The sequence below is a fragment of the Hyla sarda genome, chromosome 11 (assembly GCF_029499605.1).
Source record: "Hyla sarda isolate aHylSar1 chromosome 11, aHylSar1.hap1, whole genome shotgun sequence".
In the NCBI taxonomy this organism is placed as follows: Eukaryota; Metazoa; Chordata; class Amphibia; order Anura; family Hylidae; genus Hyla; species Hyla sarda.
In genome coordinates this window covers 58952621-59094207 of record NC_079199.1, presented here as the reverse complement: position 1 = coordinate 59094207, position 141587 = coordinate 58952621, and the positions used below count along the sequence as shown (strand labels likewise).

Sequence of the window (141587 nt, the reverse complement as noted above, 5' to 3'; positions counted from 1 at the left end):
ACGCCTGTGATCAGTGTTATCGGCGCTTGACTGCTCCTGCCTGGATCTCAGGCATGGAGCAGTCATTCGTTGATCGGACACCGAGGAGGCAGGTAAGGGCCATCCCGGTGTCCTGCAAGCTGTTCGGGACGCCGCGATTTCACCGCGGCGGTCCCGAACAGCCCGACTGAGCAGCCGGGATACTTTCACTTCAGACGCGGCGGTCAGCTTTGATCGCTGCGTCTGAAGGGTTAATACAGGGCATCACCGCGATCGGTGATGTCCTGTATTAGCCGCGGGTCCCGGCCGTTGATAGCCGCCGGGACCGACCCGATATGACGCGGGGACACCGCAGGACCCCGCGGCATATCACGGGAGCCGGCGGAGGACGCAAATATACGTCCTGCGTCGTTAAGGAGTTAAGGACTAAGCCCATTTTCACTTTAAGGAACAGAGCATTTTTTGCACATCTGACCACTGTCACTTTAAGCATTAATTACGCTGTGATGCTTTTACTTATGAATTTGATTCTGAGACAGTTTTTTGTGACATATTCTACTTTACTTAGTGGTAAATTTTCGTCGATACTTGCATCATTTTAAAATTTTGCATTTTTCTAACTTTGAAGCTCTCTGCTTGTAAGAACATTCCATATAAATTTTATATTGATTCTCATATACAATATGTCTACTTTATGTTGGCATCATAAAGTTGACATGTTTTTACTTTTGGAAGATATCAGAGGGCTTCAAAGTTCAGCAGCAATTTTCCATGAAATTTTCAAAATCGGAATTTGAAGGGCCTTCATATTAGAAATACCCTATAAATGACCCCATTTTAGAAACTGCACCCCTCAAAGTATTCAAAATGACTTTAAGAAAGTGTGTTAACCCCCTAGGTGTTTCACAGGAATAGCAGCAAAGTGAAGGAGAAATTTCAAAATATTCATTTTTTACACTCGCATGTTCTTGTAGACCCAGTGTTTGAATTTTTACAAGGGGTAATAGGAGAAAAAGCCCCCCAAAATTTATAACCCAATTTCTCTCGAGTAAGAAATACCTCATAAGTGTATGTGAAGTGTTCGGCTGGCGCAATAGAGGGCTCAGAAGGGAAGGAGTGACAATGGGATTTTGCAGAAGTGAATTTTGCTGAAATGGTTTTTGGGGGGCATGTCACATTTTGGAAGCCCCTATTGTGCCAGAACAGCAAAAAAAAAAAAAAAACATGGAATACTATTTCGGAAACTACACCCCTCAAGGAGTTACAAGGGGTCTAGTGTTTGATGACTTTTCATTAAAGTCGGATGTGTAAATGAAAAATTTTTTCCCCTAAAGTGCAGTTTTCCCCCCAATTTATCATTTTTACAAAGGGTAATGGGAGAAAATGCCCTCCAAAATGTGTAACCCAATCTCTTCTGAGTATGGAAATACCCCACATTAGGATGTAAAATGCTCTGCAAGCGAACTACAATGCTCAGAAGAGTCACATTTGGCTTGGAAAGCAAATCTTGCTGAAATGGTTTTTGGGGGGCATGTCGCATTTAGGAAGCCCCTATGGTGCCAGAACAGCAAAAAATTGCATACTATTTTGGAAACTACACCCCTCAAGGAACGTAACAAGGGGTACAGTGAGCCTTAACAGGTGTTTGATGACTTTTTGTTAAAGTCAGATGTGTAAATGAAAAACATATTTTTTATTCAGTAAAATGCTGTTTTTTCCCCAAATTTTAAATTTTTACAAGGGGTAATAGGAGAAAATGACCCCAAAATTTGTAACCCCATTTCTTCTGAGTATGGAAATACCCCATTTGTTTGGAATGGAAGTCAGGGGCCATGTGCGTGCCTCCCGTGGTGCCAACATGTGGCCCCCCAACATGTGACCCCATTTTGGAAACTACAACCCTCACAGAATTTAATAAGGGGTTCAGTGAGCATTTACACCCCATTCATGTTTGACAGATCTTTGGAACAGTGGGCTGTGCAAATGAAAAATTACATTTTTCATTTTCACGGACCACTGTTCCAAAAATCTGTCAGACACGTGTTAGGCATAAATGCTCACTGCCCCCCTTATTACATTACGTTAGGGGTGTAGTTTCCAAAATGGGGTCACATATGGGGGGGTCCATTGTTCTGGCCCTATGGGGGCTTTGTAAACACACGTGGCCTTCAATTCCGGACAAATTTTCTCTCCAAAAGCCCAATGGCGCTCCTTCTCTTCTGAACATTGTAGTGCGCCAGCAGAGCACTTTATATCCACATATGGGGTATTCATATACTCATAAGAAATGCGGTTACAATTTTTTTTTTCCCTTGTGAAAATGAAAAATTAAAAACACCAGCATTTCAGTAAAAAAAAAAAAAAATCTTCATTTTCCCATCCAACGTTAACAAAAATTTGTCAAACACCTGTGGGGTGTTAAGGCTCACTATACCCCTTGTTACATTCCGTGTAGTTTCCAAAATGGGGTCACATGTGGGAATCACGCCCCCTCCCGTAGGCTTGCATTGAGGGTCGGAGCATGACGTCACACTGGGGTGGGGGCGTGACGTCACACGCCGCCGGCTCTGCGGTCGAGCGTAATCAGACCCGGAGCGAACACGCTCCGGGCACTGATTACAAACGGGGTGCCTTGTACATGATTACGGGCGTCCCCAGCTGCGGGACTCCCACGATCAGGCATCTTATCCCCTATCCTTGGATAGGGGATAAGATGTGTAAGTACCGGAGTACCCCTTTAAGATTTTTTAGAGATATGTTGTAGTACATAAGTACTACAACATATCAAAAAATAAAGTTGGTGACAGTGCTCATTTAACCCCTTAAGGACCGGGGTTTTTTCCGTTTTTGCATTTTCGTTTTTTGCTCCTTGCTTTTAAAAAATCATAACTCTCTAAATTTTGCACCTAAAAATCCATATGATTGCATATTTTTTGCGCCACCAATTCTACTTTGTAATGACATCAGTCATTTTGCCCAAAAATCTACAGTGAAACAAAAAAAATTATAATTGTGAGACAAAATTGGAAAAAAAAAAACGCTGTTTTGTAACTTTTGGGGGCTTCCGTTTCTACGTAGTACATTTTTCGGTAAAAATGACAACTTATCTTTATTCTGTAGGTTCATACGATTAAAATGATACCCTACTTATATAGTTTTGATTTTGTCGTACTTCTGGAAAAAATCATAACTTCATGCAAGAAAATTAATACGTTTAAAATTGTCATTTCTGACCCCTATAACTTTTTTATTTTTCCACGTATGGGGCAGTATGAGGGCTCATTTTTTGCACCGTGATCTGAAGTTTTTAACGGTACCATTTTTGCATTGATAGGACTTATTGATCGCTTTTTATTCATTTTTCATGATATAAAAAGTGACCAAAAATGCACTATTTTGGACTTTGGAATTTTTTTGCGCGTACGCCATTGACCGTGCTGTTTAATTAACGATATATTTTTATAATTTGGACATTTCCACACGCAGCGATAACATAGATGTTTATTTTTATTTACACTGTGTTTTTTTTTTTTTATGGGAAAAGGGGGGTGATTCATACTTTTAATAGGGGAGGGGTTAAATGATCTTTATTCACTTATTTTTTTCACTTTTTTTGCAGTGTTATAGCTCCAATAGGGACCTATAACACTGCACACACTGATCTTTTACATTGATCACTGGTTTCTCATAAGAAACCAGTGATCGATGATTCTGCCGCTTGACTGCTCATGCCTGAATCTCAGGCACTGAGCAGTCATTCGGCGATCGGACAGCGAGGAGGCAGGTAGGGACCCTCCTGCTGTCCTGTAAGCTGTTCGGGATGCCGCGATTTCGCCGCGGCTATCCCGAACAGCCCACTGAGCTAACCGGCATACTTTTACTTTAGACGCGGCGTTCAACTTTGAACGCCGCGTCTAAAGGGTTAATAGCGCGCGGCACCGCGATCAATGCTGCGCGCTATTAGCCACGGGTCCCGGCCGTGGCCCTGCGTTATAGATCGGGTGCGGACACATGACGTTCCAGTACGTCATGTGTCCTTAAAGGGTACCTCTCATCAAATAAACTTTTGATATATTTTAGATTAATGAATGTTGAATAACTTTCCAATAGCATGTTAATGAAAAATATCCTTCTTTCTATTGTATTTTTCCCGATCAGTCCTGTCAGCAAGCATTTCTGACTCATGCTGGGGTCCTAAATACTCAGAGCTGCCAGCCTGCTTTGTTCACAGCCAAACAGGCTGTGAACAAAGCAGGCTGGCAGCTCTGAGTGTTCTCCTTTGTGAACAAAGCAGACTGGCAGCTCGTAGTGTTTAGGACTCCAGCATGAGTCTGAAATGCTTGCTGCCAGGACTGGTAGGGAGACCCCTAGTGGTCATTTCTTCAAAGTGGAAAATTAAATAGAAAGAAGCATATTTTTTAATAACATGCAATTGTAAAGTTATTCTGCATACATTAATCTATAATATATCAAAAGTTTTTTTGATGAGAGGTACCCTTTAAGGGGTTGAGGGATCTATCCAGTTTGATATGACAACTGGGTGATCTGATGCCTCTGGTAGCTAGGTAAAGCCTTTTAGAGAATACTCTTCCCATGGGTATTGTCACAGCGAGCGCTCCGGTCCTCTCGTCCGGACCGGAGTGTCCGCTCCCTCGGCCTCCCTCCTCGGGATCCCGGCGCCTCCCGGTCAGATGCACTGACCGAGAGCGTGGGTCCTCTTTTGTCTGGGTCGCGGCTGCCGTGGTGGCTGATCCCCGTCACGCGCCGCGTCCCTATCTGCCTCACCGTGCTCCTCGCTCCCTGTGCCGACGGTCTCTGCCTCCCGGCAAGCGCGGCCTCGCTCTCTAGGGCGCGCATGTGCTCCGGCTTCTGTAAATTTAAAGGGCCAGTGCACCATTGATTGGTGTGCTGGTTCCTGACCTCTGCTTCCTTTTCCTTTAAATGCTACCTGCCCCTTCCTGCCTTGCCGGATCTTTGTGCCCTAGTGCCTTTGAGAAAGCTTTCCTGTAGCCTTGTATTGCCTTACTTGTTGCCGAACCCGTTGCTTCCGACTACTCGCCTGTGAACCCTTGCCGCCTGTCCTGACCTCTGCTACGTCCGACTACGCTTTTGCCTGCTCCCTGTGTACCGCGTCATATCAGCTGCCAGAGAGGTCGAGCCACTATCGTGGGAACGACCTGGGGGCTACTTGCCGCTGCAAGTCCATCCAGCTTTGCGGCGGGCCCTGGTGAAGACCAGTAGTCCCTTAGACTCCGTTCCCCTGGTACGGCCCGTGCCATCGCCTCTCTGGTCTAGAGGATCCACCACCAGTCCTGCTGGTTCGTGACAGGTATGACTCTTGCTGCAAATACTAAGAGACCCAATAACTTCTGCAACTCTCTAAGGGTAACTTTTTTCTTAACCAATAAACTATACCTTAAACATGGCTAATATTTTATCCTGGGGTAAGGAGAACAACATCTGTAATGTGTCAATATTAATACCTAAAAATGTTAACACATGGCAATGCACCATTTTATTTACCGCTAGTGGGATGCCAAATTTGCTACACATTCCAATAAATGCATTGAATACTGTGAATATCATCACTTCCTCCTGAACCTATAAACAAGAAATCGTCAAGATAGTGGACCATTTCACCCACTGGACAAACTTACTTAACTGACCATTCTAGAAAGGAAGCAAATGCTTCAAAGTAGTAACAAGATAGTGTAAATCCCATTGGGAGAGCTTTATCAAAATAATACTTGTTATCAAAATGAAAGCTCAGAGAATTATATCCAGATTTCCTCACCGGTAACAGTCTAAATGCAGATTTGATGCATTAACACTCCAGGCCTTATCTTACGCAATTTTAACCTAAAATTTTTTAAGGGGGGGTGAGTCAAACGGGCCCACTACTCTGACTTCAGCTACTTCTTTCTTTATTTTATCCCTGACAATGTCCACATGCTGCGCAACAAATTTCAAGTTGTTCACCCAGCTACATCCCTTACCAGAGAATTCTGGGCAAAGAAACCAGTAAAGAATCCTTCTATCAATAAATTAGCTCTTTGAGAGTCTGAGAATTTGCTTAGAAATGGCAACATGTTTATGAGACTCACCGGAGTCAATGCTCTTGGAAAACGTCTCCCTACTGGAAGGGATGTTGTGGGTGGACGAAAATATTTTTTTTAAAACATTTGATGACTGGATGATTTCCCCCACAGTGGGAACATTCGTGCCGATATTTACTGCTGGCCTGCCACCGGCACTGCCTCTCATGAAAGGCGAAACAAACTCCTTTGAGAAAGGAGCCTTGGCCGGTAGCAGGCAAGCTGCAGGATCTTTGTGTGAGCATTAAATTTAACCATAATCCCACTGTAATGTCCATTTATTTGTTTTTGTATTTTTGTGTTTAGGTGTGTATTCACACACTAGTTTGTTCAGAGCAGTTTGCTATTTTACCTGGATAGGAAATAGTTAATGCTCTGAACCAATGAAAACTCGGGTGTGGTTATTTTACCAGAGTTTTCCTGCATTCTGGGGCTGGTTATTGAGTGCAATACTACTATGTATGTTTGTACTATATTCTGACTGTCTGCTGAGCATTAACCTTGTATTTATCTTGCCATTTTATCTGGGTTTTCAGCCATGGTTATATAGCATGTTCCTTGTATTTTAGTCTGTGTTACATTAGTCAGTTTTAGGATTATGTCTGTTCATCTTTGTCGGTGTTCACACTATGTCTTGCTTGTTACCTGTGCCCTGTATGTTATATATATTCAGACTCATTTGGTTCTAGTCTAGTGTTTCATGTATTATCACTCTCCCTGCCCCCCCCCCCCCCCCCCCCCAGTCAGTCCCTGACACCCACATCCTTTTGACCCCAGTTATTGAAAGATCTCACAGGCAGCGACCACTTTCTATCCTCATCCTTCTCATCTTTTTTTTCTGCAATTTTATTGTGATTTTCTCTAACTGATAGCAACAAAGAGAATATATCTACATACTCTCCTCTCCAAATCTTTTCCTTGGTGGAAATCAACAGGTGAAAACCCAGTGGTGAAAGCTCACATGTTAAAGCCTATTTCATACATTCACCAGGAACTGAAGAGGAGGAGAGAGTATGACTATCAGCTATAGTATGTTCAGTGCTCTGACTAGTATTGACCAGTGTCTGTGATGAGCTAGTATCCTGTGACATAGCATTACCCATGGTTGTATGACTGACCTCCGCTGATATAGGGGAAGCCTCACTAGTAGCTGTTAACCTCCGAGGGGTTGGATTACTGGATTGTAGTGATGCAATAATGGGGGTAGGTGGAACCCAGGCAGCGCTGGCTGCCAAAGAGGGGTGTGTTATCTGATCCTTTGCTGGCAAGGCGGCCATCATATTAAAAAATGCCGCCATGCTAGCAAGTATATTTTGCCCAGGATTTGAGGATGCTCACATGGCAAGGTCCCTGGTGAGTGCAGTGTTTTGAGCAGCATCATGCTCACCATGCGATGCCCTCACTGCTGACGCTGGAGCTGCTTCTTCTCTTCTTCTGGGCGAAATTGTTCTAGAAGAGCGGGAGGGGGGCGAGATGAAATTCTTCTTTGTGGATGCCCGGTTGGAACTGGCAACCTTCGGTGAGTAGCTCTTCCTCTTCGTCCAGCTCGCAGAGAGCGGCACTCCCTTGAGAAAGTCCAGGTTGACGAAACGTACGTTGGGGCGGTGGTGACAGGCTTCTATCATGGGTAAGTGAGCATCAGCCTTTCCAGTGCTATTATTTTTATGCACCGTTAGTGTCCATTCCAGTTATCCTGAGTGGGTAACTGGACATCACATCGGTAGAGGTTATATGCCCCTTTCTTTGTCCTATCAGACATTACTAGTGGACACCCATACTGCTGCTGTATATCTCACTGCATATACACTATATATATGGTTACATTTACTATACCTGTCTTACCACCTTCTTTTCGGATTAGTTATCTGTCTACAACCATTGACCTTGTATTATGACAATATTCAGCAGTCATACTTGTGATTGTGATTTTAAAGAGTGTTAATAAAATTATTTTAGTTTTATCAGTAGTTATGGCTCTAGTGTTTCTTTATAAGTATACAATATTCATTTTTTGAGCTATACTGTAGCATTGGTTTATAGACCCGCAGCGAGTTCCAGATATGGTTTACACACCAGTAGTCTCTATGTATGCTATACTACAACGCTGCTATTTTTTGTTGCTAAGTATCTTATATACAGCTGAATCTTCCCGCCATGGCTACCACCCACCAATCAGGTACTATTCAAGATCTGCCCAGCAACAACCCCGGCCCTATAAGAAAAACTCAGCATCGAGTTAGTAATATAATTAACCCTTTCCAAACCTTATCCTATCAACCATGTACATATACGTATACACACCAAACGGGGAGGGGGGCCAATCCCACGTGGCCCTTCTGTTACCCTCCTGGGCCCTGTCATCTACTTGATCTTGGAAAACATCAAGCGTTTAGACCATGACCAATCAGTAGAACATGTGGGAAAAGAAAAGCGCAACCACGCTCATCTCTTCCTGTTCTGTCTCTACGTGAGCAAGATTTCCCCCACCCATGAACTAACATTATGAGACCCCCTCGGTCATGTCACACAGAGACAGGAGGAAACGCTTTAGGCACATACTTCTCCTGCCTTATTGTACTGAACACTTAGACCTCGAATGATCAAAACTTGTCTCTATGACATATTAAACGTTTTTTAAATGACATTGCCCATCATAATTAATGGGATTCCATCATTTTGTCCTTATAACCCTGATAATATGTTCAGTTGGTGAATATTCTTCCAACTCTTCAGTTGAGCATACACAGAAGTCATTTTTTGCAAGTTGTCACAGGGGGGCGATGGTGAGCTACTTGTCATATTTCAGAGTAATTCATGAAACACACCAGCTATCTCAACTTAGTTTCCTTACAAAGGGGTTTCATCATATCAAAATTTATAAATATGGCCAGCTCAAGAGGCCAGAATGAAACCCCAGCCAGCGCTCATAGCACTATAAATAACTGGCTCAAATGGTACCAGTTTGCTGCAGATACACATCAGAGACGCTGTCACGAATCTCAGTAATTATTCTTTCTTCTCTACTCAATCCATTTATCAAAAAGTAGCAGAGGAGAATGTCGCTCTTGTTTCTCATTTAAAGCTGTCTGAAATAAGGAAGCATCTATTTATATCCAGTCATACATTTTCATTTCTTCATATCATGGCAGCAGAATAAGAAGGACACATTATAGGCAGTCATTGCACAGAAAGTTCTTTTATGGGGCACTGGCCCCACAACATGCCCCCCATTCCAACACCCACGTTCGAAGGAAGGGAAGAAACTGCAGTTATTGGCACATTGTCTATTATTTCCTTTGTACCTCACCCAGTTTGGTCATGTTTAATAAATACTAGGCCAATAACCTTCAAGTACTTTGCTTTGTGTTTCAGGTAATTTCAAGACCTGTTTTACCTCAGACCAATGTCCTTTCAACAACAATGAAAGATTGCTGTAGGCTTCACAATCCAAGGGCACAGGAAGCCTCCCAGGCAATAAACAATGCAAAGAGTAGCAGACATATAACAGACAGTTTTGTCAAATATTTTTACTAAACTAATTCAAAAGTAACAACCAATATGGTCGCTCTTCTTGTTGTCACAGATCAATCATCCATAATGTTAAAACCAGCTGCGGTCCACCTTCTGCTGCCAAAACATTTCAGACCTTGTGAGGCATGGACTCTATAAGACTATAATAACCTTTTTGAGCCCAAGTGCCCAAACCATAATGCACGCCAACTTTTCCCCCCTCAAAGTGCCAGCATAGCAATTAAATCAGAATACTGAGGTTTAAGTTTAGAACAAACAACTCATACAGGTGCCATAACTAATTAACATATTTTGTTTTAACTAATTAACATCTTTTGTTGTGTGTGTGTTTTTGAGGGGTGCTATGTGTGTGAGGTGCTGTGTGTTTGTGGGGTGCTGTGTGCGTGGGGGGGGGGTGCTATGGGTGCTGTGCGGGGGTCTGCTGTGTTTATGTGGGTGATGGGGTGCTGTGTGGTGTGTGTGTGGGGGGGGGGTTAGGGATGCTGCAGATTATTTATTTTTAATACATTTAGAAATGCTCATTTAATAATTTTTAACAAGGGAGGACACAGTCAGTGCTGGCGGTCCAGTGGTAAGTATGTTTTTTTCTGTGCAGAATGCTGTGTGGTGCAGCGATGCTCCACACAGCCTGCTCGCAGGAGGACAGATCTTTTCAGATCCCTCCTCCTGCTTTTCCGGTAGAAAGCAGAGTATGGTGTGTGGCGCAGTGACGCTCCACACAGCCTGCTCGCAGGAGGACAGATCCTTTCCGATTCCTCCTCCAGTCTTCCGGGTAGCATAGCGGAAGTCCGGCGCCGCTTATGAAAAGGCATCCATGGTGAACTATGGCCGCTTGCCCACAGAGGGGGCTCGGCATGCCATAGGTTTGCCATCACTGCTATCAGACCTCGAAAGATGTCCTGTGCTATCTGGCACAAAGACCTTAACCTCTTAAGGACGCAGGACGTAAATGTACGTCCTGGTGCGGTGGTACTTAACGCACCAGGACGTACATTTACATCCTGTGCATAACCGCGGGCATCGGAGCGATGCCCGTGTCATGCGCGGCTGATCCCGGCTGCTGATCGCAGCCAGGGACCCGCCGGCAATGGCCGACGCCCGCGATCTCACGGGCGTCCGCCATTAACCCCTCAGGTGCCGGGATCAATACAGATCCCGGCACCTGCGGCAGTGCGCGATTTAAATGAACGATCGGATCGCCCGCAGCGCTGCTGCGGGGATCCGATCATTCATAACGCTGCACGGAGGTCCCCTCTCCTTCCTCCGTCCGGCTCCCGGCGTCTCCTGCTCTGGTCTGTGATCGAACAGACCAGAGCAGAAGATGACCGATAATACTGATCTGTTCTATGTCATATACATAGAACAGATCAGTATTAGCAATCATGGTATTGCTATGAATAGTCCCCTATGGGGACTATTCAAGTGTAAAAAAAAATTTAAAAAAATGTAAAAGTAAAAGTGTAAAAAAAGTGAAAAATCCCCTCCCCCAATAAAAAAGTAAAACGTCCGTTTTTTCCTATTTTACCCCCAAAAAGCATAAAACAATTTTTTATAGACATATTTGGTATCGCCGCGTGTGTAAATGTCCGAACTATTAAAATAAAATGTTAATGATCCCGTACGGTGAACGGCGTGAACGAAAAAAAAAAAAAGTCCAAAATTACTACTTTTTTGATACATTTTATAAAAAAAAAAATTATAAAAAATGTATTCAAAGATTTTTATATGCAAATGTGGTATCAACAATAAGTACAGATCATGGCACAAAAAATGAGCCCCCATACCGCCGCTTATACGGAAAAATTAAAAAGTTAGAGGTCATCAAAATAAAGGGATTATAAACGTACTAATTTGGTTAAAAAGTTTGTGATTTTTTTTAAGCGCAACAATAATATAAAAGTATATAATAATGGGTATCATTTTAATCGTATTGACCCTCAGAATAAAGAACACATGTCATTTTTACCATAAATTGTACAGTGTGAAGACGAAACCTTCCAAAGTCCTTAAGGCCAAAATGGGCTGAGTCCTTAAGGGGTTAAAGGGGTACTCCACTGGAAAAAAAAAATAATTTAATCAAGTAGTGCCAGAAACAGATCTGTAAATTACTTCTATTAAAAAAAATCTTCATCCTTCCAGTACTTATCAGCTGCTGTTATGATTCACAGGAAGTTCTTTTCTTTTTGGATTTCCGCACTGCTTGACCACAGTGCTCTCTGCTGACACCTCTGTCCATTTTAGGAACTGTCCAGAGCAGGAGAGGTTTTCTATGGGGATTTGCTCCTACTCTGTCCAGTTCCTAAAATTGACAGAGGTGTCAGGAGAGAGCACTGTGGTCAGACAGAAAGGAAATTCAGAAAGAATCATAACAGCAGCTGATAAGTACTGGAATGATTAAGATTTTTTAATAGAAGTAATTTATAAATCTGTTTAACTTTCTGGCACCAGTTGATTTAAAAAAAAATTATAATAAACTTTCCAGTGGAGTACCCCTTTAACAGCAGATCCTGTAAAGGAGTTGGCCCACCATTATAAGTCCAATTATACATATTCTATGGTCCTGTAAGTTGCAAGGTCTTCATGGATTGAACATATTTTTACAGCTGTTTCCACTGATGCTTAACTGGGGTAAAATTAGGGAAATGTGTCTTCGCCATAAACTGTCCCTCAAACCATTCTTCAGCAACTTTTGCAGGCTATATTATTAACCTGTTGCAACAAAGAGGAGATCTGAAAGAAAGTTAAAGGGGTACCCCGGTGGAAAACTTTTTTTTTTTTCTTAAATCAACTGGTGCCAGAAAGTTAAACAGATTTGTAAATTACTTTTATTCAAAAATCTTAGTCCTTCTAGTACTTTTTAGCTGCTGAATACTACAGATTAAATTCTTTTTTTTTTTTTTTTTGGGAACACAGAGCTCTCTGCTGACATCTCTGTCCATTTTAGGAACTGTCCAGAGCAGCATATGTTTTCTATCAGGATTTTCTTCTACTCAGGACAGTTCATAAAATGGACAGAGATGTCAGCAGAGAGCACTGTGATCATGATGTCAGCAGAGGGCTCTGTGTTCCAAAAAGAAAAGAATTTCCTCTGTAGTATTCAGCAGCTAATAAGTACTAGAAGGATTAAGATTTTTTTTATAGAAGTAATTTACAAATCTGTTTAACTTTCTGGCACCAGTTGATTTAAAAAAATAAATAAATAAAAAAAAGTTTTCCACCGGAGTAGCCCTTTAAGTTTATTGGTATGTGTAGCATCCACATAAATGCCAGAGTCCAAGATTTCCCAGTAAAGCATTGACAAGAGCATGTGCTGGATTGCTTTCTTCCCATAGTGCATCCTGGTGCCACTTCATCTCCAGGTAAGTCACACACACCGGTCATTGCTCCAAATTCTTTTGCTCCTGTATCCATTGTAGATGCATTTGTCAGTAGACAGTGGGCAGCACACGCCCTTTAACCAGCCTGTGCCTACGCGGCCCCATACGTAGCATAGATATATAAAAACCTTTTACATTTTGTGTGAAAAATGATGTATAAATCTGGGACATGATATACTGCTGACTCATTATGAACAAAGACTGAAATGCATAATTTAAAGGAGGATCAGCCAAGAGGAAGTCGTCATCATACAAGTGAACTGAACTTTCCTTTTTCTTTTTTAGGTTGAAGTGAATTGCTGCTATTTACAGAAATCTGCTTATGTTAATGTGTACTACTCATCCTCATGGCTACATAGTGCACTGTTTGGATGAATCCATCTGTTGTCACCATCCTCAATGTGGGAACTGGGTCCAGTCACCGTGTGTAAGCAGTATAGAATTTTATGTGGGTGGGAAAAAGTCTGACTGCTTAAATGTGAACAAACCCTAAATGTTTCAGGAGTTTATCAGAACAAAAGATACTTGAACTACAGACTAAAAATGAGGAAACATTCTCCCACACTATAGAAACTTCCACAGAAGATTATGGCATAGCAGTCTTAGCTGCCTGTGAGCTAACCTATACTGTAGTTACATATACAGTGATCCCTCAACTTACAATGGCCTCAACATACAATAGTTTCAACATACAATGGTCTTTTCTGGACCATTGTAAGTTGAAACCAGACTCAATCAACATTACATGTTCTGTACACTTTACCTGTGCCAGGGTTACCTGCTCCTCTTGACACCAGGTAAGGGCGTCTCCATGTTACTTTTTTAGGACACTGCGTGTACTGTACAGGACCCCGAAGAAGCTCCAGTGTTTCCCAAGGAAGGTGCCCCCAGCTGTTGCAAAATTACAACTCCCAGCATGCCCGGACAGCCTTTGGCTGTCCGGGCATGCTGGGAGTTGTAGTTTTGCAACAGCTGGAGGCTCCGTGCATGGGAAACACTGACATAGACAGTGATTTACAGCTCCCAGCATATATTTCTTACTTTTATATGTAAGGACTTGCTTTTATCTATATTTGCTATCAACTTATTTTTCTTTAATCCTCACTTTTTCCTATTTTTGGATGACATTTTGGTGACTTTAGAACCAATTACCAGGTTTCCATAGAGTTATGGTCTCAACATACAATGGTCGTCCTGGAACCAATTAATATTGTAACTTGAGGGACCACTGTATATACACCAGTGTTTCCCAACCAGGGTGCCTCCAGGTGTTGCAAAACTACAACTCCCAGAATGCCTGGACAGCCGCTTTGCAGGGGAGACACTTTCATCCTGTGTCCCCCACCTGTCATATCCACGGGTCTGAATGAGTGGTCCATACTAGACCTGGTATTATTTCATACTTTTGGCAAACATTAATGGTAAACCTACAATACGCCAAAGAAAGCGTAACCCTTATGCCCCAGTAGAAATAAAATACTAATCTATAAAGTAATCTATATATAAAAATATTAATTAATTATTATACATATATTTTTATATATAGATTACTTGTATTTTATTTCTACTGGGGCATAATGGTTACGCTTTCTTTAGCGTATTGTAGGTTTATATTTCGTCGTCTTTCTTATTAGACCCCCTCTTTATTTTTCATTTTAGGTTGTTGAAACATTAATGGTAGCCATATCAAATGTGATTTGTTTGTTTTCCTATGCTCCCCTGATGAACCCCGCGTTGGCTCCTATCTATTTTGGAGGCGGGAAACACGTCGGGACTGCTGTAATCTGGTTGTGGCCATTGACACAACAATTTTAGGTTTTAAAGAGCTAATACTACTTCCACTGTGAATTTGTTTCATATTGGCTCCTGATTTATCAGTACATCAGTTACATATTTTTCACACCATTCCAATTAGCAAGAGTCCTGCAGGACCAAGCGTTTAGTGGAAATCTTTGGTGAGTTCCCACACTTTTTCCCCCCCGAGAACTTGACCCCTGTGTAAGATGGTTGACTGCTTTGGAAAAAGTTACCGTTAGGCCCCTTTCACACTAGTTAGTTACAGTTACAAAATCCTATACGGCCGTTTTAACCAGTTATTTTGTGACGGAAGATAGTAACGGGAGAAATAGTTCATGAACTATTTCTCCTGTTACTATCTTCCATCACAAAATAACGGCCATTATTAATAACAGGCTATAACAGGTTAAAACGGCTATTAGTAAATCCCATTATAGTCTATGGGATTTTTCTAACGGCCGTAAAGGATTTTGTAATTGCCGTTTTACTGCCGATTTTCTGATGGAACTTCGAAAACTGAGTAATTATGTAGTGTGAAAGGGGCCTAAGGGTAACTTTTCCCAAAGCAGTCAACCATCTTACCCAGGGGTCAAGTTCTCGAAAAAAAAAAGTGTGGGAACTCACCAAAGATTTCCACTAAATGGTTGGTCCATTGCTAATTGGAATAGTGTTCCTGCTGTGGAAAAGTGCAGGAACTCCGTTCCCCCCCCCTGCCATTCCTGTAGGACTTGAGTCCTGATCTTTCCAGGTATTTTTTTGTTAAAGGGGTACTACGGTGCTTAGACATCTTATCCCCTATCCAAAGGATAGGGGATAAGATGCCTGACCGCGGGAGTCCCGCTGCTGGGGACCCCCGTGATCTTGCACGCGGCAACCCGTTTGTAATTAGTCCCCGGAGCGTGTTCGTTCCGGGTCTGATTACGGGCAATTAGAGGGTGGGCGGCGTGTGACGTCACGCTCCGCCCCTCAATACAAGCCTATGGGAGGGGGCGTGACAGCTATCACCCGCCCTGTGATCGCCCGTAATCAGACCCGGAGCGAACACGCTCCGGGAACTGATTACAAACCAAACGGGGTGCCGTGCGCAAGATCACGGGGGTCCCCAGCGGCGGGACTCCCGCGGTCAGGCATCTTATCCCCTATCCTTTAGATAAGGGATAAGATGTCCAAGCACCGGAGTACCCCTTTAAGGTGAAGTTCATTATCGCCAAAAGTGCTCAGTAGGGTTGAGATCTGGCATCTGTGCTTACCAGTCTAATAAACACAGTACTTCAGCTCCGTGTCTTCAGGCTTTGATTCCGCATTATTTCTTACCATCAATGATGCTACATTTCCTCCTCGATACTTGACACATAACATCAGCACACCTATAGAATCCTTACATTTTCTCTTGTAACCGATTTCAGATTCCACAAAGGGTAGATCCTATACTAAAACGTTTAGCCTTTTATGTTCTTATACTTTTGTAGAGTTGTGCATCAGGGCCTTCTACCTTTTCTATCCTGCATAGATCCAGTTTGTTGTTCAGTTTTACAATTTTCTTATTAATTCTTAATATCTGTCATGTAAAGCTGCCACTTTCTTGCCACCAACAGAACATCTGCTCCATCTTTTTTTACATTTTTTACAGAAGATAGATAACTGTAGAACGTGATCTCAGGATTCCACCTTGTTATTTTAACCTCATGGTTGGTAGAGGAAAAAGTAATGGGGCATAAATTATTTGTACATTTAATGGTCCTTAACCCCTTCATGACCCGTGATTTTTCAGTTTTTGCACTATTGTTTTATCCTTTTACCTTTCAAAAATCATAACTCTCAATTTTGCACCTAAACATCCATATGATGGCTTATTTTTTGCCCCACCAATTCACCCTTGTAATGACTGTCATTTTACCCAAAAATCGATGGTACAATGGAAAAAAAAAAATCATTGTGCGACAAAACTGAAGAAACCCCCCCCACAATTTTGTAACTTTTGGGGCTTCCGTTTTTACGCAGTAAATTTTTCTCTTTATTCTATAGGGCCATACAATTAAAATGATACCCTACTTATATAAGTTTGATTTTGTCGTACTTCTGGAAAAAACATAACTACATGCAGGAAAACATATATATATATATATATATATATATATATATATATATATATATATATATATGTTTAAAATTGTCATTCTGACCCCTATAACTTATTTTTCCACGTACGGGGCGGTATGAGGGCTCAGTTTTTGCGCCGTGATCTGAAGTTTTTAGCAGTAGCATTTTGTTATTGATTAGACTTTTTGGATCGCTTTTTATAGATTTTTTCATGATATAAAAAGCAACCAAAAATATGCAATTTTGGACTTAGGAATTTTTCTGCGCGTACGCCAATGACCGTGCGGTTTAATTAAGGATATATTTTTATAATTCGCACATTTCTGCACGCGGTGATACCACATGTTTATTTTTACTTTTTTTTATGGGAAAAGGGGGGTGATTCAAACTTTTATTAGGGAAGAGGGTAGATCATCTTTTTTTCTTTTTTTTTTGCAATGTTATAGCCCCCATAGGGGACTATAACATGCAGTACATTGATCTCTCATACTGTTCAATGCTATCCATAGCATTGATCAGTGTTTCTGCCGCTTGACTGCTCATGCCTGTATCTCAGGCAATGAGCAGTCATTCGGCGATCAGACACGGAGAAGGAAGGTAAGGCACCTCCTCGTGTCCTCCAGCTCCTGCCTCGGCGGTCCCGAACAGCCCACTGAGCTAACCGGCACTTAGCTTTCACTTTAGATGCGGCGATCAACTTTTAATGCCGCATCTAAAGGGTTAATAGCATGCGGCACCGCGATCAGTGCCGTTGCTTTGCCATAGAATGAGATGGTCCGCCTCCATCACATCCTATTGGCTCACTCGTCACGTGACATATTTAAACGTCACGCATCGATGCGCACAGCAGTCTCAGTTTGGCTATCACAGGGAAATGATCTCCTCTCCCTGTGATAGCTGAAGCTGCATGGAGCTCTCATGGCCTCTGTGGCCCGAAGCTCACACATTTACGCAGCTCATATACATTTACTGTATTATTACATGTACTGTTGATCCACAGCGCTATCGGGATCCCTATGTCCGATGGCACTGTCATCAGTGTGCGTCCCCGCGAGCGCCCCACGCCCGCAGCTCTACTCCCCCCCCCCGTCCCCCGTAGCTCTACTCCCCCCCGTAGCTCTACTCCCACCCCCCGTCGCTCTACTCCCCCCCCCGTAGCTCTACTCCCCGTCCCCCGCAGCTCTACTCCCCCCCCCCCCCGTCCCCCGTAGCTCTACTCCCCGCCCCCCGTTAACACTCAGGGAGCGATCCACAGCGCTATCGGGATCCCTATGCCCGATGGCGCTGTCATCAGTGTGCCTCCCCGCGAGCGCCCCACGCCCGCAGCTCTACTCCCAGTCCCGTTAACGCTCAGGGAGCGGGGAACAGAAAGTAGAGCATCGGGCGCAGGTAAAATAGTACTGCGCATGCGAGCGTTAACGGGACGGGGAGTAGAGCTGCGGGGGACGGGGAGTAGAGCTGCGGGCGTGGGGCGCTCGTTGAGACGCACACTGATGACAGCGCCATCGGCCATAGGGATCCTGATAGCGCTGTGGATCAACAGTACATGTAATAATACAGTAAATGTATATGAGCTGCGTACATGTGTGAGCTTCTGTCGGGCCACAGAGCCCATGTGAGCTCCGTGCAGCTTAAGCTATCACAGGGAGAGGATATCCTCTCCCTGTGATAGCCAAACAGACTGCTGTGCGCAGCGATGCGTGACGTTTAAATATGTCACGTGACAAGAGTGAGCCAACAGGATGTGATGGAGGCGGACCATCTCATTCTATGGCAAATCTCATTCTATGGCAATGCACCGTGCGCTATTAGCCACGGGTTCCGACCGATGCTAGGTGCCGGGCCCCACGTTATAGAAAGGGAAAGGACCCAGGACGTACTGGTGCGTCCTGGGTCGGGAAGGAGTTAATATATAATATAGAGAATTTAATGTTACACATCTTACATAGGTGATGGGAAGGCCATTTAGGAACTTGCTAATGTAAATTTAACTCAATGTATTGTCACATAAGGGAATATAATCTTGCCTGGTTCTATCCACAAAACTAATGGTTAACAAGCCTGAATGTGAGCCAACTGGCTCTGCCGCCTCCATTCTTGGCTGCTGGAGGGGTCAGTAGAAGTATTGTTCTCCTGTGAAATGTGTAACTTGGACCCTGCTACCCTGGAGAAGAAGAACCTGCTTTGTGACATTAGCAGGTGTGACTGACAGGGAAGATCAGTAATGTCTTGTAGTTACCGTGACTTTACCTACACAATGGGTAAGATCTTATCAGCTCAGAAGCTGTGCCATTTGAAATCCCAATGTTGTTGTTGCATTGAAATTCTCCCAGCATTAGTGATGCATTAACAAAGCACTGATCTGACAGAGGGGCCTGATCTGACAGAGGGGCCTTTGGATACAAAACACATTGGGGGAGATTTATCAAAACCTGTCCAGAGGAAAATTTGCTGAGTTGCCCATAGCAACCAGATTGCTTCTTTCATTTTTTCAGAGGCATTTTCAAAAATTAAAAAAGCGATCTGATTGGTTGCTATGGGCAACTCAGCAACTTTTCCTCTAGACAGGTTTTGATAAATCTCCCCCATTATGTTGTGTCTTAAATAAAAAAATATATATCATAAAATAACTGCATGTTTGAAGTTACATTTTGGCAGCACAATCATTAAAGTGGGTCATTCAGGAAAAAAAAAAAAAAACAGAGCTATTTCCTTCAAAAAACAGCACCATACCTGTCCCCAGGTTTTGTGTGGTATTGCAGATCAGTTCCATTGAAGTGAATGGAGCCAAGGTGTAATACCACACACAAAACCTGGGGACAAGGGTGGTGCTGTTTTTTGGAAGAAAGCAGCTCTGTGTTTTTATTCCTGGAAAACACCTTTAACATTTGATTTTGCTGACACACCTGGAGGGAGGGGGTGGTATGGACTTGTCTGTTTTTTGCCTGGACCTACATCATTTTTACTTCCCCCACTTATCAAAGAGGTACACATTCTTTATAAATAACAAAGTAACTTAGATGTAGACACATTTCTAAATGTGGCTTGGGCTGGTGTGAGTTTGTGCATATATTTAGTGACTGAGTGATAAAACTTTTGTGACAATTTAGAAAAGTTGATAAATCGCCCAAAAAGCTAGCCATGCCACACTAAAATCAAGTTGTTTTCTTGAGAGAGTTTAAAAGATTTGCAACTTATCACCCATTGCGAAAATATTTTCTGGTACCAGTTTGCCAAGGATCATCTGGTTGTGACCATTGGCTGCAAACCAACAACATTGGTCTGATTTGGAAGCTCCAAGCACAACGTCCATAGGAGACCATGGTTTTACTATATATGCAATTAATATCTACGATCTACCTTTTTTCTTTAATTTTGGCATAACCTACAACAAATGCACTGATGTGTTTAAAGGAAAGCTCCACTGGCACATGTAGCTCCGCTAATATTAGGTTCATAATATTTCTCTGCTTCAATCTAAACTGCAGGCAGGGTTCTTGTTATGTATGATGGACAAGAACCCTGAAACAACCTGAAAACAACCAATCTGAATATTTCTGCCCATGTAGCATTGCTTGAAAATAAGTTTTCCTACATCACTGGGTCTCTTTTATGAGAATTAGTTTCTATCTTGAGCTTTATGCAAAGGCCCCCTAGAAGGTGATTATTAGGCCAATGAACATTTGCAGGAACGTTTGTTTATTCCCAATAAGTTGCCTGTGTAAAGATTGTCAACAATCAGCCAACGAAAGAGCAAATGTTCATTCTTTGGCTGATCAGATCTTTTATGCAGCCATTTTAATGACCTTTTAACCACATGTTGTCCTGTGTAAACAGGGTATGTGTGGCCAATGAATTTAAATGGGTTAACGTACGATCCATCGATCATTCATGCAGCCTAACTTGCACTTGATCGAGTCAGGTAAAGAGTTTTTAAACCAGCACGGACCTGCTATTTTGGCGTATGTTTACAGTCACGGACCAGCCTGTGTAAGAGGGCCTTTAGGAATCCCTCAATCCCATGAGTACCCTGGTTTGTATTGATGAGGGGCAAGAACCCCAAAACAGCTGTCTACAGATGAATGTCTCATTGTTTGGAGAAGACTATAGTCTGGCTACATAGAGAGAGGTTAGGACTCTTCCATAAGGAAGAAATTTACATAGTGTTACAAATGTGCACTGCAATATAAAAGCTTCGATGACACAGAACTGATGGGAGTCAGAATCAGATTTGTGACCAAAGTAGCATCTAGTAGATATTTTATTTTGGCTTGGAACTGAAAAGAAAATATGATTAATTATTTATTATTATTAAACTCAATCTTATTTTATGTAGCATCAAACTGGCAAAGGTTTTATCTGCGGAGTAGAAAAAGCTATATATCGCGATCACCACATGTGAGCAAAACCACACACAATGGCCAATGGAACTTATATTTCCAAGGCAACAGAAGTTCAGCTCTGGAGATTGAGGAAACGTCCCCTAATAACTCCTTTAAAGTGGAACTCTATATTTAAATATGATTTTTTTAAAATATATATCCTGTTAAATTTGTGGCATTCCAGGAGGTCTTAAATGTGATCCATCTGGAAAATTCTGAACCAAAAAATTAAATAAAAATAAGTCAAAGTGTCCCAATCATTCAAAGAAAAAAAATAAATAAACACACTTTTGGGCATGTTACAAAGACATGTCAAAAGTTTTGACTGATTGAGGTCTCAGTGCTGAGACCCCATTCAATCATGAGAACGAGCAGGGAGAAGTGCGCTTCACTCTTCAGCGTGTAGTGATCTCCATACTGCAATCCTAGTATCAGTCTACACTCCTAGATTAGATTAATATGAAATTCAGACTGTAAACCCCATGATAGTGTACAGCTCCGCAGAATACTTTGGTGTTATATTAATAAAAGAAATAGAAAAATAAGAGGACAGGGAGGATATCTGCAAGATATTTCTCAGAAAATGATGCACTTGCATTTTGATTGGTTATTAGAACAAAAAAAAACTGCTCATCATCATGTCGGATTATCCAAACCTTATTTTACAATATGAGGCAGCTTCGTAAATACCTTGATCTATTTACCTTGTCATGCAATCTGCACTATTTGAACTTTGTCTGAACACGGACATGCCTATTAAAAAGGGTTTATAACCAGTTTAAAAGTTATCACCAATTCCACAGCATAGGGGTTAACTAGCTTACCAGTGGTAGTCCGACCTACTGATCCTGAAATGGAGGTAAGTTGTCTCCTAAGTGAATGGAGTGGCAGCACACATCTTCAACCACCAGTCGATTCACTCTCTATAGGACCCCCTTAATTTTAAGTGAAATACCGTATTTTTCGCTGTATAAGACGCACTTTTTCTTCCCCAAAACTGGGGGGGAAAAGTTGGTGCGTCTTATACGGCGAATACAGACCTATCGCCGCGGTCCCTGCGGCCATCAATGGCCAGGACCCACGGCTAATACAGGACATCACCGATCGCGGTGATGCCCTGTATTAACCCTTCAGACGCGGCGATCAAAGCTGACCACCGCGTCTGAAGGGAAAGTGACACTAACCCGGCTGCTCAGTCGGGCTGTTTCGGTGAAATCGCGGCATTCCAAACAGCTTACAGGATACCGGGAGGGACCTTACCTGCCTCCTCGGTGTCTGCTCCGTGCCGGGATCCCCTGCATGGCGGCGCTCTCCTTTGATGTCATCATGTCGTCGCGCACGCTGTCCTGTCATCCAATAGGAGCGGCGTGCGTAGCGACGTGATGACGGTGACGGAGAGTGTGGATCCCGGGGAAGAAGACGTCTGGAGCGACGGGGACATCCCGGGGACGCGGTGACAGCGATGGAGCAACATCCAGGGCAGCGGTGACGGGTCCGGAGCAGCGGGGACACGTGAGTATTACATCCTATACCAGTAGTCTTCAACCTGCGGACCTCCAGATGTTGCAAAACTACAACTTCCAGCATGCCCGGACAAATGCTGAGAGTTGTAGTTTTGCAACATCTGGAGGTCCGCAGGTTGAAGATCACTGTTGGGTTCAGAATCTTTTTTCTAGGTTTTGCACCTTTAAAATTGGGTGCGTCTTATATGCCGGTGCGTCCTATAGTGCGAAAAATACGGTACATTTCGTATAATCACATTCACCTACAATTCAAAATCGGACCGTCATGTGTGATGTGTGAATATGACCTACTAATGCTAGAATAGCAAATCTGATTAAAATTACAGTCGCTAGTTCTGGTCATTGTCACATTGGTCCATCACACAAGAATAAAGAGACACAAACAATGATCTGACACTTGTGTTATATTCTATGTACCAGAGTGTATAAATAATGTGACATAACACAGGTAGATTGGAGAAACAGATAAAAGCTGAATAAACAGTAAACCATCAGAAAAAAAAACAATACATTGATAAACAGCTTTGTTTTAACCATTCAGCTGCCGGAGACTTAGCTGGTCACCCTACACAGCAGCAGGACTCAGCCCTATACCGGAATGTCCCACATTTTAACAGGAAAACAAGGGAAGCTGGGTAAGGAGCGCACTGTAAGAAACTTTCTCCTAAAAAGTCATAAAATTTTCTTGTACCGTACATTTAGTTAAATATAGACATTTGTTATTTATACATAAAATCACTTGAATAAAACTAGAAATTATTTAGTTCCACTAAAAACTTTCAGATATTGTGTATTTGTAGGTCAACCAATCGCACAATTTCTATACAATGTTAGTTAATCTCTGGAAGAAAGACCAGAATTATTATTCAACTGTGAGAAGAGAAGATGGGGCATGGAAAAAAAGTATACATACATATATATTTCTATATATTTGTTCTATAATTCCCTCACCTTGCTCTACCAAAAAACATTCAATTTCAATCCATTCAACAAGCATCCTTATGCGGCGGGATGTCTCGTAGTTCATATGTTACAAGATTATTGAATAATCTGCATTCATACCGGAATGGCAAATAAAAAATAAAATAATATTAATTACAAAAAGGAAAAAAATAAAATAATATTTATATATATTTATATATTTATATATATATATATCTAATGCAAGACTGGCACTGTTACATATTCTCGCTGGTCCTGTCTGGACGCAGATAGCTCCGGGTACAGACCACCTCGTGTGATCCACTTTAACAGCATCACCGAAAACTGCCTGCATCGGTTCCAGCAGCCATCTGGCAAATTAAAAAATTCTTCCTGGGGTTTGCAGAGTCACTTTGTCATCCAGCCGCTTTGTGCTTACCCCCACAGCATCCGCAAATCTCCCCACAGTGGTGACAGGCTCGTAGAGGAAGGTAGCAGCACATACAGGGAGCAATGAAGGATAGAGTGACTAGAGCCAGCCAGCGCAGGCACAAGTTTTCATCAGAGGCATCGCACGAACAGGGGTCAGAGAAATCTCCCTCGGAATCTGACATGCAGTGGTAGAGCATACTCTCAGCACACAGCATACAGCTGACCTGATAGATGCACCTCCGGATAGGATCTGGGGCATCCTGGCATTTTCCCCTACCATTCTCTTCATGGTTAAAGCGCTCTTGGCAATACACACACCGCGAGCGTTCTCCATCCTCTTTCCTTCGCTTTTTTAGAGAGGATGTAGGCTGAGTCTTAAAAACTCCTGATGTTTTTTGCTCCTTGAGCGAGTCTCTGCCATTAGCTGGAGAGTAAAGATAACTGTTTTTCTTGTTGTCCACCTTGGTGAAAGGAGCACTTATCTCATGTTCCTCACGCTCCGAGTCATTTCTCCAGATATCAGGATGGCGATAGTCCGCGTAGCGCCGAATGATGATGTCACGTGGGTTGATGCGCACAATCTCATCTTCATCCTGGAAGCTGACGTGGCGGAGGGGTTTAAGAGGAACCTAGAAGAGATGGTGGTTCAGGTAAGTGTTTGTGTAAAATGAACAGTTAAAAACTTGGGGTCTTGTATAAACACAAATAATATGAAGTAGTAAAGTCCATTCCAACCAGAAGTTTCAAATAATTTAGTATGCTACAAGTTTAAGATCACTGTTAATCCTAGCAATTTTATTGATTCCCTCAACAAGAATTTATAGCGAAAACACAAAAACAAAAGGACAACACACCTGGGGAAAGATATAGTTAATCAGTATAGCCACCAGCGTGGCAATGAGGATAATGTATGTCCAGTATATCCCCAGTTATAGGTGTGGGCCGTAATATGTGAACTCCATGTATAAAACACCAAAAAACAAAGAGAAAAGCGGATTGACTTTGTGAACAAATATTGTGTCCTATTGACACCAAGTTTATCAATTTCATAGAAAAGATAAGACAATTGATAAAAACATGTAAAAGCAAGAGGAATACAGCAACAAAAAAGGTGATATCACCGGCTCTGCACATTGACAGCAATTAATAATGTAAATAGGCAGATCGTATCCTGAGGCAACCAAAAACGGGGGGGGGGGGGGGCATCTGGTTGCAGCGTGTAAACAAATGATTAATAAATGGCTACAGCGCACTTATTGTACATCGAAGTGTATAGCAGTCATATCATAAGGACTCAAGTGAGGTTAAAGTGCTAAGCTTGACAAAAGTGCCATATGCATGTAAACACAAGACATGTAAACACAATTATGGGATACAAACCAATCAAGTAGTGCCTGAGATGTATGGCTTAATGGCAGGAGCCGGGATAGCATCATGCCAATGTACGTTTCGGTACGTCACCTTCGTCTGGGAGTCTGACTTATGATATGACTGCTATACACTTCTATGTACAATACTTGCGCTGTAGCCAATTTTAATTATTTATGTTTTTGGTTGCCCCATGATACGATCTGCCTATCTGTATTCTTCTTGCTATTACATGTTTTTATCAATTGCATTGTCTTTTCTATGGAATTAATAAACGTTGTGTCAATGGGACACAATATTTGTTCATAAAGTGACTCTGCTTTTCTTTTTGGTGCAAGAATCTATAGCGATCAACTGCAAGTGTGTTCTGCTTCCCTATAGCTCCACCACAGGAAAAACAAAGCATTACATGATTCCCACTGAAATAAAGGGGCTGTCCATGCATGGAGACAATGGGTCCCCCAGAGCCACAGAAAGGTTTCGCAGCCACTCTCTACTCTTTAAACTAGAGTTACTAAACTAGATAGAGGGGAACCCGTCAAATTCCATATTAAAAAGATACAGACAGCAGTGTGTTCTCTCCTGGCTCTGTGTCACGTGACCAGGACCGGCCATCCTGCTCACATAAACACAGTGCAAGTAAAGCAGCAAGTGGCAGCACAGTTCTCTCCTCACTTTTTCTACTGATCAACTGGGGTCTGAACACTCCGACCCCAATCGATAAAAACTTTTGGGGGGATATTTATCAAAGTTGTCTATGTCCCGCATCAATATAGAACAAACTACAGAGGGTTAGTCTGGTCTATTGTGCACCTAATTTATCAAATGGCGCACGGCTCTTGATAAATTCTGTGCACAGACTGCATGATCTATGCTTTAGTCTATATTTAAACCTGCTCCAGCATGGTCTGACATTTCGGTGTACTTTCAGCCTATGCGACTTGTTGCTGAAAAGTCGCTTTTGATAAATTCAGCACCAATGCATTTTTCAATGCATTTCAGTCTAAAATAGACTAGCATGCATCATGTTCTAAAAATCCTCTAGAGCAAGTGTCGCAGAAAAGTCGCACATATTTAGACTACGACTTTCTGTGCGACAAATTTAGAGAAGAAAAACCAGTCTAAATCCTTTGATAAATCTCCCCCATGGACTTGTCTCTAGGATATTAATGCACAAAATCCCTAGGACATGTCAAAAGTTTTTATAACAACAGGACCACCTTAAGGACAATAGTTGGATGTATCCGGCACTTGTCTACACCATGCCAGCTATTAGCTGTTTAAATGTCGCAGCTATCAAATACTCAAATATGCAGCTATCAAGCACTTAGCAGCATGTACAGCTGACAGATTCCATAACATCCTATAATTATAGGATGGTAGAACCACAGGGACTTTTGGAGGTGGTTGATATGTTGCTGTGTTGTGCCTGGGGAGGAAAGTCCTCGATCACTTCTATTTTCTATCATTCATTAATTGGGTTTTGTCTTTACTGTGCTTCATGCATACTTCAGTGAATAATAATAATAATTCAGTGAATTTGTTCTCTTATGGCTGGCTATGAAGGACAACCACTGTAGTGAGTGCGTACCCCTGAAGTACGAACTTTATAAACCTTGTGGTCCCAGAGACATATTGCATTTTTTCCTCTGCTCCACACTTCTTTACACAGCTAGCTGTCTCACCTGGGTGTGCATGTAAGCTCTTCTAGGATTAAGGTTCTCAAAGGGAGAAGGCCTGATGGCTGAGCTGCGATAGAGTTCATCCGTTGGAATTGAGTCACGATGGAAAAAGGAGCCATTGTTCTGCGTGCTGCAATGATCTTCTTTGTTCATCTAAAGAGATGACAGACAAAAAAATCATGATATACATTTATTACACATATTGGTATTGGTGAAAATAAAACACCATAAGCACAAAAAACAGCTAAAAATAATTATATATATCACAGAATAAGCAATAACTGATACCACATGTATGGTCTAAGGTTGGAGACTAGAGAGGAGCGAACTTACAGTAAATTCGATTCGTCACGAACTTCTCGGCTCGGCAGTTGATGACTTTTCCTGCATAAATTAGTTAAGCTTTCAGGTGCTCCGGTGGGCTGGAAAAGGTGGATACAGTCCTAGGAGACTCTTTCCTAGGAATGTATCCACCTTTTCCAGCCCAACGGAGCACCTGAAGGCTGAACTAATTTATGCAGGATAAGTCATGAACTGCCGAGCCGAGAAGTTTGTGACGAATCGAATTTACTGTAAGTTCGCTCATCTCTATTGGAGACCACTGGTCTAAGCCAGTCTACGGACTAACTTCGTACATGCCCATACTGAATAGCTAAATTACAAGCTGTAAAGTAATATTGTGCAAAATAATTCAGTTAATTTAGTCATGTACTTTTTAAGATTATATAGATAGGCATGCAAAATCATAGAACTTTGCAGAATCTTAAAATACCTTTTTATTGGACTACAGTGGTCCCTCAACATATGATGGTAATTCGCTCCAAATGAATGATCGTTAGTTGAAACCATCGTATGTTGAGGGATCAGTGCAATGTAAAGTATAGGACAGTGGTCTCCAATCTGCGGACCTCCAGATGTTGCAAAACTACAACTCCCAGCATGCTCGGACAACCAACGGCTGTCCGGGCATGCTGGGAGTTGTAGTTTTTCAACATCTGGAGGTCCACAGGTTGAAGACCACTGGTATAGGAGGTTATACAGTACTCACCTGTCCCCGCTGCCCTGGATGTCGCCCTCCATCGCTGTCGCCATGTCCCCGGACCGTCTCTGCTGCATCTCTCCACCGCCGTCATCACATCGCTGCGCACACCGCTCCTATGGGATGGCGTGCGCGATGACGACGATGGAGAGCGACGGCGATGCAGGGGATCCCGAAGAGGACGGTCCGGAGCGCTGGTACAGGTGAGTGACACCCACCGGACCACACGGGGCACCGTAAACGGCTATCCGGTGGCAGCTGATGCAGTCTGTGCTGCCGGATAGCCATTTATGCGATGGCCCCGACATTAAAAAGCATTGTATGTTGATGCTGCCTTCAACATGTGAGGCCTCTGAGAGGCCATCGCATGTTGAAATTATCGTATGTCGGGGCCATCGTAGGTCGGGGGGTCACTGTAACAGTATTTTGTAGAAAAAAATAATTGAGGGTCCTTTCTTTATCAAGTCAAAATAAAACTATTAGTCCAATAAAAATGTTGCATCTGCATCACTGGACTAATATGGCTACTCTAAACTGCTATTAAATAAATGTGTGTGTGTATATATTTTTTTTTATGCTTATAATAATAAGGCTGGGAGTCGGATAATGAATCCGGTCGGCTCATTTTTGCCCCTTATCTGGTTTTGAGATCGGACCTAAAAACGCGATATACCACGGTTTTAGGTCCGGTCACAAAACCGGATATAGGGTAAAATGAGCTGACCGGAGTCACTATCTGACTCCTGTCGGCTCATTTAAATGAATTGGATACGGACCAGGTCCTGCTGGGATACGGGAGCGCCCGGTTTTCCATCTCCCAGCTGGATCCAGTCCCCGTATGTGATAAATGTAGTGTGACAGATATGCTTTCAGTGACAACACGAACAAAAACTGAAATATTGCATTATTGCTAATGTAATAGTGTCATAAATAATCCAGCCATATTGGTTCATTTCTTCTGGATAGCCTCATAAAAAAAGCTCTAAATCCCGTGTACGGACATACATTTAGATAAAATAGCTAATCAGAGCGAATTATATATAGCAGATAAATGGCAGCCAAACCTGCTGATTGGCCGACCATCTAAAGCAGCGTCTCCCAACCAGTGTGCATCCAGCTGTTGCAATACAACAACTTCCAGCATGAAATGCCCAGGCTTGCTGGGAGTTGTAGTTTTGGAACTCCTGGAGGCACACTGGTTGGGAAACACTGGTCTAAAGTGTAAGACTCCATTCCAACAGTGTTGGTTTTAGCTGTGAGCCTCAACAGCCACCGATTGGTTGAGCGGGCACATCCTTGTGTCATGACAAAATCCAGGCAGTACTGCGCAATGGGACCATGCCAGAATGGCGATAGCTGGGGATCAAGGCAGGTTAATACACAAGTTTCATTGTTTTTACCCCAGTCTTATCACATTTCACTGTAAAAAGTATTCCCTAGACAAACCCTTGATACTCAAGCTGCCTGTAGCTGCCATTAATAAGAGCTTACTACATACTACTGAACTCCGTTATAAAACCTCAAGCTAAGAGAGCTTCCTCTAGTGGTTGTTAAAAGTAGCCAGAACATTCCATAGCTATACTGATGGAATTTGGTGTTTTCTGTTTAAAAAAAAAGAAAAGAAAAAAAGTTTTAGCTGTTAATACATACAGTTATTTACCATCCATCCTCATACTGAAGGGTTAACATGACCAAACTATTACTAATCTTATGCATATGTGTGAGGTTATATCTATATTAGCTACACATTGTCCATTTTAGTCTAAATGGATGTCACCACAATACTTGTAAGGACATAATAAAATATTATTTTACAGTATTGTTCTCTAAACTGTGACTCAGGGAAGACATGTGAAAACAAACAAAAAAATAAAAAAAATAAAGTTGGCCACAGGTCTATATGGGATCTCATGGCTAACTTTGTGAGATCCCACCAATGACAATATTAACGGTAACAACTTAACCAACCAGTGGTATATCACTGTTGGGCTAAATATAGTGAGTTTAAAGGGGTACTCTGCTGGATTTTTTTTTTTTTTTTTAAATCAACTGGGGCTAGAAAGTTAAACAGATTTGTAAATTAAGTAAAAGGTAGATACAGTGTTGCTGAGCACTAACGGTATTGCATAACAGTTTGTCGGGTAACCAGGCGTGAGCAGGCTTTGAACACGGTGCGTGCTAGTATATGCTGGGGGGTGCTATCCTATAGTGCACAAAGCGCATACAATATACCAAAGTAGAATGAAGATGCACTCACCCTGGGGTGAGTGCATCTTCATTCTACTTTGGTAGATTTGTAAATTACTTTTATTTAAAAATCGTAATCCAGTAATCAGCTGCTGTATGCTCCACAGGAAGTTCTTTTCTTTTTGGATTTCCTTTCTGTCTGACCACAGTGCTCTCTGCTGACACCACTGTCCATTTTAGGAACTGTCCAGAGTAGGAGTAAATCCCCATAGCAAACTTATCCTGCTCTAGACAGTTCCTGACATGGACAGAGGTGTCAGCAGAGAGCACTGTGGTCAGACAAAAGAAATGTAAAAAGAAAAGAACTTCCTCTGTAGTATACAGCAGCTGATATGTACTGGAAGGATTAATATTTTCTAATAGAAGTAATGTACAAATCTGTTTACCTTTCTGGCATCAGTTGATTAAAAAAATAAAATAAAAATGTTTTCCAGTGGAGTACCCCTTTAAGGCCATCTACTCCTTAGACTCACAAAGTTATCTACTCTAGAAAATGTCTACTCAGCTCAAGTTTATAGAGATATGGAAGACTAAATGTATAAGAGCTAACTAGGATAGGACTCAAAATCTTATAACAGGTACCACATATTGTCTAGACAGGGCACAGTAACACTACATATGGTCAATGCACTTCTATCTTCAGGAATATGGCTTTAGGTCCCTTGTGGGTGAACATGAACACTTATTCGGAAACTACTTAGAATAGCAGCTCTATTATTTAATGTTAAAAAAGGATAGCTCATTTTTGAAGCTGGAGCATTTAATAAAAAAATATTAAAATCTAGTTTTAGATTTTGACAGTCTACACACTGTCAAATCTCAGCCTGATGTGTTACCGACAAATCAATTAAACAAAGTAAGTGCAAAGCACCGAAAAGAATCCTGCAATCACCGCTCGACAGACTGCTTCAAATTCCAACTGTGGACAGACTGGACGAGGCTGCAGGAACTGCATGGAGCACTCAGAGGTGACTGCCGGCAGTTTTGCACAACTGTGCTTCTTCTGAAGGAAGAACTAGTATAGAGGCTGGAAGAAGTACAGTTGCGCTAAAGTGCCGACAGTCGCCTTAGAGTGCCCCACGCAGTCCCTGCACCCTCGTCCGGTCTGTCCATGGTTGGAATTTGAAGTAGTCTAAACGGTGAGTGCAGGATTCTTTTCGGGGCTTCGCACTTTGTTTAATTGATTACTCGGTCTACATTATTTCCTAGCACCTCCGGACTACAACCGTATTTGCATTGACCCCACTGCCTTAAAATATTGACCTGCATCCTTTGAGCGCAGACCATAAGGGAATCTAGCAGTGCCTCCTAGTTTCTACATTTACATGTGTTACCGACAAAATGGTTAACATAAAATATCTCTGATGTTACCTACTACAAACACATTACTACATCGGGGTGTAACACCACGAAAAAGGATTTAGTAATGGCTGCTTGTGTCTCCCACATTGACATCTTTTTGAAGACAAAATATATGAAATATGTCACTGTCTCTAAGATCCTCAGTTCTCAGTTTTTCTAAGTTTACGTTTTCTTGCTACAACCACAGGTCTGCCTGCCGGCTACAACACTCCTAGATCTAATGAATTCTACAAAGCCGCTCATTTGCTGCAGTATTTAAGGACAGATGCGGACATTATCACATTCAGTCCCATCTAAGAGCCAAAGTCGGTCAGAAACAAGACTAAGATAGACTGTGTAGTCACAAGCAAAGCATGAAACTGCAAGCGAGTGGGCAGCAGCATGCCAATGAAGACCCACTTTATAAACAAGGCGACGTTACCATGGAAACACTCCATGGCGACACAGCAAAAGACAAGAAAAAGAGAAAAACAGGAGAAGAAATTATACCAAAAAGTGTACAACTGTTGCTATAAAGCCAAAGCCTAGTGTCACCCACACTAACCTGAATATTTAGGTAGATAAAAATAGGTTAACCTGCACTAACCTGAGTATGCAGGAATATAGTGCAGGGGATTGTGTTTCTAACACTGCTTACCTTATATTCGTCTGGTTGCTAATACGGTAATGCATTATGTGTAATATCTTATCCCACGTGCTTCAGTGATAACCCCACCCCATTTAGCTGATAACTCTGCCCCCATTCATACATATTCATCCCCTCTTCCTCAGAACGTCTGTAAAGAGGCGGGGTTATTTGCCAGAGCTGGTGAAAGAAAGCATTGCACATACAACAGCAGCCCACCTTCAGGGCACTAAAAATTACCATATTTGAAAACTAATATCTCCAGGACAGCTGCATCAATTGTCGCCCAGAAACAAGCATTAGAAACAGGGTCACTCACACTATGTACCGACTATTCAGTTTAGTGTGGGTGATCTTGCTGCGAGTTTCCCTTTTAGGGAAATCTGCCCGCTCCATATCATACTCACGCATGCTGCAGCTTAGCATGGCCTCTATGGCACTTGAGCTTGAAAGGAGAAGATGTTTTTAAATTTTAAAGTTCTACTCACATTAACCCCTTAATGACAGGACGTAAATGTATGTCCTGGTGATGTGGTACTTAACGCACCAGGACGTACATTTACGTCCTGAGCATAACCGTGGGCATCGGAGCGATGCCGGCATCATGCGCGACAGGTCCCGGCTGTGGATCGCAGCCAGGGACCCGCCGGTAATGGCGGACACCCGCGATCCCACGGATGTCCGCCATTAACCCCTCAGATGCCGTGATCAATACAGATCACGGCATCTGCACTATCGCGGTCACTTAACAGGATGATCGGATTGCCCGCAGCGCTGCCGCGGCGATCCGATCATCCTGCACGGCAGACGGAGGTCCCCTCACCTGCCTCCGCTGTCTTCCGGGAGTCTTCTGCTCTGATCTGCCTTTCCGCAGACCAGAGCAGAAGATGACCGATAACCCTGATCAGTGTTATGTCCTATATATAGCACTGAACAGGATTAGCAATCGAATGGCTGCTATAAATAGTCCCCCTATAAGAGTGTAAAAATAAAAGTTAAAAAAGTTTAAAAAAAATTGAAAAACCCCCTCCCCCAATAAAAACGTAAATTGTCCCATGTTCCCTATTTTACACCCAAAAAGTGTAAAAAAATTATTTTATATACATATATGGTATCGCCGCGTGTGTAAATATCCAAACTATTAAAATAAAATGTAAATGATCCTGTACGGTGAACAGCGTGAACGTTAAAAAAAAAAAAAAAAAAGGCCAAAATAGCTGCTTTTTTATAACATTTTATTCCCAAAAAAAATGTATAAAAAATGTAATAAAAGTTTTGTATAATCAAATATGGTATTAATAAAAAGTACAGATCACGGCGCAAAAAATGAGCCCACATACCACCGCTTATACGGAAAAATGAAAAAGTTATAGGTCTTCAAAATAGGGGGATTTTAAACGCACTAATTTGGTTAAAAAGTTTGCGATTTTTTTTAAGCGCAACAGTAATAGAAAAGTGTATAATCATGGGTATAATTTCATCGTATTGACCCAGAGAATAAAAAACACATGTCATTTTTACCAAAAATTGTACGGCGTGAAAACAAAACCTTCCAAAATTTGCAAAATTGGGGTTTTCTTTTTAATTTCCCCACACAAATAGTATTTTTTTTGGTTGCGTCATACATTTTACTTGACTGCCATGTTACATTTCAGTAACTAATACTAAATGTATGGCTTGACAAACCCCTTAATCCCCCCCCCCAACCTACAAGTGATCACAGCTGAATACCGGGCCAGCTTTATTTAAAAAAAAAAAAAAGGGGTCATCTTTGTGTGATAATCCCTTTAGGGATACAGCAGCTTTATATTTTGTATAGTGACATTTAAACAAGGTTTGCTTAAATAGACTGGATGGTGTTACAAAGACATAGAAAAATGAAAGCCATCAGATTTATGAAAAGGTCTCACATTTCACAAATAACTCAGAAACCTAATCCTGGTATTTTGTTACATCTACACAGATGACTCCTCTTTGTCAGTGTTGCCAGTGTGATCTCTCTATGCTTATCAACCATCTTGAGAGAGAAAGAAATAAGAGGGTATCTTGGAGCATCAATCTTACTATAAATATTTTTACACAAGGCAATTATCAACCGATGGCTCTGCCATCTCCTGACCAATGAGCAAACCCTTCTTTGTCAGCCAATCAAATCTTATATGCAGCTCCCCAAGTCACTGTTGGCAGCACTTCTCTTAATGTGAACAGGGGCTGTGCTGCTAACAATAATAGAAGTAAACAGCCACAAAAACAAAGAAATCGTTCATATGCAGTCATTGACTTCCATTTATTGGAGATGTCTAGGGGTGTTCTTACACACGGCGTTGCTGCCCATGGTATCTGAATGCAATCCTTAATTGCAGGTGCCATCTTGACTTGCTGCTTTAAACAGTGCCAAGTCCAGATGAAGACCGCATTTATAGATGAAATGCAAGCTAGCGGCTAGCCACAAGCATTTGCAACTCTTCGATAATGGTGTGCTGCACCTGGACTTGCCACTGTTTGAAGTAGTTAAGCATCGCATGCACAAGTCATTGCCAGCAGTACCACATGTACAAACACCCTAAATAGTCTTATCAACGAGTGCTGAATGACTTGTACACAGTCATTGACACTCATAACAGGCAATCTGTCATAAGAAAAGTACCTTAACCCCTTGACGATCAAGGACGTAAATATGAAATCCTATCCCTTCCCCAATATCGCGCCACACCCCTACCCCTTAATTCCCTGGTTGAACTTGATGGACATATGTCTTTTTTCGACCGTACTAACTATGTAACTATGTGGCGGTACTTCGCTAGCAGCAAGCATTGGAAGTACCGCCATGACAGCAAGCATTGGAGCGATGCTCAAGTCATGTGCGGCAGGTCCCGGCTGCTGATAGCAGCCAGGGACCCGCCGGTAATGGCCAACATCCGCGATCACACGGAGGTCTGTCATTAAAGGGGTACTCCCGTGGAAAACTTTTTTTTTCTTTTAATCCCTTAGGGACTCAGCCTATTTTCACCTTAAGGACCCCTTCCTCAGTAGGCGCCTTCCTCGCCTACTGAGAAAGGGGTCGTTTTTAGCACCCTGAAACGGCCGACATCTAATCTGAACAGAGCACGATCCATATGCACTACCTAGACTGAAGCTGGCTCGGAATTTTGTGAACCACCTGCTGCATTCATCATAAACATCTTCTCTCCCCGAGCGCACTGCAAACTTGCTGCCTGAAACATCAGAACCCAGCCACAATCCATCCAGTGAGGGTCCGATACTTACACAGGTATTTGCCGATACCACGGACCACTCACAAGGGAGCCTCCTGCAGGAGCCCTTCACCCACCCAGGCATCCACGCCGGGACTACCACAGCGAACACATAATTTCTACCCATCGGCCCGTCGCAGTACGGGACCAGCAGCTATGGTGAGATTGAACCATATATTTGTTTAAAGACTGCGGGCAGCATTTGTTACACCAGTCCACTAAGTGACTTTGCCTTTTCCATCATAAGTGCCGGACTATCAGCCCTTTCCATCACAAGTGCCGGACTAACAGTCGATTCCGGACCATTGGCATATGCTGCTGAAAATTTGCACTTATTTCCAGTATCAGTACAATAGGTAGTTGCTTTATATATTTTTTCTAATCCTGTCATAAGGGGCAAATGAAAGTTGAAGAGAATACTGATATTGCTCTGAAATTTATAACCATTTAGGTTTTTTATTAACATAATTGTTTTAATAAAATCTAGATTTTTTTTCAAAACTATGTCTCAAATAATTATTCACTGTGTACCCTTGGGTGGTATTCTTGAGGTGTGGTTACTTTTTATTTCAGTTTTTACCCATTTGGATTGGTGGGGATCAATCCTTTAACCACATTGACCTCGAATATCTGGTTGTGAGCTGCACACACTTTACTTAGATTTGTAAATTATTTCTATTAAAAAAATCTTAATCCTTCCAGTACTTTTTAGCTGCTGAATACTACAGTGGAGAGATGTGAGAACATCTCTCCGGTCTCCAGCCGACCCCAGCGCTGTGCTAGTAAAGTCCTCTGTAGTGGCGGCTTATTCACAGCTTTTCTTTTTGGAACACAGAGCTCTCTGCTGATATCATGACCACAGTGCTCTCTGCTGACATCTCTGTCCATTTTAAGAACTGTCCAGAGTAGGAGAAAATCCCCATAGAAAACATATGCTGCTCTGGACAGTTCCTAAAATGGACAGAGATGTCAGCAGAGAGCACTGTGGTCATGATATCAGCAGAGAGCTCTGTGTTCCAAAAAGAAAAGCTGTGAATAAGCTGCCGCTACAGAGGACTTTACTAGCACAGCGCTGGGGTCGGCTGGAGACTGGAGAGATGTTCTCACGTTCTCCCAGCCGGTCTGCAGCTGTAAACTCCGCTGCTCCTCCTCGGTCCCCAGACTGAAGCGAAGTGAGGGAAGAAGCGCCCCCCCCAGCAGGCTTCGGGGACGTAGCGCCTGCTGGGGCCCACCAACATCCTTCTGCCGGCAGCAGAAGCAAGAAGACAGGTGAGAATTAGAGCTTTTTAAAGCTTCTAAAACATTTTTAAGGGCAGGGGAGAGTGTTAGGTGCAGTTAGGGAACATAGCTTGAGTTAGTTTAGAAAAGTTTATTTAGCTATAAGGAGAAAACATTCAGCTAAGAGCTTCTCCCCATTTGTTCTAGCTAATGGTGCCGGTCTCAGCACCCAGAACCCCACTGATCAAAACTCAATGACAAGTCATATGTTTTTAAAAGGTTCTATGGAGAAAGTCCTATATAATAACCAGATCAGTACCCATCAGGACACAGCTACATTTTTTTCCAAGCTATGTTTATGTCTAGAGATGAGCGAACTTACAGTAAATTCGATTAGTCAAAAACTTCACGGCTCGGCAGTTGATGGCTTATCCTGCGTAAATTAGTTCAGCCTTCAGGTGCTCCGGTGGGCTGGAAAAGGTGGATACATTCCTAGGAAAGAGTCTCCTAGGACTGTATCCACCTTTTCCAGCCCACCGGAGCACCTGAAAGCTGAACTAATTTACGCAGGAAAAGTCATCAACTGCTGAGCCGAGAAGTTCGTGACGAATCGAATTTACTGAAAGTTCGCTCATCTCTATTTATGTCTATGGTCACCCTGACCTACAGATGAGGCAAGTTACTAGTGAAAAACTATAAAAGTTACCCGTCTCACAAATCAACTACTGTAAAATATCACTTTTAGACTTCCTTTGTAGACGTTATTTACACTGATGCCAATGGATAAAGTTATTCCCAGACTATTAAGGCAAAGAATTTTCTTTGACAGCAATACACCAGTGAGGCAAAGTTATGATTTTTTTTTTTTTGCACTGCCAATATACCGGTCACTGATATGTAACCCATAAGCCACCTGTTTTTCTTCCCAGAACAGTACGGACTTAATGAATCGGAATGCTTACTGTATTGGGAAGGGATGTTTCCTAGCAAACACAATATGCCAGCATGGAGTCTGGAATGTCATTCAGGACTGAAGCTATGGGTCTAAATACAACTGTATAATGTTTGTACAGTTTACCACACTCCAAAAACATACTAATAAATATACAGTGATCCCTCAACTTACAATGGCCTCAACATACAATAGTTTCAACATACAATAGTCTTTTCTGGACCATTGTAAGTTGAAACCAGACTCAACATACAATGTACAGACAGTCCAGACTTGGGAAACATGTCAATGGCCGGAAAAACTGACCAACCAGAATGGGCATTCACTGGTAAAACACCTGTATTACTGAAGCGTATGCACTGACTGGTGTCTGGTAGCGCCCCCTACAGTACAGGGAGGTATTACATGTTCTGTACACTTTACCTGTACCCGGGTTAGCTGCTCCTTTGGACACCAGGTAAGGGCGACTCCATGTTACTTTTTTAAGACATTGTGTGTACTGTACAGGCCCCCAAAGAAGCTCCTGTCCTCTACATAGACCAGTGTTTCCCAAGCAGGGTGCCCCCTGCTTGGAAAACACCGAAATAGACAGTGATTTACAGCTCCCAGCAGATTACTTTTATATGTAAGAACTTGCTTTATCTATATTAATTATCCACTTATTTTTCTTTATTTCTCACTTTTTCCTATTTTTGGATGACATTTTGGGGCTTCAGAACCAATTACCAGGTTTCCATAGAGTTCTGGTCTCAACATACAATGGTTTCAACATACAATGGTCGTCCCAGAACCAATTAATATTGTAACTTGAGAGACCACTGTACTGTATCCCTATGGAACTGGATGTTCATGTGTCCCTATGCTTCTTGGTGACTGAGGCACGTGTGCGTGCTTTTTGTTTTTGGCACAATAGAATGCGTGGGTGCAGCATAACTGAACAACAGTAAACAATCCAGGAAAAAATATACTTATATTGGAAATACTCTTTTTTGGCATGGACATTACCATTTGTAGTAAAACGTACAAATGTCCATGTGCAAACTCATTCATTAACTAATTTCTACACCCCTTATACTCCCTCAGACCTGTAAACAAGGTGTAATGCAAAAGGGAAAAAAAAAACACAGCCAAAAGGTGTGCCCCTGGGTGAGGACAGTCTGGAAAAGTAAATCAGGATAAAGGGAAAGATGGGTCCTTACCCTTCGGTGTTGCGCTAAGAGCACAACACCTACAATAGCGTCTAGGAGAGAAGAAAGCCGGACAGCTGCCACGAGGAACCGGTCAGTCTCACCGGTAGCAGAACAATAGGAAAAAGCATGAAAACGTGTTCCTCAATGAAGGCGCTGGTCCATGGATGCATATAATAGTTTTATTTTCACATGTAGAGCAACGCGTTTCGACCCCGGACCGGGGTCTTCATCAGGCATAAAATACAACATACAGAAGGCTTCCTTTTATATAATCATATAAAAGGAAGCCTTCTGTATGTTATTTTATGCCTGATGAAGACCCCTGCCCGGGGTCGAAACGCGTTGCTCTACATGTGAAAATAAAACTATTATATGCATCCATGGACCAGCGCCTTCATTTAGGAACACTTTTTCATGCTTTTTCCTATTGTTCTGTAAACAAGGTTTGGCATACTAGCGAAGGGAAGGGTCTGCACCTTGCACACTCCTAGCTCTTAATACACTTCAGAAATATGCTTTCTTCCAGCTGCTGGTAAAACAATTATGGTACTGTGGTTGCTATGAGATTTATTTGATTTCTCCCCAGCCCCCTTCTGAAGCTTCAGTTCTGTACAGGCAAGTCTGTGGAGAAACTATAAAAGTGTCTCCAGCTGCAGAAATGGCAGCCAGATGAGCAAGAAAGCTTGAGTTGGGGGGGAGGGAAGGATCCAGAAGCATTCCCTCCCCCCTCCACCCACTCACAGAACTTTTCTCCCGTCATCCTTGAGCATCCTACAGGCAGCCAGGAAGCTAAATTTACTATGACTGTGCCTGGGCCAGCAGGAAGTGGGAGATTGGGAGATTATAGTGTATTGCTGAGACTTTAAAACTTAATCTCCGCTCACAAAATACTGGCCCGGGGGCACGGGAACGCATGAGCTGCAAGGAAGAAAAATAAAACAGGAAAAAAACTAAGGAAGGTAGAGAAGAAATTGAAGGTACAATTGCAAGAAAGCAGTACTATATTTTTTGCCCTATAGGACGCACCGGCATATAAGACGCACCCAATTTTAAAGGTGCAAAATCTAGAAGAAAAAAAAAAAAGATTCTGAACCCAACAGTGATCTTCAACCTGCGGATCTCCAGATGTTGCAAAACTACAACTCCCAGCATGCCCGGACAGCCAACGGCTGTCCGGGCATACTGGGAGTTGTAGTTTTGCAACATCTGGAGGTCCACAGGTTGAAGACCACTGGAGGAGGTAATACTCACGTGTCCCCGCCGCTCCGTACCCGTCACCGCTGCCCTGGATGTCGCTCCATCGATGTCGCTGCGTCCCCGTGGTGTCCCCGACGCTCCGGACGTCTTCTTCCCCGGGATCCACGCTCTCCGCCGCCGTCATCACGACGCTACATACGCGGCTCCTATAGGATGACAGGACGGCGTGCGTGACGACGTCGAAGGAGAGCACCGGCTATGCAGGGGATCCCGGCACGGAGCAGACACCGAGGAGGCAGGTAAGGTCCCTCCCGGTGTCCTGTAAGCTGTTCGGGACGCCGCGATTTCACCGCGGCGGTCCCGAACAGCTCAACTAAACAACCGGGTTAGTGTCACTTTCCCTTCAGACGCGGCGGTCAGCTTTGACCGCCGCCTCTGAAGGGTTAATGCAGGGCATCACCGTGATCGGTGATGTCCTGTTTAGCCGCGGGTCCCGTTAGGGACCGCCGTGATAGGTATGTATTCGCCGTATATGATAGGTATGTATTCGCCGTATATGTATTCGCCGTATTCTTTCCCCCCCCAGTTTTGGGGAAGAAAAAGTGCGTCTTATATGGCAAAAAATACGGTAAATAAAATATAAAACAAATGGTGAGATTTAAGAATTGTTGAAGAACATTTTTGAATCTGGTTTATATTTTTACATTTGTTAATTTCCTTCCTTTTTCTGCCAGGAACTGTAATTCTTGTCTTTTTTTGTGTTGTTTTCTCTCTTTTTAGTAAAAATTTGAAAAGGAAAAATTAAATCCGCTGCTGCCAGACTGCCTTCTTTTTCATACACATTCACTCACATTATACAACAATTGTTTGGTATTTGTCATGCCAGAAACTAGCAACTCAATCACAAGACACAAATTACATCCCAGGCACCAAATATTAGCCTGGAATCTCTTTGAAATGACTTGTTGTGTCTGTCATTCATAGTGGAGTATTGTTCCAAAGGCATTTTGGTTATAAAAAATAAAAAAAAATAAAAAATAAAAAAAGGTTCCATTTTTCTTTTTATACAAGGATCTGTCTGTAAACAACAGCAAGAAATGTTTGGATTGTGAAAGTTTACTAAGCAATTAGATAATTGCAATAAAGGAAGCCCAATCCCTCATACGGACTGGAGACAAGGCTAAACCCAAACTTCAAACAATGACAGTAATTGGCCATTTATCATTCAGAGATTACATTCAGAATTCCCCACTTTTATTCTTTTATTTTTGGCAGCAGCAATTAGATACATTACATACCTGAGATCCTTCCTCTGATCCAACATCTGACTCCACATGGGATGTGGGAAAACCTGCACATACCAGAAAAAATAAAAATAAAAAAAAATAAAGATTTAAAAACATACATTCCAAAAATATATCTGCTAAATGTCTAGTCCCATGTAAATGCACCACTGCCCATGGAACAGTGGTGGAATAACCTGGAGTTAGCCAAGTAAAAGATACCTAAAATCTTTTTTTAAAACAAAGCTAAACAAAGCTGGAACAAAATAACATTAATGCTTATGCAGAATTATAAAACTATATCCCTTTCCCTTATCCCCTTACACCCTTCCCTTCAATTCCCTGGTTGCACTTGATGGACGTATGTCTTTTTTCAACCATACTAACTATGTAACTAATCCTAAAAATGCTTTAGTCTTTGGAAATGATCTAATCTTAAAAGGGAATCTGTCAGCTGAATTTGCGTCTAAGAGCTGCAGATGCCCTGTTGGATAACAAACAGTACCTTTACTGGAGCTGACTGTTGTTGATAAACCTATAAAACTGCCTTTTTATTTTTCATCAAAGTGTCAAGGAGGCGGGACTAAAGCACCACAGCATGGCACACCGGCTCTCACTGCCTCTCCTCCAGCCCCTCTTTCAATGACCTACAGACCTGTACATCATTGGGGCTAGGAGGTGAAGGCAGGTGAGGGGTGCCAGGCTGTGGCACTTGAGCAGATCAATATCACTTCCATGACACTTGTTTGAGAAACTAAAAGAGGATTTTTTAAGTTTAGCAACCATCATCAGCTCTAGAAAGAGTGCAGTTTATACCCCATCAGCTATTCAATGATGTCTGCAGCTCTTAATAGCAATTACATCTGACAGATTACCTTTAAATGGATAAAGTAAGTAAGTCAATGGAGAAAGAGAGGGGTAAGCCACTGCCAGCTCACACACCTCTGGAAATATATACAGTATAGGGAGAAAAATTGTGACATGTTCAATACTTATTTCACCCTCTGAATATACAGAGGAGTAATAGACATCACTTAATGAAATGTTAAAGTACATTACAGGAACAAAGGGCTAACCTAAATGTACTCGAGTGGCAGGATACATATAAACTTCCTGGGCAATCTCATAGCCTGAATATTGCTCCGAGCCTAACACAGTCAGATGGATTCCCAGAGCTACAATAGTAGGAGGTTCAATGCAAGTCTATGGGACCTCTGGGAATCCATTTGATTACATGAGTCACTGAGTAATTTTCAGGCTAAGAGATTGCCCGGGAAGTTTAAATGCACCCTGCAGCCCGAACAAAGGGAGACTAACTCTTTAAGGATAAGCATGTATCCTCTATCTATCAAGAAAAAAAAAATCAATACGATTGTCAATAACATGAGGATACCTTGAGTGAGGTCTTCAATGGCACGACGTATCCCTCTATCAAAAGCTCTAGCATCTGCTGGACTCTGGAATGTGAGGCCAAATTTCTTGTCTCCAATTCTCCAGTGGTGGAAAGTAGGGGTGACTTTATTATAGACCAGTTCCCTCTTCAGAACACACTCCAGGACCACCTAGAAAAAGCAGATCAGTAACTTTAGACTCCAAAAAAGGATTAAGGGAATATGACCCATTAAACAGTTTTTTACTAAATTGCCTGCCTGCACTAGAAATAATGCACATTCGTGCAGTTGATGACTCCGAATTAACACTGAAACCAAACATTATAATAATCATAATAATTTTATTGATATAGCACCAACAGATTCCGCAGTACTTTACAATTTTGGGGTACAAATAAAGACAAGTATCACACAATACGATATTAGAACGAAGCAAGTGTGGGGATCAATGATCCACGGAAAGCACGGTGCTCCAAAAGTGCTCCTTTTCAAGGTGAAGAATAATAGCCGTAGGTCCGGTATTCGGTAAAATAAGAAATTCTTTATTCATGCAGGGATATACAGGGATCATCCTTTTGGAGCACTGTGCTTTCCGTGGATCTTTGATCCCCACACTTGCTTCGATCTGACCAGACATCCAGGACTTGTTCCCGTGACTGTGAGGTGCCAGCAGCCCTTTCTGGACCACTTGTCCCCCAGAGATCTGGGACTCTAAGCTGATAACGGTGTTGTGCCTGGGACACAACACGCTCAGGTGAGCGCAACAACTTCTTTACACACCTTTATACGTGTAGTCCACAGAATCATGGCACATTAGTGCGCTTCTTTTTTGTTTCTTTTTTTCTATATATATTTATTTGAGTCTCCACAATACGATATTACACACTAAATATTCAAACAGAAGGAGTGAGGGTCCTGCTTGGAAGAGCTTACAGACTATTAGGAATGGGGATGAGACAAATGGCATAAAGTGCTATATTGATACAATGGTCCAGCCATATTTTATAAATAGGTAAACGGTTTTTATCCACCTCTATCCTTTAAGACATTAATAGACTATAAATAGTAGATACAGTAGTGGAAATGTGTGGAATGTCTGCACCAAAAACAGGTTTAGACATTCCGCACATTGGGCACTAGAACCGCAATGCATTTCCTTGCAGAATCAGCAAAAACATTGAACATGTTCATTGTTTTTGCAGACACCGGAATCAGGATTTCCTGGCACAGAAGTTCTGCTGCCTGCACAGTAGATCAAAATCCCATTTAAATCAATGGGATTCTGCTGCTGCAGAATTTCTGCTGTGTGAACATAGCCTAACAACATAGCCTAACTGTTCATGGGTGTATTCTGCCAAATAGCAACAGCTTAAACGTACATAACTGTGGATGGGGTGCGACAAAGAACTTGAGATCTTGTCATTAACATTCCTGGTTTGTCCATTGCAGCTTTACATCAGACCCTTATGTGCAGTAATAGGTTTGTGCTGCATATGGGTACATATGTATCCTCTTCACCATGATCATGCTTCGGAGGAGGAACAGAGGACTCAGTATGCTGTACATGTAAATTATGGTAACCATGCTAATATGATAACAATATAAAAGCCCATTATAAAAGAACATTACTTTAATGCAACATTTCTATGCAAATGTCGGTGTAAAGGATTACAGTGGTTTTCCATTAACCCCTTAAGGACATGTTTTTTTTTCCATTTTTGCACTCTCTTTTTTTCCAGTGGTGAAAAACGTATCCCCTATGCTAAGGAAGTTTCAGATCGGGAGGGGGGGGGGGGGGGTCCGACTCACTCGCCAGATGGTGCGTGTTGACATCTGCACAAAGCCGCGGCCGACACGTCCCCCTCAATGCCGAAGGCAGCGCTCCGACTCTGCCATAGAGTTGAATTGAGAGGGCGTGTCAGCCGCCACTTCGTGCGGTGGTCAACTCGCCCCCTTCCTGCGGGCTGTCGGGGCCCCATACAGGAGATCGCGGGGGATACATTTTTCACCACTGCATATCTCCTTTAAAAAAAAATTCTTTCAATTTTGCACCTAAAATTTCATATGATGGCTTATTTTTTGCGCCACCAATTCTACTTTGTTATGACATCAGTCATTTTACCCAAAAATCTACGGTGAAACAGGAAAAAAAAAAATCATTGTATGACAAAATTGAAGAAAAAAACGCCATTTTGTAATTTTGGGGGTTACCGTTTCTACGCAGTGCATTTTTCGGTAAAAATGACACCTTATCTTTATTCTGTCGGTCCATACGATTAAAATGATACCCTACTTATGAAGGTATGATTTTGTCGTACTTCTGAAAAAGTCATAACTACATGCAGGAAAATGTATACGTTTAAAATTGTCATGTTCTGACCCCTATAACTTTTTTATTTTTCCGCGTATGGGGCGGTATGAGAGCAATTTTTTTGAGCTGTGATCTGAAGTTTTAAGCGGTACCTTTTTTGTATTGATCGGACTTATTGATCGATGATTCTTCTGCTTGACTGCTCATGCCTGGATCTTAGCCACTGAGCAGTCATTCAGTGATTGGACACCAAGAGGGGGACACTCATGTCCTACAGCTGTTCAGGACGCCGGGGCGATCCTGAACAGCCCCCTGAGCTAACCGGCAGCAGTTTGAACGCAGTGTCAAAAGGGTTAATAGCTCGCGGGACCGCGATCAGCGCCGCGTGCTATTAGCCATGGGTCCTGGCTGTTAGAGGCTGGGCCCTACCTGCTATTATGCGGGGCCAAGCCGTGGCCCTGCGTTATAGAAAGGGAGTGGACTCAGGGCGTACAGGTACGCCCTGGGTCCTTAAGTGGTTAAAGAGTACCTGTCACCAAATTAATATAGTGTTCCTTGTGTAGTTAGCTCTTTCCCATTCACTTGTTTTTAAATTATCAACATAAATATGTTTAAAATGTAATATAAATAATGGCCACTAGTTGGCTCTGATCTGTTCCCTGCAACAATTAAAACAGTGAGTTTGGTCTCATCCCAGCCTGGCAGGAGTCCAAACTCAGGAAGTGCTTCCCTGCACTGAGGATGATTGACAGCTGCACAGAAAGTGAAAGCTCTACAGATCACAGAAAGCTCACAGAAAGCCACACATACTGACAGCTGAAGGAGAGCCTCACTGATAGCAACACAGACTGAAACATGCACAGCGCTTGAGGTCTTCTATTCATCACAATGCTGCAACAATGTGAGGGCGGAAGTTGTCCCCCAGCAGGCTTTAGTGATGTCATGCCTGCTGGGAAACACCCACTTTCCCCTGCTGGGAAATTGCACAATGTGAGCAAGAAGAACACTCTGACATTTGTTTTAAGGGCTGGAGGGGTGTTAGGAGTAGTTGGGGAACATAGCCTAAGTTAGTTTAGAAAAGTTTATTTGGTGACAGGTACTTTTCAATGTGCGATTCAGACTTATGTACTACAATGGGATTTGCAGAAGATCTAATGTATAGAAGGGCTAAGAAAACCTCTCCAACCTCCACTATCAAGGAGAAGTTACCCAGGCATGTTGGATATTTTGGCCAATTCTTTGCTTTCTTAAGAGACTGGCTGCTATAGCTTGAGATATATAAAGATCATATAACGCAGTACATATCCAAATTTGCACAGTGTTAAAATTAGTTTTTGTTTTTCCCTGCAGAGCTTAACTAGGGAATCTGGTTGGGTAGGGGTTGATTATATACTTTCTGCTTTACTGTACAGATAGCGTTATGAATTACATACTACTCTAGCTGCTTATGAACAGTCTCTTCCGCATCTATAGCATTTATAATAGGTTCTCAGGCCATATGTTAGACTTCCTAATGTGTAGGGAAACTAAGGTTTCATTCACAATCCTATAGGGTGCCTACAGCACTATAGTTTTATTATAGTTTTATAGCCATGAAAATATTTAAACCATGACATAATAGTTATGATGCCAGTAATCCTAATGTCTTCATCATATATCTTCCCTTTTCTTTTGTTCCTATAACTATCCACGTTTGGAAAAAAAAAAAAAAAAAAAAGACTTCTAGAAGGGGGAAGGGGTCATTAACTGCAGGATGTATGGGAAAAGACTGATCTAAATACAGAATCAGACAGTAAGAAACAGAAACAAAATGATTCCACCAGACAGACATATAACTCACACTAATAGGTAGTCCGTGTATGTGTGTAAGCTTGGAGGTGCATCAGCAGGATGCCATGTGATTTATTCCTGGGTGATACAGAGATCAGATGGAAGCATTGCTATAGCTTCCTGTAGACTGGCTGGAGCCCAGAGCAGGAAGGTGACCGTAATAATGCAGGATGTGTGGAAGCAACATGAGGCCTGACCTGACTCTCGCTGGCCTCCTGCATACATGAGGCTGCAGATGGTCCCAGGAGGAGACCTCCTTGCTGCTCTCAAAAAAAAAAAAAAAAAAATCGATACCCCCTCTGCCTCTGGAGGTCACATTCCTCTTCATAATGCTTCCGTATTGTTGGAGAACAGAATACATTCAGGACGCTGTCCCTCAGAATTGCCTCTCAGATCCCCATCTCTTGCATTAGTTTATCAGTCCCTTATCCCATAAATGCATTACATGTTTATTAGTGTCTGTCACTCCCATACAGCTTCTGAAATAATCTATCAATGTACTTCCCATAAGACTTCCGACTGAACTACTGTTCATATTCAGCATAAAGCAGTGTATCGCATAGTAATGTCCTATGGCAAACTTTAGGGGAAAAAAAAAAATAGTAAGAGTTCATAAGGTTGAAAAAAGACAAAAGTCCATCAAGTTCAGCCTATATCCCTTTTGTGTTGATCCAAAGAAAGGGGGGGGGGGGGGAACACCTTCTGAGGCTGATGCCAATTGCCCTATAAACAGGGGGAAGAGTTCCTTCCCGACTCCAAATCTGGCAATCAGGATAAATCCCGGAATCAACGTTCTGTCCCTATTAATCTGGTATATATAACCTGTAATGTTATTACTCTCTGGACATGTATCCAGGACCCTTTTGAACTCTCTTAATGAGTTTACCATGACTACTTCCTCCACAGTCTCACTGCTCTTACATTAAAGAAGCTCCCGTCTTGTACTTGTGTATTAACTTTCTTTCCTATAGACATAGAGGATGGCCCATTGTTATAGATACAGTCCTGGGTATAAACAGATCATGTACGGCTCCCTGATATATTTATACATAGTTATTTGGTGACCCTGAAGAATTTTTTTTTGTCTAATTCTGATAATCTTTCTGGGTACTGTAGTCCTCCCATTCCCCATATTACTCTGGTTGCCCGTCTTTGAACCCTCTCCAGCTCCACTATATCTTTCTTGTACACTGGTGCTCAGTACTGTACACAGTATTCCATGTGTGGTCTGACTAGTGGTTTGTACAGTGGTAGAATCTTTCCTTGTTGTGTCCCTTTTGATGCACCCCATGATTTTGTTTGCCTTGGCGGCAGCTGTCTGACGCTGGTCGTTAAAGTTAAATTTACTGTCGACAAACTCCTAAGTCCTTTTCCATGTCAGTTGTCCCCAGTGTTTTTCCATTTAGTACATACTCCCAGCCTGGATTATTTCTCCCCATGTGGATAGGGGATAAGATGTATAAAGCTGGTATACCCCTTTAAGTGCTTTTGGTGGTATTTCTAATTTCCCTTGTTACTATTCATTAAAAAAATAATAATCCAGAAATCTTGCAGTTTTCAGTCTGGTCACGAAGCCTGATAATAATCTGATGCTTCCTGCTCTGTTGAGATCACTTCTCAGCATACTTCTCTTTATCATTACTCCTATATACAGTCATGGGCAAAAGTTTTAACAATTTTGGTTTTCACAAAGGTGGCTGCCTTAGTGTTTTTAAAGAGTAGCTCCCACCATCTTTTTTTTTTTTCTTCTGTCCCTACCTATTGGTAATCTATCCCTATTTTTTTTATAACTTACCAAGTCGTCATCTTCAGCTTTTCTTGTGTTGCTGTGTTGTCCTCTCCCGGAAGCAGACTTCCCCAGCAGGCGTGACATCACTGACGCCTGCTGGGCGCCGACTTTCGCCCTCACTTCATCTATGCTGCGCTCCAATCTATGCTGCGCTCCTGTCGGGAGCGCGCATAGATGATCAGCAAATCGCACGGCAGGCTGCTTCGGGGTCTCCTCCTCCCTGTTTAGCAGTACATGTGCTACCCAGGGAGGAGGAGTATAGGAGTAGCCTGCCTTGCAATATACACCTGCCGAGACCGAGATTTTGCATATAATGGACTTCATAAAAAAACTGTTGCTAAACTACAACTCCAAGCATGCCCGTACAGCAGCTGGAGGCACCCTGATGATTACATGCTGGGGGCGGGGACGGGCTGCGTGCGAATCTAGGCAGCCAATGCGTGTGGCCCCGGCGTTCACTGCGCTCGCTCCTGCCTGTCTGATTGATAGGCAGGGTGCAAGCGCAGGCTGAATGAATTAGGACCGAATTCAAGCATGACGTCACGCCAGTCTGCAGCCTGCCACTAGGGGGGGAGACCCCCTAGTGGCCGGTTTTCAAATGTAAAATAAACCATTTAAAAAAAAAAATAAATAAATAAAAAAAAAAAGGAAACTATATTAGAAATATGTTGTAGTACATAAGTACTACAACATATCAAAAAAAAAAAAAAAAAAAATGGTGACAGTGCCCATTTAAACCTAGTAGTCAGATGTTTCTGTGGTTTACCAAAGTACAATAAGTAATTTCGTTTTTAAACTTTTACTGACATATACATCAAGTTTACGCAAATAATCAATATTTACAGTAATGACCCTTTTAAAGGCTTTTTGCAAATCGCCCCAGCATACTGAACATCAGCTTCTGGACCAAATCCTGACTTCTGCCATCCCATTTTTTCCTAAAATGTGCTTGGAGTTTTTCACAATTTGCGTTTGTTTGTTCACCTGCTTTTTGAGGACTAAGCACAAGTTCTTAATGGGATTGAGATCTGGGGTGTTTCCTGGCCATGAACCCAATTGTCAATGTTCACCAAGTCACTTAGTAATTATCACTTTTGTCTTGTGATAGGATGGTCCATCATGCTGGAAAAAGCATTGTTCACCAAATTGCTCCTAGATAGTTTTGAGAAGTTGCTTTTGGAGTATGTTTAGACATTATTCTTTATTCATGGCAGTGTTCTTAGTCAAAATTGTGAATGAACCCACTGCATTGGATGAAACGCAACCCCACACATTATCTATAATCAGAGAATAAACACAGACATTCAAAAATAAACATGAATAAGTATCTGGTTTTAATTACGGTAGTAAGAAAAAAAAAAACACTCTTTAAAGGCCGGACTCATGAATAATCAGATTTTCCTACAATCAGTGACATTAGGCACCACCTTGGTTGTCACAAGTCCAGAAAAATATAATTAAGCTACAATAGTGAGCCCCAATGAGGAGCTAGGACAATCGCTGTACAAACATTGAGTAATAGGTTAGTACTATATATAAACAGGAATCTTATTATGATTATGTCTTTTTCTTACTGTTACATTCTAAATGTTCTTTGTAGATGGAATTTACAAAAAAAGGTAATTTTAAGTTTCTGCTTTACAAGTGCCGCAATCAATAATTCCTACAAAAGTATTACAGCATTACTTCATCTGATGGGATGGAAGACAGGAAGAGGGCTGCAAATTTGAGGGATTTATTCAACCCACATGGACTCTGAGAGGTGTCTGGGGAGTGTGGGGGTTGGGGGGAGAGACTTTTAGAAGAGGCCAAAGTAAGTGAAACCTGCTTCTTAAATTAACCAGATTAGTGCATTCACTGATGGGAGATCCACAGCGGGACCCAGCTGGTAAAAGGCACCTCTCCAGCCAGGCTCATAAAATCCTGCTTTCCCACAGACTGAGTGGATAATCAATATGTCCACTGTAAATCTGCTAAGGACATAACTGTACTGAACAGGGCAGACATCTCTTGGTATTCCTGTAACCTACAATAAAATGGCCAATCTGCTCCTGATCTCTGTGTACTGAAAGTGTATGATAAAGCCAAAAGCCTAACAGAGTGCAGTAGAAATGGTGCAGACTTTACTGGGAAATGAGCTGAAAACTTATCTAAGACTAAAAATTTTGAAATTTTCAAGTAAAGCTGGTAGAATGGACAAGACATACCGTATTTTTTGCCGTATAAGACCCACTTTTTCTACCCCAAAACTGGGGGGAAAAGTTGGTGCGTCTTATATGGCGAATACTCACCTATCGCGGCGGTCCCTGCGGCCATCAACGGCCAGGACCCACGGCTAATACAGGACATCACCGATCGCGGTGATGCCCTGTATTGACCCTTCAGAAGCGGCGATCAAAGCTGACCGCCGCATCTGAAGGGAAAGCGACACTAAACCGGCTGCTCAGTCGGGCTGTTCGGAACCGCTGCGGTGAAATCGCGGCGTCCCGAACAGCTTACAGGACACCGGGAGGGACCTTACCTGCCTCCTCGGTGTCTGCTCTGTGTCGGGATCCCCTGCATGGCGGCGCTCTCCTTCGACATCATCGCGCACGCCGTCCCGTCATCCAATAGGAGCGGCGTGCGTAGCGACGTGATGACGGCGACGGAGAGCATGGATCCCATGGAAGAAGACGTCCGGAGCGTCGGGGGACATGGGGACGCGGCGACAGCGATGGAGCAACATCCAGGGCAGCGGTGACGGGTCCTGCGCGGTGGGGACACGCGAGTATTACCTCCTATCCAGTGGTCTTCAACCTGCGGACCTCCAGATGTTGCAAAACTACAACTCCCAGCATGCCCGGACAGCCAATGGCTGTCCGGGCATGCTGGGAGTTGTAGTTTTGCAACATCTGGAGGTCCGCAGGTTGAAGATCACTGTTGGGTGCAGAATCTTTATTTTCTAGATTTTGCACCTTTAAAATTGGGTGCGTCTTATATGCCGGTGCGTCCTATAGGGCGAAAAATACGGTAGTTGCCAGCAGGGTCAGACAATTTAGAGGGATCTATTGATTTCTGGGACCCCCATTGATACTGAAAATAAAGAGGATACACCACTGGATCGGTTGGGTGTCCCTTTCTCTTACTTGAATTCATTTAGTTGTTCCTTGAAAGCAGCACAAATGTAGACACCTCAGCACTGTCACAGTACTGAAACTAAGCTGATGCTTCTACATTATGTAATTTCGATATTTTTATACATAGCTATTTTAAAGTCATAACCCCATACCCTGATCCCTGCAGCTCCTGATATGATGTCATTCGGTCCCTACTACTTCCTGCTTCCAAGATAGGTTGTCTCAGCAGCAACTGCCCGCTCTGCCAATCTCTGGCTGCTGCAGTGCCCCCCCTCAGTCAGTGATTGGCCGTGTAGGCAGTTCTACCAGAGACAACTCATCTCAGCTGCAGGAAGTAGCAGTGGTGAGTGGGGAACAGATGACATTAGACTGCTACAACAACCCTAGCCATAAAAAAGAAATATGTAATGCCCTCACCGATCAAGTGATGGCATTTGCTTGTCACTATAAGCAAGGAATAGCCATTCAACTAAATGGCCACCCATGTAATATGTAGAAAACAGATGCACAAAGTAAAAGCTGCAAATTGCTAGTTTGTCGGCCAAAGATCTCATGTAATAGGGATGACTGACTGCAGCAAAGGGCCAAACAATTACTGAGCTGTGTCATATGCGCCTTAGGCTAAGTTCGCATTACAATTAAGCCATCCATGGTATGTATACATCTGTAGACACTCAAAGCCAGGTGCTAACATACAGACGGAGACCAAACTGTGGGTACCTATTTGTTAAATTTACTAAAGGAACTGATAAAAATGAGACATTACAAAAAAAAAAAAATCAGTACATTAAAAATTATGAAACTGGTCTGGACAAAATGATTGTCCCCTGAACAACTGAATTTTGTTGCACAACCTTTTGAGGCAGTCACTTTAAGCGATTTCTGTAACTCTCAATGAGATATCTACACTTGTCTCCAGGTATCTTGGCCCACTCCTCATAGGCAAACTGCTTAAAGGGGTTCTCCACTGCCCTGCCTTCCGGAGCTCTGCCCTGTGTGGGCTTCCGTGTTTGAGGCCGCCCCCTCGTGATGTCACGCCCGCCCCCTTGTGACATCACGTCCGCCTCCTCAACAAAAGTCTATGGGAAGGGGGCGCAACTGCTGTCGTCACAAGGGGGCGGCCTCGTACACGGAAGCCTGCACACAGCGTTCGTGGGAATAAACTTCCGGACGCTGCGAGCAGAGCTCCGGAAGGCAGGGCAGTGGAGAACCCCTTTAAGGTTTGAGAGGCGCCTTTTCCAAAATGCATGTTTCAGCTCCTTCCACATATGTTAAATTGTATTTAAGTCAAGGCTTATAAATGGTCACTTTAGAATAGTCCAATGTTTTGCTCTTGATAGCTACTTGATTATCTTGCAATTTCATTGTAGCCTGTACAGATTCAAGACACCCTGGGCAAGATGCAGCAAAGCGACCCAAAAACAAAATCGAGCCTCTTCCATGCTTTACAGTAGGTACAGTATTCATTTATTTGTTTGATTCATTTTTGCATCTGTGAACATAGAGCTGGTGTGAGAATTACCAAAAAGCTCCAGTTTTGTTTCACCTGTCCAAAGGACAAGGCACAAAGGTTCTGAGAGAATGTCCTTGATAGATGAGAAAAAGCTGGAACTTTTTGAGAAGTCACATCAGCTCTATGTTTATGTATGCAAAAATGATGCATACAAAGAAAAGAACACTGTACCTACTGTGAAGAATTGGAAATGATTGGTTACGTTTTGGGATCTGAAGAGGGTATAATGAAATCTTAAAGGGGTACTCCCGTGCAAAACTTTTTTTTTTAATCAACTAGTGCCAGAAAGTTAAACAGATTTGTAAATCACTTCTATTAAAAAAATCTTAATCCTTCCAGTACTTTTTAGGGGCTGTATACTAAAGAGAAATCCAAAAAAAGAAATGCATTTCCTCTGATGTCATGACTACAGTGCTCTCTGCTGACCTCTACTGTCCATTTTAGGAACTGTCCAGAGCAGCATATGTTTGCTATGGGGATTTTCTCCTGCTCTGGACAGTTCCTAAAATGGACAGCAGAGGTCAGCAGAGAGCACTGTGGTCATGACATCAGAGGAAATGCATTTCTTTTTTTTTGGATTTCTCTTTAGTATACAGCCCCTAAAAAGTACTGGAAGGATAAAGATTTTTTTTTTAATAGAAGTGATTTACAAATCTGTTTAACTTTCTGGCACCAGTTGATAAAAAAAAAAAGTTTTCCACGGGAGTACCCCTTTAAAGACCATGAAGGTGTACTAGAGAAAAATGTGCTGCCCAGTGTCAGGAAACTGAAACATACAGTCTGGAGATGGCACCCTCAAAACCTAGGAGACGAGGGGAGAGAAAAAGGTGCAGGGGGCGCTCCCTGAGAAAGTGTATTCACTGATGTGCACCCTCCACCACATCAACAGTGATATACCGACCTTGGAAGAGACGCACTGGGACCTGTGCAGCCCTAATGTTAGATGAGCTGCAGCTCTCCCACCGGCATCGGACTCCTAAGTAAGAAGCCGATATGCAATGTGGGGAGAAATTGTAGAAAAAAGACGGTACAGTGGAGGCGCTGCTCAAGTGGTGAAATTACAGGAAAACTCAGGCGGTGCAGGATAACGATTTTTATTGAAAGTATTGGGACAACACGTTTTGGCATCTACTGATGCCTTCCTCAGGTCCACTTAACAATTTCCAAACTCCATTGTTGTCCAATGTGAGAGAGCTGAAAGATGATCCTGTCCGGCATCTGCACCGCTGCTGGTATACAGGATCATCTTTCAGCTCTCTCACATTGGACACCAATGGAGTTTGGGAATTGTTAAGTGGACCTGAGGAAGGCATCAGCAGATGCCGAAACGCGTTGTCCCAATACTTTCAATAAAAATCATTATCCTGCACCGCCTGAGTTTTCCTGTAATTTCACCACTTGAGCAGCGCCTCCACTGTACAGTCTTTATTCTACAATTTCTACCCTCAAAACCTGAGACATTTGGAGCAGTTTGCCTGTTACTAATGGGCCAGGATACCTGGAGACAAGTGCAAAAGTCTCATCGAGAGTTACAGAAATCCCTGAATTGCAGTGACTGCCTCAAAAGGTTGTGCAAAAAAATATTAAGTTCAGGGGACCAACATTTTTGTCAGGGCCATTTACAATATATTTTTCAAAATGATTCTACAGAATGACATTTCAAAAGCAATTACCTTTCAGTAAATTTGTATTCATTATTACTTTTGTCAGACTGAATTGTGGGTTTTCTGTCTTCAATTGAAAAGGTACCAACAATTTTGCCCACGTCTGTATAAGTGCATGGACAGGCATTGGCCCCACAGACATGACTGGCCCAAACGTATTTACTTAGTGACTAAGTTAGGGTAATTTCCCACCCCTCTAGGTGTTTTTACTCAGATTCAAAAGCATAATGTGCTGCACTATTGAGTGTGAGTTAATGCACATATACTTAAAGGAAATGCCCAGAATGTAGTCAGTGGATTAGTATGTTTGGGCCACTGAAGTCAACAGGGCTGTATGAATACATTGGCATCCCATCTTGACAATTTGCTGCCGTATACCCTGCAGTACTCGGATACATCATTCTACACAGTAGTGCCAGTGCCAAAGGGGTTGAGGTGCCTTGTAAATTTAATTCTGGAAACCAATGATAGTTCTAGATCACAGACTTCACAACTTATCTTCTCATGTGTGTCAATAACATATCAGAATTTCTACTTTAAGCACAGCTAGGTGTTGGCTGCTTCCAGAGTACATTAGGCACCCTAACATGTGGATCATTTCTATGCTAAATTTTCCTGTGATCATTCTATGTGCAAGATGACTAATACTATTAGCAGGTGAAGGCATTGTCTTGGACCCCTGCTGTTCACATTCAAGGATTTTCATCCCTGCAAAACCTAGTCACATATCCTAAACATGACCAACAAAGCCCTTTGGCTGTGTGCCTAGATGTTACAGCGCACTGTATCAAACATGCCTGGAATGAGCCGATTCATGCAGGATCTTGTAGCTTTCATGTACTACCAGTCTGACTCCTACAGACTCATTATCCTCCGTCGGAGACATTGCACCGTTGTCATGGAGACAAGCACTCAGCAACGGGCATGGTGACCAAGGACCACAAGCACATGTTTTCTTGGAGCTGCATGACAGCAGAAGCCATGCGCTGTACGTAATTCAACAGAATTATTACTGCATACACCAATATGCCAAATATGTACATTAGGGCTGCTCGATATATCGCAAAAGCAATCGAATCACAATTTTTGCTTTTTGCGATATAGCGACACGGCCCCCGGGAAAACTTGTGATTATCTGCTCGGGCCGGCACCCATGTGCTGCTGCAGGCGGGGGCCGGCTAGAGCAGGTAAAAACTAATTTAAAATACTAAAATTCAGTATTTCCCAACCAGGGTGCCCCCAGTTGTTGATAAAACTAAAACTCCCAGCATGCCCGAACCGGAAAAGGCTGTCTGGGCATGCTAGGAGTAGTAGTTTCACAACAGCTGGAGACACCCTGGTAGAAAAAACACTGAGCTAAGTAAAAGGGCACAGGGAGGAAAAAAAAAAAAAAACGTCCGTTCACCTACTCCTGGTCCCTGCAGATGCAGTTTCCCTCTGTACGGTCCGTTGTCTTATGTCTTCTCCATACAAGCAGTAGGACCTTTCCCTTTTCAGCCAATCACTGGCAGCAGCGGTGTCATGTGTCAAGCCAGTGATTGGCTGATGGGGAAAGGTCTTTTTCAGCAGCAAACACACTAGCTTGGTGATTTGAAAAGTGCCCAGGAAACCTAGTGTATTGCTGCAGTACAAAATGTGACAGGGGGGGGGAAGATTGTGACAGGGGGAGGAGTGTGACAGGGGGGAGGAGTGTGACAGGGGGAGGATGTGATGGGAGAATATGTGACCATGAGGGAAGAATGTGACAGGCGGGAGATAGAAATTAAATGGAGGAGATGTGAAATGGGCAGTGTGCATAGAATGTGTGGATAGCTGTAAAAGGGAGGAGATTGGACATGAAATGGCGGCATTTCATCATTTATTTATTATATCACATTGAATATCGAAATCAATATTTAGGTCCATAATCGCAATCGCACATTTTACCCATATCGTGCAGCCCTAATGTACATACAAAAACTTCAAAGGGATAAATGAAAAAAAATGTGTTTATTAAAAACTATTTACAAAATGAATAAATCGTATCAATCAGTTAAAAAAAATTAAAAAAAAAGGTATACTGAACAGTTTAATCTCCTGCCGCCTGCTGTGGAACCATTTTGGTACTGTTCATTGACTCTGCTTAGTTGGCTGCCCATGTCATCACTGCAGTATTGTAAAAGCTGGTGGGAAAGACCAGAAGGCAAGGTTTCCACCCTTTTTTTTTTGGGGGGGGGGGGGGGGCTGCCACTGTTCTACTTATGCTTCATGCTGGATCTACTTCTGACTTTGGCTCAAAAACTGCAGTGGCAGTTTACCAGAAAACACCAGAAAAAACCTGTGTGAAAACCTAGCCAAATGGTGAATGGTGGCACTGGACAGGATGAAGAATAATCTGGTGAGTAATGCTCTTATTTTAATACAATACCATGAAGTCGGCAATTGTTTTAATAAGTTGGAAAACCTCTTTAATATAAGCTGCTGCAGATACTTCACTCCAGAATCATCTGGCAAACAGTGAATTTGCAAAAAAAAAAAGTTGCATTGGCTCATGACTTCACCTACAGAAGTCGCTGCAGAACAAATGAAACTCATGGATAATAATGGTAAAACATGGGCAGCCAAGTCTGCTAGAGCCCCACCTTCTATGACATCTATATGCCTTGAAGTTTCCCTGTCATATTTTATATAGCTTTTGACACAGACACATTTCAGAAGTTTTGACCGGTCGCAGTCTTAGCACTCAATGCTTAGACTTCCACGATCAGTAGAACAAGTGGAAGAAGTGCACTTTAGCACCCCATGGCTTACAGCAATCTCCGACCAGCTTCCCTGGATGGGCTCCACTATTAGTCTTAAGTTCAAATCAGCACTGAAACCTTCTTGCTTAGTAACCTCAATAGTGTGGGGTCCTGGTGATGAAGGCTGTTAACGCTAGGGATCGACTGATATCGTTTTTTAGGACCGATACCGATAATCGGTGGAGGTTAGGGCCGATAGCCGATAACTTATACCCATATTCCGGTATAAGTTATCGGCTATTTATCCCCCCTCGACACCGCTGCAGATCAATGATTTAAAGCGGGCGCTTTAAATCAATGCACTGCAATGGCTTTTGCGGTGCCATAGGTCGCCGCCGCACCACCCGCTCCTCTCCCCCTACCTGTCAGGGTGGTCATGCCATCCTTCCTTCCTGTAGTGTCCGGCGGCATTCCGGGTGGAGGGTGAACCGGTCCGGGCTGTCCTTCTCCGGGGGTCATCATCTCCACTTCGGGCAGGCTCCGGCCTAGTACGCTGCATAGATGCGCAGCGACGCACCTGACATCACAGCGTAGCGGCGTCTATGCAGCGTACTAGGCCGGAGCCTGCCTGGAGTGGAGAAGATGACCCCCGGAGAAGGACAGCCCGGACCGGATCACCCTCCACCCGGAATGCCGCCGGACACTAGAGGAAGGAAGGATGGATGGCCCGGACCACCCCCATTACGGGTAAGATTAATTTTTTTTATTGACTCGGAGGGTGGGGGAGGGGCCCGACCGGTATAGCGGTATGGACAAAAATCCATACCGTGGGAGAAAAAAAAAATGGTATCCGGTTCATGTCGGTATACCGCCCAGCACTATTAGAAATACCCCACAAATTACCCCATTATAAAAACTGCAACCCTCAAAAGTATTCAAAATGACATTCAAAAGGTTTGTCAACCTTCCAAAATCCATACAGGTATACCGCCCAGCACTACGGTGGGGGGTGCGACGTGGTGCGGTGGGTCGGGGGGCGGTCGCGGTGCGCGGGTCGGGGGGTGGGTCTTTCCCAGTGCGGTGCGGTGTGGGGCATTAACGGCTTATCGGCAAGATAATTGCCGATACCGATAATGACCAAAATCGTCATTATCGGCCAATAATATCGGCCATATCGATAATCGGTCAATCCCTAGTTAACGCCCAACAATCGGCACTGGGTAGTCTAAAGCCTCAACTACAATCTTTAGAGTTTACGTTTGTCCAGCAACAAATGTCACCACAAGCTGAAATCGGCTACAACGCCAGACCTTTGGACCATCCTGCATATTTGCCATCTGGCATGGATTGACCAGATTAAAAAAAATAATTCATGCAGCGTTTTGTTAATCCAACACCTGCAGACTGGATGGCAAGTTATGTGCACAAGGCCTTAGCCGACATATTATTCTAGATGCCAGAAAAGTGCAGTGTTTACACCACACAATCGGGGAAGCATCAAAGGACCAGGACACATACTCTCTTTTCAACTTTTAGCAGCACAATGTTTTATATCTATAGGGCACAACAAAGCATATTCCCTGTCTACTTTAAAGGGGTTTTCCAGGACTTATTGATTGGTGCCATGTCCATAGGAAAGCCATCAACCACTGACCGGCACCCCACTCCACACTTCCCCATCAATCAGCCATGTGGCGCCCCACACTATGCGGGTTATGGGGCCAGAAGCCTTGTGCTGTTTATGGTATAGAGGTGGTGCCAGGTAACTGCAGCCTGCAGCCCAGATTTACTTCAACAGTAGCAAAACTGAACCACCACTATACAATGTGGCACAGAGGTAGGCCAATCAATCAGCAAGTCTCAGAAACCCCTTAAAATGCATTATCAGCTGGGGCATCCCCACGTTAACGGGGTTGTCTGGGATTGACATTGCTACTCATCTTCACAGAAATGAATGGTACGGATATTAAATACCAGGCACAATTCAAGGACAAGACTGGCGATCACCCTGGACATCCCCTTTATTAAACTGTGCTGTAGAAAAATTCTGTTTACAATTGTTTGCCCAGGAGACCCCTCCGCATGTATAGCCTGTTCACTGCAGGCCAAAGAAAGACTACAGGCATAAATTTAAGTCTGTTGTCTGTAGAGATGTCTAGAAGTCAACCAGATTCATTATATGTAAATATAATGAAAATGCTAAAAGTAGTGAATCAAATGACATAATATCAATGATCAGCTCCTTAACCCCTTAAGGCGAAAGCCAATTTTCACTGTAGGACCAGAGCGTTTTTTGCACATCTGGCCACTGTCACTTTAAGCATTAATAACTCTGGGATGCTTTTACTTTTCATTCTGATTCCGAGATAGTTTTTTTCGTGACATATTCTACTTTATGTTAGTGGTAAATATTTGTCGATACTTGCATCATTTCTTGGTGAAAAATTCAAAAATGTGATGAAAAAACTGAAAATTTAGCATTTTTCGAACTTTGAAGCCCTCTGCATGTAAGGAAAATGAATATTCCAAATAAATTATATATTGATTCACATATACAATTTATCTTCTTTATGTTTGCATCATAAAGTTGACATGTTTTTACTTTTGGAAGACATCAGAGGGCTTCAAATTTCAGCAGCAATTTTCCAATATTTCACAACATTTTCAAAATCAGAATTTTTCAGGGACCAGTGCAGTTTGAAGTGGATTTGAAGGGCCTTCATATTAGAATTTCCCCACAAATGACCCCATTATAAAAATTGCACCCCTCAAAGTATTCAGTGACATTCAGTAAGTGTGTTAACCCTTTAGGTGTTTCACAGGAATAGCAGCAAAGTGAAGGAGAAAATTCAAAATCTTCATTTTTTACACTCGCATGTTCTTGTAGACCCAGTTTTTGAATTTTAGGGGTAATAGGAGAAAAAGCCCCCCCAAAATTTGTAACCCAATTTCTCTCGAGTAAGGAAATACCTCATATGTGTATGTCAAGTGTTCGGCGGGCGCACTAGAGGGCTCACAGGGGAAGGAGCAACAATGGGATTTTGGAGAGTGAATTTTGCTGAAATGGTTTTTGGGGGGCATGTCACATTTAGGAAGCCTCTATGGTCCCAGAACAGCAGAAACCCCCCCACATGGCATACCATTTTGGAGACTACACCCCTCAAGGCACGTAACAAGGGGTCCGGTGAGTCTTAACACCTCACAGGTGTTTGACGACTTTTCGTTAAAGTCGGATGTGCAAATGAAAAATATTTACATGAGGGGCGTAGTTTCCAAAAGGGGGTCACATGTGGGGGGGGGTCCATTGTTCTGGCACTATGGGGGCTTTGTAAACACACGTGGCCTTCCATTCCAGACAAATTTTCTCTCCAAAAGCCCAATGGTGCTCCTTCTCTTCTGAGCATTGTAGTTCCCCCGCAGAGCACTTTACATCCACAAATTGGGTGTGTTCTTACTCAGAAGAAATGGGGTTACAAATTTTGGGGGGCTTTTTCCTATTTTTCCTTGAGAAAATGAAACATTTAGGGTAACACCAGCATTTTAGTGAAAACATTTTTCTTCATTTTCGTATCCAATTTTAATGAAAATTCTTTAAACACCTGTGGGATGTTAAGGCTCACTATACCCCTCGCTACATTCCGTGAGGGGTGTAGTTTCCTAAATGCGGTCACATGTGGGTATTTATTTTTTTGCGTTTATGTCAGAACCGCTGTAAAATCAGCCACCCCTGTGCAAATCACAAATTCAGGCCTCAAATGTACATAGTGCGCGCTCACTCCTGAGCCTTGTTGTGCATCCACAGAGCATTTTACATCCACATATGGGGTATTTCCGTACTCAGGAGAAATTGCATTACAAATTTTGGGGGTCGTTTTTCCTTTTACCACAACACCAGCATGTTAGTGTAAAGATTTAATTTTTTTTTTTTACACTAACCGGCTGGTGTAGCCCCCAACTTTTCCTTTTCATAAGGGGTAAAAGGAGAAAAAGCTCCTCAAAATTTGAAATGCAATTTCTCCCGAGTACGGAAATACCCCATATGTGGCCCTAAACTGTTTCCTTGAAATACGACAGGGCTCCTAAGTGAGAGAGCGCCATGCGCATTTGAGGACTAAATTAGGGATTGCATAGGGGTGGACATTGGGAATCACTGGCATAGAATACCCCTAACAGGATGCCTTCAGCTGTTGCTAAACTCCCAGCATGCCTGGACAGTCAGCGGCTGTCCGGAAATGCTGGGAGTTGTTGTTTTGCAACAGCTGGAGGCTCCGTTTTGGAAACACTGCCGTGCGATAAGTTTTTCATTTTTATTGTGGGGGGGACAATGTAAGGGGTGTATATGTAGTGTTTTACCCTTTATTATGTGGTAGGGTAGTGTAGTGTTTTTAGGGTACTTTTGAACTGGCGGGTTTACGGTGAGTTTCCTGTTAGGAGTTTGCGCTGCGGCGATAAATTTGCCGCAGCTCCAACTTGAAGCAGGAATCTCGCTGTACCCTCTACATTCACACGGGGGATAACCTCCAGCTGTTTCAAAACTACAACTCCCTGCATGTACTGACAGACAGTGCATGCTGAGAGTAGTTTTGAAACAACTGGAGGCACACTGGTTGGGAAACCTTCAGTTAGGTTCTGTTACCTAAGTCAGTATTTTCCAACCAGTGTTCCTCCAGCTGTTACAAAACTACAACTCCCAGGATGTTCTGATCACCGAAGGGCATGTTGGGAGATGTAGTTATGCAACAGCTGGAGGTACGCAACTACAACTCCGAGCATGCCGAGACTGCTGTTTGGGCATACTGGGATTTGCAGTTTTGCAACATCTGGAGGGCTACAGTTTAGAGACCACTGCACAGTGATCTCCAAACTGTGGCCCTCCAGATGTTGCAAAACTACAAATAAAAGCATGCCCAGACAGCAAACTGCTGTGTGGGCATGCTAGGAGTTGTAGTTTTGCAAGATCTATAGGGCCACAGTTTAGAGACTCCTGTATAGTGGTCTCAGACTGTAGCCTTCAGATCTTGCTGGGCAACTCACCGGAGGATTTCAGGAGCCGCATCGCAGTCCTCTGCTGCCGCCGATCGTCGCCCGCTGTTGACGTGGATGGGTAAATGGACCTTCGGCACCGGTCACCGTCAGTTCCCAGTTCTGCCCAGCCTACTGTAGGTGGGCAGAACGGGGGAACCGAACGTTAACCCCCCATCCACCCCCCACCCCCCCGATCTGCTATTGGTCGATCGCTTCTGATCGACCAATAGCAGGGATATGAAGGGTGGCACCCCTGCCACCTCAATCTTAACCCTTCAGGGGGATCATGGGTGTCTTGGACAACCCCGATCCCCCTTATTTTCCGGTTCACCGGAGTCCCGTTTGACCCGGAATCGCCGGTGATCGCTGACATGGAGGGAGCCTCAGGACCCCCCTGGGCATTTGCACGGGGTGCCTGCTGATAGATATCAGCAGTCACCCCGGTCCGGTGCCCACCCTGCGCACGGCAGGGACCAAAATTCCCACGGACGTACCCGTACGTCCTTGGTCCTTAAGTACCAGGGAGCTAGGACGTACGCATACATCCGTGGTCCTTAAGGGGTTAAAGCCACTTTTAAAAGGGGTACCCCAGTGGCAAACTTTTTTTTTTTTTTAATCAACTGGTGCCAGTAAGTTAAACTACTTCTATTAAAAAAATCTTAATCCTTCCAGTACTTATTAGCTGTTGAATACTACAGAGGAAATTCTTTTTTTTTTTGGAAGACAGTGCTCTCTGCTGACATCTCTGTCCATTTTCGGAACTGTCCAGAGCAGCATATGTTTGCTATGGGGATTTTCTCCTACTCTGGACAGTTCCTAAAATGGACAGAGATGTCAGCAGAGAGCACTGTGCTCGTGATTCAGCAGAGCGCTCTGTGTTCCAAAAAGAAAAGAATTTCCTCTGTAGTATTCAGCAGCTAATAAGTACTGGAAGGATTAAGATTTTTTAATAGAAGTAATTTACAAATCTGTTTAACTTTCTGGCACCAGCTCATAAAGTTGTCCACTGGAGTATACCTTTAACACTAGAAAAAGGTATTGCAAAAGGTGAAGCATTTCTAAAGGAACAAAGATGCTGCAATGCAAGTAGTATTAGTGGCAAGTATAAAAGGATGTTATTAGGAAGAGCAGAAGTGTCACAGCATGTGGCACCTTGCACTTTCAGTCTCACCGTTTTATCTCGGAGTCTTTCTCCATGGACAAGAAAGTCTGCACTACTGTTATCTTCAGGATGGGAAGTTTTGTACACGGTGACACAGCTGAGTCCCCCTCCCGCAAGCGGCAACCACCCGCCACTTGAGTCATCCCGTGTCATCACCACAGCTCGCACGCGTGCATAATTGTCACTGCAAAAGAATGACAAAAACAAAATAAAAGATTAGAATTGGTATATAAGAGCAACCTGGAATGGAGAGAAACCGATGAATATCATGCACTTTGCCATACACATTCACGTGAGAAAATCTGGTGTAGGTCCAGGTATTACTAGAAAAATTCTTGACTCCAGTGAACAGGTTTAATAATAACCCTATAACATATGATCATTGTTATCACTCCAGATGGTAGAAAGGAACAGAAGTGTCACTGAGGCTACAGCAGAAAATACACAAAGGGGGGATTTATAAAAACCTGTCCAGAGACGTTGTGAGTTGTCCATAGCAACCAATCCGATGGCTTCTTTCATATTTCACATGCCTTTTCAAAAATGAAAGAAGCGATCTGATTGGTTGCTATGGGCAACTCGGCAGCTTTTCCAGGTTTTGATAAATCTCCCCCAAAATCCCTCTGAACTCAGTTTTTAAAGTAGTGTTTCCAAACTAGGAGGGGGGCCCCAGCTGTTGCAAAACTACAACTCCCAGCATGTCCGGACAGCTAAAGACTGTCCAGCCATTCTGGGAGTTGTAATTTTGCAAAAGCTGGGGGCACCCTGATTTGGAACACAACTTTAAAGTCTGCATCCTGTGGGATTGAGTTCCAGACTTCCATAAATCAGCCGGTATCCTTCTTAACTATGGCAGTGAATCCACAATGATATATGAACTGCGCTACACTTCATCACAGACCCTTTAATGTGAAAGCCCTCTAGCTGGTTTTACCATAGGAAGCCATGGCCACACATTCTGTACCCTTGCAGTAGCAATATAGCATCGCTTTCAGATAACTGGCCATCTATGGAATACATGAATCATAAAGGGAGGACGCGGTAATACGGACTATGGATAACCAAGTCCACCCATTTAAACCTAATTGAGATATTTGCTCAAGTAAACATTTTTGCAGATCCTGATAAGACCCCTGTGGGAACCTGGGACCAATCATAATTCAAGCAGGGATGACTAGTGACTTTCTTGTCCCTGTTGTGCACATTAAGAGCAACTTCTGCAAATACATTTATCTTAAAGGGGTACTCCGGCGCTTAGACATCTTATCCCCTATCCTGATAAGATGCCTGATCGCGGGGGGTCTGCCGCTGGGGATTCCCATGATCTTGCACGCAGCACCCCAGTTAAAATCAGTCCACGGAGCATGTTCGCTCCAGGTCCGATTACCAACGACCAAGGGGCCGGCGGCGTGTGACGTCATGCCCCGCCCCTCAATGCAACCCTCCCATAGACTTGCATTGAGGGGAGGAGGCGTGAGGTCACACGCCGCCTTCTCCGTGATCGCCGGTAATCAGACCCAGAGCGAACATGCGCCGGGGACTGATTTTAACTGGGGTGCTGCGTGCAAGATCATGGGGGTCCCCAGCGGCGGGACCCCCGCGATCAGGCATCTTATCCCCTATCCTTTGGATAGGGAATAAGATGTCTAAGCGCCAGAGTACCCCTTTAAGGAGTACCTTCACTGTTTATTTTACTTTTATGAAAAAGGACTATAGCACAGCACAGATTTTAAATTTGGTGCCAGAATAGCTTTACGGAGCACCTGTTCTCCCTCCTCCATTTCCATAGCACCCGCCTCAATGCGAGAATCACATTACACTCGGTCTTGTACTGGAGACAGGTGCTACTGAGCTGGAGTGGGAAGCTCCATCTCCTAAGTGATGAGTTTAATGCAGCAGGGTGTACAGGCACTTGGCAAATCAATTCCAGTGCCAAATTGGAAACTAAAAGTAATATAAAAAAAATCGAGTATAGTGCTGCTCTACAGTCCCTTTTAATAACTAAAAAAATTGTGGAGGGACACCTTAAGGAATCCTTACTACCGTATATACTGGAGTATAAGCTAAGTTTTTCAGTATGATGTTTCGTGCTGAACACGATCTCTCTGCTTATACTCGAGTAAACTCTCCGCCTGTCAATCCCTTCGGTGGTCTTCAACCTGCGGACCTCCAGATGTTGCAAAACTACAACTTCCAGCATGCCCGGACAGCAAACGGCTGTCCGGGCATGCTGGGAGTTGTAGTTTTGAAACATCTGGAGGTCCGCAGGTTGAAGACCGCTTCGGCCTTCGTCATCATCCAGACCCCCCCCCCCCTTTAGTTTTCTACTCACCTCCCCTCGGTGGGAAGGAAGGGTGAGCTGGTCCAGGCCATCTATGCTGCAGGGACTGTCCGGTGGGGAGGGTTAGTCGTTCCCGGGCTGTCCATTTTAATCGGGAGGCCCTCTTCTCCGTTCCGGCCCGGCCCCGGACTAGTGACGTTGCCTTGACGCACAGGGACGTCCGTGCACAGCAGACGTACCTGCGCATGAACTTCCCTGTGAGTTATCGTCAAGGCAACGTCTGGAGGTCCGTAGGTTGAAGACCACTGATAAGGGATTGACAGGCGGTGATAATGAATGGGGAGGGGGAAGTGATGACAGGGTGAGAATGACGAGGGTGAAAATGACAGGATGATGAGGATGACAGGGTGATGATGATGGGGTGAAATTGACAGGGTTATGATGACGGGGGTGTTAATGACAGTGGGGGATGATGACATGGGAGGGATGATTTATTTCCCACCCTTGGCTTATAGTCGAGTCAATAACTTTTCCTGGGTGTTTGGGGTGAAATTAGGGGCCTCGGCTTATATTCGGGTCGGCTTATACGGTATATGGTGAAAAAGCAATAAAAAATATTTAATTTTCATGAAGTTGATACTGCTATCTACATCCAATCATTGAAATATGCAGCACGATCATCTTTGAAGCTTTATAAAGCATAGAAATCCTCATATTCAAATATAGGACGACTCATGTAACGATAAGATAGTGATGCTGTAACATTCCACAAGGATGACTGTTCAGACAAATAAGATATATATTTCATTTATCACAAAACAAATTAATTCTAAGTTCTAGTCATTTACAATACTTCCCGGAAATACAAGAAGTCATAAAAATAAAATTAGTGACCTCCAATAAAACAGATTTGTTGCCACCAAGAATGCCATTTATGTGAACAATAAAGCACTTTATGGACTTCATAACTTGTGCAAAGTTCATGGCTGCAACAATCCAAATAAAAAATAAATTATAAAAGACACATTAAAAATTGCATACACTGATTGATCTCAACATTAAAGGGGTTGTCAGGGGATAAAAAAAAAAATATATAACGTTATAATATGGCTGGGGGTCATGCAAATAAATGAAAAAGTAGAGATACCCACTCACTCTGATTGCCCACTGCTGTCTTTCTGATGACTTATGGTTCCAGCTCATCACTGCTGCTTCTTGTTTCAGTGAGGAATCATCCCCACAAGAATTACCCACTGGCTAGTCAAGTCAATGACTGAGTTGGGACACTTCTGCATCCAGTGATTGGCTGAGATGACAAGTTACTGAAACCAAGAAAAAGTGGCAATGTGCAGGGACTAGGATCTGCCAGAATGGCAGACGCAGGGAGATCAGGGTAGAAGAGTATCACTTAAATTTTACAGTATTTTTTTTTTTTTTTTTTTTTACTCCAGACAACCCCTTAAAATGTACATTGTGTACATCTGCCTTTTGGTAGCTCTGACCCGTCTAGGTATCAATTCCATAATACCGCTAAAGTCAAAACAGCCAATAACAGGCCATTAATTATAAAATATTGGAAAATCTCTTTAAGGCTTGAAAGTTATGAGGTGGGACATCCATGGATTGGAATTGTTTTTCAAACAAAATCCACAGCTAATTAGTTTAAGATCATGACACTGCTTGCAATAAGGCAAGGCACATTTTACAGCTGAAAGAGACCACCACCATTAGGGGATTAAACTTTTATGAAGGGGTGTACTTGATCAGCAACAATGTTTAAATGGTACCTCTCATCAAAAAAACTTTTGATATATTATAGATTAATGTATGCAGAATAACTTTACAATTGCATGTTATTAAAAAATATGCTTCTTTGTATTTAATTTTCCAATTTGAAGAAATGACCACTAGGGGTCTCCCTACCAGTCCTGGCAGCAAGCATTTCAGACTCATGCTGGAGTCCTAAACACTACGAGCTGCCAGTCTGCTTTGTTCACAAAGGAGAACACTCAGAGCTGCCAGCCTGCTTTGTTCACAGCCTGTTTGGCTGTGAACAAAGCAGGCTGGCAGCTCTGAGTGTTTAGGACTCCAGCATGAGTCAGAAATGCTTGCTGAATGGACTGATCGGGAAAAATACAATAGAAAGAAGCATATTTTTCATTAACATGCTATTGGAAAGTTATTCAACATTCATTAATCTAAAATATATCAAAAGTTTATTTGATGAGAGGTACCCTTTAAGTGATACATGTCAAAGTAACGTACAGAAGAATGTCAGGAACCAAAGTTTCCCATTACATCGCACCACCTCCACTGACTTGCCTTCTTCCAAATGTGAATCTTGGTACCACGCCTGGTGCCTCTTTCCCAGGTTACTTAATCACACACCCAGCTGTCCTCATAACGTAAAATCTAAAAACGTAATTCCTAAGACTGGGCCACCGTCTTCCAGGGCTTCATCATCCACTTATGGACTATGTGGTTTTAGAAATGCATGCTGTCTCCATAACATAGCAAGCTGTGGCACACTGTGTCCTGACTCCTCAACATCATAGCCAATTGTATTGTGTTAGCAGTTGATACATAAGCCTTTCTGTGGCATAAACACAGACAGCTAGCTTGTTTCCCACATGAATCATTGAGCCCAGTTCACACAAGACCCTTCTGCTAGTTCCTCAGTTCTCCTTGCTTTGAACACTTTTTGGTAGGTACTAACCACTAACTAAACTCCCTACAAGATCTGCCATTCATGAGATGCTGTGAACCAGTTGGTCAGCCAGCACAATTTTGTCCTTTTGAAAGTCTCCCCAATCCTAACACTTTTGCATTTTTCTTGCTTCTAACAAGTTAACTGCAAGTACTGACACTCTTCACTTGCTGACTAATATATCCCACTCATTTACAGTCACGAGATAAAGAATGTTATTCACTTGACCTGTCAGTGGTTTTAACATTAGGACTGTTTAGTTTGTGTAAAATGCTCTACAGAATATCATTGAACAATAAAGAACTTAGGAAAAGCACCCAAGAAGACCACCCAAAATTGCATTTAAAACCGTTTTTTTTCTTATAGGGGTGGTCTTCTGAAAGAAAATTGCCACCATGCATAATGTATGGTGCACCAAAAATCTGTCATATGAAATCTTGTCTTGAAACAGCAGCATATATTGCTCTATATAGTCACAGGAAGCACACAAAATTTTGGAAAAAGCCAAAAGCAATGTGAACAATCTTCAAAATAGTAACCTCAAAATCTGTTCTAGTTAAATGGCCATAGGTCTAAGTTATCTACCAGCAGTACATAAGGGCCTTTACTCTGCTGTAAACATCTTATCCCCTATGCTTGGGATAGGGGGATAAGATGTCTTATCGTGGGGGGTCCTGTTGCTGGGGACCTCCACGATCTTTGGCCTGGCAGTGTCTGGAACACGGAAGCTTGGTGCTTCTGCGTTCGTGATGTCACACCATGCCCCCTCTATTCAGGTCTATAGGAGGGGGCGTGCCGGCTAGGATGGTCTCCACTGCGGCACCCGTCATTCGGTGCATGGAGCAAACTCCGCTCTGTGACCAATGACTGGCTAAAACAGCCACCACGCCCCCTCCATTCATGTTTATGGGTGGAGGTGTGACGGCTATGTACTAGCCAGCACCCCCCCCCCCCTCCCACAGACATGAATTGAGGGGGGGTGGCGTGACGTCACAAACGTAGAAGCACCAAGCTTCTGTGTTCCGGACGCTGCTGACCCAAAGATCGTGGAGGTCCCCAACCCCCGCAATTAGACATCTTGTCCCTTATCCTTCGGATAGGGGATAAGATGTTTTCAGCGGAGTACCCCTTTAAAGTAAAGACTTGGCCAAACTGCTTCATACTTCCTTTTGTTGTCCATCTTAATATGAAAATCTCATTGGTGTTTACGATCTAGGATTACATGGTCATCATATCAGCATCATTATTTTAGTTTTTTCTGCAGTCATAATAGCAGGAGAAAAACAAAAATAACCTACAATAGGGGATTCCTTGCATGGCACACACCAATGGTGCCATGGCAGATAGTAGTTATTTTAATAATGTTTGGCATTTTCTGGGACAAAATAGCAAAACATGTATTGCTATTCTGTCTGGGATTTTAATTAACATCAGCAGCAGAGACCACAGAATAGAACAAGTAGAATAAATTATTTTTCTTTTAGCAAAAAACCAAAGTAAATCCTGAGGAGAACTGTAAAATGAGTTTAGAGTTTTTATACTACCCTGATAAAGTTCTGAGAGAAAACAGGGACCAGTAGTCAATGTTTCAACAACATTTGTGGTGGTATTGGCTCAAGGATTTGATCCCATAAAAAATAGTGAGAGACCTTTAAAGGGGTACTCAGGCGCTTAGACATCTTATCCCCTATCCCCCTGTCTAAGCGCCGGAGTACCCCTTTAAGATCTCTTTCATGGATTCATTCATCAAGGTAAATTCAGGTCAGGAAGAGTCTCGTATGAATAATACCCAGTAATACCCATACTTATTAGATGCACAGAATATAAATTTGAGCATATAAACTCATTGGGGGAGATTTATCAAAGTTGTCTATTTCCCGCATCAATATAGACCAGACTACAGAGGATTAGGCTATTCTATTGTGCGCTAAATTTATCAAAAGTCGCAAGGCTCTTCGGGGTCTATGGTTTAGACTGTATTTAAACCTGCTCCAGAATGGTCTGACATTTCATTTAGGGCTGGGCGGTAGGACCAAATATGTTTATCACGGTATTTTTTTTAACTTACGGCGGTTCCACAGCATATAACGGTATTTTCACCCCCCCAATCATGTGACCCGCGCGCAGTGTTCAGTAACCCCCCCGCCAGTGCTGTTCTGCCCCCCCCCCCCCCCAAATGAATGATCAGCCCAGCAGGGCACTACTCACAGATGCCACGTTCAAGCATTGCCCTCCTCCTCTTTGTTGGGGGACGCTGGCGCTGGAACTCACTCACAGTGGTCTCCAACCTGCGGACCTCCAGTTGTTGCAAAACTACAACTCCCAGTATGCCCGGACAGCCAACGGCTGTCCGGGCATGCTGGGAGTTGTAGTTTTGCAACAGCTGTAGGTCCGCAGGTTGGAGACCACTGCTGTCGCTGTACCCCTATGCCCGGACTGCAAAACAGAGAAAATAAACTTTAAACTCACTTACGTCGGGGGCCACACGCTGGGGACTGGGGAGGACAGCCGTCAGCCTATCACCGGCCGAGCAATGTCCCGCCCCAGCCAGTGATAGGCTGAGCCCACTGTCATGTAAGAAGCTCTGGCCGGCAGAACAGCGCTGGTGGGTCACATAGGATTAGTTCCCCCGATGTGGGGACAGCGCTGCGCTAAGCTGATAATACATTCCCGAGGGGGAGGGGCCCAACCGGTATTGCGGTATAGGGGAAAATTCATATCGTGCAGCCCAAAAAATTCGGTATTCGGTATGAACCGGTATACTGCCCAGCCCTAATTTCAGTGTACTTTAGGCCAATGCGACTTTTCGCCGAAAAGTCGCTATTGATAAATTCAGCACCAATGCATTTTTCTGTCTAAAATAGACTAGAATGCATTATGTCCTAAAAATCCTCTAAAGCAAAATATTTAGACCGACTTTCTGTGCGACAAATTTAGACGGGAAAAACCAGTCTAAATCCTTTGATAAATCTCCCCCATTGCCATACATGTATGTAGAGTATGTAGTGGTGGTTTCTTGTTGGCATACAGCAGAGGGGATGTCTCATATCCTAAGTCTTGTTTATGCCCATGGCTTTACATCAATATTTTGAAAGGTGCCAGTGTTTGACAGTCTATTTCCTAAAATTATGCTGTGTGCATTTTTCTCACAGGATGGCTGAATGGCAAGCTCTGTGCATCCTTGTCTCATTCATTCCCAGCCTGAAGCTAGAAAATGGTTACATAACTGTCAGATGCATGTTTAAAGGGCCACAATTCTCCTGCAGAGCACAAGCGGAAACGAGTGTAACTGATTATTAACATCACTACATAATGGACATTACCAACTCCAGCCTAGATGAAAGATTTAAAGAACCAAAAAGGCTTCTTTAGGCCCAGTTCTCACTTAGGCTGGGTTCACATCATGTTTTTGCCATACTGTTTTCAATCCGTTTTTCTAAAGAAAACCGTATGGCAAAAAAACGGATGGAACAGTATGGAAAAAAGTAAACCGTATGCGTTTTTAAACAGTATACTGTTTTTAAAAGTGCATACAGTTCCGTCAGTTTTTATAGAAAAAAAACAGATATGTTTTTGAAGATTTTGTCCATTTTTAATGGGAGGGGTCTTGGGTGGGGACTTTAGGATTCAAATGTGCAAAGTAAAAACGCATACGTTTTTCCCGTATGGAACCGTATACATGTGCGTTTCCCATTGACGTCCAAGTAAAAAAAAAGTATGCTGTTGAAGTACGGTTTTTATACCGGAGACAAAATCGTGGTCAACCACGGTTTTCACTCCGGTTTAAAAACCGTACTGCAACCGCATACATTATTTTTAACATGGACGTCAATGGGAAACGCACATGTATACGGTTCCATATGGGAAAAACGTATATGTTTTTACTTTGCACATGCGCATTTGAATCCTAAAGTCCCCACCCAAGACCCCTCCCATTAAAATTGGACAAAATTTTCAAAAATGTATGTTTTTTTTTATATAAAAACTGACGGAACTGTATGCACTTTTAAAAAACAGAATACTGTTTAAAAACGCATACTGTTTACTTTTTTCCATACTGTTCCATCCGTTTTTTTGCCATACGGTTTTCTTTAGAAAAACCAGCCTTAGCACTAGAATTCTCCCTTCCATTATTTTCTTCATCAAGAAGAGGAACAGATTATAGAAGAGGAAACAGGGAAATATTTGTAAAATGAGAAAATCCGGTTCCCATCTCTGCTGACAAAACAAAATAAAAATAGGACACTTGGGCCTCATGCAGTGTCATATTATATCTTCAAGCAACAAAAGCTGCACACAATCATAACATGGCACCCGTATTAGCACAGGGCTACATGCTGATTCTGGTCACACAACATAAAAATAATAAGATTGCAATGTAACAATGTGACCATAACACAACAGATCTAGATTTTTGGTCACAGATTTCAAGCAAAATTTCCAGCAATCCGATGCATGCGTCTGTAACTAATTTACAACATGTCAGCAATTTTTGCATGTCCAATGGGTGTTGCAAAACTTAAGTTGCACTCTAACATAATGGTCCTAAAGTATAGCAAGGTTTCTAAAACTATCAAAATACAGCCATTCCCAGTCTGAATTCACGTCACAAAAAAGGGGTGCAACCTTGATAAAAGTGGGCATGGCTTAAGATGCCACACAATGTGTAAAAGAGGCACCTGAATTCTAATGCTAATTTATGGCACAGTTTATATACTCGAGTATAAGCCAACCCACTGCCCACTGATATATTTATCCATAGTTATTTGGTTTCCCCTAAGCAGTCTTTAAAAAAAAAAAATAAAAAATAACCCTAATTCTGATCATTTTTCTGGGTACTGTAGTCCTAATGTTCCCCGTATTACTCTGGCTGCCCACCAGTGAACCCTCTCTAGCTTGACTATGGGGGACATTTACTAATCTAGTCTATTCTGGGTATGCTTATAGACCAGCGTATGTGGTAGTCTCCTGTCTATTGTCCTCCTAATTTATCAAAGGTCTCACAGCCCTTGATAAATTCTGTGCTCAGACTTCAGGGTCTACAGCTTAAACTGCATTTAGACCTGCTCCAACATGGTCTGACATTTCAGCGTATTTTGGGCAGATGCGACTTGTCGCACAAAAGTCGCACTTGATAAATTCAGCACCAATGCATTTTCCAATGCATTTCCGTCTAAAATAGACTTACATGCATCATGTTCTAAAAATGCTCTAGAGCAAAAGTCGCAGAAAAGTCGCACACATTTAGACTGCGACTTTCTGTGCGACAAATTTAGACAGGAAAAACCAGTCTAAATCCTTTGATAAATCTCCCCCTATGTCTTTCTTGTACACTTTTTCCTCATCACCATCTATAGATGCTCCCTCTTTACTTCTTAAAAGGGCCAAACACTTTCATTTTAACCTTTTTACTATTTATATAGTTAAGAGTTATTTAAGAATAGAAAAACAGACCTAATTTCTTCTCAAAACAGCATCACCCTTGTCCATAGGTTATGTGTCGTATTGCAGCTCAGTTCCATTGAAGTGACTGAAGCCAAGTTGCCTTTCCTGAGGACAAGTGTGGTGCGGTTTTTGGAAGAAGTTTTTTACTTTCCTTGATAACCCCTTTAAAGAACATTTTGGGGTTAGTTTTACTCTTTGGCAAAGAGTCTTTCTTTCTCCACTTTTGCTACTTTTATCAGAGATGTATATATATATTTTTTCCCCTTTAGCTTTTTAATGCTCCTTCACTGCCTTCCTGTTTTATTAGCGTAAAGACTTTTTGTAATTTTTTGAAATTTTTTTTGTCCACATTTGTTTTCTTCTGTTTCTGACCCTTTTATTTCCATGAGGTATGTACCTCTCGAAGTGAGAATTTAGGATATTTTTAAAAAATCTCTCATTTAGTACTCTTGTTTTTGAGGACGTTGTCCCAATTTATAAAGCTAAGGGCTTCTCTGAGCTGATCAAACACAAATCAGTATTTTATCATTTCTCTCTCCATATTTTTCTACCCATAATGATTCCACACTATCACTCTATCACATATACTGTATCTTCCTGCAGTTTTTTTCTGACTGTATCTGGTTTTTGAATCGGACTGAAAACCGTGGTCCACTGCAGTTTTCATTCTGGTTCAGAAACAGGATACCTTTGGAAAATGAGCCGACCGGAGTCACTAGCTGACTCTAGACTGCTAATTGAAATGAATTGAGTACGACATGGGTTCGGCAGGGATACGGCAGAAGGTGGGTTTGAAATTAGCCCATGGTTTCTGGCTGCTGGATCCACAAAACGAGATGAATGTACCCTTAGACAGTTTTAGTAAATCTGGGGCAATGTTTTTTTTACTACAACCCAATCCAATAGCTCCATAATCTGACTACATGTGGAGATGTATGGCCCATTGCTTCTGGAAAACTTCTGTAGTCATTGCCTTGGAGTGTCACCTGTTATGTTGGTGGTGCCAGCTGAAGGTTTGATAAGATGTTCTACTTTACAGACTACACGACATGGTACTGTACATGAACAGTTACTTTAACACTTCAAAAAGTACAAACAACAAGGTACAGGTAAAAGAGGCAAAGGAAAAAAGTTGCAAATGGTGGAGGTAAGGCAGTCACACTTGCGTGATCTTTACTTTCTCTCAAGAATCAACATTGTAAAAACCGCATTCATGTGTAATACGTTTTACAATGTCCCGTGCAGCTGCCAGTGCTACAGGAGTGCAGGATTGCAAATTTTAAAAGGAACCCCAAAAAAGTTTTTTCTTAAAAAGGACTTTTTAATTCCTGGTCTCTATTGTAACTAGAAATTCAGGACATGTTTTGCTTCCTTAGTTGGATGCTGGATGCTTCCCAGCCCCTGCTGAATACTGTCAGCATCCATCTTCATTTCTCCCTGCTAAAGCAGACTACTCCCGATGGGCAATCATATTACTAGAGATTGGTTAAAAATACATACAGTAGCTGACAACTGCATGAATTTACTTTAACATAAGGCTAGTTATACACAGGCCTAGTTGCAGTGTAGACCTGGCACTATATGGGGCATCATTAGAGGGTCCTAACAATTGAAGCTGGCTTTTGTCTAGGCCCCATATAGGCTAGGCTTATAGATATCACATGCGCTGGCATAAAATAATGTTATTGATCAACTGCAAAATTAATAGAAAAATTACCAGTTCATCAGTTAGTATAAAAATGAGACAAAAGGGATAAGACAACACTGGTCTGCTTGCAAGTGTAAAATGGAAATGTCTGGATGTCTAGTAGCAACAGGGTTAATATTTTTTTCTCCGCAAAAGTTGCATGTGTCTCTTCCATTACATAAAACAACAGGAAGTTTTTTTTTTACTCCCATTTACTTTCCTCAGTCTGTTTTCAAACCCCTCAGGCAAATGGTAACCTATTTCTTCGAAACCAGCTCCCGCCTACCACCAGCTTTCTATCAACACCAAGGATTTCTTTCATGGTAAAAGAGCGTAAAAAGCTGGTGTGGGGGTGGAGGGTTCAAACCGGATAGTGGAGAAAAAGAGAGAGGGCAAGAGCAGTGGAAGAAGAGAGAGGAGAGAGAACACAGAGGGACGATAAAGCTAATGCACTGGGAAGCCTTAACACATCAAAAATATGTTAACTATGAACACTAAGCAATGCGTAACATGTGGGAGACACATCCGGGAAGAACAAACACTTACTTTCTTCTTCCAAAATATTCCTGTAATCATTTTATACTACACATGGTGTAGCCTGAATCATGTCGGCTGCTGAACTGCAGAACTAGCATTTTCATATTATACCGTACTTTGGATTAATATTAGCAAAACAGAGACCAAGGTGGTGTTCACATTATGTTTTGCTTGAACGCTGCAAATATACATTAGAATAGTATCAAATATGTATTCCAATGAATACCAACCATTGGCTTTAGAAGACAAAACACAGTCTACATGTGACACTAGGTCTGCTTCACACCGACATACATTTTATTTGAAGGCTGTCCCTCAAAACATAGGGAGTAGAGGCTAAATGTAGTTACAAGTATATAAAAATGCTTTATGTAAATAGTATAGACACAACATAAGGTTTGCCATATATATTTATACACACACTATATATATATACACATATAAAAAAAATGTAAGTACAGAATTCCCTTATATGCTGTGGTTTTACAGCAAATGTTTTACATTCAATTTTCTACATTAAAGTAACACCAAACACAGATTGAAACAAGGAAACCATTGAGATTGCAAAAACAGTGTCTTAAATCAGAAGCATCTGACCATATAGTTCCCAAGTTCCCAAGTCACTGGTGTGAAAAATGTAGAAGTTCATGACTGCTACGGTGAGACCACATCCGTCAAAGCAGATAGGAACTCTCCTTCTCGGATATCCCGATGCCCATATAACAACGTCAGCTGTGAGCCAATCCCCAAAATGATAACTGAATTATTTTATTGGAGGGTAGTTGGCAGTACATGGTAACCATTAGATTGTGACTGTAGTAGCATAGCCAAGGACAGTTTAGAATCAATCAGTAAATGTTACATATGTTTCTTTCTAGAAATTTCCATAGTCAGGATACAAGCCAGAGTTGCAACTAGAGAGATCAACTAGAGTACTAGCAATGACCTCGAGATGTAATCAGGGAATGAAAAAAAAAAAAAAAAAAGCTAATGACAATATGAAATCTGGACCCAGGAAGCAAAGTAGCATTAGGGCCAGAAACAACAAGAGATTTTCACCAAGCTAAAGCAAGGAAAAATGGAGCCCACATTTTCCGCTTCGATTTGTTTTTATGAAAAGTTTAAAAAGTTGCAACTATTCTACAATATCTTGTATTAGTTTTGATAAAATCTCCCCAATGTGCAGTTAGTCAGGTAAAGCCACAACCTGCATAGATGCTGAATGTCTGAGCTGAGCACAGAAAAGGCCCCTACTATATCTTCCATAGGACTCTGTACAGAATTCAAAAGCATGCAAACCTGTATGATGAAGCTATTCTCTCCTCAAACCATTGCTGTCAAAAAAGAAAAAACTCTGACTTATGGTCCTCTGACTGCCCACCAATTGCTAACAAAGGGGTTGTGACATCCTACTTGTTCAGCTATCATTGGAACAATACAACAACCACCCATAACATTAAAATTAGGTGAAGTGAATAATATTGGTTATTTTGTGTCAATGCCACCTGTCAAGAGTTAAGCTATATTAGACAGAAAGTGCCTGTCCAAACTGTCTATGCTTACCCCAGCCCATTACTGAAAGAAATGCTTACAACGGTAAAGTGATTATAAGAATAAGTAATAAAACCTAACTCAAGCAAACTATAAAGGAAAGTTAACCATACACATTGGCCAACCATTTCACATTGCCAATGTCCATGCAGAGAACAGTTGGGTATGTTGGATCTTTTCATTCTTAGAGAAGAGCCGCCACCTAAGGTATCTGGCAGGGGCCTTGAACCCTATTCCCCATTCAGAAAACATGCCAACTGGGCCAAGCTTAGCATGCCCTTGTAAGGGAGGGAGAAATCGGTAAGTTTATGTTCAACGTGTATGGCCAGTTCCACCCTTGCTTGGTCAAACAGCTACACACAGTATATGTATGAGGGACTTTGAAAAAGTTTCTGCAAGTTTACATTTACTTTGGTAAGGCAGGAGTAGTAATTGGTTGTGTCTTGGTGTATCATGTCACCAGAATCACAAAGAAAAGTGACTATGCTGATATAATATAATTAGTGAATATATGGGCAAAAAGAAAAAAACAAATTATACATATATATATATATATATATATATATATATAGCTATTAACCCTTTAGATCGCTCCCTGGTGGGCTAGTGGGGTGGTTCCCGGAGAGGTAGCCGGAGACCTAACCTTACTGCTTCCCTGGCTCTGTCATTGACAGAGCCTAGTCCAGCCAGACTATCAATGGAGTGCAGAGCACACAGATCAATGGAGTTCAATAGAACTCTATTGATCTGTATGAGGAATCTAATGATTCCTCCTAAAAGTCCCCTAAGGGACTAAAAGTGTAAAAAAAAAGAAGAAAAAAAACGTTTTATTGTTTTAATAAAAGTTTAATAGGATTTTTTTTATTTGATTATGCTACAGGGGCTGTAAAGTTAGTGTAGTTCCTAATATAGTGTATGTACCTGTGTGTGACGGTTTTCTCACAATTCTTATGTGATTTTCACCCCAATATTTTTTTTTTAACAGCATACCAAATGACTGTTGTCTCAGATTTTTCCCAGGTTGCATTGCGGACGAGACCTGACTCACTAGTCAGCTGGTGACAGGGAGCCTGTCTGCTTCAGTGGGTGGGTGGAGATCAATCTGCAACAGCTGTAGGCACCCTGATTGAAAAGCAAAGGTCTTTTGAATGGATGCAGGTCATTTCTGTTTCAATGGATGGGGTGGCTGATGTGTGGGAGGGAGGAAAATGGAATTATGGGATTTGTAGGGAAAGAAGAAAACTCAAAAAGGAAATACCAGTTCACAAAATGCTAGCCAAAGTGTCATGGTAATCTCACAACATGGCCATTTAGCCCCAAGACAAGCGCAGATCCTTCCTAAGCATGTCCATTACTGTCTGCCAGGTATGTACTAAAATCACCCCTTAAACCCCTTCCATATTAAATGTTCAAATCACCCCCTTTTCCTATATAAAAACATGTAAGTATAATAAAAATAAACCTATTTGGTATCGCTGCGTGCATAATTGTCCAAACTATTAAAATATAACATTAGGAATCCCATAGGTAAATGAAGTAAATATGTAAAAAAAAAAAAAAAAAACACAGAATTGCAATTTTTATAATATCCCAGAAAAAAGTTAGAAGCGATTAAAAAGATCAATACCAAAATGGTACCGATACAAAAAAACTGATTATGGCGCAAAAGATTTTCCCTCATACAGCCCCGTATGTGGGGGAAAAAAAAAAAGCTACAGGGGTCAGAAAATGGCAATTAAAAAAAAAATCTAAAAAGATCAGAATTTTTTTTCAACTAGTAAAACATGACGGAAACTATACAAATCTGGAATTGCTGTAATCAGGCCGGCCTAGAGTATCAAAATAATATGTTGGCTCAATCACAAGGCATATGGCGTAGAAGAGAAAACCACCAAATTTTCTAAATTATCTTTTACTATTTCACTTCACCAATATTTTTTTCTTTTTTCTGTTTCGGAGCATGTTATGGAAAAATTAAAAAAGTATCATTAAAATAGTCAGTTACGGCTATTATAGGGCAAGGAGTGTAAAAGCAAAAATTGGCCCGGATAAGTGGATCGTCATGAGGGACAAGCAGATTTTGCTCCATTTTAGCCCCATGGACAAGTAGCTTTTTATTAAATTACCACACCCCTGAATCCCTTGTATCGAATATTAATAAATATTTATATTCTCCATCCAAAAGTTCACACTATCTTTAGAGGCATCATTTTGAGGCTCTGTGGTAATGAATAAACATAGATTGGTGGGAACCATTGCTGGAGTGGTGCGGAGTTCAACAGGCGAGTAATTGTTTGTGCTTTTATAACATTTTTCTTTATTGCTCTCCAACCACTTGTAAGATATTTAAAAAAAAAATTCTAGCCAAGTGTTACAGTAAAGCACTGTCTCTTGGATGCCATACTGTAATGTTATTTGATAGTTTTGTGATATTTAGCCAAAATATTTTAGAATCACATTTGCACTGAGGGCCTGTTTGGGGACCTCCGTCACAGATTCCAATCACAACGGACACCAATGAATCCTGAGAGGTCCCAATGACTTCAATGGGAAATTGTTGGGTCTCTGTCTAGTGTGTTTGTTTAGCAGGATTTCACCACACAAATAAATTAAAGGGGTTATCCACCATAAGGTGATTTTAGTACATACCTGGCAGACAGTAATGGACATGCTTAGGAAGGATCTGCGCTTGTCTTGAAGCTAAATGGCTATGTTGTGAGATTACCATAATACTGTGGCTAGCTTTTTGTGAACTTGTATTTCCTTTTTGACTTACCGTATATACTCGAGTATAGGCCGAGTTTTTCAGCACGATTTTTCGTGCTGAAAACACCCCCCTCGGCTTATACTCGAGTGAACTCCCCCACCCGCAGTGGTCTTCAACCTGCGGACCTCCAGAGGTTTCAAAACTACAACTCCCAGCAAGCCCGGGCAGCCATCGGCTGTCCGGGCTTGCTGGGAGTTGTAGTTTTGAAACCTCCGGAGGTCCGCAGGTTGAAGACCACTGCGGCCTTCAACATCATCCAGCCCCCTCTCACCCCCTTTAGTTCTGAGTACTCACCTCCGCTCGGCGCTGGTCCGGTCCTGCAGGGCTGTCCGGTAAGGAGGTGGTCCGGTGAGGAGGTGGTCCGGGCTGCTATCTTCACCGGGGAGGCCTCTTCTAAGCGCTTCGGGCCCGGCCTCAGAATAGTCACGTTGCCTTGACAACGACGCAGATACGTCGCTGTCAAGGCAACGGCTCTATTCCGGCCCGGAAGCGCGGAGAAGAGGCCTCCCCGGTGAAGATAGCAGCCCGGACCACCTCCTCACCGGACCACCTCCTTACCGGACAGCCCTGCAGGACCGGACCAGCGCCGAGCGGAGGTGAGTACTCAGAACTAAAGGGGGTGAGAGGGGGCTGGATGATGTTGAAGGCCGCAGTGGTCTTCAACCTGCGGACCTCCGGAGGTTTCAAAACTACAACTCCCAGCAAGCCCGGACAGCCGATGGCTGCCCGGGCTTGCTGGGAGTTGTAGTTTTGAAACCTCTGGAGGTCCGCATGTTGAAGGCCGCAGTGGTCTTCAACCTGCGGACCTCCAGAGGTTTCAAAACTACAACTCCCAGCAAGCCCGGACAGCCGATGGCTGCCCGGGCTTGCTGGGAGTTGTAGTTTTGAAACCTCTGGAGGTCCGCAAGTTGAAGGCCGCAGTGGTCTTCAACCTGCGGACCTCCGGAGGTTTCAAAACTACAACTCCCAGCAAGCCCGGACAGCCGATGGCTGCCCGGGCTTGCTGGGAGTTGTAGTTTTGAAACCTCTGGAGGTCCGCAGGTTGAAGACCACTGAGGGCGAATGATGAGAAGAGGATGATGAAGGGGGGGGGGGGTGTGGGGATGATGAAGGGGGGTGGGGATGATGAAGGGGGGGGTGTGGGATGATTACAAGGGGATGATGAAGGGGGGATGTGTGGGATGATAAGGGGATGTGTGGGATGATGACAAGGGGATGATGAAGGGGGGATGTGTGGGATGATGACAAGGGGATGATGAAGGGGGGATGTGTGGGATGATAAGGGGATGTGTGGGATGATGACAAGGGGATGATGAAGGGGGGATGTGTGGGATGATAAGGGGATGATGAAGGGGGGATGTGTGGGATGATGAAGGGGGGATGTGTGGGATGATGACAAGGGGATGATGATGAGGATGTTAATGACGGGTCTGGATGATGACAGGGGGGGATGAGGTATTTCCCACCCTAGGCTTGTACTCGAGTCAATAACTTTTCCTGGGATTTTGGGTTGAAATTAGGGGTCTCGGCTTATACTCGGGTCGGCTTATACTCGAGTATATACGGTATGTTTATTTTTTTACTACAAATCCCACAATGCCATTTTCCTCCCTCCCACACATCAGCCATCCCACCCATTGAAACATAAATGAGCTGCAGACCTGTGGTTTTCAATCAGGGTGCCTCCAGCTGTTGCATTAGTTGCAGATTGATCCCTCCACCCATTGAAGCTGACAGGCTCTCTGTCATCAGCTGACTAGTGACTCAGGTCTCAGCCGCATTGCAAGCTGGGAAAAAACCGAGACAGTAGTAATTTTGTATGCTGGTAAAAATAAATAGTGAGGTGAAAATCACAGAAGAATTGTGAGAAAACCGTCACACACAGGTACAGACACTATATTATAAACTACACTAACTTTACAGCCCCTGTAGCAGAGTCAAATAAAAAAAAAAGTCCTGGAATACCCCTTTAAAGAGTACCTTTCATAAAAAAAAAACTTTTGATATATTATAGATTAATGTATGCAGAATAACTTTCCAATTGCATGCTATCAAAAAAATATACTTCTTTCTATTTAATTTTTCACTTTGAAAAAAAATGACCACTAGGGGTCTCCCTACCAGTTCTGGCCACAAGCCCATTTTATAGATTTCAGACTCATGCGGAAGTCCTAAATCTCAGACTGGAAAATTAAATAGAAAAAAGCATATTTTTTTTTAACAACATACAATTGGAAAGTTATTCTGCATACATTAATCTAGAATATATCAAAAGTTTTTTTGATGAAAGGTACCCTTTAAAAAAATAAATAGTCTAGTCTGATCCTTGCAAATATTTGCCAAGCCTTACTTATCTGTGTTTCTAAAAGCTGGTGTGGGATAGGATCCACAACACACCTTTTGCCTCTGTAGACATTGTTCCTGTCCTACTCAAAAGGGATATCAAAGAATTTGTGGTTAGTACTAAAACTTGACCTAAAAATTCCAGCCCTGGTTGTCAGAGATGAGAGACTACCAATTGCTAATACTAAAGCATGGTTATATTACCTCTCAGATTGCTATAGTTTTAGATGAGGTCGCATATTCATTTATAAAACATTTTAAATGATCACATATTGAAAGACAGAAGGGAAAAAAGCATCAAAGCATTGTAAAATGAAGTATGGCAATGCAGGAGTTAATAGCAGCACTCAATGAACTGTTTATCAGTCACTTCCTGTCCAGGCCGCTCCCTTGTCCAATGGTTAATCATTCATCCTTTCTTGCAGAAATTTATCAAGCAGATAACATTTGCAAATGCCCTGCCAAGTTAGGAAGCAGACTGTGAGCCGAACTGCGTGGGGGCAGCTGTACTAAGCACTAACCAGATCATGAAATCCTGTAGACCCATGTCAGCAAATCCTTTTCACTGTATCAATGTGGTCAAAACAATAAACTGTAAATCCTCGCTAAAGACTGCAGCAATATAATCTGTGCTACCAGTGATAGAACCTTCACATCAAATATGATGATGTTTATAAGCTATACATAGATCAAAATAGAAAATAATGATAACAATGGGGAATAAAAATCTTTATGCAGATGCAGCATCCATATGCCTTCTAACCAATTCATTGTGCCCCCTGCAACATTTTAGAAATGTCTAACATGCCTCCATATAAGATGGCACTGCAACAGGAACATTGCACAAATAACACTATAGTATACCTGCCTATAAACGACCTACGAGTTTTCGTGCTGAAAACGCCCCCCTCGGCTTATACTCGAGTGAACTCTCCGCCTGTCAATCCCTTCTCAGTGGTCTTCAACCTGCGGACCTCCAGATGTTGCAAAACTACAATGCTGGGAGTTGTAGTTTTGAAACATCTGGAGGTCCGCAGGTTGAAGACCACTGTGGCCTTCATCATCATCCAGACCCCCCTTTAGTTTTCTACTCACCTCCCCTCGGTGGGAAGGAAGGGTGAGCTGGTCCGGGCCATTTATGCTGCAGGGACCGTCCGGTGGGGAGGGTTAGTCGTTCTGGGATGTCCATTTTCACCGGGAGGCCCTCTTCTCCGCTCCGGTCCCGGTCCCGTGATGTTGCCTTGACAACGATGCACAGGGACATCCGTGCGAAGCAGACGTACCTGCGCATGAACGTCCCTGTGCGTCGTCAAGGCAACGTCACTAGTCCGGGGCTGGCCTGGAGAGGAGAAGAAGGCCTCCCGGTGAAAATGGACAGCCCGGAACGACTAACCCTCCCCACCAGACGGTCCCTGCAGCATAGATGGCCCGGACCAGCTCACCCTTCCTTCCCACCGAGGGAAGGAGAGTAGAAAAGTAAAGGGGGGGGGGGGGGGGGGTTCTGGATGATGACGAAGGCCGCAGTGGTCTTCAACCTACGGACCTCCAGATGTTTCAAAACTACAACTCCCAGCATGCCCGGAAAGCAGATGGCTGTCCGGGCATGCTCAGAGTTGTAGTTTTGCAACATCTGGAGGTCCGCAGGTTGAAGACCACTGATGAAGGGATTGACAGGCGGTGATGATGAAGGGGGGGGGGGGGAATGATGACGGGGGTGATTATGACGGGGGTGAAAATCACAGGGTGATGATGAGGGGGTGTTAATGACGGGGGTCTGGATGATGACAGTGGGGGGCGGGATGATGTATTTCCTCCCCTAGGCTTATAGTCGAGTTAATAACTTTTCCTTGGTTTTTGGGGTGAAATTAGGGGCCTCGGCTTATATTTAGGTCGGCTTAAACTCGAGTATATACGGTATATAGAGAAACCTAATCCTCAGGGTCTCAGGGGAGTTGCTTCCTATGTACTCTGTTGGGATTCCATGCATGCAGCTATCACATACAAATAATTGATCAAAAGGGCTAAAGCACCTGGCCTATTATGGCTTTATAGAATCTTTAAGATGGCTAGAGATAAGCAAATTTACTGGAGAAATCGCTACAACCAAACTTCAAGCAGCGGTAGCTGATTTGTTTTCTCTAGAAAAAGTTCTTCTTTCCAAGTCCCTAGAAAAGTCATACAAGAGTGAATCATAGCTAGTTTTTCAAGACAAAACAAACTGACCACCACAGATTCAGCAATTTGTATTGTACATATGGCACCCATTGCCAATATTAAGCAATAAAATAAAAAGTATAATTTTCAGATGCTATATTACCGAGATATTATTGAAATCCTCTCACCTAGAAAATATTTAAAAAATGTATTTATTTATTTTTTAAGAGAAAAAAAATTTCCATATCATGCTGCATCATACAGTGACACAGTAGACCAGTGGCACCATGGTAAAGAACCATAGGTAGTTAGCATACAAAGCACGAAGGTATATTCAGACATGGCAGTCGAAATCAGGTTCTTGACACACACTGTTTTACTGTGAACTGCTGCCGAATTTTTTTTTAAATAACTGTTTATTTATATAGAAATATTATCCAAGACATTTCATACATATCAAGTAAACTGCTGCTGAATTTATGAGCTTCTCCTTAGCAGGCTACAGAACTGCCATCATGCAAAAAATAGTGATATATTACTCAGGACCCAATCCTGATCATGTGCATATAATTTTTTTGTGTCTCGGTCCTATATAGCCAGAGATATAAGCATTTATCTGCTGGTGAGTTACTTTTTCATTGTGCAGGCTGGAGGGGGCGTGTCAGTCTGTCTCCCTCACAGGAGCAAGCCTGGGCAGTCAGCCAATCAGTACTCTCTACTCTGTAACCCTTTCCTCTCTGCTTTTATGCTGTGTCATAGGAAGATACTTGGAGCTTCCCTGCAGTAATCAGAAGACATTATGGTGAATTCATAACAGGATAAAATGTATAAATATAAGAAGAGATCTTTATAAAATTAGTGCAAGGATTTTTTAGATAAAAGTAAAGCATTTTTATGAATACATGTTCTATCTGTTTTATCTTCTCCTAGTAAAGCTGGACGCTAATCAGCATAGCTGTCACTATGTGTGTCATTCATCTTTCACAGACTCCTGAATGTCAGATCAACTTCTTTGTCAGTCATTCAGGAGTCCGAAATAGCTTTGACTATTTCAGCATGCTGGGAGTTGTAGTTTAGTAACAACTGAAGCTGCAGTGTTTGTAAATAACTGTGTTAGAGCAGTGCTGCCTCCAGCTGTTGTAAAACTACAGCTCCCAGCATGTCCACACATCCTTTATCTGTAGTTTTGCATACACAATAGAAATCTCCTATACTGGATACCGGTATGCTTTATGGACGGTATCCAGTATGCTGTAAAATCTAGACTAGTCTGTCTGGCTAAAAGACAGGCGACCCCTAGTGATGGCTATTTTGAGCTTGAATTTCAGGTGAAAATTAAAAAAATTTTTAACAGGAGTATATTGTGAAAAGTCATATTATAATGAGTCCTGCAATATATGAAAAGTTTTTAACAATGACAGTGCCTCTAAGATATCAGAGAATTGCTATATCTATTACAGGTAACTTACTGCCAGTCATCAAAATGTATGCAAGTCAAATGTCCCCTTTGAGGCTGCAAACCTTAGGACTCCAATTCCTATAGGAGGTACAGGTTTCTTAGGCTATGTTTACACAATGGAATTTCAACATGGAATTCTGCTGCGCTATTCACATAACAGAATTTCAGCAACAGAAACATCTGGCATGGATATTCAAATTCCGATGTCCACAGAAAGAATAGACATGTCTAACGCAGAAAATGCATTGGCATCTTTGAGAAGGCGCATTTTGGAGTAGTCCTAGCGCCTAGCATGTTCTGCTGGCACACCGCTGTCAACATTCCTTCGTGTGAATATAGCCTTACAGCTTCAGCCTGCAGACTGACTAAGACCATGTTTTAAAACCCAGTAACCAGTTGTCTTCAGCACCTGTGCCGATTTTGTGCCACATTGGAAACCCAGACTTGCCAGGAAGGAAATGAAAGGCCCCACGACCAACCTGCCTTTGACTGCATAAAAATCAAGGCCAGAAAACATACTTAAAGATTTGTTATAGGGCTGCAACAATTTACGGTAATCAGTGAAAATTGATCATGGAAATCAAAGTCAAAGATTTACATTGTCGATTAGTCAGCCATTCGATTACTTGTTGCACACAACCTGTAGACTTGCCCAAACAGCAGACACCTCCATGTGTGATCCCCCGTAGCAGGCCGCAACTCTGGTGCTTGTTTCAAGTACATGCCGGAGACCTCTAGGGTTTGTGACCTGTTTTCGACCCAGGGTTGCGGCTTGCTGCAGGGAATTGTGCATAGAGGCATCTGCTGGATAGGGCAAGCCTACAGGTGGGACTGAGATGGGATGCCAGGAGTAACGCATGTCCAGTTGTGCCATATGTTGTATAAATATTATAGGGCAGTGTTTCCAAGGTGCCTTCAACTGATGCAAAGCTACAACTCCCAGCATGGCCAGGCTGAGTTTTGCTGGGAGTTAAAGTTTTGTAATAGGGTCATATTAGAGCTGGGCGGTATGACCACAAATGTATATCACTGTATTTTTGCAAATTATGGTGGTTTCACGGTATTTAATGGTATTTGTGGTCGGTCCTCAGTATAGTATCAGGTGGTCGGGGGGGTCCTCACCATGGTGGTACCTGGGGTCTCGGTCAGGCCGCCTGGTAACTCTCCTCCATGTCTCTGCAGTTCTGCTCGAGTTTCCCGTGCCCACTCGGACGTCACGTGCCCGCTGGGAGTTGTAGTTCCCTCCCAGCTCACAGTCAGTTCAGTGCGGCTCGGACTATACTTCCCAGAGACGCTGTGCGGCAAGAAGTTTCTCTACGCCATCACGCATTTGAGTTGGTTGCAATGGAAACAGTATTGCGGTATGTGAAAAATTCATATCGTAAAACAAACAAAAAACGGTATTCAGTATGAACCGGTATACCGCCCAGCTCTAGGTCATATAGTGCTTTGTAATTCAGTGTTAGCATTTCTACGGAGTAGCGGGTTCTACAAGGGTACTACCTATATCAGTGTGTGCATCACTGTTCCCAAACCTATGACTCTAGCTTTTGTAAAACTAAAACTCCCATCGTGCCCTGACAGCCTATATATGAGAGTTACCCAACATGGAACTTTCCAACTGCTATAAAACTACAGCTCCCATCATGTCAAATAACCTGTATGTCAGTGCTCACTAACCTTTATTTCTCTGACTGCCACAAACTAAAACTTCCATCAAGCCATGACAGCCTATATATCAGTTTTCCCCAAACCTACTGCCCAAAACTACAACTCACCAGCATGCCTGGATAGCCTGTATTGCAATATTCCCCAACCTGTGACCTTCCAAATGTTACAAAACTACAACTCCTATCAAGCTTATATCACAGTTAGATTAGTTGTTGTGTCAGTCCTGTAGATTTGCCCCATCCAGAAGAGCCCCCCACCCCAACCCCCACATGATCCCCTGTAGCAGGCTTCAGCTCCGGTACCGGAAGAAATGACTAACCCTGACCATGCATATTAGATAAATGTCAGCTGAACACACAGATTTTGGCAGGACAGGACGAGACTATCATCTAATGTGTACAGGGGCCTCCTGACTCTCCCCTGATGGCAGATCAGGAAGAGGAGTTTGGCAGTAGCTTACTTCCATCCTTTCCGTTGAAAACACACGTTCACTTTAACAAAGCGTGTATGGGGGAATTGGCAGAGATAGCAGTCGGACAGTTTGGCCGACAGCTATCTTATTAGTACGGCCAGCTTTAGTCTATACTGGGAATTTTTATTATTCCAAGGTTATTATTAAGGCCATTCCATGAGCAAATTTACCCCTTTTTTAATTTTTATTAGCCAGTCACTAGGAATTCCCATAGACTGCAAAATCAATCCAGCAGATCAGATAACATTCCCACTCAGCAGTTACATTGCAAAAAATCTGAATGGGGTTGTTTCTGAACCAAGATCACGGATTAAAGCAGGTCCCATTGGAACAAAATCTATCAAGCATCAAGCAATTCCTCTTGGTTTAAAGGGGTACTCCACCCCTAGACATCTTATACCCTATCCAAAGGATAGGGGATAAGATGTCTTATTGCGGGGGGACCAGCCGCCGGGGACCCCCGCAATCTCCGTGCTGCACAGAGCGTTCGTTTTCAGCATCGGGCTCATCGCTGGAGGCTCGTGACATCATGGCCGCGCCCTGCTCATGACTGCCCATGCCCCCTTAATGCAAGTATATGGGAGGGGGCGTGACGGCCATCACGCCCCCTCCCATAGACTTGCATTGAGGGGGCATGGGCCGTGACGTCACAAGCTGGGCATGACTGTGATGTCACGAGCCTCTGCCCCGCATCGCCAGTCATCCGGCACAGATAGTCTGGGGTGGCGCAGCAGCGATTGCAGGGGATGCCAGTAGCGGGACCCCCACGAACAGACATCTTATCCCCTATCCTTAGGATAGGGGATAAGATATCTAGGGGCGGAGTACCCCTTTAAGTATCACATGAACTCTTTACTAAAGATCCCCACAACTATTGATGAAAAGAAAAAGTTAAAATTCATTATACAGTTATGGGCTCTCTATTTACTGCCAGCAATGTTTTGATCTTATTCAAATCTTTCCAAAAACCAGGCAGGTAGTTATTTGGGGGAGGCAGGTGTGTCCAAATGAGTGGCAGACACAGAAATTTTTTGCAAAATACTGCAGCTTGTGAATATACCCTTAGTGAATCCCCTTAAGGGTGTGTTTACACGGGCAAAAATCAAGCCTTAGTGAATCACTGTGTCCCAGCTCTCTGAGCCACAGGCAATTCTGAAGCTCCTTAAACCTAAATAGGAGCTTCAGCACTAAACTACATACAAAACTGACATGTCCCTGACAAGTTTCTCTCGCGACAATGCGCTATATTTCCTGTGCGAACACATCCACACCATCAAACCTCTACTGTGCCTGGCAAACCATCAGCAAGGGATGAGCAGAAGTGGAAACTGTGATCCATCAGTTTGAATTTTTCAAACCTACAACAGATAAATTTCACCATTGTTAACACAACACTTGCTAATATAATGCAAGGTAACGCCAAGCCAAATGCGCAATGATAATGGGAAACAAGCATGTCTATTAGATTATGAAACGTGTCTATATATTATTGACCACCTATCCATTGTGCTAAAAGGCCCACGCCAGGACCGACAATCTGGAATCTGTAGAGTTAACTGAGCAAATACAGATGAATCAAGACTGACCCACAAGCAGAAACATATGAAGCAGTAATGAGATAGGGAGAACATCCACCCACACGTGCAGCCATGCCGTGTTCATCGCTCACAGCAGCTGCTATGTTTTCAGGAACTGTATGTATCACAGGCTGAGACTACTGACTCAGAGTGCTCGACGCCTCCTCTTTCTGCCATCATCAAGTCTCCATCATTCAGCCAGCCCTCAGCACTTCCCAATGCTGAAACCCACGGGAAAGAAAACAGGAAATGAAATCTCTTCAGACCTTAGCGAAGGCCTCGATTTTCACAAAGGGTTCAGCTCAAACACCTTTTCACAGGCCAGAGATATTTGTAGTTCATAAATTGGGAAGATGGGCGTTCCAGTGTTTTTTTTTTCTGCAACACATCACCATAGCTTTTGGTTAAAAGGCCCAAGCTAGAGAGTGCTGGTGCTCCTATGGACTTGAATGGGACCATGATGTCATGACATGTCTAGTTTTAGTGCACAAACTATTCATTCATTGCAAAAGGATATCAACTTTTTAGTTTTTCAAAACAAACAACAAGAAACAGTCATCAGCTCCCATGGTGCTTGTCATCCAACCTATTCATGACCTGTATACTGCCACAGGACTGGGGTGACAGCCTATTTAGCATTTTAGGAAAGCTTAGTGACAACCCACATGGTGGTCAACAGTACTTGTGGAAATCAGGGACAACAGACAGAGCTAACAGCAGCTGTGTTGTAGAAGTCCAGCTGACACAATGGGTGCAGGGACTGTGACTAGGTGGCAGGAATGTCCAGCTTCACTTAGAATCGTTCCTCTGAGAGATCACGTCACGTCTACAAGCCATGAAGGCGTTCAAAGCAAACTGAAATAATCACCAAATATGGAGAAAAACATATTTCCTGCAAAACAATACTAATGAAGCATACTCCTTTTCCCTAGGGTCTTGGAACACCAGTCTGGTCGCAAACAAGAGCAAGACAGATGGAGAGTTACTTTTTACTAAAGTAATGAAAGGTCATGTTAATTTACATACAGTTGACAATCTAGAGCAGTGTTACTCAAGCGGGGTCCTCAAGACCCCCCCCCAACAGGTCATGTTTTCTGGATCCTTTCACAGGTGATATAATTCTAGTCACCTGTGAAAGACTAAGGAAATCCTGAAAACATGACCTGTTGGGGGTTCTTGAGGACCGAGCTTGAGAAACACTGATCTAGAGCTGATACAATCGACCTTTTTATATCGACCCATGTGGTACAGTGGCTGCCACCAATTTTTGTTTCTTCATCTGCAATTCTCTAGCAGTGCCACCATATATGTGTCCACCTGAGTGCATTAATGCCCTTCTTACTACATATCCCAACACCCTGTGCCCAGGCTTGGTGCACTATAGGTGCTGCCAGTGCAGCAACATCATCACTATTATGCTGAAAGCTAGTCATACACGTTGTATAGTGGACGATAGTTGCAATATGTATGGGAACATCTCAACCAGAAAAAGACGGACATGTTGTACCCTTTGGTCACACAGGAGATAATCTACTTCTGCGGATGACAGTGGGTTATTCCCAGGGGTCAAGTCCTGGAAAAAAAAGTGTGGGAACTCACCCAAGTTTTCAAATACATCCACCCCCCTCCCCACCCCACTTTGAACAAAAAAAAAAAAAAGTCCAAGCTAAAACTTGACATCCTGCACGGTTCCAGGATTCTTACAGGCTGCAGGCATACAGCTGCCTACGGTTTATAAGAGTTTTGTAACAGGGCAAGACTTATTGCTCAGTCACAGATTTTAACTGTATACACTTTTTTTTTATAACATGTTAACCCCTTAACGACAATGGACATAAATGTACGTCATGGTGTCGTGGTACTTAACACACCATGACGTACATTTTCGCACTGCCATAACAGCGAGCACCGGTCCGGTGCTCGTGTCATGCACGGAGGGGCCTGGCTTCTATCAGCAGCCAGGGACCCATCCAATCGCATGGATGTCCACCATTAACCCCTTAGATGCCGTAATCAATACAGATCACGGCATTTGCAGCAGTGCAGTACTTAAAGTGGATGATCGGATCGCCACGCAGCACTGCATGCATGCTGCATCCAGCATGGCGGCAGGAGGTCCCCTCACCTGCCTTCGTCTGTCTTCAGGAGTCTTCTGCTCTGGTCTGAGATCGAGCAGAAGATGACCGATAACACTGATCAGTGCTAGGTCCTATGAATAGCACTGAACAGTATTAGCAATCAAATGATTGCTATAAATAGTTCCCTATGGGGACTATTAAAGTGTAAAAAAAATCCCCTCCCCCAAATAAAAATGTAACTCATCCGTTTTTCCGATTTTACCCCCCAAAAAACGTGAAAAAATAAATCAATAAACATATTCGGTATTTCCGCGTGCGTAAAAGTCTGATCAAAATATATTGTTAATTATCCTGTAAGGTGAACGGCGTGAACGTAAAAAAATGTGTCCAAAATTATTGCTTTTTTGTCACATTTTAATTATAATTTTTTTTTTTTATAATGAATTAATAAAAAAAATTAATAAAAAGTAAAACCTAAGTAAAAGTGGTACTGATAAAAATTACAGATCACGGCGCAAAAAACGAGACCTCATACCGCCCCATATACGGAAAAATTAGAAAGTTATAGGTGGTCAGAATAGGGCAATTTTGTTAAAATAGTTTGAGATTTTTTCAAAGTGGTACAATTATAGAAAATCATATAACATGGGTATCAGTTTAATTGTATTGACCCACACAATAGAGAAAACATGTAATTTTTACCAAAGTATATACCATGAAAACAAAACCTTCCAAAATTTGCTAAATTGCGATTTTCTATTCAATTTACCCACATAAATAATATTTTTTGGGTTGCGCCGTACATTTTATGGTTAAAAAAAAGGGATATAATTACAAAAGTAAAATTGGTGATGCAAAAAAAGAAAAAAGAAAAAAAAAGCCCCATTTGGGTCTATGGATGGAAATCTAAAAGAGTTATGATTTTTAGAAGGCGAAATCATAAAAACGAAAATGCTTAAATAAATTGGGCCTTACTACTGGGGTGACACTGTAACAAACCTCCTCCTCATGTAATCTCATTACTACTGGGGTGACACACTGTAACAAACCTCCTCATGTAATTACCCTACTACTGTGGTGACACACTGTAACAAATCTCCTTCCATGTAATTACCTTACTGGATTTACATGTGACCTCTCCTCCAGCTCAGCCCCGCCTCCTCTACAGCATCACACAGGTCCTTCAGCCACAATCTCTCTTCTCCTCCACAGCTAAGGCTGCATTCACACCTCGTGTTTTTACATGCGGGTCCAAAACCGGAAACTCGTCAAAACTGAGCCGTCCGGAGTCACCATTTGACTCCGGTCGGCTCATTAAAGTAAATGGAGTCACGGGCTGATGGGGGTACGGGAGCACCCGGTTTTCCCCTCCCCCAGCTGGATCCGGCACCCGTATGTAAAAAACGAGGTGTGAATGCAGCCTAAGCTCCACCCCCAACATGTGATGGTGACATCATCACAGGTCCTACATCTCCAGCATCTAGCAGTCCGGGCCAGGGGAGGAGATGGAGGGAGGGCAAGAATAATTCAGAAGTCGGTCCTGCAGGACTAATGTAACAGGGACGGTGTTCCTCCTCTGGAAAAAGCAAAGGAATGCCTTTCCCGTGCGTTCGTGCAGGACTCGAACCCTGGTTATTCCCCTTTCTTCAGTGAAAAACACGCACATGTGGCTGAATAAAGGTGCAAATACACTATAACCAAAAGCCTACCAAACCCGCCAATGGTCTAAAGTTTATGGTGGTCTCCCAGTTTCCAGGGCACCCAAGGGTTACACTGCATCCCTTCTATTCTGCTCCGTACTGTGTGTAACACCATCTACACCTGCTCAGTAAAAGACAGTTATACGTAATCTGATGTCGGTGTGTTTCTTACCACCCCTATCTGGCCCAGGAGAAGCTGTCTCCACCTTGGACCATGTATAGGCTAATGGGGCCCTGGCATCACAAAGTGATAAGAATTCCTTTTTACCATAGAAGGATCTGCCGTGTGCATCTCATCTGCCAAATATGCTTGCATACCAAACCTGTCTGAATGTGTCTTATCCTTCCTCTCTTCACAGAGGATACAAAAGTATTTAGGGGTGCTGAACATTTGTGTGTGTGTGTGGGGGGGGGGGGGGGGGGAGTGAAGAGCTGTCAGCAGAACAAACATTCAGCTTAGAGCTATTGAAAGCATATGGCCGCCTCTAAGTGGGCACTTAAAGGGGTACTCCGCCCCAAGACATCTTATCCCCTATCCAAAGGGTAGATGATAAGATATCTGTTCACAGGGGTCCCAAAGCTGGGGACCCCTGCGATCTCTCCTGAAGCACCCCTCTTCTTCAGCTGCATGAAGCGATTGACTGATGACGGGCGATACAGGGGACGGAGTACCATGACATCATGGCCCTGTCCCCTCGCGACGTCACGCCACCTCAATGAAAGTCTTTGGGAGGGGCATACCGGCCGTCACATGTCTTGTATCGCCGTCATCAGCCACTGAGCGATCCTCGCTCTGTGCAGCTGATGAACGGGGGTGCTGCAGGAGAGATTGCGGGGGACAGCCACGATCAGACATGTTATACCCTATTCTTTGGACGTTCGGTTACCCCGCTCAGCCCACCCACTGTTGTCCAGGCAGAACGGGGGAACCAACAGAGACTGGTGCCGACGGTCCACTTACCATCGGCTGCAGCGGGCGGCGAACGACGGCAACAGACGACGGCGATGCGGCTCCCTGGATCCTACGCAAGCCGGTGAGTTGCCTAGCAACATCTGGAGGGCTACAGTTTGGAGATCACTGTGCAGTGGTCTCTAAACTGGGGCCCTCTAGATCTTGCAAAACTACAACTCCTAGCATGCCCACACAGCAATTTGCCGTCTGGACATGCTGGGATTTGTAGTTTTGCAAGATCAGAAAAGCCACAGTTTGGAGATCACTGTGCAGTGGTCTCTAAACTGTAGCCCTCCAGATGTTGCAAAACTGCAATTCCCAGCATGCTCAAACAGCTGTCTCGGCATGCTGGCAGTTGTAGTTGTGTATCTCCAGCTGTTGCATAACTACATCTCCCAGCATGCCCTTCGGCAATCAGTACATGCTGGGAGTTGTAGTTTTGCAACAGCTGGAGGCACACTGGTTGGAAAATACCGAGTTAGGTAACAGAACCCAACAAGGTTTTCCAACCAGTGTGCCTCCAGCTGTTGCAAAACTACAACTCCCAGCTTGCATAGTCTGTCAGTACATGCTGGGAGTTGTAGTTTTGAAACAGCTGGAGGTTTGCCCCTCATGTGAATGTACAGGGTACATTAACACGGGCGGGTTTACAGCGAGTTTCCTGCTTCAAGTTTGAGCTGCGGCAAATTTTTCGCTACAGCGCAAACTCAAAGCGGGAAACTCACCATAACCCCCGCCAGTGCGAATGTACCCTAAAAACACTACACTACACAACACTAACATAATAAAGGGCAAAACACTACAAATACACCCCCTTACACTGCCCCCCCCCCCCCCCAATAAAAATGAAAACGTATTGTACGGCAGTGTTTCAAAAACAGAGCCTCCAGCTGTTGCAAAACAACAACTCCCAGCATTTCCAGACAGCCACTGACTGTCCAGGCATGCTGGGAGTTTAGCGACAGGTGGAGGCACCCTGTTTGGGAATCACTGGCATAGAATAGCCCTATGTCCACCCCTATGCAATCCCTAATTTAGTCCTCAACTGCGCATGGCGCTCTCTCACTTAGGAGCCCTGTCGTATTTCAAGGAAACAGTTTAGGGCCACATATGGGGTATTTCCGTACTCGGGAGAAATTGCACTACAAATTTTGGGGGGGCTTTTTCTCCTTTTACCCCTTATGAAAAGGAAAAGTTGGGGGCTACAACAATACAAAAATAAAAATTACACTAACATGCTGGTGTTGCCCCATACTTTTTATTTTCACAAGCGGCAAAAGGAGAAAAAAAGACCCACAAAATTTGTAACGCAATTTCTCCTGATTACGGAAATACCCCATATGTGGGGCATAAAATGCTCTGCGGACGCACAACAAGGCCCAGAAGTGAGAGCGCACTATGTACATGAGGTAGAAATTGGTGATTTGCACAGGGGTGGCTGATTTTACAGCAGTTCTGACAAATGCAAAAAGATAAATACCCACACGTGACCCCATTTCTTCTGAGTAAGAACATACCCCATATGTGGATTTAAAGTGCTCTGCGGGCGAACTACAATGCTCAGAAGAGAAGGAGCGCCATTGGGCTTTTGAAGAGAAAATTTGTCTGGAATTGAAGGCCACGTGTGTTTACAAAGCCCCCATAGTGCCAGAACAACGGACCCCCCTCACATGTGACCCCATTTTGGAAAGTATACCCCTCAAGGAATGTAATAAGGGGTACAGTGAGCATTTACGCCCCACAGGTGTCTGACAGATTTTTGGAACAGTGGTCCGTGAAAGTGAAAAATTTAATTTTAATTTAGCCCACTAGTCTGAATTCCTCTCAAAGGGAGGGGGCGTGGCCTCACTGTGCAGGTCTCCGCCCCCTCCCTCAGTATGCTGTGTGCTCACATCTCCCCTAGCATTAGCAAAACTACAACTCCCAGCTTGTCCTCACTGACAGTAGCGGGACACAAGCTGACAGTGGGAGGATCTTTCCTCCAGCTGTGAGCCCTGCACTCGCTGCTGTCAATCAAGGGAGTGTGTCCATGACGTAGGTGATGACGCATGGACACAGCAGGACTAGTATGTGTCCAAGCAGGCAGGGGGGACAGTTGTTTGACTGTCTTTTTTAGTATGAAATACTGAAAATCTTCTAATGAAAGCAATTGCAAAACCTATTGGTTTTGCATGCTTTACAACATATCAAAAGTTTTTGTATCTAACAGTGCCCATTTAAGGTGAAAATGGGCTTGGTCCTTAAGGGGTTAAGGTTATATTCCTGCTCAGTTTTTATTTACCTTATTTTGCTCATTATTTTACCAAAAGCAGAAGTGGAATGGACACAAAGGAAAACTGCAATGTGAAGATTTGCACCTTTTTTTGTGTTTTGGACCTTCTCCATGTTTTGGTAAAAAAACTGACCGAAATTAAACTCAGAAAGACTCAAACAAAACCCAACACTTCTGTGGGGACATGCTATGCTAGTCTTCCATATCACATAGCTTCAAACAGCTGCCTCACCTCTCCTCATTACGGGGTCACTTGTGATTAGAGGCAGCCATTTTTACAACAGGGTGGAAACAATTATGTTCCAGTTAGGAGTCAGTCAAACAAATTTTAAAGCCACTTTGTATATTTATAGGTTCGGCTTCGGACAGCCCCTCTCCTCAGTTCCTGGAATTCTTCATGCTCCATTTCCCATGTGTTAAGACATTTTTTTTTTCTTTTTTACTTGGGACACAAGAAGATTAAGTTACTAGTTACAGGGATCTGATACTGGCGACAGAACCAGCGCCTCCAGCCAGCATCTCTGTCATGGTTAGTAGTTCATTGCTCTTAAAACCTGAACAACTCTTCCTCATAAAAGGTGTAATAGTGGCCGACATTTATCATTGTTTTTAGACTGTTTTTTGAGTCTAGAAAAGGTGCAAAAAAAAAGAGCAAGCAGGGTTTATTTGCGCCTTTTGGTTTACACATTTCTGCTGATTTTGAGTTGCAATCCACTGATTTTGGCAATATACACTTTCATATGATATGGAAGAGTTTTATGAACTCCAGGGTTTTGTGAAAAGGCGCAAAACCACTGAAAAGTCACAAACTACACCAGCCCAGACTTAGCTTAGCTTTTTGGTGTAAGTGAAGAATAAAATTTCTGAAAATGTGACCAGCACAAAATATATCAAATGCTCTGTGGCCATTTAATAAATCTGGTGCTCCTACACATAGCCAGCACACCAAAAAAAAAGGTGTAAAAAAATGCTTCACTTACACCTACAATGATAAATGCCCCCCCTGTGTGTTTTTGTGGCTGAACTGCATTAAACAAAAGTCAAACAAAAGTATTTAATGTTTGGCCCAACAAACCACAGAGCATGTGCTTTGCCAATTGGCATAAACTGCCCAGGCATATGACTGCCACAGCTTCCAACTTTTGTGAGACCAAAAGTTACAGGCTTAAAAAGTCTAACCCTCCTCAACAATGGCTGCAGCAAAAATCAGAAGATGACCATCCTCCCGTTCATGGGCCTAGTCATCCAAGGCCAGACAGCCAACTGTTCATATTGTCTAAAGAAGTAAACTTGAGTAGACTTAGGGCTGGGCGGTATGACCAAATGTGTGTATCACTGTATTTTTTAAACTTTTGTGCCTAGCCCCCCCCCCCCCCATATTAATTATCAGCCCACATCCACATCGGCGTACTACTCACATATGTCACCCGCATGCGTTGCCCTCCTCGTCCTGTATGTTGCGGCTGCTGACACTCTATACTGTACGGTATCCCTATGCCCGGGCTGCAAAAGGTAAACAAAACAAACTTTAACGCACCTACGTCGGCCTAACGCACCTACGCTGTGGACGGGAACGTCGGACAGCAGTCAGCCTATCACAGGCTGCAGTGATGTTCCGCCTTGGCCGGTGATGGGCTGAGCCGGCTTCTTACACGACAGTGGGCTCAGCCTATTACCGGCCGAGGCGGAATATTGCTGCGGCCGGTGATCGGTGATAGGCTGATGGCTGTCTGACGTTCTCGTCCCCAGGAAACAAGTGAGGCCGGTACCGGACCAACAGGAGGTGAGTTAAAGTTTTTTTTTGTTTATTTTTTGCAGCCCGGGCATAGGGATACCGCACAGTATAGAGCAGTGGGCTACAACCTGCGGATCTCCAGATGTAGCAAAACTACAACTCCCAGCATGCCCGGACAGCCAACGGCTGTCTGGGCATGCTGGGAGTTGTAGTTTTGCAACATCTGGAGGTCTGCAGGTTGGAGACCACTGGTATAGAGTGTCAGCGCCGGCGGCCGCAACAAACAGGACTAGGAGGGCAAGGGCAGCGCATGCGGGTGATATGTGAGTAGTACCCTGATGGGGACAGCGCTGGGCTGGGCTAATAATTAATTGGGGGGGGCAGAAAAGCGCACTCGCAGGTCACATAGGATTAGTGCCCTGATGTGGGGACAGTGCAGCGCTGGGCTGGTTCATTCATTCCCGAGGGGGAGGGGCCCAACTGGTATTGCGGTATGGGTTAAAATTCATATCGTGCAGCACAAAAATTTCGGTATTCGGTATGAACTGGTATACCGCCCAGCCCTAAGTAGACTCATCCGTAAAAATGGGTTATCCGGTGGAAAGGGGGCTTTAGAACTATGACCAGCTTGAAAAAAAACAAAGAACAAACACATCATTACTTACCACCTTCAGTTCCAGGGTGCGATCCTCCTCTTCAGTTGCAGTGTGACGCCAGGGCCAAGGAAGAAGCGGGTATAATGTGTCATACTGCTGCTCAGCGGAAAGCTGGCCACAACTGTGCCCTGCCTCAGCCAGCGATTCGCTGAGCAGCAGTATGACAAATTGGGCCCAGGTGCTTCTTGGCCCCAGGCATCACTCTGCAGATCAGGAAGATGATTGCACCCGGGGATTGGAGCAGGATACCAGAGGCACCCCGGGAGGACAGTTTTTTTTATATTACTAGCTTGGTATAGTTCTAAAGCGCTATTGCTTTTATTTCTTTTAATCAAGAGATTTGCAATAGATAGTTAGCAACACAATCAACACACTCACATACACAACCTGTTTGAAATGTTCAGACCCTTTTACATTTTGTTATGTTGAGGCCTTGTGCTAAAATGTAAAAATAAATTCCCCTATCATTCTGCACTCGATACCCCATTATGAGATTGTAAAAATAGAATTTTAACAGTTGTATCAAATGTATTACAAAAGAATAATTTTTATTTTGCATGGCCATAAGTATTCAAACCCTATGCTATTACACTTGAAATTTAGCACTAAAGGCATTCAATTTCTCTTGATCATCTTTCAGATGTTTCTACACCTTTATTTGAGTCACCTGTGGTAAATAAGTGATTGTGCATGACATGAAAAAGACATATCCCTGTCTATATATATAAGGTCTCACTGCTGACAATGCATTTCAAAGCAAACAACAAGCCATGAGAAGAAAAACAACTGCCTGTAGAGCTCAGAGAAGGGTACAAACATTTTCTGGTGCCAAATAGTTCCACAATTGGCCTCCCTTATTCTTGAATGGAAGATGTTTGTAACAACCAAAAGGTCATCACTGCAGAAGTCCACCAATCTGCTGTCACCAAACAAAACTTTTAACCCCTTAACGACGCAGGACGTATATTTACGTCCTGCGCCGGCTCCCGCGATATGAAGCGGGATCGCGCCGCGATCCCGCATCATATCGCGTGGGTCCCGGCGCTAATCAACGGCCGGGACCCGCGGCTAATACCACACATCGCCGATCGCGGCGATGTGCGGTATTAACCCTTTAGAAGCGGCGGTCAAAGCTGACCGCCGCTTCTAAAGTGAAAGTGAAAGTGACCCGGCTGCTCAGTCGGGCTGTTCGGGACCGCCGCGGTGAAATCGCGGCGTCCCGAACAGCTGATCGGACACCGGGAGGGCTCTTACCTGCCTCCCCGGTGTCCGATCGACGAATGACTGCTCCGTGCCTGAGATCCAGGCAGGAGCAGTCAAGCGCCGATAATGCTGATCACAGGCGTGTTAATGCACGCCAGTGATCAGCATTAGAGATCAGTGTGTGCAGTGTTATAGGTCCCTATGGGACCTATAACACTGCAAAAAAAAAGTAAAAAAAAAGTGTTAATAAAGGTCATTTAACCCCTTCCCTAATAAAAGTTTGAATCACCCCCCTTTTCCCATAAAAAAAATAAAACAGTGTAAAAAAAATAAAAAATAAACATATGTGGTATCGCCGCGTGCGTAAATGTCCGAACTATAAAAATATATCATTAATTAAGCCGTACGGTCAATGGCGTACGCGCAAAAAAATTCCAAAGTCCAAAAAAGCGTATTTTGGTCACTTTTTATATCATTAAAAAATGAATAAAAAGTGATCAAAAAGTCCGATCAAAACAAAAATCATACCGATAAAAACTTCAGATCACGGCGCAAAAAATGAGTCCTCATACCACCCCATACATGGAAAAATAAAAAAGTTATAGGGGTCAGAAGATGACATTTTTAAACGTATAAATTTTCCTGCATGTAGTTATGATTTTTTCCAGAAGTGCGACAATATCAAACCTATATAAGTAGGGTATCATTTTAACCGTATGGACCTACAGAATAATGATAAGGTGTAATTTTTACCGAAATATGCACTGCGTAGAAACGAAAGCCCCCAAAAGTTACAAAATGGCGTTTTTTTTTCGATTTTGTCGCACAATGATTTTTTTTTCCGTTTCGCCGTGCATTTTTGGGTAAAATGACTAATGTCACTGCAAAGTAGAATTGGCGACGCAAAAAATAAGCCATAATATGGATTTTTAGGTGGAAAATTGAAAGGGTTATGATTTTTAAAAGGTAAGGAGGAAAAAACGAAAGTGCAAAAACGGAAAAACCCTGAGTCCTTAAGGGGTTAATATAATGTTCCTTGTGTAATTAGCAGAAACCTTCCCATTCACTTACTTTTAACATTATCAACATAAATGTGTTTAAAGTGTAATATAAAAAAGGCTACTAGGTATCTCTGTTCCGTTTCCTGCCACAATCAATACAGTGAGTTTGGTCTCCTCCTGGCCTGGCAGGAGTCCAAACTCAGGAAGCGTTTCTGGCTGCACTGAGCTTGATTGACAGCTGCACAGAAAGTGAAAGCTCCACAGATTCTCACAGAAAGTTGCACAGACTGAAGGCTGCAGAAGAGCCTCAGCGATAGCAACACAGACTGAAACATGCACAGAGACTGAGGTCTTCTATTCATCACAGCACTGCAACCATGTGAGGGCAGAAGTGGTCCCCCAGCAGGCTTTAGTGATGTCATGCCTGCTGGTAAATGCCCATTTTTTCCTGCTGGGAAATTGCACTGTGTGAGCAAGAAGAAAGGTAAGATACACAGCTTTTTAAAGCTCCGAAATTTCTTTAAGGGCTGGAGGAGTGTAAGGAGTAGTTAGGGAACATACGCCGAGTTAGTTTAGAACAATTTAATTGGCGACAGGTACTTTTTAGTGAGTTTCAGGTTACAGTACAGGTTAAACCGAACACTGCTGTGGCCAGTGATTGAACAGACAGGTCCTACTATCAGCGTTCATTCATCCAGAGAGGAATAAGAAAATAGAAAAGAAGAGGAATAGGGCTAGGTAAGGATGCCTGTCTACTGACCGTCCAAGTCCCACCTGTAGAGAAGAATGGCGTCCAGGTGTACAATCCTTGTGGTATTATAGCAAGGAAGACCAGAGGCTGAAATCGCTGCCAAAAGTGCTTCAACTAATGAATACTTTCAATGCAATATTAGTTTTTCTTTTTCAAAAATGTATCAAAGATTTCTAACATTCTGTTTTCACTTTGCTATTATGGAGGTATTGAGTGCAGAATCATGGGGAAACTTTATTCTTATTATTTATTTTTTATTTTTTTATTTAGCACAAGGCAGCAACATAACAAAATGTCAAAAAAGTTAAAGGGGTACACCCGTGGATAACTTTTTTTTATTTTTAATCAACTGGTGCCAGAAAGTTAAACAGATTTGTAAAAAAATCTTAATCCTTCCAGTACTTATTAGCTGCTGAATACTACAGAGGAAATGGATTTCTTTTTGGAACACGGAGCTCTCTGCTGACATCATGAGCACAGTGCTCTCTGCTGACATCTCTGTCCATTTTAAGAACTGTCCAGAGTAAGAAAAAATCCCCATAGCAAACATATGCTGCTCTGGACAGTTCCTAAAATGGACAGAGATGTCAGCAGAGAGCAATGTGGTCATGATATCAGCAGAGAGCTCTGTGTTCCAAAAAGAAAACCATTTCCTCTGTAGTATTCACTATGTAACTATACAGACCCTAAAAAGTACTGGAAATATTAAGATTTTTTTTATAGAAGTAATTTACAAACATACAAACATACAGCTCTACAGAAGCATTTGGCAAACTGTGAAATTATAACTCCCGGTATCCATAGACCACTGCCTACAGAACTGTAAATAAAAAACATTGACAGAAAAATGCAATCCAACACCCTAAAGCAGTGGTCTTCAACCTGTGGACCTCCAGATGATGCAAAACTACAACTCCCAGCATGCCCGGACAGCCGATGGCTGTCCGGGCATGCTGGGAGTTGTAGTTTTGCAACATCTGGAGGTCCACAGGTTGAAGACCACTGCCCTAAAGGTTCTGCTGTAAATGTATTAGCAGGCAAAAATGGCATAGTGTGTATAAATAAAAAAATAAAAAATAAATCCCCATTTTGCCCTACCATAATAGTGACTAATGATAGCGTTTGTGGTCATGTAGAAATCCAGCAAGTTTAAATCTCTACCGACAGCTGTGTTGTGGTAACTTGTGGGTTGCATTCATGATCACTATTTGCGATGTAGCTGCACAACATTGTCACTGCCTAGCCCAGTAAGGACATTGCAGCAATCACCGCTTCACATTTTCTTCATCTGCCCCAGATTTAGGCTAAGGCTCCTTGGTAATGGCTGCAATCTGCACAATTTACTGTTTCCGCCTGGGTCAGATTTTTTGCAGCAGTCACAAGCCCCCCAACCACCCTCCCCCCCCCATAGGAAAACACTAAAGTCTAAACGCAAACCCTGCTATTTCAGTGATTTTATACCGATGAAGTGTATTGGGGGGCCCTAGGCATTTAGTCAAGACGTATACATAATTTCTACTGTTTTGGTAGAAGTCTACCCAATAGTAACACAGTTTGCATGCCAAAAAAAAGAGACATATGGCCATCCAGTTCAGCTTATTCTCCTGCCATGTTGATCCAGAATAAGCAAACAAAATCCGTAGGAGGAAAAAGCTAATCCTTCTCATCCTAGGGGAAAAACATCCTTTCTGACTCCACATCTGGAAATCAGAATCAATCCCTAGATCGATCATCCTTCTTCACAATCTAGTGACCATAAGGCTGCATCAAACCAATGGCACTGACAGAAAAGCTGAAAAGAATGAAAAGATTTGCACATTTATCTTAATTTTTAACCCACAACTGGTTTCAGATAAAAATATTCTGACCAAAATACTGTGTGTGAACCAAGGCTACTCCAAGCCCCTTTTGAACTCTAGCAAGTTTGCAGTAGCCAGAAAGTTTCAGAGTCTAAATGCTCTTACAGTAAAGAATCTTTTCCTAAAAAGGTACATTAGATGTAAACTTCAGAAGCATTTTGCGGAGTATTTATTAAATACGAGGTTCAGACTTATTTATACATGGCTTACACCTTAATGGGGTACTCCGGTGGAATTTTTTATTTTTTTTTTTAAATCAAATGGTGCCAGAAAGTAAAAAATATTTGTAAATGACTTCTATTAAAAAATCTTTACCCTTCCAGTACTTTTTAGCAGCTGTATGCTACAGAGGAAATTCTTTTTTGTCTTGTCTACAATGCTCTCTGCTGACACCTGATGCCCATATCAGGAACTGTGGACAAGACAAAAAAGAAATTCAAAAAGAAAAAGAATTTCCTCTGTAGCATACCGCTGCTAAAAAGTACTGGAAGGGTAAAGATTTTTTTAATAGAAGTAATTTACAAATCTGTTTAACTGTCTGGCACCAGTTGATTAAAAAAAAAAAAAAAAAAGTATTCCACCAGAGTACCCCTTTAAGCCTTATTCATCCATGTAAACTGCAATAAAGGGGAAAATTCATCAAAACATGTGCAGAAAATTCGACCAGTTGCCCATAGCAACCAGATTGCTTCTTACATTTTTTGAAAAGGCCTCTGAAAAATAAAAGAAGTGATCTGATTGGTTGCTATGGGCAACTGGTCAACTTTTCATCAGCACAGGTTTTGATAAATCTGTCCTATAGAGTCAATATTACAATTTACACGGATGAATGAGTCCTAAAAGGTGCGCTTTGCAGTTACCGTATTTTTCGCCGTATAAGACGCACTTTTTCTTCCCCAAAACTGGGGGGGGGGGAAAGTTGGTGCGTCTTATAAGGCGAATACACACCTATCGCGGCTGTCCCTGCGGCCATCAACAGCCGGGACCCACGGCCAATACAAGACATCACCGATCGCGGTGATGCCCTGTATTAACCCTTCAGACGTGGCGATCAAAGCTGACCGCCGCGTCTGAAGCGAAAAATAACACTAACCCGGCTGTTCAGTCGGGCTGTTCGGGACCGCCACGGTGAAATCGTGGCGTCCCGAACAGCTTACAGGACACCGGGAGGGACCTTACCTGCCTCCTCGGTGTCTGCTCCGTGCCAGGATCCCCTGCATGGCCGGCACTCTCCTCCGTCGTTATCACATCGTCGCGCACACCATCCCGTCATTCAATAGGAGCGGCGTGCATAGCGACGTCATGGCGGCGACGGAGAGCGAGGATACCGGGAGGCAGAGACATTCCGGAGCGACGGGGACACCCCGGGGACGCGGCGACAGCGATGGAGGGCGACCTCCAAGGCAGCGGTGACGGGTCTGGAGCGGCGGGTACACGTGAGTACTACCTCCTATACCAGCCGTTGGCTGTCCGGGCATGCTGGGAGTTGTCGTTTTGCAACATCTGAAGGTCCGCAGTTTGAAGATCACTGTCCTATACTTTACATTGTATTTGGTTCAGAATCTTTATTTTCTAGATTTTTATCCTATAAAATAAGGTGTGTCTTATATGCCGGAGCGTCTTATATGACGAAAAATACGGTATATATTTCTGCTGTGAAACTAGCCTGCAAAACTGTACAGTCAAATTTTGGTGAGGATTTTAGTCCAGACTCTTTTTCTGGAGTTTTTTCAGGTGGGGAAAAAATTACAGAAAAATATGCATGTATACATTCATGTGGGTGTAGCTGCCCCACCAATTCTTAAATAGAAATCCTTGAACCACATGTTGAAAAAATCAGGATTTGTAATGAGAAAACCACAGGTATAAATGCTTGTATATACAAGGGGGCAAAAGTATTTAGTCAGCCCCCAATTGTGCAAGTTCTTCCACTTAAAAAGATGAGAGGCCTGTAATTCTCATCATAGGTAAAGTACACATCAACTATGTGAGACATAATGAGAAAATAAAAATTGCATTGTCTGATTTTTAAAATAATTTATTTGCAAATTATAGTGGAAAATAAGTATTTGGTCAATAACAAAAGTTCATCTCAATACTTTGTTATATACTTTATTGGCAATGACAGAGGTCAAACATTTTCTTTAAAGGGGTACTCTCGTGGAAAACTTTTATTTTTTTTTTTTAAATCAACTGGTGCCAGAAAGTTAAAACAGATTTGTAAATTACTTCTATTAAACAAATCTTAATCTTTACAGTACTTTTTAGGGTCTGTATACTACAGAGGAAATGGTTTTCTTTTTGGAACACAGAGCTCTCTGCTGACATCTCTGTCCATTTTAGGAACTGTAAAGAGCAGCATGCGTTTGCTATGAGAATTTTCTCCTACTCTGGACAGTTCTTAAAATGGACAGAGATGTCAGCAGAGAGCACTGTAGTCATGATGTCAGCAGTGAGCTCTGTATTCCAAAAAGAAAACCATTTCCTCTGTAGTATTCAGCAGATAATAAGTACTGGAAGGATTAAGATTTTTTAATGGAAGTCATTTACAAATCAGTTTAACTTTTTGGCACTAGTTGATTTAAAAAAAAAAATTCCATGGGAGTACCCCTTTAACCCTTTACCGACCCATGACATACATGCAGATCATGGGTCGGCTCCCATTCTATAACGCTGGGCCACGGTGTAGCCCCCGCATCATAGCGGGTCGGGACCGGCACCTAGCAACGGGCGGGACTCGTGGCTAATAGTGCGTGGTACTGATCGCGGTGCCGTGCGCTATTAAGCCTTTAGACGCGGCGTTCAAAGTTGAACGCTGCTTCTAAAGTGAAAGTAAACTAATGCCGGTTAGCTCAGGGAGCTGTTCAGGATCGCCGCAATGAAATCGCGGCATCCCAAACAGCTTATAGGACAGCCGGAGGGCCCCTACCTGCCTCCATGCTGTCCGATCGCCGAATGACTGTTCAGTGCCTGAGATCCAGGCATGAGCAGTCAAGCGGCAGAATCATTGATCAATGGTTTCCTATAAGAAACCATTGAACAATGTAAAAGATCAGTGTGTGCAGTGTTATAGCCCCTTATGATACCTATAACATTGCAAAAAAAAAAAAAAGAAAATGAAAAAAAAAAAGTGAATAAAGATCATTTAACACCTTCAGAAACAAAAGTTTGAATCACCCCCCTTTTCCCCATTTAAAAAAAACCCAAAACTGTAAATAAAAAAAACATATGTGGTACCGCCGCGTGCGGAAATGTACAAATTATAAAAGTCCAAAATGGCATATTTTTGGTCACTTTTTATATCATGAAAAAATGAATAAAAAGCAATCAAAAAGTCTTATTACAAAAATGGTACCGCTAACAATGTGATTTTATGTATTTTTTTTCTCATTCTGTCTCTCATAGTTGAGGTATACCTATGATGGAAATTACAGGCCTCTCATCTTTTTAAGTGGTAGAACTTGCACAATTGGTGGCTGACAATACTTTTTGCCCCACTGTATTCTCTTGAGAAAACTCCAAAAAATGTATCAGGCTACATTTCCACACAGGCTTGTCTGGCGTTTTTTGGAAAACTGCCACTGCAGTTTGTAAACCAAAGACATAAGTGGATCCATGAGGAAGGAGAAGCATAAGGTCGGAATTTCGCTTTGAGCTTCCGCTTGCACAGAGCACACTGCAGAGTTTTTGTGGTGGACTTTCCACCTGAAAAATCTGCTCGAAAAATTCCGTCAGAACATCGAACTTTGAATAAAACACCAGACTTTAGCCCCAAAACTGTGTGGAAACGTAGTCTCATCGAGACAAAATGAACATTAAAAGGGTACTCTGGTGGAAAAAAAATTGTTTTCAATTGTTTAAAAATCTTAAAAGGGGTAATCCACTGCCCAGCATTAGGAACAACTAGTTCCGAATGCTGTGTGTGCATTGCAGCGGTCGGCCATGCCCCCTTGTGACATCAGGCCATGCCCCCTCAATGCAAGTCTATGGGAGAAGGCGTGGCGGCCCTCCCATAGACTTGCATTGAGGGTCGTGGCCGACCCCCGCAACGTGCACACAGCATTGGGAACTAAATGCTCCGAACGCTGGCCAGTGGAGTACCCCTTTAATCCTTTCAGTACTAATTAGCTGCTGTATGCTACAGAGGAAGTTGCGTAGTTCTTTCCAGTCTGACCACAGTGCTCTTTGCTGCCACATCTGGCTGTGTCAGTAACTGTCCAGAACAGGAGAGTTTTGAACAGAGGTGTCAGCAGAGAGCACTGTGGTCAGACTGGAAAAAACGACACAACTTCCTGTGGCGCATACAGCAGCTAATAAGTACTGGTAAGATTTTTAAATAGAAGTAATTCACAACTTTCTGGCACCAGTTGATTTGAAAATATTTGTTCATCAGAGAACCCCTTTAAAAATCTGCATTCGATTGGGCTATTGAGAAAATTAGAACGTGGTTTAGAATTATTGCATTTACTTGCTCATGTACTACAAATTGTTTTGGGTCTAGAAAATTACGGACTAAAAAATAAAATAAAAAAAATAGGCGTTTACTAGAATAAATTCCGGACTATGCATTCCCTTGAAGAACCTGGGAAGAGAGGGGCCCCACTCTCAAAACGCAAAGTCCATGATATACATTTCTAATAAAACATCCATTTTTGTTGTTTTTTGTTTTTTTTTATCTTGTCCGGTATCGGTTTATACCCTGCAGTGCTGCCAGTTACCGCTGTCCTCCATTTTCTCCTTAGTCTTCGGGGATTATCCTTATGAGTTGAGAAATGTGTATCAATCTATTGACTTGTACAAGTAGATTACAGCCATCAAATGGCACCAGATATCACATTATATATTGCAAAGTACAGAATATGTCTACAAACATGACCATATACACTTATGAATTTGCAAATCGCATTACAGAAATGTTTTGGCTCTAAATCTGGAACCCAAACATGCAAGCATGCCGAGGCCTTGGGGTCGTTAACATGCAGTCCGATAAATTTTATGGTATAAAGTGCGAGTAACTGTACATAAATAACCCCGTAAAGGAGTTTTCAGCTGAGGATATTTGTGTGCGGAAACCATACAAGTTTTATTGGTGCATGACAGTGTTCTATGGTTCTCAAATTCCCATCAATGTGATACTGGACTGACACGTCTACTAACAAAGAAGAAAACAAACCTTCTGAAAGCATTTTATGAAAATTGTGCACAATCAGGAAAATGTCAGAATGGTGGCCGAGCCTCTGACCAGAGTGCACAGCCTGTGTTTACACGCGTCTGTCCTCTACAGGAAAATGGAGAACAACCCATGTGTTTGTCACTGCTTCCTCCGCCTCCTTCAAATGCAAGTGAATATAAATACAGCACAGGATCACCAAGGAGCCCAACACCCAGGGAAGTGCACAAGGCAACCCCCCTGCAGGTGGCTCACTATGGCGCAACCTATGTGACACTGTTAGTGCAGTGTGAATGGACACAGGTATTTTATGAATGGAGGAGGAGGAGGGGGACATCACGTGACGCCGGAGCCTCCCATCTCTGATATTTCCCACATAGCTGTGTCAACAAGAAAGGGAGGGGAGTGTGGAGGGAGAGGCCAGAAAGGAGAAGACAAGGAGGGGGGGGGGTGAGACAAGAGGAAGGAGGAGGAGGTAGGGAAGAAAAGTCAAAAGAAAGGAGCAAAGAAAGGAGCAAAGGAGAGGGAAGGAGTGATTGATAAAAAAATAAAAGATAAATATATGAATAAAGCTATTTTCCTCCAATCCTCACAGTGACTTACCCCTGGAAAGTCACCAATGACTACAGTATAGAAAGTGTACATGTTGTGTCATAGAAAAGCAGTCCAGTAAAGCAGTCCTTCCCACGTCTATTCACAGCTCACACTTCCCCCTCGAATGCACCCCCCCACCTCCTTTGCACGCTTCACTTTTTTTAATCACTTTTAAATAGACCTGTTTTTATTTTTTTTTTACATAGGATTGTCAGTCACTGCGCCCCCTCACCCTGGCACCGCATGCAAAGGTAACACTGCCACCCAGCATTTTATGAATGGGATCCTGCTATGCAAATGAGGGCAATTCACAAAACAGTAGCACAACATGGCGGATGAAAGAACTGAATACACAGCACAGGCACCAAACTGAGAGGGGACGGCACACAGAGGGCCTGGTAGTCACCACAGGGTGTAAATACACTCACACCACATACAAGGAGGGCTGCCATAGAACAGGGCATAACGAAACTGAGGGAAAAGGTAAGTCACGACTGAGGTTCTGCACTAGAAATCCATCTTCACAATACCATGCAGAATCCAACATAACAACCAAAGCAGCCCAAGTAGAACATACACCCAGAGAGCTATATACTAATATGGCAAGCTGTACTTACACGTACGTGCTCAGTGCAACACACCTGACGTGATATTACACATTACTCATACCATTATATAATAGGACACGTCTGCTCACAACTATCACATGTACACAGAGGTGCCTCTGCATCACAGGTACTAGAAAATAACTGTGCACTTCATTGGCAACAGAATAATCACCGAAACAGACACGAAGCAGATGGGCCCTTGGCATTAGCGAGGACCAATCACTACTCTGCATGTTACTGGCTGAGAAAGCAATGGAATAGGACTGGATGAGTCACCCAGCAACACGCCACCGCGAACATGTATGAAGCCACCAGACATGGAAGATTTCAACATACAATAATACATTGTTTAAATTACTTAAAGTGTCTACAAATATATATATATATATATATATATATATATATATATATATATATATGTTTTTGTTTTTTTATGACACATACACAGATACATAACACTTATGTAATAAACATATAATCATACACAAAGATACAACTGAATCACACATATAAACTTATGAATGTTGTACATAGAATGTTGTGTATAACAAAAACATTTATATAATACGTACACACATTCTATGCTGGGAATATCAATGCAAAGAGAAAGTGTCAAAGTTGCTAATTTTTCCACAATACATTTCTGGGTAAAACTGATGGGGAAAAAAAATGCTAAATCTCTGTACACAAATTTGTTACAATTTATCATCAAAACCTACATAAAAACCATAGATAAATTCCCCCCTAAAACGTAATCTACGCAGGCCATGTACTTGTAATTGCAGAGCCTTTTAACTCAGGGTCATCATTTTGATATAGATATGAGACATTTTTTAACAAATATACCTGGCGTGATGTGGGAGTCTTATCCTATAATAATCTGATGCAATACAATTGATGAAAAAAAAATTACTTCCTAGCTGTACAGGATGTTAAGACTCAAAGATTAGAAGAAAATTGGAAATAAATATATATTAAACCATACAATATTTAGTTTTATTTTTTATTTTTTTACTAGGTATTTTATATTTATAGGACAAAAATGCAACAAAAGTTTCAACTCCTAAACCAGTGTACCTAACTGTTGCAAAACTACAACTCCCAGCCTTTGGCTGTCTGGCCATGCTGGAAGTTGTAGTTTTGCAACAGCTGGACGCACCCTGGTTGGGAAACACTGCTCTAAACAATGAATTATGCCACATCCAAAATCAATGTCACAGTCAAAAACCTCAGCAGTCACAACATATAAGACAAAAATCCACCTTTGTGCATCTATATATTTTATTTTAAATGGGACTATTTTTTAAACAAAAATAGCCAAATGTCCCGCCTATGGCCTATAGGGAAACTGTAAGTTTTTATTTTATTTGCATATATGCCATATATAAAAGGATTAAGTTCAAAATTAAAAAAAATGGCGTGACCAAAAATCCACGTGACCAAGGAGAAAATAACACTTGATCCCAAATGGCAAAATTCCTTCATTCTCTTTAAAAATTATAATCGTGCATTTTTCATTTACGGTAAAGTAAACGTGGAACCAAAGCGAAGACATTTTATTATGTTTAGTCTATTTATATTTTGTTCTGATTTTTAATTAAGCTTATTATATGCATTTATGTATTTTATGTTTTTAGCGTACATAAAAACGTATGGCTATCGAAATACTGGTTGGCAAATCGTTGCATCCAAACACACCTATAGTCATGTGATGTCACGACAGGTGGGAAACTGTCCCAAAGCCAGTTATGACCATATAATTCTCTGTATTACCTACTGTTCACATATAAGCTTTATAAGGAATATGTGTGATGGATTCATGACTTGGCAAACCTATATGTTGGAGAATTAAAGGGATTTATGTATAATGCTCCACACATAGCAACAAGCATAGATATGACCAGTATAGTATGTAGAAAAACATGATGAAAATACAGGCTCATAAAAAAATGATAAATACACACAGAAAGGCAGGGAGGACGTGCCCCTCCGGCACATAGCACTACACAGGTGGCACTACACTCACTCTGGTTCCTGCTCGCTGCTCATTGTCCTCCTCTCACCGGGCACCGATTACAAGCTGCCTGGGCACGGCCGGAGCGCGGGGAGTCTCCCGGGAGAGCCGCATGGTGACCTACGTAAGATTCCAGATCCAGATGGAAGAATTATCCGAGGAAACAGCCCTGCTAAACCCGAGCACACAGTGGGGAAGCGATCCGGAGCCGCCGGGCCAATCCTGCAGCAGGCATCCGTGTGAGTGCACATCCAGAGCGCCCCCTACGCCTCCTCCTGCTCCGATGTGAGGTGCAAACTTGCTTCCCATGCAAATCTGCGTCCGCTCCTCCCCTCAGCTCTCCCAAGCCAAAACTGGGGGAGGGCAGAGCAGGGGGAGAGGACGTACACCCCTCCCTCATCTCTACCTACCTTCTCTGAACACAGGTTTGCACGAGCTGCAAGAGGGAGGACATACTGCACGGGCTGGGGATGATTTCTATATATGAAGGGGGAGAACATACTGCACGGGCTGGGGATGATTTCTATATATGAAGGGGGAGAACATACTGCACGGGCTGGGGATGATTTCTATATATGAAGGGGGAGAACATACTGCACGGGCTGGGGATGATTTCTATATATGAAGGGGGAGAACATACTGCACGGACTGGGGATGATTTCTATATATGAAGGGGGAGAACATACTGCACGGGCTGGGGATGATTTCTATATATGAAGGGGGATGACATACTGCACGGACTGGGGATGATTTCTATATATGAAGGGGAGAACATACTGCATGGACTGGGGATGATTTCTATATGTGAAGGGGGAGAACATACTGCACGGGCTGGGAATGATTTCTATATATGAAGGGGGAGAACATACTGCACGGGCTGGGGAAGATTTCTATATATGAAGGGGGAGAACATACTGCACGGGCTGGGGATGATTTCTATATATGAAGGGGCAGAACATACTGCACGGGCTGGGGATGATTTCTATATATGAAGGGGGAGAACATACTGCACGGACTGGGGATGATTTCTATATATGAAGGGGGAGAACATACTGCACGGGCTGGGGATGATTTCTATATATGAAGGGGGAGCAGTGGCGTCTCCAGCATTCATATTTAGGAGGGGGGGGCAATTTTAAAACGTGTGTGTGTGTGTATATATATATATATATATATATATATCAAATAAATATATATATATATATATATATACACACACACACACACTGTGCAGAATTTTTTTTATTTAAAATCTTCATACATTCTTGTTGCACAATTTTTTTTGCCGTTTTTGCCGTAGATTTTTGGATAAAATGACTGATGTCATCACAAAGTAGAATTTGTGGCACAAAAAATAAGCCATCATATGGATTTTTAGGTGCAAAATTGAAAGGGTTATGATTTTTAAAAGGTAAGAAGGAAAAAACAAAAGTGCAAAAACGGAAAAACACTATGTCCTTAAGGCGTTAAAACTTTTGGACACTACCATCAACTTTGATAGTGGCATCTAAAGTGTTAATGTCAAACATCAGCCTGATTGGTGATGTCTGGCATTAGCCAAGGGTTCTATCTTATGATTTATACAACACAGTGGTAGCAGGCACTGCGCGTACACATACGCCTTGTGTCCTTAGGGCTCATTTACACAGAGGGATCCCCAGCATATTTTATGCTGCGGATCCCCCGACAATGGACCCTACAGTGCTGCCTCCATCTGTGCTTGTTCATACCAGCAATCCTCCGCTACGAGCAGACACGCTTTGATGTGTATACTCGCACACATCGCGGCTGCTCTCGGCCTAGCGCAGAGAGCAGGAGGAGCGGCCATGATGTGTGCGAGTATACACATCAAAAGCATGTCTGCTCATAGTGGCGGATTGCCGTTATGAGCAGGCACAGATGGAGGCAGCACTATAGGGTCCATTGCCGGCAGATCCTCAGCGTAAAATACACTGTGGATCTGTCCATGTGAATAAGCACTTAGGGTACGTTCACACGTACAGGATCTGCTGTATATTTTCTGCAGCTGATTTTGCTACCTATTGAAGCTAATGGGTTGCAAAATCAGCTGCACAAAACATGCAGCAAAAATATGCAGCTGATCCTGTACATGTGAATGTACCCTTAAGGGGTTAATGATAAACTAGCAGTGTGTTCACATGTTGTCCTTCCAGAGGACTCACTTTCCCTCCTCCAGTGTCCACAGGTCTCCAACAGGTCACATTACCAGAACAATTTATGGAAAAATCGTGGCAAAAATTGCCCGGCTTTACCGCGATTTACGAAAAATCGCGGTAAAACCGCGCAATTTAGCCGCGATTTTCTACAAAAATTGTTCTGATAATATGACCTGTGGACACTGAAGGAGGGAAAGTGACCCCACTGGACTGCTACTATACACATGACCCAGCCCCAGGATAGACTGCTCATCAGGGGGGAGAGAGGGAGGAAACGGGACATCACTCACCTCACATGAAGCTGCTCAGTGTTCCGGAGGCCTGTCAGCTCTCGGCCCGTCCTCTCCTGTGCTGGGGGCGGAGCCATCATCAGGTACCTTCATCCCTGCTCTGCCTGTCTCTGCTAATGATACGCAGACCAGATCTTTACACAGCCGGTCAGTCCGCCCCTGGCCCCGATACCAGTATTGGGACATCCCTATTTATTTTAAATTCGTGGGGCACAAGGGGGGGGCATGGCCTGATCTAGGGGGGCCATGGCCTCCTCTGGCCACCCCCCTAGCGACGCCACTGAGGGGGAGAACATATTGCACAGACTGGGGATGATTTCTATATATGAAGGGGGAGAACATACTGCAAGGACTGGGGATGGTTTCTATATATGAAGAGGGATGACATACTGCACGGACTGGGGATGATTTCTATATATGAAGAGGGAAGACATACCGCATTGACTGGGGTTGATTTCTATATATGAAGGGGGAGAACATACTGCACGGACTGTGGATGATTTCTATATTTGAAGGAGTAGAACATACTGCAAGGACTGGGGATGATTTCTATATATGAAGAGGGATGACATACTGCACGGACTGGGGATGATTTCTATATGTGAAGAGGGATGACATACTGCACGGACTGGGGATGATTTCTATATGTGAAGGGGGAGGACATACTGCATGGACTGAGGATGATTTCTATATGTGAAGGGGGAGGACATACTGCACGGACTGGGGATGATTTCTATATGTGAAGGGGAGAACATACTGTATGGACTGGGGATGATTTCTATATGTAAAGGAGGATGACATACTGCACGGACTGGGGATGATTTCTATATGTGAAGAGGGAAGACATACTGCACGGACTGGGGATGATTTCTATATGTGAAGAGGGAAGACATACTGCACAGACTGGGGATGATTTCTATATGTGAAGAGGGATGACATACTGCACAGACTGGGGATGATTTCTATATGTGAAGGGGGAGGACATACTGTACGGACTGGGGATGATTTCTATATGTGAAGGTTGAGAATATACTGTACAGACTGGGGATGATTTCTATATGTGAAGGGGGAGGGCATACTGTACGGACTGGGGATGATTTCTATATGTGAAGGTTGAGAATATTCTGTACGGACTGGGGATAATTTCTATATGTGAAGGGGATGACATACTGTACGGACTGGGGATGATTTCTATATCTGAAGGGGGGTGACATACTGTACGGACTGGGGAGGGTTTTTATATGTGAGGGGGGATGACATGCTGCACGGACTGGGGATGATTTCTATATGTGAGGGGTGATGACATACTGTGCGGACTGGGGATGATTTCTATATGTGAAGGTGGAGAACACACTGCATGGACTGGGGATGATTTCTATATGTGAGGGGGGATTACATACTGTACGGACTGGGAATGATTTCTATATGTGAGGGGGGATGACATACTGCACGGACTGGGGATGATTTCTATATGTGAAGGGGGATGACATACTGTACGGCATGGGGATGATTTCTATATGTGAAGGAGGATGACATACTGTACGGACTGGGGATGATTTCTATATGTGAAGGGGGATGACATACTGTACAGACTGGGGATGATTTCTATATGTGAAGGGGAGGACATACTCCATGGACTGGGGATAATTTCTATATGTGAAGAGGGAGGACATAGTGTACGGACGGGGATGATTTCTATATGTGAAGGGGGAAAACATACTGTACGGACTGGGGATGATTTCTATATGTGAAGGGAGAGGACATACTTCACGGGCTGGGGATGATCTCTATGAGTGAAGAAGGAAGACATACTGCACAGACTGGGGATGATTTCTATATGTGAAGGGGGATGACATACTGCACGGGCTGGGGATGATCTCTATGAGTGAAGGAGGATGACATACTGCACAGACTGGGGATGATTTCTATATGTGAAGGGGGATGACATACTGCAGGGGCTGGGGATGATCTCTATGATGATCTCTATGAGTGAAGGGGGATGACATACTGCACAGACCAGGGATGATTTTTATATGTGAAGGGGGATGTCATACTGCACGGGCTGGGGATGATCTCTATGAGTGAAGGGAAGGACATACTGCACGGACTGGGGATGATTTCTATATTTGAAGGGGGATTACATACTGCACGGACTGGGGATGATTTCTATATGTGAAGGGGGATGACATACTACACAGACCAGGGATGATTTTTTATATGTGAAGGGGGATGATCTCTATGAGTGAAGTTGTAGGACATACGGCACGGACTGGGGATGATTTCTATATGTGAAGGAGGATGACATACTGCACGGCTGAGGATAATTTCTATATGTGAAGGGGGAGAACATACTGTACAGGCTGGGGATGATTTCTATATGTGAAGGAGGATGACACTGCATGGGCCGGGGATGATCTCTATGATCATCTCTATGAGTGAAGGGGGATGACATACTGCACAGACCAGGGATGATTTTTATATGTGAAGGGGGATAGCATACTGCACGGGCTGGGGATGATCTCTATGAGTGAAGGGGGAGGACATACGGCATGGACTGGGGATGATTTCTATATGTGAAGGAGGATGACATACTGCACAGACTGGGGATGATTTCTATATTTGAAGGGGGATTACATACTGCACGGACTGGGGATGATTTCTATATGTGAAGGGGGATGACATACTGCACGGACTGGGGATGATTTCTATATGTAAAGGGGGATGACATACTGTACGGACTGGGGAGGATTTCTATATGTGAAGGTGGAGAACATACTGCACAGGTGGGGAGGATTTCTATATTTGAAGGGGGAGAACATACAGCACGGGTGGGAAGGATTTCTTTATGTGAAGGAGGATGACATACTGCATGGGCTGAGGATGATTTCTATATGTGAAGGGGGAGGTCATACTGCTCGGGCTGGGGATGATCTGTATGAGTGAAGAAGGAAGACATACTGCACAGACTGGGGATGATTTCTAGATGTGAAGGGGGATGACATACTGCACAGGCTGGGGATGATCTCTATGAATGAAGGGGGATGACATACTGCACAGACCAGGGATGATTTTTATATGTGAAGGGGGATGACATATGGCACAGACTGGGTATGATTTCTATATGTGAAGGAGGATGACATACTGCACGGACTGGGGATGATTTCTATATGTGAAGGAGAATGGCATACTGCATGGCTGGGGATGATTTCTATATTTGAAGGGGGAGAACATACTGCACGGACTGGGGGTGATTTCTATATGTGACGGAGGATGACACTGCATGGGCTGGGGATGATTTCTATATGTGAAGGGGGAGGACATACTGCACGGGCTGGGGATGATCTCTATGAGTGAAGGGGGATGACATACTGCACGGACTGGGGATGATTTCTGTATGTGAAGGGGGATGACATACTGCATGGACTGGGGATGATTTCTATATGTGAAGGGGGATGACATACTGCAAGGGCTGGGGATGTTTTCGATGTGTGAAGCGGGATGACATACTGCAAGGGCTGGGGATGATTTCTATGTGTGAAGGGGGAGAACATACAGCATGGCTGGGGATGATTTCTATAAGTTTTTCGTGTATAACGCAGTGTCCCATGGGCTATAAGGGAAAGGACGAACTGCACAGGCTGGTTTCTTTTTTTCATGGGGTGTTTATTTGCCCCATATGGAGGACATAGAAATGCATGGGGTTTGTATGGTACATCACTGTATGAACCAAGTGCATTTCTAAGTCCTGTACATTAAATGCTGACATGAGAAGTACTGTATGAACCCTGTGCATTTCTATGTAAGTGTTCGTTGTACAGGATGTAAAAATGCACAGGGTTCATACAGGGACATAGAAATGCACAGGGCTTTTAGAGTGCTGTACATGTCAGTCTTCATTTAACAAGATGTAGAAATGCAAGGGGTTCATACAGTACTGCTCATGTCAGCCTTCATTGTACAGTACAATGAACCCCGTGCATGGGGTTCTACAGGGATGTAGAAATGCACAGGGTACATATAGGGATGTAGAAATGCACAGGGTTCATACAGGGACATAGAAAGGCACAGGGTTCATACAGGGACATATAAATGCACAGGGTTCATACAGGGACATAGAAATGCACAGGGTTCATACAGGGACATAGAAATGCACAGGGTTCATACAGGGACATAGAAATGCACAGGGTTCATACAGGGACATAGACATGTACAGGGTTCATACAGGGACATAGAAAGGCACAGGGTTCATACAGGGACATATAAATGCACAGGGTTCATACAGGGACATAGAAATGCACGGGGTTCATACACAGACATAGATATGCACAAGGTTCATACAAGGATGTAGAAATTCCCATGGTTCATACAGGGACGTAGAAATGTACAGGGTCTTTACAGTGCTGTACAGGACATAGAAATGTACAGGGTTCATATAGGGACATAGAAATGCACAGGGTTCGTACAGGGACATAGAAATGCACGAGGTTCATACAGGGGCGTAGAAATGCATGGGGTTCATACAGGGATGTAGAAATGCATGGGGTTCATACAGGGATGTAGAAATGCATGGGGTTCTTACAGGGACGTAGAAATGCAAAGGGTCTTTACAGTGCTGTACAGGACATAGAAATGTACAAGGTTTATACAAAACTGCTTATGGACATACCTGTGTGAACCCCGTGCATTTCTATGTCCTGTACAATGAACACTGACATGATCAGTACTATTTGAATCCTATTCATTTCTATATCAGTGTTCATTGCACAAAATGTAGAAATGCACAGTATTTATACAGGGACATAGAAATGCAAAGAACTTTTAGAGTGCTGTACATGTCAGTGTTCATTGTACAGGACGTAGAAATGCACAGGGTTCATATAGTACTGCTCATGTCAGCCTTCATTGTATAGGACTTAGAAATGTATGTGGTTCATACAGTACTGCTCATGTCAGCCTTCATTGTACAGGACAATGAACCCCGTGCACAGGTTCATACAGGGACGTAGAAATGCTCAGGGTACATACAGGGACGCAGAAACGGACAGGGTTCATACAGGGACGCAGAAATGCACAGGGTTCATACAGGGACCCAGAAATGCACAGGGTTCATACAGTGCTGTACATGTTAGTCTTCATTGTACAGGGCGTAGAAATGTACATAGCTCATACAGTACTGCTCATGTCAGCCATCATTGTTCAGGTCATAGAAATGTATGGGGTTCAAACAGTACTGCTCATTTCAGCCTTCAGTGTACAGGACATAGAAATGCACGTGGTCCATACAGGGACGTAGAAATGCACAGGGTTTTTACAGTGGTCTTGATGTCAGTGTTCATTAAACAGCAGCTCCAAGAGAAAATCATGTCAGGAGGGACGTACAGGAGCACAAACATACAGGAGAAATAACACAGTAGCCTATACATCTTCATTCAGGAGAAGTCACCACTGAAATTGATCTGCACAAAGAATGAACCTGTTCGTTCTCTTCGTTGAATTCTGCAACCAATGCATTGCCGTCAATGGTGACAGTGCAGGGCCATGTGGTCCTACTGACAACGGATTTTGGTGGCGGGCTCCAGATGAAATCTCCACTTGTAGAATTCTGCGAGTGGAGGTTTCGATCAAATCACTCCCCTTAAGGACACATGCTGCAAATGTACGGTGTTAATAAGATTAACTGTACATTTACGACACTGTGTCTCCGGACGTGGTGATTGGACAATGATGGCTGCTGTTTTCTAATTTTTCATTTTCACAGCCCACTGTTGCAAAAAATCTGTCAGACACCTGTGGGGTGTAAATGCTCACTACACCCCTTTTTACATTCCTTGAGGGATGTAAAAAGGTGTATTATTTTTATTTTATTTTTGTATGTAACAAAACTGTTGGGTTTACAACAAGTTTCCCGCCACAAGTTTGAGCCACAGCAGATGTTCCGCAACTCAAACTCAGAGCGAGAAACTTACTGTAAACTTGCCCTTGTGCTCAAACTGTTGCATCATAGCCTGAAAGCTGAAGTGTATGCTGGGAGTTGTAGGTTGCAACAACTGGAGGCACACAACTCCCAGTATGCCCTTTGGCTGTCGGTACATGCTGGGAGTTGTAGTTTTCCAACAGCTCAAGGCATCCTGTTTGGGGAACACTGCCGTAGGGTATGTTTGTTGGAGGAGACCAATGTCATGCTTTCATCTTATTACACACCTATGCAAATTCCTAATTTAGGCTTGAAATTCACATGGCTCTCTCTCTCTCCCTGGAGCCCTGTCGTATTTCAAGGCAACAGTTTAGGGACACATATGGGGCCATATCGCATGCTCGGGAGAAATTGTCTTATACATTTTGGGTGGCTTCTGATCCTTTATTCCTTATGAAAAGGAAAAGTTGGGGGCTACACCAGCATGTTAGTATAAAAATAATTAGATTTTTTTATTTTTTACACTGTCATGCTGGTGTAGCCCATACTTTTCATTTTCACTGGAGGTAAAAGGATAAAACGACCCCTAAAATGTAAACACAATTTCTCCCGAGCAGGGAACTATATATGGATGTAAAATGTTGTGCGGGCACATAACATGGCTCAGGAGGGAAGAAACAGCTTTGTGATTTTGAAGAAAGGATTTGGTTGGAATTGAAGTTGGGGGCCATGTTGCCTTTACAAAGCCCTCATGGTGCCACTGTTTTGGAAACTACATCCTTCAAGGAATGTAAAATGGGTGTAGTGAGCATTTACACCCTACAGGTGTCTGACAGATTTTTGGAACAGAGGGCTGTGGATATGAAAAATTAAAAATAAGAAAACAGCAGCCATCCTGGTTCAATCACCACGTCTGGAGACACGGTGATCAAGGGACACCGTGCTGTAAATGTACAGTTATTCTTATTAACACCGTACATTTACAGCATGTGTCTTTAAGGGGAGTGATTTGATCAAAAAGTGGAGTGATTTGATGAAATTTCCACAAGTGGAGATTTCATCTGGCACCCGCTGCCAAAATCCTTAGTCAGTAGTCACCATTGACAGCAATGCATTGGTTTAAGAATTTAACGTAAAGAACGAACAGGTTCATTCTTTGCACAGATGAGTTTCAAGGTGACTTCACCTGAATGAAGATGTACATGCTACCATGTTATTTCTCCTGTATGTTTGTGCTCCTGTACGTCCCTCCTGACATGATTTTCTCTCTGAGCTGCTGTAGAACAAATGCTGACATGAAGACCACTGTAAAACCCTGTGCATTTCTACGTCCCTGTATGGACCGCATGCATTTCTACATCCTGTAAAATAAAGGCTAACATGAGCAGTACTGTATGAACCCCGTACATTTCTACATCCTGTACAATGAAGACTAACATGTATAGCACTGTAAAAACCCTTAGCATTTCTACATCCCTGTATGAACCCTGTGCATTTCTACGTCCCTGTATGAACCCTGTGCATTTCTACGTCCTATACAATGAAGACTAACATGTATAGCACTGTAAAAACCCTTTGCATTTCTACATCCCTGTATGAACCCTGTGCATTTCTACGTCCCTGTATGAACCCTGTGCATTTATATGTACCTGTATGAACCCTGTGCATATCTACGTCCCTGTATGAACCCTGTGCATTTCTGTGTCCTGTTCAATGAAGGCTGACATGAGCAGTACTGTATGAACCCTGTGTATTTCTACGACCTGTACAATGAACACTTACATAGAAATGCACGGGGTTCATACAGTGATATCCAGATATAGATTGGGGCCGGGGGTTGGCTAAAACTACAAAGGGGAGAAAATTCCTAAATTTATTGCAGGATAATTTTATGGGCCAGTTTGTGGAGGACCCAACAAGAAGTGATGCCTTGTTGGATCTGATCATTTCCAACAACGCAGAGCTGGTTGGTAATGTAACTGTGAGGGAAAACCTTGGTAATAGCGACCACAATATAGTTACTTTTGACTTAAAATGTAGAAAACAAAGACAGACGGGGAAAGCAAAAACATATAACTTTAAAAGGGCAAACTTCCCTGGGTTGAGGGCTGCACTACAGGACATAGACTGGGGGGAGGTGTTCTCAAATGCTGATACAGAAGGTAAATGGGACATCTTTAAATCAACTCTAAATAACTATACAGCTAAATATATACCAAAGGGGAACAAATATAAACAATTAAAACTAAATCCTACATGGCTGACATATGAGGTTAAAAGAGCAATAAACAACAAAAAAATAGCCTTCAAAAAATACAAATCTGATGGGTCAGCGATAACATTTAAACAGTACAAGGAGCTTAATAAAATCTGTAAAAATGTAATAAAAACAGCAAAAATTCTAAATGAGAGACAGGCGGCCAAAGAAAGCAAAACTAATCCTAAATATTTTTTTAGATATATAAATACAAAAAAACCAAGGACAGAGCATGTAGGACCCCTTAATAATGATAATGGGGAGGTTGTCACGGGCGATCAAGAGAAGGCGGAGCTACTGAATGGGTTCTTTAGTTCTGTATATACTATGGAAGAAGGAGCTGACATTGGCCAGGTCAGTGCTGGTAACACATCATATAATGTATTGAACTGGCTTAATGTAGAGATGGTACAAGGTAAGTTAAGTAAAGTAAATGTAAGCAAATCTCCAGGGCCGGATGGACTACACCCAAGAGTTCTTAGAGAGGTAAGTTCAGTAATATCTGTACCCTTGTTCATGATATTTAGAGATTCTCTGGTGTCTGGTATTGTGCCAAGGGACTGGCGCAAGGCTAATGTGGTACCAATCTTCAAGAAGGGTTCTAGGTCTTCGCCAGGCAATTATAGACCGGTAAGTCTAACGTGCATTGTGGGTAAATTGTTTGAAGGACTTATAAGGGATTACATACAGGAATACATAGGGGATAATAGTATTATAAGTGATAGCCAGCATGGGTTTACTAAGGATAGAAGTTATCAAACCAATCTAATTTGCTTTTATGAAGAGGTGAGTAGAAGCCTTGACAGAGGAATGGCTGTGGATATAGTGTTTCTGGATTTTGCCAAAGCGTTTGATACTGTCCCTCACAGACATCTGACAGGTAAGTTAAGGTCCTTGGGCTTGGAAACTTTAGTTTGTAACTGGATTGAACACTGGCTCATGGATCGTACCCAGAGAGTGGTGGTCAATGATTCGTACTCTGATTGGTCCCCGGTTATTAGTGGTGTACCCCAAGGTTCAGTACTGGGCCCGCTGCTGTTTAATTTATTTATCAATGATATAGAGGATGGTATTAACAGCTCTGTTTCTATCTTTGCAGATGACACCAAGCTTTGTAGCACGGTACAGTCTATAGAGGATGTGCATAAGTTACAAGATGACTTGGATAGACTAAGTGTCTGGGCATCCACTTGGCAAATGAGGTTCAATGTGGATAAATGTAAAGTTATGCATCTGGGTACTAATAACCTGCATGCGTCGTATGTCTTAGGGGGGATTAAACTGGCAGAGTCACTGGTAGAGAAGGATCTGGGTGTACTTGTAGATCACAGACTACAAAATAGCATGCAATGTCAGGCTGCTGCTTCCAAAGCCGGCAGGATATTGTCATGTATAAAAAGAGGCATGGACTCGAGGGGCAGGGACATAATACTCCCCCTTTATAAAGCATTGGTACGGCCTCACCTCGAATATGCTGTTCAGTTTTGGTCGCCTGTTCATAAAAGGGACACTGCGGAGTTGGAAAGGGTGCAGAGACGCGCGACTAAACTAATATGGGGCATGGAACATCTTAGCTATGAGGAGCGATTAAAGGAGTTACAATTGTTTAGTCTTGAGAAGAGACGTTTAAGGGGGGATATGATAAACGTATATAAGTATATAAATGGCCCATACAAAAAATATGGAGAAAAACTGTTCCAGGTTAAACCCCCCCAAAGGACGAGGGGGCACGAGGGGGCCTTCTTTACCGTGAGGACTGTGAATTTATGGAACGGTCTGCCTCAGGAACTGGTCACAGCAGGAACAATTAACAGCTTTAAAACAGGGTTAGATACATTCCTGGAACAAAATAACATTAATGCTTATGCAGAATTATAAAACTACATCCCTTTCCCTTACCCCCTTACATCCTTCCCTTCAATCCCCTGGTTGGACTTGATGGACGTATGTCTTTTTTCAACCATACTAACTATGTAACTATGTAACTATGATATTCATGAGCAGTTTTGTATGAACCCCCGTGCATTTCTACATCCTGTACAATGAAGACAGACATGTACAGCACTGTAAAAACCCTGTGCATTTCTACGTCCCTGTATGAACACTGCATTTCTATATCCTGTACAATGAACACTGACATGGAAATGCACAGGTTTCATACAGTACTGCTCATGTCAGCATTCATTGTACAGGACATAGAAATACACAGGGTTTATACAGTGATGTTCATGAGCAGTTTTGTATGAACCCTGTGCATTTCTATGTCCTGCACAGCACTGTGAAAACCCTGTGCATTTCTACATCTCTGTATGAACCCTGTGCACATAGGAGTGCTATCAAACAAGAGAGAACACAGAATAGTGCTATCAGATAGGAGAGGGCACAGAGGCATGGTATCAGACAGGACAGGGCACAGAGGAGTGCTATCAGACAGGAGAGAGCACAGAATAGTGCTATCAGACAGGAGAGAGCACAGAGGAGTGCTATCAGACAGGAAAGAGAGCAGTGGAGTGCTATCAGACAGGAGAGAGCACAGAGGAGTGCTATCAGACAGGAGAGAGAGCAGAGGAGTACTATTAGACAGGAGAGAGTACAGAGGAGTCCTATCAGACAGGAGAGAGCACAGAGGAGACCTATCAGACAGGAGAGAGCACAGAGGAGTGCTATCAGACAGGAGAGAGCACAGAGGAGTGCTATCAGACAGGAGAGAGAGCAGAGGAGTGCTATCAGACAGGAGAGAGCACAGAGGAGTCCTATCAGACAGGGGAGCGCACAGAGGAGTCCTATCAGACAGGGGAGAGAACAGAGGAGTCCTCTCAGACAGGAGAGCACACAGATGAGTCCTATTAGACAGGGGAGAGCACATAGGAGTCCTATCAGACAGGAGAGAGCACAGAGGAGTCCTATCAGGCAGGAGAGAGCACAGAGGAGTGCTATCAGACAGGAGAGAGCACAGAGGAGTACTATCAGACAGGAGAGAGCACAGAGGCGTACTATAAGACAGGAGAGAGCACAGAGGAGTACTATCAGACAGGGGAGAGCATAGAGGAGTACTATCAGACAGGGAAGAGCACAGAGGTGTGCTAGCCCACCCTCACTTGCTGGACTTGCTGTCCATGCCTGTGCTTCAGCTTGGACAAAGCCATGATTTTATAAGTCATGATTTCTATAAAAATAAAATTTTCTTATGAAATATATTAGAAAGGTTAATGTTTTGCCAAGACGTACAACATATAAAAAGTTTTTTTGTATTCAACAGTGTTACAATGGAAGTTCTGAGCAGAATTTTTCCAACGCATTCCCCTCCTAAGGTTGCATGTGGTATTGCAGCTCATTTCCATTGAAGTGAATGAGGCCAAGTTGTAATACATCCACATTTCAGATAATAGGGTGTGGCCTATCTGTAAAGGGGTGTGGTTCATCAGAAAGAGGAATGCCAGTATGCACCAAAATTGTGGCTCAAGCTAAACCACCTAAGAAGTGGTGTAAAGATTGGCAGCAGAGTGAATGGCAGCATCAGTTAGCGCTCATTCTGCTGGCACTATCAACTAGAAGCATTCTGCATTGGACTCCTAATGGGAAGGGGGGGGGGCACTTGAGAAGCATTTTGAATCCCATAATACTGGGGTACTCTGCTAGTTCTATTCAACACTCAATAAAGATACTATTAACTCATTCCTGACCCATGACATACATGTACGTCAAGAGTTGGGCATGGACATGACGTGGGCCAGTGTCATGGGAGATGCCCACTGATATCAGTAACTGAAATCTGTCAGTAATGAGGGACATCAGAACGACCAAAAAGTAAATGCGGCTAATCCCTGGTGTCTAGTGGTCCCATCATTACAACGCAGGGAGACTATGGAAGTCCGTGGCCTTACCTCTGCTCCTCAAGCCCCCCTGTCTTGGTGTTGCAAAAGGCTGCCCTTTGGAAACCCTTAGCAATCGAGCACAGATAACATAGATCAATGTAATGTAATAGCATTACATTGATCTATGTAAACCATCTAATGTTGGCTTATGACAGGCCCCTAGGGGACCAAAAAATGTATTTTATAAAAAAAAATAATAATAAATAAGTGAAATTATTATTTTTAAATCTCCCCCAATAAAAATGTTAACACTCCCCTTTCCCATTTTTCAAATATAAACTGTAAAAAAAATGAATAATAAAAAACATATTTGCCACATGTGTAATTGTTCAATCTATTCAATTATGACATTACAAATCCTGCATGGTAAATTCACGTCCTAGGAAAAAACGTAATAAAAAGTGATCAAAAAAGTCACATATACCCAAAAGTGATACAGTTAAAAACTGGTCATTGCGCAAAAAATAAACCCTAACAGATCCGTAGGTGGAAAAATAAAAAAGTTATAGAGGGCACTTCAAACAAAGAAAAAGGTGCATAGCCAGCTCACCGTTTATAATGATTTGATCCTGACACTCGTAGGAATTGGTTCGGAAGCCCGGAGTAGAAGCCAAGCCGCTGTCCTGGTATAGATAGACCATAGAAGAAGTTCCAGCTCCCGAAAAAATTATATTTTAAAAGTCCAAAATTTATTCAGTCCATATTAAAATCAAAAAAGAAAAACACCCTGTGGTTAAAAACCCCCTACTCCGACGCGTTTCGGACTGTCTAGTCCTTAGTCATGGCACAGGAAAGGAATAATAACTGACCTTATATATCCTTTGTGAGTAACTGATACATTCAGTAACCACCTGTTTCACTCCCGGGATCTGGCGTCTGCCGTCATTTCCTGGGTGTAACCTCGGAACTTTCCGAATTCTCCCAAAAATTTAACCCCTTGGTATATAGATGAATGACGCCACAATCAAAGTTGATCGCAGCGTGTAAAACAAAAGAAAAAGTATCCCAGCAGCTCAGCAGAGCTGATCAGGACCATCGTGGTGAAACCGTGATGTCTCCATCAGCTGAGAGGACGGCAGGAGTGCCCTTACCTGCCTCCTCGCCATCTGATTGGTCCTTTGATGCTCCAGCCAGGCTCTGCAGGCTGGAGCAGCAGAGCACCGATAACACTGATCAAAGCTATGCTATGGCATAGCATAGCATTGGACAGTGTATGCAATCAAAAGATTGCATGTTATAGTCCCCTATAAAGTATTAAAGTCTATAAAAGTGAATAAACCCTTCCTAATAAAATTTTAATCCTGCCCCTTTTCCCATTTTTTAAATAAAATAATGTAATAAAGAATAAAAATAATTATATGTGGTATCGCCACGTGCGTAAATGTCAGAACTATTAAAATATAAGGGAAGTTTAACCGCATGGTCGATGGCGTACACTTAAAAAAATACCATGTAAAATGTTCATTTTTGGTCACTTCATATACTATAAAAAAAAATATTAAAAAGCTAGTCCCATCAAAGTAAAAATAAAAATTGAGCCCTCATATAGCCCCGTATGCAGAAAAATAATTTGACAATTTTAAAGGGGTTATCCACCACAAGGTGTCTTGGGAGCTAAATGGCTATGTTGTGAGATTACCATAACACTGTGGCTAGCTTTTTGTTAACTGATATTTCCTGTTTTAGTTTTATTTTTTTGACGACAAATCCCATAATTCCATTTTCCTCCCTCCCACACATCAGCCACCCCACCCATTGAAACATAAATGAGCTGCATCTATTCAAAAGACCTGTGGTTTTAAATAAGGGTGCCTAAAGCTGTTGCATTGGTTGCAGATTGATCTCTCTCCCACCAAGCAATCACTCCACCCATTGAAGCAAACAGGCTCCCTGTCATCAGCTGACTAGTGAGTCAGGTCTCGGCCGCATTGCAACCTGGGAAAAATCTGAGGCAACAGTCATTTTGTATCCTGTTAAAAATAAATATTGGGGTGAAATTCACAGAATAATTGTGAGAAAACCATCACACAAAGGTACAGACACTATATTATGAATAGCTGACGAACCCGAATTCTTTACGAATTTCAGAAAATATTAGATTCGCAACGAATGATAATATCGCCGCGATTCTATTGCGCGAATCGCTTCATTAAACTCCATTTACTGCGGTGCAGGCTCCAGGGCATCTAAAATGGTGGATCCACATGTCAGTACATGGGGCAAGGAACGCTGGGAAGGCAAGGTGGGAAGGGAAGTAGGCGACATGACCCTGAATCACATGCAGGATGCAGCCTATCAGCAGCCAGTCACCCCTTTGATTTCAAAGCCCTATATAATCAGCAGCCATAATTCTGGCTCCTCACTTCATTACAATACACTGCAGAAGGATCATAGGGTGCAGAGCCTGTGTGTGTTAGAGCAGAGAAAAGTGCAGTCCAGCAGCGTTTAACATCCTCCTAGTCACATCAGCGTTCTCGTGAACGTAAAGCATTGTTTTTTTTTTTTTTCTGAAAAGGAATTTTACTGCAGCTGCAGGCATTATCCTTCTCAGGACACAGGGCGTATGCATACGCCCTGCATCCTGAGTCCTTAAGGGCGTATGGCATATGGATACGCCCGTGGGAATTCCGGTCCCCATCGTTAGCCGGTCGGGGACCGGACCGGGATGACTGCTGATATCTATCAGCAGGCATCCCGTGCATATGCCCAGGGGGGTCCTGAGACCCCCCCATGTCGGCGATCAACATTCAGACCGGCGATCAATTCAGACCGGCGATTTTCAGTGGATCCGGGTAATAACATTGTCCAGTGACCTGGAAAATCATGGGGATCGGGGGTGTCCAAGACACCCCCTGTCCCCCTGAAGGGATAGGAGTTAAGAAGCGACAACCAATAGCAGAACACGGGGCGGGGAGGGGGGGTTGAAGTTCGACTCCCCCGTCCTGCCCTCTGACGGTAATCCGGGCAGAACGGGGGAACTGTAGTGTAACCGGTGGCGGTGGAGGTCCCTTACCTTATCGGTGGCGGCGGGCGGCGATGACGTGCGGCTCCCTCGTGCAGCTCCCTGGTGAAGACTACAGAAGCCTGTGAGTAGTTGCCTAGCAACATCTGGGGGGGGGCTAAAGTTTGGAGACCACTATACAGTGGTCTCTAAAGTGTAGCCCTCCAGATGTTGCAAAACTACAACTCCCAGCATGCCCAGACAGCCGTTTGGCATGCTGGGAATTGTAGTTTTGCAAGATTTAGAGGGCTACAGTCTGGAGATCACTGTGCAGTGGTCTCTAAACTGTGGCCCTCCAGATCTTGCAAAACTACAACTCCCAGCATGCCCACGCAGCATGTCTGGGCATGCTGGGATTTGTAGTTTTGCAACATCTGGAGGGCCACAGTTTGGAAACCACTGTGCGGTGGTCTCTAAACTGTAGCCCTCTAGATGTTGCAAAACTGCAAATCCCAGCATGCCCAAACAGCAAACAGCTATCTCGGCATGCTGGGAGTTGTAGTTGCGTACCTCCAGCTGTTGCATAACTACATCTCCCAGCATGCCCTTTGGAGATCAGTACATGCTGGGAGGTGTAGTTTTGCAACAGCTGGAGGCACCCTGGTTGGAAAATACTGAGTTAGGTAGCAGAACCTAACTGAAGGTTTTCCAACCAGTGTGCCTCCAGCTGTTGCAAAAGTAGTTTTGCAACAGCTGGAGGTTTGCCCCCCCCCCCCCATGTGAATATTACGGGCAGATTTACAGTAAGTTTCCCGCTTCAAGTTTGAGCAGCGGCAAATTTTCTGTCACGGCGCAAACTCCTAGCGGGAAACTCACTGTAAACCCGTCAGTGAGAATGTACCCTAAAAACACTACACTACACGAACGCATAATAAAGGGTAAAACACTACATATACACCCCCTTACACTGTCCCCCCCAATAAAAATAAAAAAACATATCGTACAGCAGTGTTTCCAAAACGGAGCCTCCAGCTGTTGCAAAACAACAGCTCCCAGCATTTCTGGACAGCCACTGACTGTCCAGGCATACTGGGAGTTTAACAACAGCTGGAGGCACCCTGTTTGGAAATCACTGACGTAGAATATCCCTATGTCCACCCGTATGCAATCCCTACTTTAGTCCTCAAATGCGCATGGTGCTCTCTCACTTCAGAGCCCTGCCGTATTTCAAGGAAACAGTTTAGGGCCACATATGGGGTATTTCCGTACTCAGGAGAAATTGAGTTACAAATTTGGGGGGGGGGTTCTCCTTTTACCCCTGATGAAAAGGAAAAGTTGGGGTCTACATCAGCCGGTTAGTGTAAATTAGTGTAAAAAAATATTTTTTTTACGCTGACATGCTGGTGTTGCCCCATACTTTTTATTTTCACAAGAGGTAAAAGGAAAAAAAGACCCCAAAATTTGTAACGCAATTTCTCCTGAGTACGGAAATATCCCATATGTGGATGTAAAATGCTCTGCGGACACACAACAAGGCTCAGGAGTCAGAGCGCACTATGTACATTTGAGGCCTAAATTGGTGATTTGCACAGGGGCGGCTGATTTTACAGCGGTTCTGACATAAACACAAAAAAATAAATACCCACACGTGACCCCCATTTTGGAAACTACACCCCTCCCTGAATGTAACAAGGGGTATAGTGAGCCTGAAAACCCCACAGGTGTTTGACGAATTTTTGTTAAAGTTGGATGGGAAAATTACCCTAAATTTTTCATTTTCACAAGGGAAAATAGGAAAAACAAAAAACTAAATTTGTAACCCCATTTCTTCTGAGTAAGAACATACCCCATAAATGGATGTAAAGTGCTTTGCTGGCACACTACTATGCTCAGAAGAGAAGGAGTGTCATTGGGATTTTAAAGAGAAGATTTGTCCGGAATTGAAGGCCACGTGTGTTTACAAAGCCCCCATAGTGCCAGAACAATGGACCCCCCCCCCTGTGACCCCATTTTGGAAACTACACCCTTCACGGAATGTAATAAGGGGTGCAGGGAGCATTTACGCCCCACAGGTGTCTGACAGATTTTTGGAACAGTGGTCCATGGCACAGCCCACTCTTCCAAAGATCTGTCAAATGCCAGTGGCGTGTAAATTCTCACTGCATCCCTTATTAAATTCTGTGGGGGGTATAGTTTCCAAAATGGGGTCAAATGTGGGGGTTCCACTGTTCTTGCACCACGGGGGGCTTTGTAAACGCACAAGGCCCCCAACTTCTATTCCAACCAAATTCTCTCTCCATAAGCTCAATGGTGCTCCTTCTCTTCTGAGCATTGTAGTGCATGAGCTGAACACTTGACATCCACACATGGGGTATTTCCATACTCAGAAGAAATGGGGTTACAAATTTTGGGGGGAATTTTCTCCTATTACCCCTTGTAGAAATGTAAAATTTTGGGGAAAAACTGCATTTTAGTGAAAAAAAAAAATATTCATTTACATATCCAACTTTAACTAAAAGTCGTCAAACACCTGTGGGGTGTTAAGGGTCACTGGATCCGTTGTTACGTTCCCTGAGGGGTGTAGTTTCCAAAATAGTATGCCATGTTGTCAGGATTCGGCAGGCTGGAGGTGGATCCTCTGTGTCAGAGAGGGATTGGCGTGGACCGTGTCGGTGGACCGGTTCTAAGTTGCTACTGGCTTTCACCAGAGCCCGCCGCAAAGCGGGATGGACTTGCAGCGGCGGTAGCAACCAGGTCGTATCCACCTGCATCGGCTCGACCTCTCTGACTGCTGAGATAGGCGCGGTACAAGGGATTAGACAAGAGCAGGGTCGGACATAGCAGAAGGTCAGGGCAGGCAGCAAGGATCGTAGTCAGGGGCAACGGCAAGAGGTCTGGAACACAGGCTAGGAACACACAAGGAACGCTTTCACTGGCACAATGGCAACAAGATCCGGCAAGGAAGTGCAGGGGAAGTGAGGTAATATAGGGAAGTGCACAGGTGAAGACACTAATTAAAACCCATGCGCCAATCAGTGGCGCACCAGCCCTTTAAATCGCAAAGACCCGGCGCGAGCGTGCCCTAGGGAGCGGGGCCGCGCACGCCGGGGCAGCACAGACGGGGAGCGAGTCTGGTAAGCGGGTCGGGATGCGCACCGCGAGCGGGCGCGTCCCGCATCGCGAATCGCATCCCGACTGGGGACATTATCGCAGCGCACCCGGTCAGCGGGTCTGACCGGGGCGCTGCGAACAGGAGTACGCTGTGAGCGCTCCGGCGTAACAGTACCTACCCCTTGGGTCTCCCCCTCTTTTTAGAACCTGAGAATTTGTGGATAAGGTCCTTGTCAAGGATGTTGTCCTTGGGTTCCCATGACCTCTCCTCTGGGCCGCAATTCTCCCAATCTAAAAGAATTTTTTTTTTACCTCTGACCGTCTTGGATGCCAGAATTTTTTTAACCGAGAAGATGTCAGAGGACCCGGAGACAGGAGTAGGAGCAACAACCTTAGGAGAGAAGCGGTTAAGGATGAGTGGTTTAAGGAGAGAGACATGAAAAGCATTAGGAATACGGAGAGAAGGAGGAAGAAGGAGTTTATAGGAGACAGGGTTGATTTGGCATTTGATTTTAAAAGGACCAAGACAACGTGGTCCCAGTTTATAACTGGGGACACGAAAGCGGATATACTTGGCGGAGAGCAACACTTTGTCTCCAGGAGAAAAGACAGGAGGAGTTCTTCTTTTTTTGTCGGCATGTTTCTTCATCCGGGATGAGGCCTGTATGAGAGATTTATGAGTCTCTTTGCAGATGGTGGAGAAGTCCCGAGTCACCTCATCAACAGCGGGCAAACCAGAAGGCATGGGAGTGGGCAAAGTCTCTGCTTGTTTTTTGCAAAAAACATCAGCATAGTCCAGATAGGCCTTGGGGAGACCTGGTATCGGAGGAGCCATAGGGTTTTGACTGAGAGGACTGGGAGCAGACATAAGACACTTTTTGTGGCAAGTAGTACCCCAGTTCTTGATTTCCCCGGTGGTCCAATCGAGGGTAGGGGAATGGCGTTGAAGCCAAGGTAGTTCAAGAAGAATTTCAGAAGTGCAGTTAGAGAGGACCAGAAATTCAATCTTTTCATGATGGGGTCCAATGCACATTAAGAGGGGTTCCGTGCGGTAACGCACAGTACAGGCCAATCTTTCACCATTAACAGAGGCGATGTAGAGGGATCTGGCGAGACTGGTCACTGGGATGTTGAACCTGTTAACGAATGAGGCCAAAATAAAATTTCCTGCAGATCCGGAATCCAAGAAGGCCACAGCTGAGAAGGAGAAGGTAGAAGAAGAAATCCGCACAGGCACAGTAAGACGTGGAGAAGCAGAGTTCACACCTAGAGCTGTCTCACCTTTGTGCGGAGTCGGAGTGCGTCTTTCCTGACGTGGAGGTCGGATAGGACAATCCTTAAAGAAGTGTTCGGTACTGGCACAGTACAGGCATAGGTTCTCAATGCAGCGGCGTGTCCTCTCTTGAGGTGTCAGGCGAGACCGGTCTACTTGCATAGCCTCCATGGCGGAAGGCACAGGAACAGATTGCAGCGGACCAGAGAAGAGAGGAGCCGGGGAGAGAAACCGCCTCGTGCGAACAAAGTCCATATCCTGGTGGAGCTCCTGACGCCATTCGGAAAAACGCATGTCAATGCGGGTGGCCAGATGAATAAGTTCATGCAGGTTAGCAGGGATTTCTCGTGCGGCCAGCACATCTTTGATGTTACTGGATAGGCCTTTTTTGAAGGTCGCGCAGAGGGCCTCATTATTCCAGGACAATTCGGAGGCGAGAGTACGGAATTGGATGGCGTACTCGCCAACAGAAGAATTACCCTGGACCAGGTTCAGCAGGGCAGTCTCGGCAGAAGAGGCTCGGGCTGGTTCCTCGAAGACACTTCGAATCTCCGCGAAGAAAGAGTGTACTGAGGCAGTGACAGGATCATTGCGGTCCCAGAGCGGTGTGGCCCATCACAGGGCTTTCCCAGACAGAAGGCTGACCACGAAAGCCACCTTTGACCTTTCAGTAGGAAATTGGTCCGACATCATCTCCAAATGCAGGGAACATTGCGAGAGAAAACCACGGCAAAGTTTAGAGTCCCCATCAAACTTGTCCGGCAATGATAAACGGAGGCTGGATGCGGCCACTCGCTGCGGAGGAGGTGCAGGAGCTGGCGGAGGAGATGGTTGCTGAAGCTGTGGTAGAAGCTGCTGTAGCATCACAGTCAGTTGAGACAGCTGGTGGCCTTGTTGCGCTGTTGCGACTGCTGGGCGACCACCGTGGTAAGGTCAGCGACAACTGGCAGCGGGACCTCAGCGGGATCCATGGCCGGATCTACTGTCAGGGTTCGGCAGGCTGGAGGTGGATCCTCTGTGTCAGAGAGGGATTGGCGTGGACCGTGTCGGTGGACCGGTTCTAAGTTGCTACTGGTTTTCACCAGAGCCCACCGCAAAGTGGGATGGACTTGCAGCGGCGGTAGCAGCCAGGTCGTATCCACCGGCAATGGCTCAACCTCTCTGACTGCTGAGATAGGCGCGGTACAAGGGATTAGACAAGAGCAGGGTCGGACGTAGCAGAAGGTCAGGGCAGGCAGCAAGGATCGTAGTCAGGGGCACGGCAAGAGGTCTGGAACACAGGCTAGGAACACACAAGGAACGCTTTCACTGGCACAATGGCAACAAGATCCGGCAAGGAAGTGCAGGGGAAGTGAGGTAATATAGGGAAGTGCACAGCTGAAGACACTAATTAAAACCCATGCGCCAATCAGTGGCGCACCGGCCCTTTAAATCGCAAAGACCCGGCGCGCGTGAGCCCTAGGGAGCGGGGCCGTGCACGCCGGGGCAGCACAGACGGGGAGCGAGTCTGGTAAGCGGGTCGGGATGCGCACCGCGAGCGGGCGCGTCCAGCATCGCGAATCACATCCCGACTGGGGACATTATCGCAGCGAACCCGGTCAGCGGGTCTGACCGGGGCGCAGCGAACAGGAGTACGCTGTGAGCACTCCGGGGAGGAGCGGGGACCCGGAGCGCTCGGCGTAACACACGTGTGGGTTTTCTTGCTGTTCTGACACCATAGGAGCTTCCCAAATGTGACATGCCCCCCAAAAACCATTTCAGAAAAACTCTCCAAAATCCCATTGTCGCTCCTTTCCTTCTGAGCCCTCTAGTGCACCCACAGAACACTTCACATACACATATAAGATATTTCCTTACTCGAGAGAAATTGGGTTACAAATTTTAGAAAGATTTTTCTCCTTTTACCCCATGTAAAAATTCAAAAACTGGGTTTACAAGAACATACGAGAGTAAAAAATGAAGATTTTGAATTTTCTCCTTCATTATGCTGCTATTCCTGTGAAACACCTAAGGGGTTATCACACTTACTGAATGTCATTTTGAATACTTTGAGGGGTGCAGTTGTTATAATGGGGTCATTTGTGGGGTATTTATAATATGAAGGCCCTTCAAATCCACTTCAAAACTGAACTGGAGGACAGTGGGACGGAGTTGCAGGACAGTCAGGCAGTTAGCTGGGTTACAGTTAGAAAGAGGGGTAGGGGAAAAAGTGTCAGGGAGGCTAGTCCTGAACTGGCACACCCCAACAAGTTTGCCCGCTTGGCAGATGAGGGGGATGCCATTACAGAGCTAGCAGAACTGCAGCAGGATACTGCCTCTGACCGCCAGGGGGGTGTCTGCTCCAGTAAGGAGGGAGGGAGGAGTACAGGGCAGGCCAGACAGGTACTAGTGGTGGGGGACAGACAGGGTGATCTGTCACAAAGACCGGGATCGCAGAACAGTGTGTTGTCTGCCTGGCGCACGAGTTCGGCACATAGCGGATCGGGTTGACAGGTTGTTGGGCGGGGCTGGAGAGGACCCAGCAGTCATGGTACATATTGGCACCAATGACAAAGTAAGAGGTAGGTGGAGTGTCCTTAAAAATGATTTCAGGGACTTAGGCCGCAAGCTTAAGGCAAGGACCTCCAAGGTAGTCTTTTCTGAAATACTACCAGTACCACGAGCCGCACCAGAGAGGCAGCGGGAGATCAGGGAGGTAAACAAGTGGCTCAGAAGCTGGTGTAGGAAGGAAGGGTTTGGGTTCATGGAGAACTGGGCTGACTTCGCTGTCGGTTACCGGCTCTACCGTAGGGACGGGCTGCACCTCAATGGGGAGGGTGCAGCTTTGCTTGGGGAGAAGATGGCTAGAAGGGTGGAGGAGTGTTTAAACTAGGGACTTGGGGGGAGGGAACCTACAGCAAAGAGGGGGAAGATAGTGTAGATAGAGAGGTGGGAATTATAAATGTACCTGGGGGTGGAGCGGAGGGAGGGGTTAGAATAGTTAATAGGAATAGGCTTCATAGGAAAATAAAACTTACACCCTTGAATACCATTAACCCCAATAACATAAAGGATGGAAATGTAAAGTGTATGTTCACAAATGCCAGAAGCCTAGCAAATAAAATGGGGGAGCTTGAGGCCTTGATACTGGAGGAACATATTGATATAGTTGGGGTCACTGAGACATGGCTGGACTCCTCGCATGACTGGGCTGTCAATCTGCAGGGGTTTACATTGTTTTGCAAGGATAGAATGAACAGAAAAGGTGGTGGAGTCTGTCTGTATGTAAGAAGTGGTATGAAAGTCAGTGTGAACGATGCCATAGTGTGTGATGATTCTGAGGATGTGGAATCATTGTGGGTAGAATTACAAAAGGAGGGAAATACTGAAAAATAGTATTTGGTGTAATCTACAGACCCCCTAATATCACTGAAGAGATAGAAGTTCGGCTTCATAAACAAACAGAGAGGGCCGCCCGGGCAGGTACAGTGGTAATAATGGGAGATTTTAACTATCCAGATATAGATTGGGGTCCGGGGTTGGCTAAAACTACAAAGGGGCGACAATTCCTAAATTTATTGCAGGATAATTTTATGGGCCAGTTTGTGGAGGACCCAACAAGAAGTGATGCCTTGTTGGATCTGATCATTTCCAACAACGCAGAGCTGGTTGGTAATGTAACTGTGCGGGAAAACCTTGGTAATAGCGACCACAATATAGTTACTTTTGACTTAAAATGTAGAAAACAAAGACAGGCGGGGAAGGCAAAAACATATAACTTTAAAAAGGCAAATTTCCCTGGGCTGAGGGCTGCACTACAGGACATGGGGGGGAGGTGTTGTCAAATACTGATACAGAAGGTAAATGGGATATCTTTAAATCAACTCTAAATAACTATACAGCTAAATATATACCAAAGGGGAACAAATATAAACGATTAAAACTAAATCCTACATGGCTGACACATGATGTTAAAAGAGCAATAAACAACAAAAAAATAGCCTTCAAAAAATACAAATCTGATGGGTCAGCTATAACATTTAAACAGTACAAGGAGCTTAATAAAATCTGTAAAAATGTAATAAAAACAGCAAAAATTCAAAATGAGAGACAGGTGGCCAAAGAAAGCAAAACTAATCCTAAATATTTTTTTAGATATATAAATGCAAAAAAACCAAGGACAGAGCATGTAGGACCCCTTAATAATGATAATGGGGAGGTTGTCACAGGCGATAAAGAGAAGGCGGAGCTACTGAATGGGTTCTTTAGTTCTGTATATACTATGGAAGAAGGAGCTGACATTGGCCAGGTCAGTGCTGGTAACACATCATGTAATGTACTGAACTGGCTTAATGTAGAGATGGTACAAGGTAAGTTAAGTGATATAAATGTAAGCAAATCTCCAGGGCCAGATGGATTGCACCCAAGAGTTCTTAGACAGGTAAGTTCAGTAATATCTGTACCCCTGTTCATGATATTTAGAGATTCACTGGTGTCTGGTATTGTGCCAAGGGACTGGCGCAAGGCGAATGTGGTGCCAATCTTCAAAAAGGGCTCTAGGTCTTCCCCAGGAAACTATAGACCGGTAAGTTTAACGTGCATTGTGGGTAAATTGTTTGAAGGATTTATAAGGGATTACATACAGGAATACATAGGGGATAATTGTATTATAAGTGATAGCCAGCATGGGTTTACTAAGGATAGAAGTTGTCAAACCAATCTAATTTGCTTTTATGAAGAGGTGAGTAGAAGCCTTGACAGAGGAATGGCTGTGGATATAGTGTTTCTGGATTTTGCTAAAGCGTTTGATACTGTCCCTCATAGACGTCTGACAGGTAAGTTAAGGTCTTTGGGTTTGGAAATTTTAGTTTGTAACTGGATTGAACACTGGCTCATGGATCGTACCCAGAGAGTGGTGGTCAATGATTCGTACTCTGATTGGTCCCCGGTTATTAGTGGTGTACCCCAAGGTTCAGTACTGGGACCGCTGTTGTTTAATTTATTTATCAATGATATAGAGGATGGTATTAACAGCTCTGTTTCTATCTTTGCAGATGACACCAAGCTTTGTAGCACAGTACAGTCTATAGAGGATGTGCATAAGTTACAAGATGACTTGGATAGACTAAGTGTCTGGGCATCCACTTGGCAAATGAGGTTCAATGTGGATAAATGTAAAGTTATGCATCTGGGTACTAATAACCTGCATGCATCGTATGTCTTAGGGAGGATTAAACTGGAAGAGTCACTGGTAGAGAAGGATCTGGGTGTACTTGTAGATCACAGACTACAGAATAGCATGCAATGTCAGGCTGCTGCTTCCAAAGCCGGCAGGATATTGTCATGTATAAAAAGAGGCATGGACTCAAGGGACAGGGACATAATACTCCCCCTTTTTAAATCATTGGTACGGCCTTACCTGGAATATGCTGTTCAGTTTTGGGCACCTGTCCATAAAAGGGACACTGCGGAGTTGGAAAGGGTGCAGAGACGCGCGACTAAACTAATATGGGGCATGGAACATCTTAGCTATGAGGAGCGATTAAAGGAGTTACAATTGTTTAGTCTTGAGAAGAGACGTTTAAGGGGGGATATGATAAACGTATATAAGTATATTAATGGCCCATACAAAAAATATGGAGAAAAACTGTTCCAGGTTAAACCCCCCCAAAGGACGAGGGGGCACTCCCTCCGTCTGGAGAAGAAAAAGTTTAGTCTCAAGGGGCGACACGCCTTCTTTACCATGAGGACTGTGAATTTATGGAACGGTCTACCTCAGGAACTGGTCACAGCAGGAACAATTAACAGCTTTAAAACAGGATTAGATACATTCCTGGAACAAAATAACATTAATGCTTATGAAGAAATATAAAATCTCATCCCTTCCCCAATATCGCGCCACACCCCTACCCCTTAATTCCCTGGTTGAACTTGATGGACATATGTTTTTTTTCGACCGTACTAACTATGTAACTATGTAACTATTTAACTGGTCCCCAAACAATTCTGATTTTGAAATTTTTTGGGAAAATTAGAAAATCTCTGCTATACTTTGAAGTCCTCTGATGTCTTCCAAAAGTAAAAACATGTCAACTTTATGATGCAATCATAAAGAAGATATATGGTATATGTGAATCAATATATAATTTATTTGGGATGTTCATTTTTGGGATTTTCTAATTCTTCCTCATATTTTGTAATTTTTCACCAAGAAATGATGCAAGTATCGGCAGATTTTACCACTAACATAAAGTAGAATATACCACGAAAAAAAATTCTCGGAATCAGAATCAGCATCGCAGAGTTATTAATGCTTAAAGTGACAGTGGTCAGATTTGCAAAAAAGGCCTGCGTCCTTAACCCCTTCCCGACCCATGACATACCTGTACGTCATGAGTGGGAAGGTGTTCCCGACCCATGACATACAGGTACGTCATGAACATTTTTGCCG

General features: G+C 43.3%; 1 protein-coding gene across 4 annotated transcripts; it reads right to left on the bottom strand.

Moving 5' to 3' along the window:
* Positions 1-23170: 23170 nt before the first annotated feature.
* Positions 23171-113610, bottom strand: SPRED1 (sprouty related EVH1 domain containing 1). 4 transcript variants are annotated; one of them, XM_056546167.1, is made up of 6 exons: positions 113332-113610; positions 64085-64259; positions 42948-43116; positions 41570-41622; positions 27191-27340; positions 23171-24766 (listed from the first exon to the last, which is right to left on the bottom strand). In XM_056546167.1, exons 1-6 carry the CDS (start codon positions 113352-113354, stop codon positions 24122-24124), a joined length of 1215 nt encoding a protein of 404 aa, XP_056402142.1. In that variant the 5' UTR covers positions 113355-113610; the 3' UTR covers positions 23171-24121. The 4 variants fall into 4 exon arrangements, with proteins under 4 accessions (XP_056402142.1, XP_056402139.1, XP_056402141.1 ...); XM_056546164.1 differs by lacking the exon at positions 113332-113610 and adding an exon at positions 90736-90827; XM_056546166.1 differs by lacking the exon at positions 113332-113610 and adding an exon at positions 84489-84544.
* Positions 113611-141587: the final 27977 nt, after the last annotated feature.

What these genes read in the sequence shown, in the direction of transcription:
- SPRED1 (XM_056546164.1), bottom strand. Translation starts at nt 90,800, where the DNA reads ATGGCTGCACGTGTGGGTGGATGTTCTCCCTATCTCATTACTGCTTCA. An exon ending in TCATATGTTTCTGCTTGTGG is followed by an intron (nt 64,260 to 90,735) that starts GTCAGTCTTGAT and finishes ATTCTTTTGCAG; the next exon opens with TGACAATTATGCACGCGTGC. An exon ending in CATTGAAGACCTCACTCAAG is followed by an intron (nt 41,623 to 42,947) that starts GTATCCTCATGT and finishes TGGTATGTGCAG; the next exon opens with GTTTTCCCACATCCCATGTG.